The following is a 140609-nucleotide window of genomic DNA, read 5'->3' on the forward strand; positions in this document are numbered from 1 at the left end:
CATCAAGAACCTGAGAGGCAGTTCCCAGAGCTCCTTTGTCTTGTTAGGGGTTGGCTTCATTGGTGTGGCTCCCTCTGGGCTAGACTATACCTGTAAAAGTCAGCAAAGAAAGGTGAGGCTGGAAACCTGAAACGCTATATGAAAGGGGGCCAGTGGATCAACTCTTTCTCCTTCCTGACTTTTGATGGACAGCTTGGAGCACCCAGTGGTGACAGGTGTGCCCAGAAGGTGAGCGTTCTCCCTTGAGCTGAGGTCACAGTGCTGTTATTCTTAGCTTGGCGTCAGAAGAAGCACATCGTACAAGTAAGTGGTTAGGAGGTGGACTGGCTTAGAATCCATTATAACAAACGAAAGCTTGGTATTTAGTTAACGTTTGCAACATTGGTATGAACAGCAGAGCTAAACAGAGCTCTGTAGCCCCCACGTGTTCTTGACTCATTCCTGAGTCATACGACCTGCTTGTCCCCTGCTGACATCCCTGTGTCCTTGATAGAGTTCTTAGTAATCTGTCTTGGAAGAAAGCCTTCCAGCTCAAAAATCATCATGTTCAAGACCCATGAGTGGGACAGCATGCTCAGTCATGAGTCTTACCCAAGAGCTTTGGTTCAAGTGACTTGGGGCGAAACATGGGTCCTTTCAGATATCCACAGGCCATGAGGATGTATAATTAGGTTGGCCATTCATCTAGGCAGTATTAAAAACAAATTATTAAAAAAATTTCAAACCAACCAAACAGCTCTATTCATTTCAAGCAGGCTGGAATTCAGATCCACAGCAAGCAGCACTTGGTCCAGCTACCTACCTGCCTCTTACTCTTTCTCAAATCTTTATAATATGGGAACTCAGATTCCTTTGGCTAGATTCTTCCCTCAGGTAGCATTTTTTTTTTCTTTAATGTGAACCTGCCAGGATCACTGATGATCTCACTTATCGCTTGGACTAAAAAGTGATTTGTGATGCTAAAGTAGGACAGCATAAGACTGTCGATTTTATTTATTTTCATATTCAAGAGAAGGATAAATAAACTACTGCCCTTGCTCAGGGCTTGGCCACCCGGAAAACCAGTATCTGAAGTCAGTTCCCAGTGGGAGGAACTGTTCTCTGCCACATCTCTCTAAATCAGTCTCTGGTGTTCTGGTTCTGACTCAGGATGCTACACTATGAACGCCAGGGTCTTCCACACTAGACAAAGACCATGCTGCTTTTCTCGGCTCAGGGAGTCACAACTGTGACCGAAAAGACACCACTTTGTAACACTGATCATGCTCAGAGGCAAAGAGTGAGGCTTGATATTACACAAGAATGGTATCATTTAAGCTATCCTCCAAGTTATCTTCATCTGGTGGTTAGACTGGGTTCTTTTTGGAATTTCCCCAATTTTACCCAAGCAATTCATATATATTAATGGGCACATCAATATAAATGTATTTTATGTGATAACTATTGATAACTACATAAACATGTACAAATAAATAAAATGAATATGGCACAAGTAACAAGTACAAATATTTTATATAAATCCATATACTGAGAATATATTGGAATATATTCCAAATAGGAAAAGGAGTATGTCAAGGCTGTATATTGTCAGCCTGCTTATTTAACTTATATGCAGAGTACATCATGAGAAACGCTGGGCTGGAAGAAGCACAAGCTGGAATCAAGATTGCCGGGAGAAATATCAATAACCTCAGTTACTGCAGATGACACCACCCTTATGGCAGAAAGTGAAGAAGAACTAAAGAGCCTCTTGATGAAAGTGAAAGAGGAGAGTGAAAAAGTTGGCTTAAAGCTCAACATTCAGAAAACGAAGATCATGGCATTCAATCCCATCACTTCATGGCAAATAGATGGGAAAATAGTGGAAACACTGGCTGACTTTATTTTTGGGGCTCCAAAATCAGTGCAGATGGTGACAGCAGTCATGAAATTAAAAGACGCTTCCTTCTTGGAAGGAAAGTTGTGACCAACCTAGACAGCATATTAAAAAGCAGAGACATTACTTTGCCAACAAAGGTTCGTCTAGTCAAGGCTCTGATTTTTCCAGTAGTCCTGTATGGATGTGAAAGTTGGACTACAAAGAAAGCTGAGAGCCAAAGAATTGATGTTTTTGAACTGTGGTGTTGGAGAAGACTCTTGAGAGCCCCTTGGATAGCAAGGAGATCCAACCAGTCCATCCTAAAGGAGATTAGTCCTGACTGTTCATTGGAAGGACTGATGTTGAAGCTTAAACTCCAATACTTTGGCCACCTGATGCAAAGAACTGACACATTTGAAAGGACCCTGATGCTGGCAGAGTGAAGGTGGGAGGAGAAGGGGACAACAGAGGATGAGATGGTTGGATGGCATCACCAACTCAATGGACATGGGTTTGGGTAAAATCCAAGAGTTGGTGATGGACAGAGTGGCCTGGGGTGCTGCAGTCCATGGGTCACAAAGAGTCGGACATGACTGAGAAACTGAATTGAACTGAATATATTGTGAATGTGCCCTTCCAAAGCAAGTATTAATAAATGTTGTTGAATGAATGAATGAGTCCTTCCCTAAAACAGTCTAAATGTCTTGAGTGGTCACCATGATTCAGTCATCTCTGCGTGTAATCAACACTTATGGAAAATTGATTTTTCTTTTTTTTAAAGTAACTAATTAATTTTACTGTACAGGATCTTTGTTGCAGTGTGCAGGCAGGCTTCTCTCTAGCTGTGGTACACAGACTCCAGAGGGTGTGGGCTCTCAGGCTTAGTTGCCCTGCGACATGTGGGATCTTAGTTCCCTAACCAGGGATGGAATCTACCACCCTTGCCCTGGAAGGCAGATACTTAACCATGGGACCACCAGGAAAGTCCTTGATTTGTATTTGTCCTCATAAAATGGTAAATGGTTTTCTAAAATTCTGATTATCCTAAAGTTACAATAGAACAATCCTGTAATCTTAGGGTTCATAATTTTTTCCACCCAAAACAACAATACTTTCTAAATTCCTGATTTCTCATTAAAAAAAATAAACTTATGACAAATACTCCACAATGACTATTCATATTATATTTAAACACCAAGTTAATACTTAAAGTAATGATGCTAAAAAGTAGTTCCAGACAGAAGAGAGGTTTAAATGTGATAAGCTAAACAAGTCAACCTTGAGAAGAAATCAGAGGAGACTATCTTGATGGTCTTGGCAAAGGCAAAGATTTCTTAATGCAGACACCAAAAGCACCATAAAGGAAAAAAACAGATAAAATAATGTCATGGATGTAATGTTGGGTATTGAAATTAATTTCCTCCACCTGGGTGAAAAAGGCTAGGAGAATCAGAAAGAGCTGTGGGGTGGGACATTTTCCTTTTCTTGGAAGGACAGGCTTCAGAGGAGAATGTTAATTGGCAGACAGGTAAACATTCTTGAGGGGCAGAAAGGTTCATTTGCAGCAGCATCATTCACTATCAAATAGAGGGTGGGGAGCTTGAAATGTGCTGGTTTCATATGCACAATATTTCATTTCATCTTAATGGTGACCCAAGAAAGTAGATGACCTTTCCTGGTGGCTCAGATGGTAAAGAAACTGCCTGCAGTGCTGGAGATGAGGATTTTATTCCTGGATTGGGAAGATGCCCTGGAGAAGGGAATGGCAACCTGCTGAAGTATTCTTGCCTAGAGAATTCCGTGGACGGAGGAGCCTGGCTACAGACCATGGAGTGGCAGAGTTGGACACTACTGAGTGACTAACACAAGGAAGTAGATAAGATGCTAAGCAAGGTCAAGTCACTAGCGTAAGATCAGACAGCTCTTAAATGGTAACTTGGAAACCTGAGCCCACGTTGGTCCAAGAGGGCAGGCACCATGCTGTATACTCGGTAGGCACTGGCTATGAGGCTGTGGCCTCATCCACAGCCTAGTGATGGATTTCCAGGCTTAGCATGAGTTTGCATCAACCCTGTGTTTCTCTGATGAGCACTCCTGTTCGGCCACGTGTTCTGTTTTGTTTCATTCTGAGTACGGCTGAATTGTTTGATTAAAAAAAAATCACAACATAAATTCTAAACAAAACAGATATCCAAACAAACAGTGCTACTCACTTTCCTTACTTATAAATCATGTTTTCATGGGAGGTCATTTCAGCCTGAAGATTATGTGCCACAATTATGTGATGGGGAACAGTGAGGCCAGCCCCTCCCTGTAAGTTCCAAAGTAATTCAAGGTGGTGGTTAAGCATGGAACGATTAGAGAAAGACATGTTGGGACCTGGCCCAGACTTAATGTCCTTGAATCTCATTTCTTCTATGATGTCTCAAACACTTCACATTGCTGGCAGTCAATAGCTGTCTGATTTATGAAGAACGAGATAATCACAGTCATGTGGGGGGACCTCAGTCTATGAACACTTGAGCGCCATGTGGCATGTTAATATCAGTTAAAAACTCCAACACCTATCTGCTGAGGTTAATGATATTAAAAGACTTCACACCAATGCCTGGATATCAGAGTGTATTTTGGACGTTTGCTTTCAGAAGTTCCTCTTGTGATTGAGACTCAAAAAGAAACTTCAAGAATTAATGTTCAAACTTCCAGGTTGAATGTGTGACCCATGTGCTGTAGGGTGTGAATAAAAATTTGTAGCATAGGTTTTGAGTAGAGGCCTTCATGTGTGTGAGCAAGAATGTGTGTGTGTGTCTGTGTGTGTGTGTGTGTAACCCTGGACAATTTCAGGATGGGGCAGAGCCCTGCAGGTGCCATAGTTTTTCTGCAAGCCTCAGGTCCCAGATTAGAGACGCATCACCAACACCTGTAGCATCTGATTAGTCTTTGAATTCCTCTAGACCCTAGCTAGGGGAGTACGTTGAGGCCGTATGTTGTTATCCTGCTTATTTAACTTATATGCAGTGTACATCATGAGAAGCAGTGGGCTGGAGGAAGCACAAGCTGGAATCAAGATTGCTGGGAGGAATATCAATAACCTCAGATATGCAGATGACACCACCATTATGGCAGAAAGCGAAGAACTAAAGAGCCTCTTGATGAAAGTGAAAGAGGAGAGTGAAAAAGTTGGCTTAAAATTCAACGTTCAGAAAACTATGATCATTGCATCCGGTCCCATCACTTCATGTCAAATAGATGGGGAAATACTGGAAACAGTGGCTGACTTTATTTCTTGGGGCTCCAAAATCACTGCAGATGGTGACTGCAGTCATGAAATTAAAAGACGCTTGCTCCTTGGAAGAAAAGTTATGACCAACCTAGACAGCATATTAAAAAGCAGAGATATCACTTTGCCAACAAAGGTCCATCTAGTCAAGGCTATGGTTTTTCCAGTGGTCATGTATGGATGTTAAAGTTGGACTATAAAGAAAGCTGAGAGCCAAAGAATTGATGCTTTTGAACTGTGGTGTTGGAGAAGACTCTTGCAAGTCCCTTGGACTGTAAGGAGATAAAACCAGTTCATCCTAAAGGAAATCAGCCCTGAATATTCATTGGAAGGACTGATGCTGAAGCCGAAATACAATACTTTGGCTACCTGATGTGAAAAACTGACTCATTTTAAAAGACCCTGATGCTGGGAAAGATTGAAGGCAGGAGGAGAAGGGGACAACAGAGGATGAGATGGTTGGATGGTGTCATCGACTCAATGGACATGAGTTTGGGTAAATTCTGGGAGTTGGTGATGCACAGGGCGGCCTGGGGTGCTGCAGTCCATGGGGGTGCTGCAGTCCATGGGGTTGCAAAGAGTCGGATATGACTGAGCATCTGAACTGAACTGAACTGAACTGAGACACTAGCTACTCAAAGTGTGGTCATTATACCAACAACAATCGCATCCCCCGGGGGGCTTTTAAGAAATGCAGCCTCCTGGGCTTCCCTCCAGACCTTCAGAATCCTCAGGAGGTCTGAATGCCTATGGTAGTTTGAGAACTGAGAATCTCTCTTTACCAGGCAGGTGGAGGACACTTTCTCCCACTCCGTTCAGAGAATATTTCTAAGAATCTTCAGATCCGTAATTTGGTGCTTTTGTAAATACACATGGTTAGGGACTGAGTATTTTAAAGCTTGTTTGGCATTCTATGTATAATTCGGGGGCCCTTGGTTACATCAATTCCTTACCTCTTCCTTCACTAAGCTCTTCTCTGGAGAGGAGGACAATTTGCAGACAAAATGGGAATTTGCTGCCAGGAGCTAGTGAGATCTAACTGGATGTGGGGCTGAGTCCATAGGCAGAATGAGGGATCTCTCTGAGAAAGGGTATTTTAGCAGAATGTTTGGAACTGCCTTCAGTTCTGTAATTGCCTACACATCAACTACTTTTCTTGTTTCATAAAAAATAACCAAACAATGCCCCTCCCAGCAAAACCCAGGAAAAAAATTTTTTAATCCTATACTGCTATTCTGACTTTTTACATCAATCATTCAAGGATATAAAGGCCATTAGTTCTGAACTTCCCTGGTGGTCCAGTGGTTGGGACTCTGTGCTCCCAATGCAGGGGGCCTGGGTCCATTCCTGGCCAGGGACCTAGGTCCTACATGTTACACCTAAGAGTTTGCATGCCTCGGCTAAAGATCCCACATGATTCAGCTAGGATCTGGTGCAGCCAGATAAATAAATAAAAACTAAAAAATAGAATAAGAGCCATTCATTCCAAGGATTCATTCTCCTTCTTGGATTTATCCACACATCCCTAGCTTAATTGTCTTACAAGTGTTAGTCACTCAGTTGTGTCTGACTCTTTGCAACCACAGGGACTGCAGCCTGCCAGGCTCCTCTGTCCATGGAATTCTCCAGGCACGAATGCTCGAGTGGGTAGTCATTCCTTTCTCCAGGGGATCTTCCCGACCAAGGGATTGAACCCGAGTGTCCTACAATGCAGGCAGATTCTTAACCATCTGGGCCAGCAGGGAAACCCTTGATTGCCTTAAGTTTTCATAAAATGTGCTGAGTCACATTAGTGTGAATTCATGCAACTGTCATTCTTAGACCCTCTTTCTTCACGTTCCCTGGCACTGGCCTCCACGTCTGGCCACACATAATGGCTTCATTCCCGTTTACTCCCAGCCTCGACTCCCAGGCGTTCACTCTGTGCATCCAGATGCCTTGTGCCCAGATGTTCTTCACTGGGCCCTCAGTCTCAGGTACTGGGAGGAGAAGCCTGAGAACCTTCCTGTTCACCACCGAGAAGTGACTGCCATGCAGCTTAGATCCGTGCCTTGCTTTGCTGTTTCTGTGACATTGTATGGATGTGTCATCTGTGCTATAGGGCCAGGTAAGAAACCACCTTGTAAGGATCCAGTCAGGATCACGCTGTGCCCGGGGAAGCACACTGCATGGTTGTGGAGGAACTCTGGTCCAGCCTCATCAGGTTGGGGGCAGGGGACAGGGGAAAGTCCTTTGGGGACTCCAGAGTTAGCCGGGGCCCTCCCTGTGTTCTGTGCAAATCAGTGCACACCTTTATGACGTGGGCAGCATGTTCTTAAGCTGTAGGGAAATCACCATTTTAGTTGCATGGAAGTGAGGGAGGTGCTATCCTGCTGCAAATCATTTGTACAATGAGGAATCCTCTGTGATGCAAATGCAGATGACTTAATAAAAGCTTGTATTGGTATCTTGGGGTTTCTAAAAACAATGCACATACCTCATATGTCTATAAATACGTTTATAGACGTATAGATATCTCAGAAAGTCACGATTGTTGCTGTTGTTTAGTCACTAAGTCATGTCTGACTCTTTTGTGACCCCATGGATTCTGTAGCCCTCCAGGCTCCTCTGTCCATGGGATTTCCCAGGCAAGAATATTTGAGTGCGTTGCCATTTCCTCCTCCAGGGCATATTCCCAACCCAGGGATCCAACTGACATCTTATCTGTCTCCTGCATTGGGAGGTGGATTCTTTAGCTCTGAGCCATCTGAGAAGGCCCTAGATAAAAAGCAGCTATAAATAAACTCCCCCATACCAGTGATGTAAGGTGGTTCCTAGTGGTCAGATCCCTCCTTTTCCTAGTGAGCCAGAGACTTGACTCCTCCCATCTCACAGCTTTCTACTGTTCTGGTTTTGGAGCCCTCTGTATCCAGCCAGCAGTTGGGAGAGTTGTAGAAATCCCACCTGCTTCTCAAAAGCTTTGGCCTGGATGGGACCCAGTTTACTTCTGGTCACCACCATGGGGAAGAACTAGACACATGGCCCCAGCAGGCTGCAGTGTGGCTGGGCTATGAATTCTGGGCCACAGGTCACAGTGTGAAGAGGGAGTCCCACATTTTGGTTGAGCAAGACCTTCTGCTGGTACGCTGGTATATTCAAGGTTTTAAAAACTATATATATTTATTTGTGTGTGTGTTTGGCTGCACAGGGTCTTAGCTGTGGCATGTGGGATCTTCCATTTCAGTTGCGGCATGCAGGATCTCAAGTAGTGGCATGCGAAGTCTTAGTTGAAGTATGCAGGATCTAGTTCCCTGACCAGGGATGGAACTTGAACCCCCTCAGTTGGGAGCTCAGAGTCTTAGCCATCAGGGATGTCCCGTATTCAAGAGTTTAACAAGCAAATTTCCTCTAAGATGTCTGATAGTTCTTATGCATGACTGGCATATCTTTCCTTATGGGGAGTGAATCGAAGCCCTGGAGAAATGTATTTGTATTTTGGCAGATTTGGGAGGAGAAACCAAGACTCCGGGGACTTCTCATGCTTTGCAAAGCCAGCTGTCTTCATCACTATGATATTGATTTTAATTTAAAAGAAAAAGGAAGTGAACAAGCAAGAAGTTAAGTGCACAGAAGCAAACTGATGGTCTGTTGCCCGAGACGAGGCTCAGGCTTGTGGGGGCACCATTGCTCACTCTCCATCTGGTGTATCTCGGCTCTGATGCTCTGGGTTGCAGACAAATCACTGAGCCTTTGAGGAACTGGCCCAGGGCTTGAGCCAGCTTGGTACCATTTCCCTGGATCTCACAACTTGACTGGAATCTGCAAACAGTTTTGTTTGGTTTCCCCCACCCTAAATCAGATGTACCAAGTTCCTGTGAAACTGAAAGTCATCTATTAGCCCAAACCCAGCCCCAGTCTCATTTGTTCCCAGTGGCTGACATCTCACTAAGGGCTGGGAAGGATGTAACTTTTGCCTGGAGACATGGGACCCTAGAGGGAAGGACTCAGCAGTAGAGTCCCACAGACTCAGGTCTTTATGTTTCTGCCACCTGATAGCATCCAACCTTGGGCAAGAATTCTCATTTCTTGAGGCTCAGGTGCCTCAGCTGCAGATAGGGCAACATCACCCACTTTTCAGAGTTGCCATGTTGGCTGGAGATATTGGGTGGAAGGCTGCTCCCAGGAAGTGGTGGGTGGGAGACGGTTTCCATGGAGCCCACTTTGTCCCCTTGTTCTCCTCCCACACTTCCTGATTAAAGAGTCTTCAGAGGCCCCCCTCCTCACTGCAACCCATACCCCACATCTGGCCCTCTAACCCAGCTGACTTGCCCTGCCCACCCCCTTTATTTTCATATCCATGGAGCATCTTCTGTCCAGGGTCTTGGGCTACAAATGCACATGCCCCACACCGGCTCCTCCTTCCCAGGCCTCTCCTCCTGCTCCCTCTGCTCCTATTTCTTGCTGCTCTCGTTTCTCAGGTGCCCGGGGGCCACCTCCGCTTGGCTTTCACTCTTCATCTCCTCTGCTGTCTTTTTCGGCTCCTCCGTCAGCTGCTGCTCCGCCTCCGGCATCCTCTGGGGCTCTAGTCTGCTTCCACATCAAGGCCAGGTGTGCTTTTTTTTTAATTTTTATTTTACACTGGAGTATAGTTGATTAAGGTTATGTTAGTTTCAGGTGTACAGCAAAGGGATTCAGTTACACATATACATTTATCTATTCTTTTTCAAATTATTTTCCCATTCAGATATTAGAGTATTGAGCAGAGGTCCCTGTGCTATGCTGCTATATTTAAAACAGATGAACAGGGACTTCCATGGTGGCCCAGTGGCTAAGATTCTATGATCCCAGTGCAGGGAAGGGAGCTAGAACCCACATGCCAAAACAAAAAGATCCTGCATGCTGCAACTATGACCTGGAACAGCTGAAGAAATAAAAATTAATAAGTATTAAAACATAAAATAGATAAATAACAGGTGCACTTCCTCATAGCTCTCCTCCCCCTGGACAGCTTGCAGAGGCTGCCTGCTTCTCACCTGGTAAGAGAGTTGCTAATTGGCCACCTGGCCCTAAACATCCTGGGTCTGAAATAAATCTTAATCTGATGGTCAAGGTCCTGTATCCTAATTCCATCTTGTTCCTCTATCTCCCGCTCAGCTCCTCCCAAATTGAAATCAGTCCAGTTCAATCTAACTGAACTAAAGGTCGGTCAGTTGAAGCCACTGACATTCATGAGAGGAATCTCTGTCTTCCCCACTCTGCTTTCTGGACCCATCTTCTTCACTCTTGGACTCCCTTGCCTAGAATAGTCTTCATTCCTCATTCTTTCATTTTTTATTTCTACCCCCGCCCCAACTTTTGCTTATAGACTCTCTCAGCTATTGGTGGTAACAGTGTGGGTGAGGATGCTGCCTTGAAGGGGGCAAGTATGCCTAGAGAAGCCAGGTATAATGGTGTGGGATTTCAAAATGAATTCTAGAATTATTACACATCCCAAATTCTATTACTTACAAATTCCTTACAAACTTTATTATTCTATTTTACTAATATAGCTTCACAACCAATAATTACACCCCTAAATACTTTTTAAAGATTTTTTGAGTTGTTATTGAATTTTTTACAATATTGTTTCTGTTTTATGTTATGGTTTTTGGACCGCAAGGCAAGTAGGATCTTAGCGCCTGAGCCTGCTTCCCCTGCATTGGAAGGCGAAGCCTTAACTGCTGGACTGCAGGGAAGTCCACCCCCACCCCCACTAAATAGGTTAAACTGCATTTAGTGAAGTGAAAGTCACTCAGTCATGTCTGACTGTTTGTGACTCCATGGACTGTAGCCTGCCAGGCTCCTCTGTCCATGGAATTCTCCAGGCAAGAATACTGGAGTGGGTAGCCATTCCCTTCTCCAGGGGATCTTCCCAACCCAGGAATCAACCCGGGGGTCTCCTGCATTGCAGGCAGATTCTTTACCAGCTGAGCTACCAGTGAAGCCCCGTTTGAAAGTGAAGTCACTCAGTCGTGTCCGACTCTTTGTGACCCCACGGACTGTAGCCTACCAGGCTCCTCTGTCCATGGAGTTCTCTAGGCAAGAATACTGGAGTGGGTTGCCATTTCCTTTTCCAGGGGATCTTCCTGACCCAGGGATCGAGCCCAGTTCTCCCATATTGCAGGCAGACGCTTTACCCTCTGAGCCACCAGGGAAGCCCCGTTTATTGTCCCCTTAAGAATTCCCACTGTCCATAATAAACAAAACTTTCCAAGCACTTAAAACAATTTCTGTAACTCTGATGAATTCAACTTATTATGTGTATTCAATTCATGTCCAATCTAAGACAAATCATTTTCCACCTTTTAACTTATATCTAGATTTTTAAAAAATCAAATAATTATATCTTCTATGTCCAATCTGTTGGAGTTGTTAAAATTTCTGAAATAGTACAAACTTTTTAAGGCTGAAGAACACACTGCTTAAAATTAGTGTGGTTCACTTAGGAGTTTTATTTATTAATACTTTTTCGTTTCTCTGCTTAATTCTGAGCTTTTGTGTTGAAACACACTTGCATCAATTTCCCAGACCGAACAGGTTAGAATTTCCATCTCAAGGACCCACCAGAGGGACTGGAGCTAAGATGCAGGATCTGAGTTTTCCCAGCAATGTTTTTATTCACAAAGATACCACTACTTACCTAGAGAGGCTCCTCTGACTTCTGCCCTTACGTCAGAGGTTCTGCCCTTACATCAAAGGTTCTGCCCTTACATCTGCCCTTACATCAAAGGTTACATCCCCCAGTTCTGCGTCCCTTTGACTCTGCCATTGGCTGAGTTTGCATTTCTGGTTTTCTTCATCCCCCCTCATCTGGCTTTAATGACTCTCCACTGGCCTCTCATCAGAGACTCACCTCCTCCTATCAACTGTCAGAGTCTCTAATTTCACACATGGTTTCTGTGGAAGGGAGTCAGTGTTCTGTCCCTACTTGTCTTGTTGGATAAGCCCCAAACTCTTAGTGATTATTAAAATGACATGGAGAGGATTCTCCACCTCTTGCAGGCTATCTCTGGGTTTACACTCCAAACACCAGCAAGGATGTGGGTCCTGGCAGGATGGGGGTCCGTGTTTCCTCTGGGCTAGTTTAAGACCTATTGCACTTGCCCGTCAGAAATCACATGCCTTTGAAACTACAGTGGATTTTCTGAGATCCACATGCCCTCCCCATTCCCCATGGTACCTACCATGTTACAGGCAGGTAATAAATCACTGTCATCTTGCTGAATGTGCATATCCTGTGAGGGAGGGTCAGATGGGGGAGTGACTCATTCAGGACCACACAGACCACCGATGCCAAGAGTGGGATTGGTGTGTCAGCTGTACCATATTGGTTATGCTTGCAGCTCTGGTTTAGCTGCTCACATAAAACAAATGGGTTTGCTCGTATCCCCATATTCTCAAGGTGGCTTTTAACGATAGAAACACTAATTCATAATCCCTGAATGAGAGAGACTCTGAGATCGTAAAATGTCATCATAATGTCGGTCCTTGGGGTTATAGCCTTGGTCTCTCGCTGCAGCCGTGGGAAAAGGTTCGGCTCGTGAAGTTGTAAAAACTACATGAAGTGCTGTCATTTGGCATGATGGGTGCCTTCGCCTGCAGAAAGGTGGAGGGGGAGGCCGGCGCGGTCAGATATTGTTAGGCTTTTTTAGTAGCAAAAAAAAGAGAAACTGCAGAAAATTGGGGGTCACATAAGAAAGAGAGAGTGTTTATGGGAAGATTCAAGAGAATCTTGTAACTCAGAGAGAGATTTGAAGGAGGAGGCATAGGAAGGGGTAGGGAGACCCTCGGTCCATGTCAGTCCTGGTCCCCTGGGGCAGGGGGACCAAGTAAAAGCAAAGCAGATGGGGATGCAGCCCTGTGGATGGTGGCCGTGGTGGGTATGTCATTTTCTAGATTTGCAGACACCCTTCATGGTACCCATTCTATCAGTGCAAACTAACTTGGCCTTAGAGAAAGAGATGCTGGAGTGGAGGTTTGGTTACCACAGAGAGGATTGCTAAGTGACAAAGATATTAGGAGAAGGAAATGGGAGAGACAGGAAAGGGTGTGCATGTGGGAATGAAGCTCCTTGGTCTTGAGTAAAGACACCTAGCTCCTGCCCTGGAGGATGGCTTTCTTGCAAACCCTTAGTCCACAGTGCAGGGTATACACTGAAACACTATATATATATTTATATGTAACTTTTTCTATTATGAGTTATTACAAGAAATTGAATATAGTCCCCTGTGCTATACAGTAAATCCCTGTTGCTTATCTGTATTTTTTTTTAATCTTTTTTTTAATGAAAAATTTTAAATTGTGGTAAAAATACATATAAAGGATATTCCACGTGGTGCAGTGGTAAAGAATCATTCTGCAATACAGGAGACATGGAAGACATGGGTTTGATCCCTGGGTCGGGAAGATCCTCTGGAGAAGGAAATGGCAACCCACTCCAGTATTCTTGCCTGGAGAATCCCATGGATAGAGGAGCCTGGCGGGCTACAGTCCATGGCATCGCAAAGAGTTGGACATGATTGAGCATACACACACATACACACACAAATACATATAACATAAAATTTATCATCTTAATCATTTTTAAGTGTATTAGCTCAGTGGTGTCGAATGCACTCTTAATAGTGTGCTACCAGAAGCATTTCTGTCTCTAGCTCTTTGCATCATTCCAAACTGAAACTCTGTACCTACTGAGCAATATCTCCTCATTCCCAATCATGGTTGTATGTTCTACTTCTAGGATTTTGTATGGTTGTATGCTCTACCTCTATGATTTTGATTACTCTATATGCTGTATATAAATGGAATCATACAGGATTTATCCTTTTGTGTCTTGCTTATTTCACTTAGCATAGCATAATGCTATGCTTCTTTCACTTAGCATAATGTCCTCAAGGTTCATCCACATTGTAGCATGGGTCAGAATTTTGTTTCTTTTTGAGGCCGAATGATATTCCATTGTGTATATATATATATAGACCATTTTTTGTTTATCCATTCATCTGTCATGGACATTGGTCGCTTCTGTTTCTTTTTAGCTATTGTGAATTGACTGCAAATATGCGAGTACAAAGATCTCTTTGAACCCTGCTTTCAATTCTTTTGGATATATCTAGAAGTGGAGTGTCTGGATTATGTGATAACTCTATTTAAAATTTTTTTCTCCATAGTCATTGTAGCAGTTTACATCCCTACTAATAGAGCACAAGGGTTCCAATTCCTCCATATCCTTGCCAACACTTACTATTTTCTGGCTTTTGTGTGTGGGTGTTTAATATAATAGAAAGAGATTTTAATACCCCACTTTCCATAATAAATGAACAACCAGAATGAATATTAACAAGGACAGAATTGGACCCCATAGACATGTACAGAACAGTCCACCAAAACAGCAGAACATACATTCCTCCCAAGCGCACACATCCTCTAAGACAGACCATATGGTAGGCAACAAAACAAGTCTTAACAAATTTTAGAAGATTGTATTTATAGACAGTATCACTTCTGATTACAATGGAATGAAACTACAAATCAATAGAAAGAAAATTTTTTAAATATGTGAAAATTAAAAAATACACTCCCAAATAACCAATGTGTGTGTGTGTGTGTTTTAGCCATTTTTTTTTTTTTTTCCAGCTGGTTCTCCCATGGGCTTTCCCCCACCTCCCTCTATCTATGGGGATGGCCATTTTCCCAGGCACACCATCTTGGCCTGGAGGAGCCGTGAGAACGGATGCATGGCTTTTGAAGGAAGCATTTGGCTTTTGCAGTGGAAGAACCCTGGTGTGTGGGGAGCGTGGGAAGATTTCCTTTTGCTGGCTGGGGAATGACACTGCCATGTAAACAGGCTAATAGACCTGAGGAGAGGGACTGTCCTTCTGGCTGGTGGGGCCTTTCTGCTTATGGCTCCAGGAGGATGAGGATGGGAATGTACCATGATAAGAGCTGCCAGAAACTAGGTCACTGTGGGATTGAACGTTCCTTTTGTCTTTTGAGCCTGTAAGGGGATTAGTAGAGTGATGATAGAAAAGCAAGCCTGGCTCTCCCAGTATATTTCTGTCTTCCACCAGAAGGTTAATGTAAGAGATTATCTCTTAGTGTTAACTATTTCCTTGAGTAATTTGGTCAACTGCATTTCTCTTCTGAGGCCAGTAGTAAAATCCAGTTATGTTTCCAGGATGTTGCTGCTTAAGATCAAATTCTTTCAAAGAAATTCAGGGGAATGTTCCTGTGCCAGGCATGAGAGCCTTGTGCTACAGACCAATAAGGACCTATTTGCAGAGGTGTGGGGGCAGGGAGGCATAGGCATGGAGAGAATGAGGAGGGCATTGGGGGTGGAGGGACACAAATTGCTGCCAAAATAAATACCAGTAAAAAGCCTCCAGGATCCTTGCTGTATAGAATGTCCTATGAGCTCTCTGCAAGACCCAGAGCCAACTGTTCACTTACATAATGCATTTTAGCAAATCATATTAAAAATTTCCTTGGAGAAGGAAATGGCAACCCACTCTAGTTCTCTGGTCTGGAAATCCCATGGGTAGAGGAGGCTGGAGGGCTGCAGTCCCTGGGGTTGCAAAAGAGTGGGACATGACTGAGGGACCAAACAGCAGCAACAGTGAAAAGCCTGGAGAGACTTTTCTCTGAATTGAAAACTGGATTCAGATTAAGAAATATTGTCCTTGCCATGCAAATAGCTCCTTAGGGAATGATGTCCCCATGGCAAAGAAATACTGTGGATCCTAATCATAGGCATTCAGTGTGTCTTTCTTGCAGAGTGGGGACTGGAGCCAGCCATGGAGCCAGCGCCTACCCCCCTGCCTCTGCTATGCAGCCTCCTTCCTGCTCATCTTCTCCTGTGCCCAGAGCCACCCAGAAACCAACACACCATCTCTATTTTGCAAAATCCTTTCCCCTGACCCCTGAAATATAAAAATAGAATTTTGCAAACAATCACATGTTGGCACAAAGATTTACAAAAACTTGCTTTATTTAGTTTTATTTATTTATCTATTTTGGAGTATAGATGATTTACAGGATCGTGTTAGTTTCAGGTGTACAACAAAGTGAGTCGGTTATACATCATATACATGTATCTACTCTTTCAAACTTTTATTTATTTAAATATTTATTATTTATATGGCTGCCTGGGTCTTAGTTGCAGTACACGGGGCCTTTGATCTTTATTGTGGCATGATTTTCATGTGACTACATGTAGCTGTGACATGTGGAATCTAGTTCCTTGAAAAGGGATAGAACCCAGGCCCCCTGCATTGGAAATGCAGTCTTGGTCACTGGGAAATCTTTATCCATTCTTTTTTAGGTTCTTTTTGCATATAGGTCATTACAGAGTAATAAACAGAATTCCCTGTGCTATATAGTAGGTCCTTATTAGCTATCAGTTTTGTATATAGTAGTGTGTGTCACGCGAGTGTATGTTCCTTGGTTCTTTGTCTCATCACAACAAAGATTTGGAGCAACGGACATTAAAGCCCTCGGCGCGTCACAGCTCTTGGGTCTTGGACAAACCATGTTATAGCTCTTAGGCAAATCAGTGTTACAGCTCTATTTTATTTAGAAGATAGCAGGAGAATGCATCCTCAAAGCGTGAGGGCATGCCAACCCAAAGACTCGAAGAGAAGAGAGTGGAGGAGCATGTGGGGGAGGGAGAGAGAGAGTGAGGGAGGGAGAGAGAGAGAAAGAGTGCACACACGCGGGAGAGAAAGAGAGAGAGAAAGTGCTTTGGCTCCTCCATTGATATGTTATTTCCTCCACGTGGGCCTGCCCTATGCAATTGGGCTTAGCTAGGAGTGCTGTTCTACCTGAAGTCTACTCTGGTCCTTGGACCTTCCTTTGTTCTATTTTTTCGGGCTTTTCCCTTCCTTGTCTTTTAGCCCCCGCCGTTTTGGACTCCTTTTCCCTATTCTACCTACCTCATACGTGCATATGTAATCCCAATACACAGACGTGCTTTAGACTAAAGCACACTCTGAGTTTTACGGTTTGCCACAAGCCACCATTTAAACATCTTGGATAATAAAATGAAAAACTGGACGAACTAACCTCAGAGCCTTGTCTGCACTGGATGGCAAGGAATGAGCCCTCAATGCCTCTCACATAGCTGCCAGCTCTGTTTCCGCATTGGCTTCCCTTGTTTTATTTCAGAGAAGTCAAATCAGACAGCAGGGATTCTGGCCGGGGTCTCTTCTGCTGGGGTCAGGGCATCGTGCCTGCTGTCTCCCCTTGTCCAGGTCCACAGGCTCTCTGCAGCCTCAAGTGTGCTTACCACATGCTTGTCACATGTCACAGGCAGGCATGTGGTTGTAGGCCAGGCCTCGCCACACCAGGACTGTGTATCAGGACAGTTTTTTTCTCTTCTGTCTTACCACACGATCAATGGGATAGTTTCCTTTCTCTTGTGGTGTCTGGATTCTATCCCCCTGGGGCTGCTGTGCCCAAGAGCCTTCCTGCTTGGTTCAAAACAAGCATGTGTTTCTGCAGGGAAGAACTTCTGGATTAATGGGATTGCTTTGCAGGCCATAAACTGGCCCTGCTGCTGCTGCTAAGTCGCTTCAGTCGTGTCCCTGGGAGTGGGCAAATGAACAAGTCTGGGCATGTCCTTCCTGCCCAAGACTGTCCTAGTTCTGGGTCCTGTTTAGCAGATCAGGCGTGCTAAGTCGCTTTAGTCATGTCCAACTCTTTGCAACCTGTGGACTGTAGCCCATCAGGCTCCTCTGTCCCTGGGATTCTCCAGGCAAGAATACTGAAGAGGGTTGCCATTCCCTTCTCCGGGGGATCTTCCTGACCCAGGGATGGAACCCTGGTCTCTTATGTCTCCCGTATTTGCAGGCGGGTTCTTTAACCAGGAGCAGCCCAAAACTTTGGAGGGAACTTGCTTGTGTGTGACGAAGACTGGGTGTGATGATCTCTTTGAGTACTGTTGAAGTTTCACCATGAAAAGAGGTCTCCACACTGCACACTAAGGGTTTTAATAATAGAGAAAAATGTTTATGTTGTCACATTGAATGAAATAAAGCAGGGTACAAAGTTATGTATACAGTGTGAATACAACTATGTAAACACATCAGGGAAGAGAGAGAGAATGTGAGCAAGCAGAAGGAAATAGAGCAAAATATTAGTAGTACTTTGGCTTTGGGAGGTGGGATTAATCGTTTCTACTCCTCTGTATTATCTCCAGGCAAAATTTATAATTTCTACAATCATTAAACAATAAATTTTATATTAAAATATACATGGTTTCAAGACATTACTTTCCCTCCAACTTAAAGAACGTCTGGTAAAAGAAAGTTCTGTTTCTCAAAGCAGCAGCTGCTATCTTGAATCTTGTATTGCTGAAAATACAAAAACCCAAAATGGAGTCATTCACTCCCCAACCAAGACTTAATTACAGCTTCAACTCCTCCCAGAAATGACCTTTAAAACAGTCAATCTGAAATTTCTCAATCAACATTAGTGAGGAAATCTGCATAATAAAGACCCTCGCCGTCCCCTTTCTGTCCCCAAAGTAGAAGTACTGGCCTCAAATAACTCTTTCTTTTGTTTTCTAATAACCTTCTTGCCCCAACCTCTTTTCTATAAAAACCTTCCATTTTGTGCAACTCCTCCAAGCATCCTTTTAAAAGGTTGCTAGAAGGGATGCTGGGAGAAAGAAATGGCACCCCACTCCAGTTGCCTGGAGAACCCCAGGAACAGGGAGGCCTGGTGGCCTACAGCCCCTGGGGTCGCACAGAGCTGGACTCGACTGAAGTGACTTAACACCAGCAGTAGCAGCAGAAGGGATGCTGCTCAATTTATGAATTGCCTACAAAAGCCAATCAGATCTTCACATTTACTTGGTTGGATTTTTTTTTTTTTTTTTGATAGTATTCTCTCACCATTAACAAGATAAATGCTGAACAGAAACTGGTAGGAGCTCTTGTCAGTTGGGTAATCAGTAGATAAAATCATCCATGAAATGAAAATAATATGAAAACAAGATCAAAATCCCATGAGCTGTGTTAGAAGTGAATTTCCTCTTAGAGACATGTTAAGAAATGTTCTGAGTAAAATTAACATATTTTTCAATCTTTTTCCAAGCACACATTGAACAGAAAGATGTGGTAACCAATGCTTTTTTCCTTCACTGCTTTGTAAATCTGTCTAGAAACTCCAGGGTCCAGGGAGGTCAGGGATGACCATCTTGCCTTCACTGTTCAAGTTCCTTTTTGCAATTTCTAATATGGAATTATGAGATCGTTTTGCTAAAAACTGATAGTGCCCTGGTAAACTTTTAAAAAACATACTTAATTTTTGTATTGTTTGTTGCAGACAATAGATCTTCTTTCGTCTCTTTCTTCCTTTTTTGAAATTGTGATAAGAATATTTATCATGAGATCTACTCTATTAAAATTGAACAAAAGCACTACCATATGATCCAGCACTCCTACTTTTAGACATTTATCCAAAATAATTGAAATCAGGATTTCAAAGAGATATTTGCACTCCTGCATTCATGCAACATTATCCACAATAGCCAAGGTGTGGAAACAACCGAAATGTCCATCCACCGATGAAAGGATAAAGAAAATGTGGTAGATTCATGCCATGGAATATCACTGAACTTTAAAAAAGAAGAAAATTCTGCCATTTGTGATAACAAGAATGAACCGGCAGAACCCTATGCTGAATGAAATACGCCAGTCACAGGACAAATGGTGCATGGTTCAACTTATATGAAGTGTTAGTTACTCAAGTCATGTCCAGCTCTTTGGGACCCAGTGGACTGTAGCCCATCAGGCTCCTCTGTCCATGGGATTCTCCAGGCAGGAAGACTGGAATGGTTGCCCTTACCTTCTCCAGGGGATCTTCCCCACCCAAGGATTGAACCTGGGTCCTCTGCATTGCTGGCAGTTTCCTTATCATCTGAGCCACCAGGAAAGGTAACTAACAGAGTCAGACTCATAGAAGAGAGTAGAATGGTGCTTGCAGGGGTTGGGGACAGGGTAAAATGGGGAGTTACTATTTATTCAGTGGGTATAAAATTTCAGTTGTACAAAATGAATACATTCTAGAGATCTGCTGTGCAGCAGTGCGTTTGGTCACGTCTGAAAGTTATGAGACTAAAGAGGCTTATAAAATCCCAAATGATGATGGAACTGAGGCTGCTCTGCAGACTCCTACATTTTGGTACTCATCGGTTGATCAGAATGAAGGCCGACATATCAGTTATGATCAGAGTTGATTGTATATTATAGAAACCTCCAATAATAGAGGCTCAAATACAAGTTTTATTCTCTCATGTAAAAGAAACCCAGAGGCAGGCAGTCTCTAGTTACGTGGCAGCTGCCCATCTTGAGTAACTCAGACCCCTTCCAGCTCATCATCCTGCCCTCCTCAGGTGGTGGCTTACCAGGTGCAAGTGGGGAAACTAACAAATGCAGGATTGTTTTAGGAAGAATTTTCCTGTGCCCAATTGAAAATCAAAGTCGCCATTACTGGGGGCAGAGGAGACAAGAATTGGGGTTAGACAGCCAGCAGTCGTTGCCACGGCCATAATTTAAGCTGCATTTGGTAGACTGTCCCTGGATCTTCAGGTGAGGCATGGCAGCCTCTTAGCAGTGTCCTCATGGCCTATAAACACAAAATAAAACAAGATAAATGAGCTGCTTCGCACAGCCCAGGTTCCCTAGTGGAACAGGGACAGAATAAGGACAACAATGCTGCCATGCTAAGACAGGATGATGGGAGGCAGCCAGGGGTTTCCAGCCCAGAAACTCTGAAGCCTTCCAGCAGACAGAGCGAGACTTCGCCCCTGGGTTTTGGGGTCCCATCATCTGTGGGACCATCTTTGCAGGACCTCTCCATCCACTGTTTCCTGGAGCCCCTGGCAGCATGTCATATGGGTGGGAACCTGCCCTCAGTGGGTGCTACAGAGTATTTTCAGCCCACTTCCTGTTGCTGACAAGTTGGAGATCCATAGTTGAATAGTAAAAGCTTTTTAAAAAATTGAGGTGAAATTTAAATAACGTAAAAGTAGCCACATAAAAATGCATACTTTAGTAGCATTTAGTACAACCACAGCATTGTCCCACCATCACTTCCAGTTCCAAAACACGGTCATCACCCCAAAAGGAAATGTGCTATCCACCCAGCACTTGTTCCTGTTCCTGCCTCCTCCAGTCCTTGGCGACCACTGATCTGCCTTCCGTCTCTGTGGACCTGCCTATTCTGGATATTTCATATAAATGGAATCATACAGAGTGTGATCTTTTGTGTCTGGCTTCTTTCACTTAGTTCATGTCTCCAAAGCTCATCCATATGACAGCAGAGATCAGTAATCCATTTCTTTTCATGGCTGAATAATATGCCATTTTAACAATTATTATTTTTTTTAAGTTCATGGCTTCTTTGGCAATCCAGGTTAAAAAAATACACAGTCAGCTTCTGATCTATTTGCTTCTAGCCTGTTCCACATGGTTACAATCTTTCCCAGAGTTCTTGCCAAGACGTTGGCCTCAGACCTGCTTTATTTCCTTCCTTTCTTGCCTCTAACTTCTCTCTCTTTTGATCAAATGGTGGCTTCCTTGAGTTTTTCTGAAAAACGGTGTGGCGAAGACCAGGCCTTTCTCTTCCTCTTTTTTCTAAGCTGTTTCCAGGCTTGGTCACTCAATGACCAACCCAAGCTCAGCTCTCACTGTTTGGCATCTTATAATTTGTTGACTTTTTTTTTTCTCTTTTTTTACCTTGCAAGGCCCTGAATCTCTAAACTCTCTCTTTTCCTTTCCTGATGATAACAATTCCATTGACTCTCAGACAGCATTGATTTTCACTAAGGGGAAAAAAAAAACCCTCTCTAATTAATTATGACATGTCACATAGTACAAATGCTGTTATAATGTTAAAGAAAAAGTGCATCTCAGAGTCACCGGCACACACATGAATGACCAACAGCTACTGAGGTCTCACTAAGTGTCAGGCACGGTGGGTTTTCCCTGGAGGGAACTTTAATTGTTACTGTTCCTTTCACACAATGGAGCAATGGAAGCAGGGGGAGGAGTCAAACCCAGCAGCCTGACTCCACAGCCCTTGATCATATCCTGTTGAGATACATCTTGCATTTGCCAAACCCGGGTACACTTGCTGTGCCTTCAATCACTCAGTGATTGACACCGATGGGCACCTGTAGGAGCAGGCAGATGGGTAGGAGGGGAGTTTCCTTCTAGGACCTTTCCATCTTGAGGGAGGGGAAACGGTTACAGTGAAGCAGGAGAATGAGACGGGAGAGCGATCTCCATGGGCAGCCTCCCTCGGGCGCATACTCTGACCCTTCCCTGGCTCGTGTTCCTCTCTGTGCTGCTGCGTGTGGCACTGTAGTCCCTCCAGCCCGTGGTCCACGGGGAATATGGATTCCCCTCTCTCCCGCTGTCTTAGGCCAGATCTCACAGAAGGGCGTTGATGGCTCAGACTGGCCATGCCATGGGCATATCAGATGACTGATACCCCTTCTTCCCTTCTTGTTTAACTCAAAATCACATTACACTTCAGATGGCAATGTGTCCAATGAACTTACTACATTTCTAAGACTAGCTTGCAACTAGGAGAGGTCATGTGATTTAGTTCTATATTCAGAACTACTATTTAGAACTTTCAGTAAGATTCCATGAGGATGGGGCTGGGGGAAGACTATACGTATATATATATTGGATGAGTTTCCCTGGTGGCTCAGATGTAAAGAATCTGCCTGCAATGCAGGAGACCCAGGTTCAATCCCTGGGTCAGGAAGATCTTCTGGAGAAGGGAATGGCAACCCATTCCAGTCTTCTTTCCTGGAGCATTCCATGGACAGAGGAGCCTGGAGGGCTAGAGTCCATGGGGTCGCAGAGTCAGACATGACTGAGAGACTAACACTTTCCCTTGCGTGTGTGCTAAGTCTCTTCAGTCATGTCTGACACTTTGAGACCCTGTGAACAGTAACCCTCCAGGCTCCTCTGTCTATAGGATTCTCCAGGCAAGCATAGTGGAGCAGGTTGCCATGCCCTCCTCCAGAGGATCTTCCCGACCCAAGGATCAAACTTGTGTCTCCTACATCTCCTGCATTGGCAGGTGGGTTTTTTTTTTTTTTTTTTTTTTTTATCACTGGCACTGCCTGGGAAGCTCTTTGTCTTCCCTTACTTTCTCCTAATGTCAAGACGGAGAATATAGATTTGCTGGCTGGAGTTCCAGCAGCCATCTTAGACCATGAGTTTGCTTTGATGTTGAAAGCCATGCTCCAGGACGGTATATCAGAAAGATAAGAGCCCAGGGTCTGGGTGATACTTTGGGGCTGCCACATCAGCTCCTGATACTTATGCCAGACTGCTTTTACATGAGTGGGAAATAAAATCCTAATTTAAACCCTTGTTTCTTTTTCCTGGAAGTATGCAGCTATATCGAATCTGGGTTGATACACTCAGTGGGAGGTGCACTAGGCTGATAGAACCATCGAACCCATAACGTGGGTGGGCAAGGCTGCACCAGGCAAGAGCTCTCTCAGACAGAATGGCAGCGCCGCCACGAAGGCCCGCCCGCCGCTCGCTGGGCGCTCATTAAGGGCTCGGGTCCTCTGTTGGGTGCAACACGTGCACCGTGATTTAATCCACCCCAAAATGCTGTGGCAAGACTCCCCTATGACCATGGCTATGCTCAATGTACAAATGAGACAACAAGAGACTCAGGAAGTTCACTCTACAGGGCCACTTAGTTGGTAGCCAGGTTGCAAACTGGATCTGTCTGACTTGAGGACAAACCCTTAAACCCTAGACAGACTCCAAGAAGCTGTGCAGATGTGACAGTGGGAGACTGGCCCAATCAGATCTGTGGTTTTGTCACATCACAAAAGTGAAAGAAACACTTCAGAGAAGGGAGTGGTGCCTGGCAGACCAGAGGCAGGAAGACACGCAGCGGAGCCTGCCATGACTCGGGCTGAATGGTGACAGGCCATGCCAGTGAGGTTGGGCTGAGTGGCCCTAGGGTGGGAGTGCTTTCACCGGTTACTCCTTCTCAAGCACTTGGTGGGGCTGGTCCCTCTTAGACATGTGATTTAACTCATAAGTTTCCACTAAGAGCCACTAGAGATGCATGAACTATCTCAAGTTCAGGTTCGACGACACTTAATGATGCCATGGACATGGATTTGAGCCAACTCTGGGAGACAGTGGAGGACAGAGGCCCCTGGCGTGCTGCATGGGGTTGCAAAGATCAGACACGACTTAGCAAGTGAACAACAAACAATTATCCATTACTCGCTATCAGGAAATACGCTGGCTTTTTTTCTTTTTTCAGTAGAATTAAGTTTTTAATTATGAGCTGTTCAAGGGGCAAACTCGAATTGTTTGAGGGTGTACACGTCCATGTGAATGAAATGAAAACTAAGAAGCTAATGCTGCTCTTGAAGAAAAAAAATCCCTCAGCTCTAAATCAAGATGGTACCTCAGAGGAACAGTCTATCTGATCTTTTGTCCGTGCGCATCAGACTAATGAACTACTTACACATTAAGAGCTTGGTTTTTTGTTTCACCAATGATCAAGCCTAAGAAACCTCCCAGTCACACCAGATCCTGCAAAATGAAGACGACTATCGTGTGCCGCTATTCACAAGGGAAAGGAACCGTTCATAAGCCAAGAACGGAGAATTTTCACGGCCTTGGCACTTCATGATAGTTTGCTTTGTGTTTTTCTTGTTAACATTTCAAAAGTATAGTCTGTCTTTAGCACAGCAGATGCAAACAGTAACCAATAACGTGTTTGCCAGGACCTGCAGATATCATGCCATGCTCACCGGCGTCCACCGAATCCCCTGCTATGACATCGTCTCCATTCGAGCAGTATTTGCTTTGGTTTTCCTCCAACCACACTGGCCAGGGCACTGAGCTCCATTCCTGTTTTAACACATTATCTCTCTCTGTCACCGAACTAGATCTTTAATTCCACGTCTAGGGCGTGTGTGCTAAGTCACTTCAGTCATGTCCAACTCTTTATGACCCCATGGGCTGTAGCCCGCCAGGCTCCTCTGTCCATGGGTTTCTCCAGGCAAGAATACTGGAGTGGGTTGCCTTTCCCTTCTCCAGGAGATCTTCCTGAACCAGGGATCAAATCCATGTCTCCTGTATGAGCAGGTGTATTCTTTATCACTGTCCACCTATCTCATTATGATTCCTTCTTTATATCTTTAGTTGTAGAAGATCTTTTCTGGCAGGTTCCAGCCTTTTTATTGGAGAAGGAGTTCTATAAATAGTTGTAATATTGGTGTCAGAGATGGTGAGCTCTGGGTCCTTCTACTGCAACATCAAGATTAATCTCTGAACAAGGACTTAGACGTGGGTTCAGATCCTAGCTCAGCCCCTCACTGGTCATGGAAAAGCAGGCAAGTCTCCGAATCTCTGCTTCCTCAACCTAGGCTTGCTGTGAGGTCTTTGCTTCGGGGGAGGGGGGGGGCGCGGTAGTGGTGGGTGGGGAGCTGGGGGTGGGGAGTGGGTTCTCTGCCAGTCCTGCTCCTGTGAATTCTGAAGTGATTCCATTTCTATTCCTTGAAGTAGTGCAGAGATGTAAATGGCAGGTACTAGTCTAGGCTCTGATGGTCCAGTGGTGAATGAGACAAAATCCTTGTTTTCAGAGTTTCCAGATCTGAAAGGGAATACAAGATCACAGAGCCACTGGGAGCTACACTTGGATTCAGAGTTAGCCTCTAGAAAGTCCAAATCAGACCATGTCACTCTTATATTTAAAACCCTCCAGAGCCTCCTCACTGACCTTGGCATAAAATCTGAGTTCCTTCTTTGCTCTCTTGCCGAGCCCATTGTTCCTTCCCTGCTGCTTATCAGCATCAGCCTTGCTGGTCTAGAGACAGCCACACTCCTTTTGCCTTAGGGGCTTTGGCTCTAGCTGGGCCCTGTTCCCGAATGCTACTGGTTGGGTCCTGGCCATTGTTCAGAACTCAGTTTAAATGGCACCCCAACAGAATGGCCTTTCTAGACGGTCCACTCATCTCAAGTAGCATTCTTCCACCCTTCGTTAAGCTTTTGCACAGTTCCTATCACTAGTTTAGATTTTTCTCGTGCACTTGTTTTTTGTCTCCTCTTACCAGAAGGAAAGCTTCATGAGACTAGAGACCTTGTGTCTTTCCTGCTGTGGCCCCAGGACCTGCATCAGTGCTCGGCCTCTGGCAGCCTTACCTGAATATTCACTGAATGTTTGAGTTTCCAGATCACTTGTATTTGGCTCCATATACCCCGGCATCTTCTTTATTACAGTCTGCTTTGTTACATAATAGTTTGTAACTATGCAGCTCATTCATAGGTACTGAGTTTTCAAAGATGATGCATATTTAGTATGTGATTCATTCATTAAAATTCTAGACTTTTGACTGTATCCTGTGACTCAGATACTGTACTGATGGGAAAACTTTCAAGTAGTCAGACGTTTTACCAAGTCAGTGGTATCTATGACTAACAGACGATACTTAGAGATAGTCTTTATTATTCCATGCACTTCGCATATGTTAACTTTCAATTCTCATATACCCTTGTGAATATGGAGCCTCCATTTTGCAAATGCGCTGGGTTTATTCTGTATAACAAATTACTGTGTACCAATTCTGTGTTACAAATTACTATAAACCCAGTGGCTTAAAACCACCCCTAAGATGTCTGCTCCTTGGAAGAAAAGCTATGAAAAACCTAGACAGCTTATTAAAAAACAGAGACATCACAGGCCACAAAAGTCTGTATACTGAAAGCTATGGTTTTTCCAGTAGTCATGTATAGATGTGACGGTTGGACCATAAAGAAGGCTGAGCACCGAAGAAATGATGCTTTCAAAGCAAGGAGAAGACTCTTGAGAGTTCCTTGGATTGCAAGGAGATCAAACCAGTCAATCCTAAAGGAAATCAGTCCTGAATATTCATTGGAAGGACTTATGCTGAAGCTGAAGCTCCAGTACTTTGGCCACTTGATGTGAACAGCCAACTCATTGGAAAAGACCCTGATGCTGAGAAAGATTGAAGGCAGGAGAAGAAGGGGATGGCAGAGGATGGGTGGTCGGATGGCATCATGGACTGAACGGACACGAGTTTGAGCAAATTCAAGGAGATAGTGAAAGGCAGGGAAGCCTGGTGTGCTGCAGTCCATGGGTCGCAAAGAGTCAGACACAACTGACTGACTGAACAGCAACAACAACAATTCTTGCCCTTGAGAAGAAGATGGGATAACTAAGAGCTCGAATGGCAGTTAATATTATGGAACTTACCATATATATGCAAGCTATAGAATAAGTGTTGAAATGATACTCCTTTGAATCATGCATGGCTCTCCCTCCATCTTACAGATGGGAGGATGGAGGCAGGTGGACCACCACTTGATTTTGATCATGCAATTAGTGACAGGATATAAACCTGAGTGAGGTTTCACCCAGGCTCTGGCAGTGCTTTTTGTTTAAACATTTTAGACAGCATGGACTGTCCCCTCCTGCTTCTCTGAGGAATAGACATTGAGATGGGATACGTTTTTTTTCTTTAGTTTTGTGCATTCTTCCCTACCATCCTTGAGGCAATGGCCCTACCCCTGAGCCCATTACCTTGGCCAAAAGAAGCCACACATTAAATGACATAGGCTTGGGGGCCCATCCTAGAACCAGTCACAGTGGCATTCTCTTGCTTTGCTTCACCCAATCAAAATTCTCCCCTGGGTATGGGGGTGGAGTCAATTCCAACCAAATGTCAAGGCTGCTGCCAATGGGGAGGGATGGAATGAATATGGGGGACATCCTTGGGGTCTGTTTCACAGGGTCAAAGACAGGGGGCTTTTTTGCAGATGGAAGAGACTTTGGCCTGTGTTCAGGCCCAAGGACAGGAAAAGTTTAAGGATGGAGGGAGAGGACCTATGTGTGATTAGGAGTAAAATCCTAAAGAAGAAATGAAGTGGAGAGGGGAGGAGGGGCTAGATTTGAAATGAGGGACTGGATCTTCTCCCAGGAAGGAGAGTGGTAATGAACTCTGTGAGGAAAGTGAAGGGCGGACCACCGGGAATATTCCCTGATGCCTTTGTGTACCATGTGGGGCGAGCACTGTCTTGGCATGTGTAGCTTCATGGGTCTCTTTGGGAAGTACTAGTGAGTAACTTCTCGGAGAAGGAAATGGCAACCCACTCCAGTGTTCTTGCCTGGAGAATCTCAGGGACGGGGGAGCCTGGTGGGCTGCCGTCTATGGGGTCGCACAGAGTCGGACAGGACTGAAGCGACTTAGCAGCAGCAGTGAGTAACTTCCCAGGAGGCACTAGCAGTAAAGAACCCGCCTGCCAATGCAGGAAACGTAAGAGTCGCAGGTTCGATCCCTGGGTCAGGAAGATCCCCTGGAGGAGGAAATGGCAACCCACTTCAGGATTCTTGCCTGGAGAATCCCATGGACAGGGGAGCCTGGTGGCTACAGTCCATAGCGTGTCACAGAGCTGGACATGACTGAAACGACTTAGCATGCCTGCACAGTGTTTAATTCTAATTGAATTTCCCCTTAATGAGAACTGCTGCCATCTTAAGGTGGGGGGCACGTCAAGGCTAGGATTTTTATTTACTTCTCAAATGAACAGAAAGTACCTCTACCTTATAAATATCTGCAGAATTAGGTTAGGGGATGTGCATGCCAAGATTTTTTAAAAAGTCCTTTGTGGAAATCCCTTTAGCCTGGTGGTTAGGAACATGAGTTCTGACATCAGATGGCCTGGGTTCACAGCTGGGCTGTGCTGCCCGGGGCAGGCTCCTGGCCCTCTCAGAGTCTCTGCTAGAAAATGAAGATGACGTGTGTTGCTACCTTCCTCAGAGGGCTACTTTGAGGATCAGAGGTCACAGTACCTGCGTGTTGAGGAGACTGACTGGCACATATTAAATACTCTTAAAGGTGAGCCATCAGGGCTTGTAAGAATCCTGTGACCAGGTAGTATGCACTGTCTTCGGACTGGGCACTGTCCTTAGGAGTGAATCTTGTTTATTTTCCGAATTCACAGAAACCTAAATTTTTCCAGTGCTATTTTCGTTGGGAAAGGATCATGTAGATGTTTCACACGTGTTTCCAGGGCTTTCCCTGGCTGTCCAGTGGTTAGGGCACTGTGCGTCTACTACAGGGGGCACGGGTTCCATGCCTGCTTGGACAACTAGGATCCTGCATGTGGCCTGGCCCAGCCAACAAGTAGAAAAAAAAAAAAAGATAAAACATGTTTCCACGTAGCCAGGTTTAAAATGACATCACTGTCTCCTTTCTGATGAACTGTGCAGAGGTAAGCTACTGAAAAGAAAATCCATGCTAGAGCTCTCCATATTAACAGTCATGGAGGCGGTGCTGGTCTGTCTCGCTGGGTGATTTATTTATGAATGTATTGACGGCAGTCCCTTCTCGCACTGATGGTCTTTCCCACTTCCTGGCCCGGATGAGAAGAGCTCTGGCAGTCAGGAATTGACAGAGCATGCCTGGGATTATCCGTTGCAACACCACATGGAGGACACAGTTCTACTGACCTCACCCTGTGCTGCCTTAAATGGCTGCTATGGGAGGAGATCTTGCCCTAGAAGTTTCTGGAAGACCTCCCTGAAACAGTGTTGCTAAGGAAGAAACCACTGGTAAAATGATGCACTTCTGGCAGGAGGGTGTGGCTGCCCCTCAGAGCCTACATTTCCCAACTATTTTAGATTCCTTTCATTCATTTCTGGTAGTTTTTTCCAATTAATAATTTCTCAGTTCCCCCAGGGATTAATGAGTTGACCTAATACAGTCTTCATAATGGACTTCCCTGGTGGCTCAGATGGTAAAGCGTCTGCCTACAATGTGGGAGATCTGGGTTCAATCCCTGGGTCGGGAAGAGCTCCTGGAGAAGGCAATGGCAACCCACTCCAGTACTCTTGCCTGGAAAAACCCATGGACGGAGGAGCCTGATAGGCTACAGTCCATGGGGTCGCAAAGAGTCAGACAGGACTGAGTGACTTCACTTTCACTTTCAGCTTTCATAATGGAAGGCTGGCTTTCCCTGCACAGACCCCTGCACCACAGCCTGCGTCCGGGGCTGCTGGCCTCATGGCCTGAGGTGGGTCCCTTTGGGACAGGCTGCTCATGGGCCCACCACCCCACCCTTGTTTCCACTCCCCTTGAAGAAAACACACTGTGATGCATTGCACAACAAAGCTGTTCTAAAATTCTGGAAAACCAACAGGCTTTGCACTCTCCTGGAAAAAAAAAAAACAAAAAACCAACCCCCCCAAAACTGCCAGAAATAAGAATATTTGGTCAATTCAATAATATACTGCAACTTTCACAGGGACTTCAAAGCACTTGGTGTTGTCTGATAGAAAAATTTTAACAGCCCTGATGGTTCTGTTAAAAGAACTAAGATCTAGAATAACAAACAAGTATTACTTCTGTGGTGGTTCAGTGGTAAAGAATCCACCTGCCAATGCAGAAGATGCAGGTTCAATCCCTTGGTTGGGAAGATACCCTGGAGGAGGAAATGGCAGCCCACTCCAGTATTCTTGCCTGGGAAGTCTCATGGACAGAGGAGCCTGGCAGGCTACTGGGGTTGCAAAGGGTCAGACTCAACTTAGCAACTAGACAATAACAATAACAATGATTGCTCTAAGATGAATCTGACTCTAAATGGAGACTGAGTCTCCTGACCCCTCCAGGGTGAGGAGCACAACGATGCAGCTTGCTCAAGTCTTCTGTCCCCTTCCAAAACGGTATTTCCTCATTTGCTCTCTATGCTTCAGGGGTATCACAGTGTGGGCTGCACAGCAGCAGGTACTAAGTCAGAAAGGGTGAAGGGCCCCCGTGTTCACCCGTGGCCTTGTGTGGGTCACGCTCCAGAAACCAGGACGGGCCAGATGCAACCACAGCCACCCTTCTTGGTGGCTCAGTCTGCTTAACATCACGTGGATTTTGCTCTTCCGTTGATTCTCATAATTTAAAAATGTGGGAAGCTGTGGAAGGCTGCCCCACCCCTGGGGATCATTCCAAAGAAAACTGGGAGGTAAGGCTCGCCTCAGTCCTTGCATGCAGACGTCCGTCAACGGTTTGTACAGTTTCCAGGCTTCTGCTTTCATTTCATTCCTTGGGACTTGAATATTCAAATCTGGCATATTCTTGAAGCCTGAGAGATGGATTTAGAAGAGATTTTGTTTAAGTCACTTGATCCTAAAAACAGGGCACACCCTTCTTAATAAATAACTTTGAAGAAATTGTGGTTATAGATCCTGTGATTAGTTTGGTAGAGGAAGATGTGCAGGAATAAACACAGTGAAATCATGAGGGCAAAGTAACGACCTCAAAGAATGAGATATTTCTCATTTTTCTCTACGTCCCTGAAATGCCCTGAAAAAGCAAGCATTCAGGGCAGGAGCTTTGCAATCAGTTACAAAACGTCAGTGTCTATTGAAGAAGGTTCAAATGCATGGAAGCCTCATGCATTTTTCTTTTTTTTGGCCATTCCTAGACCTCCTAAATAAGGCATTTTTCCCTAGAGTAGGCTCCCGGGCAGCATGTCAGGGCAGTGGCTGAGTCTGCTTGCCGGGGGTCAGGAAGGCTGTTCTTCCAGGAAGGGCTGCAGAGACCCTGGGAACAGGACTAGGCTGCTCACAAGTATGAAGAGAATGTCGGGAGAGGAAGTGGTGGTTGTGAGTCAGCATGAGTCATCTCGTTCCAATGAGAATGAAGACTGAGGTGTGCGCCTTTTTTTTCTCTCTCTCACTTTTTAAATTTTTTTTATTTTTTTGAGTCTCAATCGTGTGGACATCACTGGGAATGGAGGGAAATAACTGACTGAATGGTCGTTGCTTTTAAGTTTCAAACCGACATTCCAGGCGGGTTGTGTCTGAGCCAGCCTCGGGCTTTCAGACCTTCACAGCCTGGTCCTGAGAAGGTAGAGCTCTCAGCTTCTCCCTGGTGAGTATGTTTCTGTCACTTTCTTGCTCATTTCTGCAGTTTGTCTAAAGAATCTCAGCTCCAGGAGCTTGGCTGAGGGGTCTTGGAGTGGATGCCGTGTTTCGTTCAGATTTTGAAGACCTCTGACTTTAGAAGTTGGCTTCCCAGCGCCCTCACCCCCCTAGCTACTGTTTGTGAGCCTGATGGTTTGCAGAAATTTCTTAGCCTGTTAATTGTGAGCGTGTGTATTACGGAGAAGCCGGTGATGCTTGGCTGGTTTAAAAAAAGCTGTTTTAAGACTCCTCTCTAGAGCCAAAGGGAAATTCAGAGATGGAGGTGGGTGACCGTGCTAACCCAGGGGTGCTGAGGTTGGGCTGGCTTCCGCTTCTCAGGGGTGGAGGCAAGACGGCTTCTGAGCAATTTCTGGCCTCGTGGTCTGAGCTGCCCACTTTTGGTGCAAGGATTACAATAAAGAGATAGAATTTTGACTTTTCTCTCTAAAAGCATGTGAATGATTCCAGGAGCTTATTGAATGTCTTTTGCCTTTCCTTAGCACTGAAAGTCACAAACGGTAGTAAAATCAGAAAGAAAATATTCAGGGGGCTGGGGGCAGCGGGGGCGGGGGTGTGAGGATGGGGGAGCTGAGTCGTTGAGGCTTGACTTGACCTTGATATGTGTTTCTCAAGCTGTTACTATTCTGATAAAGCTTCGCTTTACTGTCAAGTAATATACAGGAAACTTTTTTTTCAAATGTCGTCTGCTTACTGTAAATGAAACGGTTAAAATGTCATAAATACCTTATGATAAACATTTTTCAAATTTGCTTAAAAATCTGCACATCAGTAAGCAGGGTATGACAGAGCTTTTTCAGTACAGTCATTTGAGTGCGTGGGCTTCCTGGGTTAATAATGAGTCAGCACCCGATTTCTCAAGTTGGAGTGGCTCAGAGAATATTCTGTTTGCCCCCAGCACAGCCTGGGGGCTGGCGGGCCCCCTCCTGGAGGGTGTGGCTGTTTGGTCTCCTCTCCTGTTTGGGTGGCCCATCTGGCTTCAGTCCCAGCTCTGTGCTGTGTGGCTGGGAGACCCCTTTGCTGAGGGGTCCCTGTGCAGGTTCATCTCTTCTGGTTGATGCTGAGGGGTTTGAGGGACTGCCATCATGGGATTGGTTGAGTATACAGTTGGTGCAATTAAAAATCCAGAGTTTATGAAGGGTGGTGGTGGCCCAGGGCTGAAGCTGTATCTTGTGTCCTGTGATGTCACACTGGCCGAGGGACCCAGGGAGAGAGGCAGTCACCACGTGAGTTTCAAAGCCCATGTCGTGCAGGTGACAAGTAGCATAGGAAGACTGCTACATGTCTTCGCTTAAAAGCCAAGAGCAAGATTCTGAGGAAGAAAACCTCCTTCCAACTTTCCTCTTCTTATCTACAACATGAGAAAAATATTAAAATTTTAAACAGTAATCACTGGGTTGCAGGCTAGCTGCTCAAGGCCCCAGCGCAGGCCCTTTTGACTCCATCCTGCGCTAAGGTCTGTTGGCCGCACAGGGCTGGTTTCTGATGTTCTGATGACTATAGGTGGCAGGTCCATATTCTTCGGATCGCAGGCCCTGTATAACCCTCAAGGCTATAACCCTCAAGCAAGGCTCTCAGGCTTCTAGACCATGTGTGACTCCACTCGTTTCAGTGGGTGGTCGGGAGGACTCAGAGAACCAAGTGTGTACAAGAGGGTCTGGACTCAGCAGCGCACGTGTGCTGAGTCCTTAAGTCATGTCCGACTCTTTGTGACCCCACGGACTAGCCCGCCAGGCTTCTCTATGCATGGGATTCTCCAGGCAAGAATACTGGGGTGGGTTGCCATTTCCTCCTCCAGGGGATCTTCCCAACCCAGGGATCAAACTCGAGTCTCCTGCCTCTCTCCCATTGGCAGGCAGATTCTCTACCATTGAGCCACCTGGGAAACCCTTGGACTCGGCAGGGACCCCCTCAATGTTAGCTCTACTGCCTTCCCCTCTTACCTGGACTCTGAAGGGATCTGGGCTTACAGCTCCTGAGTTTAGTGCCTCGACCTTTTCAAGCAAGATCCTGTGATTCCAGCAGAATGAGCCTTGTTCCAAGGCTGAGTCACAGCCATACAAGTGTCGACTCAGGGGCTCAGCCAGGCAGGCGACAGGGTTTCTAAGGTGGGAGATTTGCCCAGCATCTCTTTCTTGGTGAGTAATCTTTGTAAGTGCTCAGACAAATGCCATCTTTGTGGAGAGAAGAGCCCATAAAAGTAGAAATGCCTTAGGCAGTGCCTCTGTGTCCCGTGGCCACCAGTCCTCTCTGTGGTTCACATTTCAGAGACTGCACCAGGCATCAGACGTGTGTTTATCCCTGGGTCCTGTGTCTTTAAATCTCCTGGCTTTGGGGTGGCAGCTTTTGTCCTGGACATTGATTGTGCTGTGTCGTGTGGCAGTCAGGAGCCGTATGGGTGCTGGAGGCCCACGGCCTCACCCACGAGACAGAAGCCTATGCTGAGCTGCTGGCGTCGCTTCTGTAATCAGAAGAAAGAGTCATTTAGGAAGGTCTGAAATAAAGCCGCAGATAGTCTGAAAAGAGAGCATTTCTGAATGTGATTTGCTGCTTTATCATCTTTTTCTAGGGCTTCCCTGGAGGCTCAGTGGTAAAGAAACTGCCTGTCAATACAGGAGACCCGGGTTCAATCCCTGGGTCAGAAAAATACCCTGGAGAAGGGAATGGCAACCCACTCCAGTATTCTTGCCTGGGAGATCCCACGGGCAGAGGATCCTGGCGGGCTACAGTCCATGGAGTCACAGAGAGTCAGACATGGCTGAGCAACTGAACAATAGCTGCATCTTTTTCTAACTACCCAAAGGTGCTGAGTCTAAGTATGAATGCGGGTAGGGATGAAGAGAGAGAAATATTCTATAATAGAAACTTCAGATGTTTTCAAAGCACATCTTTGGCAAAAAGAAAACGCTTCGAGTTTGATGACATTTGGCAAGTCGCCCTGTGCCCTCTGGTCGTGGTGCCCTCAGCCTGAGGACTGGCCTAAGGTTTGCTGCCTAGGTTCCCCCCTCTCTGCTCCTAGTCAACATCCCAACCAGGGTTCTCATTATTCCTTGCAATGAGGTTTCCAAGGCACCTGAGAGGTGGCACCCCAAACCCTCGATGTTTGGCAATCTGAGCTAGTTTTTTAACTTACTTGTGTCCTATCTTCATCACCATGAAATGCAAATATCATAGCACCAGTCTCATGGGGCCTTGTAAAGATCAGTGATAATTAGCACACAAGTTACAAGGAGACTCAGTAGCCATCATGTACACATTCACTGATTCAGAAATGTATTCACACACGTTTCCATCTATCCCTGGGCCCTGAACCCTGTGAATCCATAAAGAACTGGCTCTTATGCCCCTGAAGTGAGATCCTGTCTGTGTCATCCATAATATGACACGTTCTGTATTTGCAGGACATTTCTTGATTGGTGAGTGGGAAAGTCTTTTTGGTTCTCTCCAGGAACACTGAGGTTCTAGATGTCATGACCATCATCACCATGATCATCATCCTTGTCCTTAACATTATCACAGAGAGAGCAGCTCTAATTTTATTCTGCCCAACCACGTGGTAATAATAGTAACTGTCTGTATATTACCTTTAACCCCCTTCTCCCAAATCCCACACGTACCCACCCTAGAAGACAGAAAGGAGGGCCGCTTTCCTCTACTCACTGGAGATCCAGGATTCTCAGGCAGGTGTATCAGGCAGAGCAGTTTCCTTCAAGGAGTGCACTGGTGATGGGAGAGCCCCTCGCCCCCACCAGGAGAGCAGAGTCAGGAAAATAAGGGGACTAGGAGGATTCTGAGCATCATCCAACCAGACTCGGGCCACAAGCCAGAAAACTCATGACCACTGAACCTAGACCTGCCCCCAGGGTGGAAGCAACTGGATTCTGTACCCATGCTTCCTGTCTTAAAGTCGGCTACAGTCAACTTCTGGTTGTTTGAAAATCATCATAGTATATGGAGCTGACTCATATTGAAAATATTAAGTAAGATACACTTAAAACTAAAACACAGGGGAACGTAATATGTCCTTGCCTTGTCGATTCTGGAGACATTCAAGATCAGACGGTGTCTCAAAAGTCGGATCTTTACATTCATTCTGCAGGGACCCAGAAGCCCCAAGTGTGTCCCTGTGCTGTCTCTGCCCTCCTGGGAACGGCCCCATCAAAGTAAGGCGCCAGCTGCTCTGTGCGTCTCCTGTCTGAGTTCAGGCTTTGCATCCTGGGCTCTGGCTCCAGTGTGTCAGTCAGTCTTAAGTGGTGTCACTTCGTGGACAGTGTTCCCCCTGCAGCCGCTTCTGCCATAATCCAGAGGGCCTCTACCCAGCGCCTTGGGGTGGGGCAGTGCTGTGCTTGGCTCAGCGCTGCAGGGCAGAGTTTGGGCTCCTACCAGACTCAAGAGGACAGTTCTGGGGAGACCACAGAGCTCAGGCAAGGTGGAGCCAACAACAGATCAGAAGGAAGTCGAGGCCACAGAAAGGAGGGGTGGGGTGGGGGGAGGCTTGACTGGTCTCAGAGGATTCCTCTGATTAAAAAAAAAAAACCAGACAACTGGTTTTATTGCCCCTTGTGTAATCAGAAAAGCTAATGGGGATGGCAAATCTCATCCACTGCAGTTTTCTTGCTTATCTTTTGCTTTCGGGATTGGTTATTCTGCAAGGGAAGGCTTCTACTGCAGGCACTTTTAGCCCTTCTAGCCACCCTGTCCTTCCAAAAAAGTATCATACTTAAAATTTTAGAATTTTTAATAATGGCTGAAATGTTCTCATTGGACAAATCCTTCATAGAGTGTGAGAGGGAGACCTTCTATCAGTTCAGCTAGATACAAAGTGAAACTATTTAATAGCAGGGCATCCAGCAAGTGTTTAGGTTTCCTTTCTCTTAGAAAAAGATAAAGCAGGTTGAAGGCCAAAAGACAGTTCATTCATCTTTCTTCTCTGCCATCCTCAGCAGCTTTTCCTTGAAATTGCCTCATGGTTTTATTGAGGCTGCTGGATCTCCTGCCATCACCTCTTCATTCCACACAGGAGGAAGAAGGGACAATGAGGGAAAACAGCTAAGAACCCTGGATGTCAAGCTCCTTTAAAGAGCCTTCCTAGAACCCCCAACTAACCCTTTCTGCCTAAATCTTTCACTAGCCTCATATCTGGAGAGGATCCTAGGAATTTTTTTTTTTTTTTTAAACTGGGCACATTGCTGACCCTGACATTGCTCTCACTGGAGGTATCAGGAGGGGAGTACAAACAGACTGGTTTCCAGAGCTTTGAACAACTGGAGGAGACATTCAAAGGGACAGAAATCCCTTTGATTTTTGTGTTATATCTAAATAGAACTTCTTTTCATTCATGCATTTAGCAAATATTTCTCTTTTATCCATTAAAGTAATGAAAATCTGAGTACTGTTTTGTTTATGGAGTGTTTACTGGGCAGCAGGCCCAGTTCTGGATGCATTGTACATATGACCTCACTTAGTCCTCACAGAAGTGTGCGCCGAGTCCATCAGGTATCGTCCCCATTGTCTAAATGAGGAACCTGGGATCCAGAGGGGTTTAGGAAGATGAGTAAGGCCACACTGAGCTTGGCTTTGAAACCAACCATCTGGTTCTTGGACCCAGAGATGTGAACAGGCAGACAAGCTCTCACCTATCATATCTTTCTGGTGAAACAGACATAAATAAATCCAGGAACATCAGGAGGTTGCGGGTGCCCCAGGAGACCGGCCCAGAGAGATGGGGAGCTCTCATCTCCAGCACTGCAGAATCAGGGCCGAGCTGAGCCTTCTGCACCCCGCCTCCCCCAGGGGACACACCAAGAATCTCAGCTATGTCTGGGCTCATGACTCACCCCTTTCCTTGCAGCCCGCTCTTCCCAACTTGGACTGGCTCCCGAGTCAGGACCACGCCCTTCCAATCCCGGAGCTGGAGCAAGGAAACTGCCCAGATCCGGCTTCAAAGGCTGGGCGGGGTTCCAGGGAAGAATAGAATGACTGAAGGAGAAGAGGCGGGGCTCCGAGGGCTTGCAAGTTATTCACACCACTCAATCTGGCCTTCTCGGCTCCACACAGCCGCCTGATACCTAGAGACACAGTCGGGGCGATAGGATGCCTGGGGGCAGGAGGAGTTTGGGGGAGGGGAAACATTTGCTGTTAGCACACCTTGGACCTGCCCTGGGCCAGGAAGACCCCCTGGACAGAGGAGCCTAGTGGGCTATAGTCCATGGAGTCGTAGAGAGTGGGACACGACTGAAGCAAGTAACACACACCTGGGAGCTCAGGCCCCTCCCGTGCTCTGCTCACTCGGCACCTTCTCGGGGCCTTCCTCTTTCAGCTCCTGACGCAAGGTGGCCGGTGGAAGGCACAGTTTGTAAGCCCATGGCCTTATTTTCTGTGTGTCCAATGCAGAGGAAGGCCTGGGAGGGTCTTGTCATGGAGACTGTAGGCCAGTCCTGATTGGGGGAATGGTTTCTGGACTGGAGTGATCCCCTGGATTGTGAGTGGGCTTCTGGATTGTGAGTGGCCCTCTAAATTGTAGGTGGTCCTTTGGAGTGTGGATGATCCCTGGACTGTGGGCCATCCCCGGGACTGTGGGAGATCCTCTGGACTGAGGGTGGCCCTCTAGACTGTGAGTGGTCCTCTTGACTATGCGTGACCCACAGCAGTGCCTCTGAGGGTGGCCAGTGGGTCTGGCCTGTTGTGTGTGGTTGGTGAGGCTCACTTCAGTTTTGGAAGTGACCGTGTGGGTTTTCAGATAAGGATTCTCACAGCAGAGTCATATGCTTGTGCTCATTTTTACTTCCCCATTCCTCATTCTCCCTGTAACTACACCACTTGTGCAGAGAATTTGTCCAGTGGGTATGGGTTTCAGTCTCTAATGCTAAGGTATCAAAGCTAGTGTGTGTGTGTGTGTGTGTGTGTGTGTGTGTGTGTTGCTCAGTTGTGTCTGACTCTGCCATGCCATGGACTGTAGCCTGCCAGGCTCCTCTGTCAGTGGAATTCTCCAGGCAAGAATACTGAAGTGGGTTGCCATTATCTTCTCCAGGGGATCTTCCTGACCCAAGGATCAAACCTGGTTCTCCTGCATTACAGTTCAGGTCAGTCCCTCAGTTGTGTCTGACTCTTTGCGACCCCATGGACTGCAGCACCCCAGGCTTCCCTGTCCATCACCAACTCCCAGAGCTTGCTCAAACTCATGTCCGTTGAGTCAGTGATGCCATCCAACCATCTCATCCTCTGTCTTCCCCTTTTCCTCCTGCCTTCAATCTTTCCCAGCGTCAGGGTCTTTTCCAATGAGTCAGCTCTTCAAATCAGGTGGCCAAAGCATTGGAGCTTCAGCATCAGTCTTTCCAATGAATATTCAGGAATGATTTCCTTTACCATTGACTGGTTTGATCTTGCAGTCCAAGGGACTCTCAAGAGTCTGCTCCAACACTAGTTCAAAAGCATCAATTCTTGAGCGCTCAGCTTTCTTTATAGCCCAACTCTCACATCCATACATGACTACTGGAAAAACCATACTGGAAAACTTTGTGTCGGCAAAGTAATGTCTCTGCTTTTTAATATGCAATCTAAGTTGGTCAAAGCTTTTCTTCCAAGGAGCAAGGGTCTTTTAATTTCATGGCTGCAGTCACCATCTGCAGTGATTTTGGAGCCCCCCAAAACAAAGTCTCTCACTGTTTCCATTATTTCTCCACCTCTTGCCATGAAGTGATGGACTGGATGCCATGATTTTCGTTTCCTGAATGTTGAGTTTTAAGCCAATTTTTTCACTCTCTTCTTTCACTTTCATCAAGAGGCTCTTTAGTTCTTTGCTTTCTGCCATAAGGGTGGTGTCATCTGCAGTTTCTGAGGTTATTGATGTTTCTCCCGGCAGTCTTGATTCCAGCTTGTACATCATCCAGCCTGGCATTTCACATGATGTATTCTGCATATAAGTTAAACAAGCAAGGTGACAGTATACAGCCTTGACGTACTCCTTTCCTGATTTGTAACCAGTCTGTTCTATGTCCAGTTCTAACTGTTTCTTCTTGACCTTCATACAGATTTCTCAGGAGGCAGATAAGGTGGTCTGGTATTCCCATTTCTTTAAGAATTTTCCAGTTTGTGGTGATCCACACAGTCAAATGCATAGTCAATCAAGCAGAAGTAGATGTTTTTCAGGAACTCTCTTGCTTTTTTGATGATCCCATGTGAAATCTGATCTCTAGCTCCTCAGCCTTTTCTAAATCCAGCTTGATCATCTGGAAGTTCTTGGTTCACGTATTGTTGGAGCCTTACTTGGAGAATTTTGTGCATTATTTTGCTAGCATGTGAGATGAGTGCAATTATGCAGTAGTTTGAACATTCTTTGGCATTGCCTTTCTTTGGGATTAGAATGAAAACTGACCTTTTCCAGTCCTGTGGCCACTGCTGAGTTTTCCAAATTTGCTGGCATATTGAGTGCAGCACTTTCACAGCATCATCTTTTAGGACTTGAAATCGCTCAACTGAAATTCCATCACCTCCACTAGCTTTGTTCATAGTGATGCTTCCTAAGGCCCACTTGACTTCACATTCCAGGATGTCTGGCTCTAGGTGAGTGATCACACGATTGTGATTATCTGGGTCCTGAAGATCTTTTTGTACAGTTCTTCTGTGTATTCTTGCCACTTCTTCTTAATATCTTCTGCTTCTGTTAGGTCCATACCATTTCTGGATCCTTTATTGTGCCGTTGCATTACAGGCATATTCTTCACCCTCTGAGCCACCAGAGAAGCCTATCTAAAGCTAGAACACTCCTTTATTCTCTAAATTACATCACAGTCTCTTGCAAGCTTATACTGCCCCTACTGTTCCCCCTCAATCTGGCTGCTGGGGAATTCAGATTCTTTCACTGGGGATCCTTGTTAGTCGTGGGTCATCAAACAATCTAGGGGTCATGTGGTGCCAGAAGATGGGGGCAGGGTTGGTATCCAGTGAGTGTGGGGGCTACCACAGCTGCTGCTTCAGCACTGAAGGTGTGGCAGGGGTGAGGCCCCAGAGCTCCACCGCATCCTGCTCCACCGAATAGGAGCCCACATGACCTGGTGGTCTGTCCCGTGCCCACAGGCCCCCTCGTTGGAGGTGTGCTACTTCTCCCACGGCCTGGCATGAGCCCCTAAGCCTCCACAGCTGCCCTTGGCCATGTCTGATGGGAGTGCCCTCTGCCTGATCTGTCCTGCCCAATGCCTGCTGCTGAACCACTTCTAACCTGGGCCTCTGTCTTGGCTTGGAGGGCCAGAAAGAACAATGTTAACAGTGGAGGCGAAACAGGACACACTTGGGCCACCCATGGGAGACACGTGGTGTCCGCTGTGGCTTCCCAAACCCTCCAGAGCACACCATCCTATATGTAACCCCAGCCACATGTGGCTAGTGTGACTGAGGAGCTGAGTTAAATTATTTTTTACCTCATTTCAATTAATTTAAAAGTGAATGTATGTAGCTGCATGTAGCTCGTAGTTACCCTATTGGGTGGCACAGATGGAGAGCTTGTTGTCCTAATCCGGGTTGAGGGTCAGGCCATCACCCCGAGAAAGGATGTGGCCCTGGGGTGAAGGTTCACAATGGGGCACCTTGTCTACTGGGGTCCCCAGAAGAGTGTGTGCCTCTCCCAGGTGGAGATGCCTTCTGCCAGGAGGGTGGGCCAGGCAGATGGAGATCCTGGACCTTGGTCCCCTGTAAGCCTCAATGTCCCCATCTCTGGGGGATAAACCCCCAAGTGACTCTCAGGGCCTGAAGGTCCCCAGGTGTGGGGTCTGTCCAGGAGGATGCCAGGGCTGGGCGCCTGGCACCTGGAACATTTCTGCCAGTGGTGTTGATGGCTTCTTCGAGGTTCAGGGGCCTCAGCTGAGGAGCACACAGCCTGACGGTCTGTGTTTGTGGTATCTGATCATGAACTTTCCTCTTAGCAGACAGTCATCCTTAGTTTTGTTTGCGTAGAGCCATTTCAAGGACTAAGCAGATTGGCTTAAGGAAACCTCAAGTGTTCCTGTCACTGGCCTCCTCCACATCCTCCAAATGCATCTTTTGACTCTTTTTTTTCCCTGCCACACAACTTGTGGGACCTTAGGTCCCTGACCAGGATTGAACTTGAGCCCACAGCATTGAAAGTACTGAGTCCTAATCACTGGATGGCCAAGGAAATCCCTCTTGTGACTTTTTAAGAGAGAAGCATTAAGCCGTGTCCAATCATCACTGATAAGAAACACACAAGCAGTGGGGCGATGAGCTGACCTTGGAAGACGGCAAACCTTGGCCCTTTGGCCTTGCAGCTCTCAGCGCAGTACATGCTCACTCGGGCACAGATGATGTCATTGCTCATGTGTGGGATTGTGGGCTGAGACAGGCTGCCATTCCTCCCCAAAAGCAACCCCAAATTCCAAGATTTTGCTCCTGGCAGTTCCCCCAAGCCCAGGGCCCTTTGCTTTTGCTTCTTGGACCATGTGTCGGCAGGGAGGCCACTGAGCACTGTGATGAAGCTGCTGCTGGAGCTGAAATTCTGCTTAATCTGTGACTCACTGCCTGGTAAGTCATTCGCACCTCCTGGCCTGTTTCCTAATCCTTGAAATGGGAACACGGGAGCAATGGCCACAGAGGATTGTTTTGAGGATGAAAGATTCTTCATGAAAAATCCTTAGAAAAGTGCCACAAATAATAAGTGTTCTGTAGAATTGCAGTTACTATTAGAACTGATACCTTTTTGCCATTCACTGTTTTTGTTATGTTTTTTAAATTGAGGCACAGATGATGAAAATGTCATTTACTCCTGACTTTTCTCTGGGGCCCAGATCTCTACCCCTACAGTGGGGGTGGAAACACACTGCTTGTGTGTTTCTTATCAATAATGATAAGATAAGCATCAAGCATCACAGCTTGATGCTTCTCTCTTAAAAAGTCAAAAGACCTCCACCGCATACACTCCAACTTTGGCATCTGAAGAAGTCTGCAGGCTTTTCCTCCAGGCCCAAGGGTCAGTGTGGCTTCCACCAGGAGACGGAGATTCAACTGTCCATCCTATGTTTTTTGTTTTAATTTTTATTTTATATTGGGCCATAGCTGATTAAGCCTGGCATGCTGCAGTTCACGGAGAAGGCAGTGGCACCCCACTCCAGTACTGTTGCCTGGAAAATCCCTTGGACGGAGGAGCCTGGTAGGCTGCAGTCCATGGGGTCGCTACGAGTCAGACACGACTGAACGACTTCACTTTCACTTTTCACTTTCATGCATTGGAGAAGGAAATGGCAACCCACTCCGGTGTTCTTGCCTGGAGAAGCCCAGGGACGGGGGAGCCTGGTGGGCTGCCGTCTATGGGGTCGCACAGAGTCGGACACGACTGAAGCGACTCAGCAGCAGCAGCAGCTGCCCCTGAGGCCGCTGTCATAGCAGGATAGTAATTATGGTCATAATTCAACACATGTCTTAGCATCCATTGATGAATTATTTTGTCCCCCAAACTGCTGAATTATAACACGAGCCCCGGTTTCTTCCACGCCAGAGCCCTTCCAATGGCGTGGACATTGGCACTTGTGTCCAGGCTCTTCCTGCTCCCGTGGTTCCTGAAACGTTAAGTAGCCTTGACCCCGCACCCCTTCACGGCACGGACTGCAGTTCTCGGACGTCCCTCTTCACAGAGGCCCCATACCCTGCCTGCTGGGCTGAAGGTTTAGGCCAACACGCTCATCCGTTGGACCCACAGTCAGCCACCACCCCACCTCTTTGTGGGGATCTGTTTAAAGCCACATCTCTCTCATTTTGCATTTTTGATGGAAACTTGCTTTTGACTTTTTTAAACAGAAGTAAAATTTTACATTTTCCTTTGTTTGATCTTCTAGATTTGATCTGCATATCCTCTAGTTAAAATGTAAAGCTTCTCCTCACCAGCTCTCTCTTACACACGGTAGTGTATTTGTCGATGCTGATTTCTCCATTCGTCACACTCTTTCCTTCCCCCGGTGTCCACAAGTTTGTTCTCTATATCTGTGTCTCCATTCCTTCCCTGCAAATAAGTTGATCAATACCATTTTTTTTTAGATTACAGGGAGCCCAGCCTGGTGCTCTATGACGACCTAGAGAGGTAGGGGAGGGAAGAGATATATGTATAATGGCTGATATATGTATTATGGCTGATGTGCCTTGTTATATGGCAGAAACCAACATTTTTTTTCCTCTAATTAAAAAAAAAACTTTTTTAATGCAAAGCTCCGCATCATTGGCCAGTTGGAGGGGTATCCATTTTATAAATTGACTGGAAGAAATTTTGACTTAGTGGAGACCTAGAGCAGAGACCTGTAGCACTCCACTGGTGATTGTCTTCGAGGCTACCAGCATCTAACACTCTGGGGCACTTCACAAAACACAAACAACTCACCTTGCAACACAAGTGTCAGTGATATGGATGAAAGGATGTGTGGTGTGATACCATCAGATGTGTGATGTGATCTTATAGACAGGTAGGGAGCGTAGCAATAATTTAGACACTCAGTCAGAATTCTGGTGGGAGGTGGGTAGCCACCCTCTTTCTCTCCTGTTCTATTCTTTCTTTCCCCCATCCTCAGGCATGAGACGCTTTTGGGAAGGCTAGCTAACTCTTGGGTAGCTGCTAATTAGATACTGGGGCTTCCTGGTGGCACTAGTGGTAAGGAATCCACCTGCCAAAGCAGGAGATGCAAGAGATGCAGGTTCGATCCCTGGGTCGGGAAAATCCCCTGGAGGAGGAAATGGCAACCCACTCCAGTACTCTTGCCTGGGAAAGCCCGTGGACAGAGGAGCCTGGCAGGCTACAGTCAACGGGGTCACAAAGAGTTGGACACGACTAAGCACAAAATTAAATACTACCAGTAAGTTACCTTAAACTCCTAGAACATTTGAACTCTTGCTTGTCAATGATCCCAGTTTTAGTTGTTTTACATAGATATCCTCAGAGTTTGTGGGCTGGATGCATTTGATCCGCTTCAGATTTGACTTTCAAGCTGGAGCCACTGAGCCCAGTCTGACAGACCGGAGACTGTCTGTATGCGGTCCCTTTGAAGTCCCAGAAGTGCCTGCTCAGGGTGAAGGTCTGTGGAGGGAGAGGTGAGACATAGAGTGAGTGCAGACTGCCACCCAGCAGCACAGAGGGTGACTGCAAACCCCGAGCTTCCCCCGGGGAAAGCGAGTCTCCAGGCTCTGCCTGCTGGCCCTGTGCTCACCGGCTGAGCCCACCACCAGCAAGCAGCTCGGTGGAACGGGGAAGTCACTAGAGAGGGGATTTTATTTTCCAAGGGCACATCCAGATGAAAGCCTTTCAGGGTCATTCAAGTACATTGTTTCCAAGAGAAGACAACTCTTTTGTAACCTCTTCCGGAGCATCTCCTGTGCGCAGGGAGTCTCGCTGTGCACTCTGTGGTTGGTGAGTGGTAGGGAGAATCCTCCAATCACGGGCACCCAGAGGCTGGCTCCTGGAAAGGGGTCCTTAGTGGGCACTGACTTTCAGCCTGTGCTTCTCAGCATCTCTTGAGATTTCCACACGTGTCCAACTCTTTGCGACCCCATGGACTGGAGCCCGCCAGGCAAGAATACTGGAGTGGGTTGCCATTCCCTTTTCCAGGGGATCTTCCCAACCCAGGTATTGAACCATGTGTCTCCTGCATTGGCAGGCAGATTCTTTACTACTGAGTCACCAAGGAAGCCCCTGAGATGACCATATAGAATGTCGCTTTTAATCTACAAGTGTGGGAAATAGGGACTACGGTTTCCAGCTTTAATATATTTGAAGAAGCTTCAAAAATAAAACTGTATTAAAAAGCGTTCAGTGGAAAGCACGTTCCCACCGTGGTCTCTGATCCGGTTCCCTCCGACGCCCCCTCCACCACCCTATTCTTAGTTTCTTATGTATCTGCCAAGACTTTCTTTATGCAAATATAAAGCACGTAGTTGAATGAGTCTTTTTCTTTTCTTTCCTATTTTCCGCAAAAACTATCACAGTCATTTTTGACTGTGAAACCACTTTGTGTGTGGAGAGGATCGGCTTGTGGGTGCCAAGTTCGTGGTCCCGAGGTTAGGGCGGTCAAATCTCAGGGTTCAAGGGCGACTGGCCCAGCGTCCCTTTCTCCTGGTGTCCTGGCAGTAGGGCCGTGGGCTTGTCCAGGCGTCCAGCTGACAGATGGACAGGCCTTCACAATCTAGAAAGTCATGTGTGCATGGGCCCCGGTCCCCAGTGAAGCCCCAAGAGGCAGAGGGGTGAGTTGCCATCGTCAGGAACAGGCGGTTCTAAGACGCATTCCCGGGGCTGCATCTGCATCCCCCAAGGTGATGGTTCGGAAAGTGGCTGAGGGCCAGGAAGGAGAGACTCGACTCTGACAGGTGGTGCTTCCTGAGGGTCACAGGCCCCCAAAGTCAATTTGACAGCAAATTGTATTTACGAAGCAGACAGATGAGGAAACGGAGACTGCAGGTTCGAAAGAATTATCTCAGAATTCTTCTGAGCAAGTGTCCCTGCCTATTGAAAGTCACTGAGTTTTCGGTGGTGAAAGGCGTTTCAAGCAGCCTTGGCTGGCTTTCAGTGAGCACCTTCTCTGGGCCAGTGTCGCACACGCCGTCGTCGCTCCCCAGCTACCTCTTAAGGATGGTCCCCATTCCTCGGAGAGGAAGCAGCAGCTGAGTCACACAGCTGACAAGTGGAGGAGCCAGAGTCCCAGGTCAGCTGATCCCAAGGCCACGCCGGCTTCTCAGTGGACAGCTGAGGTCTCTGATCTTTCCTAGATTTTACCTTCAGAGCACCCAGGAACATAGGGGGCAGAAGGCACCACAAAGCCCAGGCTGGGTGTCAGCTTTGACAAGAGACGATGGCCCAGCCCTCCTATCTAACCCTGTTCTTTTTAGATGCTGGGCTGGCCAGGGAGGCTGGGCTTCGAAGCCCTTCCTCCTGAGGACCTTGGAAATCAGCAGCAGGATTTTGAGCTGAATGGAATTCTGAGCTTTTTAATTTGACTCCATCTCAGTGCAGACTCTGATGGAAGAGGAAGCAAATAACAGGTGCTTCTTAAGAAGGGAACTTCTTTGGGAGGAATGAGTTCGAGGGAGGAGACAGGCAGAGTCGGTGACAATGAAAGTGAGTAGGAGTCCAGCTCTGTGAGTCACCATCGGGGGCCCCTGGGTGTGTTCGGGTTGGGTTGTCACCCCCATATTCACCTGTTGAAGTCCCACCCCCGCGTAACTCAGAAGGAGACCTTATTAGGAAATAGTATCAGATGTAGTTAGTGAAGATGAGGTCCCCCTGGAGTCGGGTGGGCCCCTAGTCCATGATGGCTGATGTCCTTACAGGAAGGGGACCACTGGGACAGGCGCTGAGAGAGGGTGTCACGTGAAGGTGACAAAGGACCACCAAGGAGCGAGGAGGGTGGCTCGAAACAGAGCCCTGGAGACTTCAGAGGCAGCCTGGCCCTGGAACACCTCGATCGCGGACTTGTAGCCCTCGGAACTGTGAGATGATACGTTTCTGTGGCTTGAGTCCCCTGGTTTCTTTTGAGGCATTTGGTGACGGCAGGTCTAGGAAATGAGTACAAAACGGTGGACGTCCTCAAAGATGCTGCAGGAGGTGCCTCTGAGCAGGTCTCCACCCGCGCCCAGCTCTGAGTGGGTTAACCCTCAAGAAGCATCTGCCAGCAGTCTATGAGTGAATGACTGATTCAGACAATCAGGTTTTATTTAAGCACATAAGATGTTTTCACTTTCCCTGAACTGCCGAAAGGCAACTGCTCAAAAATGGAGTATGGTCTTTACATTTGCTCAAAGAAAAATTTACGAAGGGAAGACAAGGAAAAGCGTGCTTCATCTTTTCAAGTGATAGGTTCCGATGCTCCATCCCGGAAGTAGGCTATGGGGTGTGTCCCTATACGGGGGGCTGTTTGGGTCAGTCACCCCCAAGGGCCCTCGCCTGAGCCACGGGCTCCATGTAAGCAGGGAACCTCACACGAGAACAATCGGAACTTTCACGGTTGTTGTTGTTTTCCAGCTTCTTTCCCTTCCGCCCATGCTCACACTCATCACGCCACATTCGCAGAGTGGCGCAGGGGTTCCCTAGGGGCCAGGAAGTCACATTTTCTGGGGGGACTTTTTCCACATTTCCTAGTTATTGAACACGGGTGCCTGTGAGCCTAACATAAACACGGGTTTGACAAGCAGTTCAGAAAAACAGGAACCATCAATTCATGAGAATTTAAAGAAAAAAATAGTTTAAAGAACCGAGAAGTTGCCACATTATAGTGAAAGAAAGTCAGGTTTGGGAAATGACAAAAGTGAGCAATTTTCACCTCGAAAAGCTGGTGGAATCAGTTACACAAGATGTAACCACACACAAACACGGGCATTTCTTATCATATAAGCGCATTTACAGTCAAGAAGCTTCTTTCAGAGTATTTCATGGAAAGTTATTTTAGTAGCAAGGGGAGCCTTCAGCAATGACTAGTTGTCAAGTGAAACCTTGAGTTCAAAGTCAGTAGACAGAGGAGCCCAGACTCAGAACAGAAGGCGACTGGCAGGGTGGGTGCCCACGTGCACAGCCCCGCCTCGGGCACCGTGTGCTCCCTTGTGACCAGGCAGTGGGTACACCAGCTGCCAGGGCCCCCTGCTTGCCACTGTTTGCTACAAGGGCCAGATTTTAAATTTTTAAATGCTTCTTTTATTATAAAATTGAGGGCATGATTTAAAACAAAGCAAAAACGGCATGTAAAAAAAAAAATAATGTCCGTTTGGCTTATTACCTTAAGGTAATATCTGAAGAAAATATAAAAGCACCAGGTGAAGGCGGCCTGAGGATGGAGGCGCTGTATGAGCATCCCAGGGCAGAAAAGGAGCTCTGCTGGGACCCACAGCAGCTGGACGCCTGTCAGGTCTCCAGGTGCAGGCTTTAGAAATAGACGTTGGGAAGACAGTGACGCCGCCTGTGTTCTTACTGCTGGAGCTTTCTGCTGTTCCCATCATCACATGTGCTTCCTTCTAGTCTTTCCCCCTCATATGTGTTTAGTAATTACATAAGTAATCTGTAAAATAATCTTTAAAATTTAGACTAGTACACTTCATGGAGCACCATTTTTAAAAAAATTATTTATTTTTAATTGAAGGATAATTGCTTGACAAGTGCTGTGTTGGTTTCTACCAAACAACAGTGAATCAGCCATGGGTTTAGCCGAGTCCCCTCCTACTTGAGATCCCTCCTCCCTCCCTCCCCATCCCACCCCTCTAGGTTGTCACAGAGCCCTGATTGGATTTCCCTGAGTCATGCAGCACATTCCCATTGGCCGTCTATTTCACATACGGTCGTGCGTGTTTGCATGTTACCTCTCCATGCAGAGCACTCTGGCCTGCATTTTCGCGTTCAGCTTACCTTGCAGTCATGCACAACTAGCCCCTCTTCAGAAGAGTCTGCATTTAGGCATGTCTTTAGAATTTGCCCTCTCTACTGAAGAGTTTCATGGCATAAATCTTAAAAGGTGTAGCTATACTCTTAAAAAAATGTGAAGGAGTAAACCCAGCCTCCAGAAATACTGATTTAAAAAAACAAATGTATAAACTACAGATTGTTCTGGGGAGGGTTGGTTTAAAGGGTGTGACATCAATTATTTTTTTAAAAATTGTCTACTCATAATTCTTTCCCTATTTCCCCTTCCCTTCCTTCTTCCTTCCCTCCTCTCTTTCTTTCTCTCCTTCATTTCTCCCCCTCCTTTCCTCCTTCTCTACCTCCCTTCCTATTTCCCTTCCTTCCTAGTTTTCTTTTTTGTTGTTGTTCTGTAAGAGCTCTTCAACTATTCTGAATTTTAAACCTTTGATATATATACCCTGCAGATATTTTTTTCCCAGCCTGTTGCCTGACATTTTATTTTGTTTCTTCTGTCTTATTCCTTTTATAGAAACATTTAATTTTGTATAGTCCAATCTGTTTTTATTTCCCTGACCCCTAGGTTTTAGCTTGCTTAGAAAATCTGCTCCCACCTCTAGATTACAAAAGTATTCTCCATAATTTTTTTCTGATGTTTTATCATTTTATTTTTGAGCTTTAAAATTCCAACTCCATGGGGATTTATTTTTGTTTATGATTTGAAGTTGGGGGGAATGTCTAATGTGTCTTTAAATGGCCAGCATTTTTTTCCCAGTATCATTTTTTAAGCAGTTCACTCTTTCGTGCTGAAAATATATTGTACATTTATACATTTTAGGTTGGGGGAGATGGAGGGCGTGGCATAAATGATTCTGGGTGGAAGGTGGGGTTGAGGGCTTTGACACAACACCTCTGCCTTTCAAACATCCTGTGACCTCAGGGCTGAGGGACGCTTGGAGCTTTTAGAGAAGGTGAAATAGAAAGAGGAAGGGGCCGGGGCAGATAAACGGGGATACACAGACAGTGGACACAGTCAGGGAGACAGAAGAGCCTCGGCAGAGGAGAGAAGATGTCAGGAGAGGGCTAAGGGGAAGCTTGGAATAAACAGGTCTTGTGGGCAGCCAGTTCATAGAACACAGATACTCAGTGGCTGCAGGCACGGCTGGGCCAGGTACTGAGGAGACTCGTGGGTGCTGGAAAATTTGGTTTGGATGAATGTCTTCATATGGAGAAAATCTGACCTAAACCCGGAAAAGTAGACATGCTATCCAGGGAGAAAAGAAGCCTGAGTTTTCTGGAGCCAAAAACAAACACATCAATGAAGATAACCTCAAGATCAGGTATGGACACAATCTTTAAGAAAGAGCCTGACCTCGCCATGTGGAGGTGGAATCAAGCCAGATGATTAGAAGGGCTGCTAAGGGCTCGAGGCGGGTGGAAATCTGTGATGGGCATCCAGAGGGCCAGTCTGAGAGTCTCCTTTCAGAGAAGGCTTCCTGAGAGGCTGTGACGTCTGTCTTCCCACCGTGAAGGCTCCGTGGCAGAGATGGCCCAACCTCGGAGGTACGGGCTCTATGCATCACAGGCCCCTGTGCCCGGAAGGTCGGCGCTTGGTTTAATGCCCTGCCGTCACCATCCTGAAGCCCTTCAGTGTTTAAACAAGGGGCTCTGCAGGTACCCTGGGCCCCCTGTGTTCTGCATCCATGCCTGAAGGTGGGGAACAGGTCCCCCCACCATCCCATGCTTCCTGCACACTGTGCTCCAGGGAGCCACTGCCCAAAGGAAGGTGGGGCCCTCGAGAGGCAAAAAGACTTGGACTCTCCACGGCTGCTTCATGTAACAGCAGATCCTGATTTATGAAACGTGGCTTGAGGGCAGCTGACGGAAATGAAGGGGAAGAGTGTGTGTGTAGGGGGGATTTTGCGGTGCAATTCTGCCCCCTTGAAAGTACCTCCAGTCCTGTGAGTCCCTGCAGTTGGGCTGTGTTCTCTGCTTTGCAAGGACCCACAGAAAAGGGAGCCTACCAGCAGGAGGCTCGGGTGCTCCACTGAATGGAGGGTGCAGCTGTCTGTGCGTCTTCTAAACCGGGTCCCTTCTAGAACTAAGAGGCTGGGGGAGTGGGCAGCTGCTGTCTAGCACAGGGAGCTCAGCGTGGTGCTCTGCAATGACCTAGAGGGTGGGACGCGTGGTGGGTGGGAGGGAGGCGCAGGAGGAAGGGGACAGATGTATACTTATGCCTGATTCATGCTGTTGTACAGCAGAAATCCACACAACATTGTAAAGCAATTATCCTTGAATTAAAAGTAAATAAAAACAACGTTTTAAAAAAGTAGCCAGGGGCCTGAGGGATTATGTCTCTGTCTCTGTCCTGATCAAAGCCATCCTCCAGGGGGTGGAGCTGTTGGACTACGTTCCAGTTGACCCGTCTCTGGGGAGCCCTGAGGACTGAGAACAGCGTTTTCTGGTGAGGATTCTCAGTGCCCAGCTGCGTCCTGCAGCCGTGTGGCCTCCCTGTGCAGGAGGCGCCACTGTGGCTTCAGCACCCGGGAGTGAGGTGGCACCAGAGGGGTGTTTCTGGGCATGAGGCTCAGGCACCCTCCAATTGGGGGAAACTTGTTGTCAAGCTATAAAGGAAGCATAAGGGCTTCCCTGGTGGCTCAGACAGTAAAGAATCTGCCTACAATGAGAGAGACCTGGGTTTGATCCCTAGGTGAGGAAGATCCCCTGGAGGAGGAAATGACACCCCACTCCAGTATTCTTGCCTGGAGAATCCTGTGGACAGAGGAGCCTGGTGGGCTACAGTCCATGGGGTCGCAAAGAGTTAGACACGACTAAGTGACTAACCTAGGCCTGACGACAGCCTAGGTTCCTGCCCAAGTTCACCTAAACCCAGGACTCTGAGATGAGTTCTCCTTCTGGATTTCACAGATCAGGTTCGGACCACTGAGTGCCCACTGAGCTCAGCCCACTGCGGGGTTCTTGGAAGCTGGTAGCTCAACCAATCTGATCACTGCTGAAATGAAACACCCAGGGCTTCTGACTGCAGTTGCCAGCTCTAGGAAGTAGAGGCTTCAAAAAAACAAAACTTCTTCTCTGCTGCTTTCATGTTCAGGCCAGTTGTAGGTCAAGTTGTTCATTATGTAGCCGTGTAATTGAGGGTGTAGACCATAATAAAGGCTACGCTCCCCAAAAAGCCTACACCCAAGGATAGAGTGGGAAAATTCGAGTTAATTCAAGATTTTGTATAAACTACAGAACTTCTCAGAGCCTTTGGCCATGCTTTGTGAATACCTGAAACAGCATAAAATAAGCAGTTGGTGGTAGATGATGGGGGAACCCTCTTCTCATTTATTTCTTGGAGAATTTTTATAGAACCAGAGTTCCAGTGAATGCAATTTGGGATACACAGTGCAATATCATAGAAGATTAGATGGAATATTTTAGTATGGGCTGAAAGGTGAAGTTTGGACTGAAACTTAAAAATGGGAAAAGATCCTTAAATGGGAGGGGTGGACTTGCCTGGTGGTTCAGACGGTAAAGAATCCACCTGCAATGCAGGATACTCAGGTTCAATCCCTGGTTTGGGAAGATCCCCTGGAGAAGGGAATGGCTACCCACTCCAGTATTCTTGCCTGGAGAATTCCATGGACACGGGAGCCTGGCAGGCTACAGTCCGTGGGGTCACAAAGATTTGGACGCGACTTCATTTAATGGGAGGAGTGGTGAGGTCAGGGGCAAGCACAGCCTGTAGAGCTGGCTGGTGGGGAGGAGCCTGGGTGTTTTGTTAGACTCTCGATTGCCTGATCACTGTGTAGGGCCTTTAACCTGCAGGATGTGTGTGCATGTGTGCAATACTTAACAGTTTTGTAAAACCTGGGACAGGATGCTGAAGCTTTAGAAAAATAACTTTATGGGAAGCACTAAAGACCTCCTGGTCTTCCCTGGTGGCTCAGACGGTAAAGCGTCTGCCTACAGTGTGGGAGACCCGGGTTCAATCTCTGGGTCGGGAAGATCTCCTGGAGAGGGAAATGGCAACCCACTGCAGTACTCTTGCCTGGAAAGTCCCATGGACGGAGGAGCCTGGTGGCCATGGGGGTCACAAAGAGTCGGACATGACTGAACGACTTCACTTTCACTTCTCAAAGACCTACGGGAGACTTGGAGCCCACTTGGAAGGCACTCGTCACAGAAGCCTGGTGTGTATGGCCAGGAAGGAGTGACCTGGCCCATGGCAGGGTGGCAGATGGATACATGAGAGCCATAATCAAGACAGAAGCAGCAACTGGGAGAACTGGCTGAGTTGTGAAACTCCAGGTCGCCCACTCCACCCTTCACATTTGAGAACTCAGAGCAGATGGTAACACCTGGGCCAGTCTGTACAGATGGGCGAGGAAGATAGCTGCCACCACGTGAGGGGTGGGCATGGGGTGGAAGTCATTTCTCTCACCCAAGATTACAGAGGGACTCCCCATTTCCCTCGGGTGCAGTGGCTGAGCAGCACCAATGGGAACACCTGTGTGTCAGGCGTGCGGCGTGGCGGTGTGCCCTGCCAGCCCCCGAGGCATGGCCACCTCCTTCGGCCAACTGTCTGCACAGAAACGGTGTGGTGACCAGAGGGAGTTGGAGGCATAGACAGGCCGTTTCAGTGATGGATGGCTAAGCCCTGCCAGGCGGTAACTGTGGTCCCAGACATGTATTTCTTTAGTCATATTCCAATTGCATCTGGCTCTTTTAAAGTATAGGAGTTGGACTTCCCTGGTGGTCCAGTGGTTAAGAATTCACCTGCCAATGCAGGGAACAGGGGTTCAATCCTTGGTCCAGGAAGACTCCTCATGCCGCCAGGCCACAACTACTGAGCCCACGCTCCAGAGCCGGGAAGGCATGACTACTGAAGCCGGTGCGCCCTAGAGGCCATGCTCCGTAACAAGAGAAGCCCCTGTGGTGAGAAGCCCATGCCACACAGCCAGAGAAAGCCCACGCGCAACAACAAAGAGCCAATGCAGATAAATAAATAATTATTTAAAAAAGAAAAAGAAGCAACAGCCAGCCCACAGCTGTGGCCACTGCCTTAAAGAAAAAAAAAAAAAGCAGAGGAATTTCTTGTTATTTGGAACCAGCAAAATCCACTCTCCTCTGAGCTCCCTGCCTGTCTCGGAATCTCACAAATTTGCACGTTGAAGTTCTTAATAAAGGACTAAGTAGATAATTCAAACAAGCCCTGTGGGTTGGAAGTCACAGGTTCTGGGGTTGAGTACTGAGACATTTAGGAGACAAAGGTTGAGCAACAGCATCTCCTAGAACCACAGCATGTCTGGATCAAATGCTGCACCTTCAGACAGTCTCCCGGAGAAATTCACCCAGCTTATGCTCTCGGTTTGTTCCCATCCAGGCACACATATATGTGTGAGTGCGCTCTCACGTGTGGTATGCAGACACTGGGACCATGATATTTTAATCCCTCCTTAATTAAGGCATATAACCAGGACAGACTGAGGGAAGGTTTTCATTACTTAGAAGGGCAGATCTGATAGTCATGGTACATTATAAAGAGCACCAAAATATACTAGGTGCAATGAGGAAGTGGGCTTCCCAGGTGGCTCAGTGGTAAAGAATCCACCTACGTATGCAGGAGACATGGATTTGATCCCTGGGTTGGGAAGAAACCCTGGAGAAGGAAATGGCAACCCAATCCAGTATTCTTGCCTGGAAAATTCCATGGACAGAGAAGCCTGATGAGCTACAGTCCATGGGGTCCCAAAAGAGTTGGACATGATTGAGCGCATGCACACACACACACACACACACAATGAGGAAGTACTGAGATCTGAATGAAGTAAAAACCCACAGATATTTTATTTAAGCACCATAGGTTCTGATGAGGACGCAACCATCCATTAGAAAAGAATTCTGGTGGAAATGACAGTGAGGGATATAAAGCTACCCTGAAGGGGGATTTGGACCACGGGAGTGAATGATGTATTCTGGGACCGTGGTGTCTGCCAAGGAGGTGGGGTCTGGACCAGACCGTGGGAGGCAGGTAGCCTGGGATGGACAGTGGTGAGAACAGAAGGCTGTCCAGGCGCAGGTGCCAGCTGGTGTGAGATCACAGAGGTGGGCGAGTCCAGACTGTGCCTGAGATGAGTGCTGGGTGTCATCTGGCTGGTGAAAGAGTGAACAGAGGTAGAGGAGGAACTCAGCAGGAACAGGAGTGTGTCCTGATTAGACCAGCTGCGACATGAATATGCAAATGAGCATGACCCCTCACCCCCAAAACCTCAGGACATCCGTTCCGCCAAGGTTAAGACTGCTCCGAACAGGGCTGAAACCCCTTTTGGCGCACTCCTCTCAGAGCCCTGGACAACCACAGTGGAAAGCGCTCTTGCCATCGAGCTGTGGCTCAGCCAGGCCCCCACCAAGCTCACTCTACCTGGCAGTTTCTCAACTCTCTCCCATGGAATTTGTCACTCTGTTAAGCATCCAGAAAAAGCATGGTGGGGCCCCAAAAGCTTTTCCAGAAGAGCTTGAAAACTGAACCTGAAGCAGCCCAAACCATGACTTGCAAATCGCAAGGTTTATTTGAATTATTCACTTAGTCCTTTAGGAACAGCCTCAATGTGCAAATTTGTGAGATTCTAGGACAAGCAGTTCAGTGAACAGTGGATTTTGCTGGTTCCAAATAGCACGAAAAAGCCCTAATTTTTAAGAACCAGGTCCCTTTAAGAATATTCTTTATTAGTCACATGGAGCATGAAGACGACTCCAAATTGTGTATTTGGTCTCTTTTTCCTGCCATCTTAGTTGTCACACTGCTCAGCCTGGATTCAACTGCTTCTCCCCACAGCTATCCCTCGCTGACTCCACCAGGGTAGGTTTCATCTGTGTGATTCCGTGTTGTCCCTGTGGCGGTTTTGGCTGCACATCATAGACCTTAAAATCCCGTGGACTGCGGAGCCTGGTGGGCTACAATCCATGGGGTCGCAAAGAGTCGGACACGACTGAGCGACTTCTGTGTGTGTCTGTGTGGGAGGACAATACTAAGTTTTATGAAGTCACAGTTCACAAATTGGCTGCGACTATGTGGGATGAGGGTCCTCTGAGCACTTGCAGGCTGGTGTGGCCTCTGTTGTTCCTGGTGGCCCAGGAGATACAAACCCTGGACACCTTGCCACTGTTTGTAAGGAAGTAGAAAAACCAAAGTGATTTCGAAATGTGTAATTGATTTGCTGGGGCTGCCATAACAAAATATCTTAGACTGAATGGCTTAAACAATAGAACTGTATCTGCTCTCAGCTCTGGAGGCCAGAGGTCCATGATCCAGCTGTTGGCAGGTTTGGCTTCTTCTGAGGCCTTTCTCCTTGGCCACCTTCTCGCCGTGTCCTCTCATGGCCCACCTCTGCTCGTGCATACCTGATGACTCTCTGCGTGTCTCCTCTCCCTCTTTTTTTAAATTGACTTTTGCCTGCCTTTTGCAGTGCCTCTCTTGCACTGGGTCTTTGCTGGGTCTTCTTTGCGAAGGTTTTCTCTAGCTGCCACGAGGAAGGGCTACTCTTCGTTTGCAGTGCACAGGCTTCTCTTTGTGGTGGCCTCTCTTGCACAGGCTGTAGGCTGGAGGGCTTCAGTAGGTGCAGCATGCCGGCTTTATAGTTGCGGCTCGTAGACTCTAGAGTGTGGGCTCAGTAATTGTGGCATACGGGCCTAGTTGCTCCGAGGCATGTGGAACCTTCCAGGAGCAGGGATTGAACCCATGTCTCCTGCATTGGCAGGCGGATTCTGATCTACTGTGCCAGCAACGAGATCCCCCTTCTTCTTATAAGGAGAGGCATCTTAGATTAGGGCTCACCCATGTGACCTCATTTTGCTAATTCAACTCCTTAAAGACCCTACCTCCAAATGCAGTCTTATTCTGCGGGATTGAGTCAGGGTTAGAACCTCAACATGTAGGTTTTAGGGAAACACAATTCAGCCCATTTTTGGTTGATGCATTTAAAAGACTCGAATCCATGCCAATGGATGAATTATGCAGCCACTGGCTGGATGAAATGTTTGGCCAGTTGACATAATTTCTCAACTATAAAGACAAAATACGTTCACCTTTGCATTCTTCATTCTGGCTTCCATGCTTTAAATAGCAAATTCAGAATTTTGCTAGCTAGAGTGTCAAATCTCTGATCAAACAGTATACTTTTATCTCTACATATTTTGACCCATGTTTTTGTTGCAGTTCAGTTACTAGGTTGTGCCTATTTTGCATCCCCGTGGACTGTAGCCCGCCAGGCTCCTCTGTCCATGGGATTTCCCAAGCAAGAACACTGGAGTGGGTTACCATTCCTTTCTCCAGGGGACCCAGGGATCAAACCCATGTCTCTTGCATCTTCTGTGCTGCAGGTGGATTCTTTACCGCTGAGCCACCAGGGAAGCTATATTTTGATCCATGGACAACTGCAAATAGGTGGGATGTGATTTTTATGCTCATGGGAGCACAGGGGCTCCTGACCTTCAGAACAGGACCCTTTATTCCTGTGATAAGGGGTCACACCACCTGCCAAATGGCTTGACCTACTTGGTCTCCCTGGCAGAGAGCAACTCTAGGGGTCAGACAGACCGATGACGGGATCAGCTCTACCCCCTCTCAGACTTGAACTTCCTGCCCCAGGCAGGTTTCTACCATCACAGAGATGCTTCCATCTGGTCCACCTTCCACTATTCTTCTCCATGCATGTTTCAAGTTCAAATTGTATAGACTCCTCCTCCGAAGGAGGAGGTTGGAGGTTGGAGGAGGATGGCTATCTTTGGTGCTTTTCTGCCCTAGATTTTTGGGTTTTATTTCTTTTACTTGGCAATTTTTGATATTAATTTCTCCCACATGTTCTAGTCACCTAGGAAGTCACTAAGGTGATGACCAGATGGAGTCAAGGAACGCCTGAGTGAGTAACTTAGGCCTCTCTCAGACTTTGGATCTGTTTAATGGTGGCAGTAGCGGTAAAGAACCCACCTGCCAGTGCAGGAGACACAAGAGATGCGGGTTCCATCCCTGGGTTGGGAAGATTCCCTGGAGGAGGAAATGCAATCCACTCCAGGGTTCTCGCCTGGGAAATCCCATGGACAGAGGAGCCTGGCAGGCTACAGTCCACAGGGTCACAAAGAGTCAAGCATGACTGAGCACAGCACAGCACGCTCTCAAATGCAATTCACAGGGGACTTCCCTGGTGGTCTAGAGGTTAAGACTCTGTGCTTCCACTGCAGGGGGCACAGGTTTGGTACTTTTGGGGGGAACTAAGATCTTGGGAGCTGCACAATGTGGCCAAAAAAATAGGAAAAAAAATATACAATTCACTTGACCTTCTTTTGGCAGCTTTGGTTCTTTTCTCACTGGATTCCCACAGACAAAGGCTTGAATTTTGAGCCCACCACATACTAGTTAGTATGTTAGTAAGTTAGGTTAACTCAGTTTGTAGTCCCAACTCCCAAAACATCCTCATCCATAAGATGGAGGTAAACGATAACACTTATTTCTGTTTTAAGTTTTTTTTACCTTTTTATTTTGTATTGGGGGCACCAACTGACAATGTTGTGATAGTTTCAGGTGAACAGGGAAAGGATTCAACCAAACATATATTAAAACATGTGTCCATTCTCCTCCATGCGCCCCTCCCATCCAGGTTGCCATACAATATTGAGCAGAGTTCTATGTGCTATACATGGAACTCTTGGTTATCATGTAGGTCCTTGTTGGTTATCTATTTTAAATATAGCACTGTAATACCTGTTTCTGAGGCTGCTGCCAGTGTTAAATGTAAATCTCTTAACACAGAGTTCGATACTGAGTAGGTGCTTGGAAAATGTCAGCTACGTCGTAATATTTACTCTCACTTTGCTGTGACATCTCACCAAGTTGTTATTCGTTCCCTAGACCCATCTCAAGCTTCAAGAGGACCCAGTGACCATCTCATATCCACCCTGTCTGTACCTCTCTACTCTGTAACACCTCCTCCCATGACCAGATGCCAAGGCCATCTTCTAATGGCTAGTAAAGTGGGGTCTTCATTAAGCCAGGCTGTTTATTGGAAAATCTGCCAACTTCTGATCCACATCCAGCCGCCTGTACAGAGCAGTGCAGCCTGTCTGTTCCCAGGGCTCTCTCATGGCCCTCCAAGATAATGCCAGACCCAACTGAAGATGGGTGGATATGCTTCCCTTCTCCTGCACCTCGTCCCCTGAAGCAGCCAGATCTCCTCCTGCCTCTCCCAGCCCATCTCTCCTCAGTTCCTCTTTGATTCACCCTCCATGTCCTCTTTCCCCTTCACCCCATCTCTGGGCCTCGCTCCTCTTCCTTAGTCAGCTGGTAGTGGCATCTTTGGTTTGCTCCAATTTTTATCTCTTCTTCACCCTTGAAACCTTTAAACCTATCAGTGCTCACTGTCCATACCTCCAGAAGTCATCTTCCTTGGAAGGGATGATGATGCAAATTTTACAGAACCTAACTGAAAATTTGATGTCTTCAATGATGAAGTTCTTTCAGGAAATCATTGATATTCGATTCTGAAACATCTTCCCTGTCTCAAAGAATGAAGTCCCATGTATGTGATGGGGTTCAATCTTCCTCTGTAGGATCAATAGCAACAATGTCCCAAAGGATCTGAGTGATTTCCCAGCTATATCTGAGCTATTTGGTGGTTTCAAACCTTGGCCCCAGATTACCCTGACCAAGTGAGCTCATGTGAGTCCCTAAAAGGTGTTTCCCACCTAGGGTACAGGTTATTGGCTGAATCCTGGATGGACTGTTACAGTTTGGACCTCAGACACACTTATTCTAGGAAGGCAGGTCCCAGCGAAGCTTGCTGGGAATCCAGGAGCTTGTTTATCCTCCCTGGGGTGACTCAGAGTAGAGCATCCGTTATTCAGTTGCTAAGTCATCTCTGACTCTCTGCATCCCATGGACTGCAGCATGCCAGGCTTCCCTGTCTTTCATCATCTGCTGGAGTTTGCTCAAACCCATGTCCATTGAGTCAGTGATGCCATCCAACCATCTCATCCTCCGGTGTCCCCTTCTCCTCCTGGCTTCAATCTTTCCCAGCATCAAGGTCTTTTCCAATAAGTTGGCCCTTCATATCAGGTGGCCAAAGTATTAGAGTTTCAGCTTCAGCATCCGTCTTTTCAATGAATATTCAGGGGGCATTGGACAGTCCCATAACTGAACACCAGGATGCTAATGTTCCTGTATTTTTTTTTTTTGGCCATGCTCAGAAGCATGTGGGATCTTATTTCCCTGACTGGGGATCAAACCAGGAGCCTTTCATTGAAGCTCAGAGTCTTAAGCAATGAACCACCAGGGAAGTCCCTACATGCCTTAGTTTATGTAAAGACCCATCTATGGTCCCTGCGGGATGCACGGCCCCTCATCTCTTCCCCGCATCAGCCTACAGCTGTAGAGTTGCAAACTCAAAGCTCCTCAGGGAAGAAGGCAGGGAAGGAAGATGACAAACGTCTACTGCAGAGTGCAAAGGGAACTCAGATTCTCAGATTCCATCCAGGGGTAAAGAACGGACATGGTTCCCTTCATGCCAGGACACTGGGGAGTGTCCTGAGCCAAGATCAACTTTCCCTCCCAGATACCAGCTATTTTCACTGACAGAGCTGGTGGTGAACATGGTCTTCTTAGGTGGAAACAATGAGATCCTTGATGTCACATACCAGAACTAATCAGATGTGCCCACACAGACTGGGGAGAGGAAGGCCATTCTTGAGAAAATGGTGTCCAGAAGTTGGACAGAATTCGTACATCTGGTTGTTTTGTCCCCCCTTAGAGGGATAGTGGGTGGTGATTAAATTTAAAAAAAAAAAAGCCTTGGGGCTCCCCTGGTGGTCCAGTGGCTAAGACTCCAAGCTCCCAGTACAGGAAGCCTGGGTTCCATCCCTGGTTAGGAAACTAGATCCCACATGCTGCAACAAAAGCTTCCACATATTGAAACCTAGATCCAGTGAGCGTGTGCTGCGTCGCTTCAGTTGTGTCTAATTCTTTGTGACTCTATGGACTGTAGCCCGCCAGGCTCCTCTGTTCACGAGACTCTCCAGGCAAGAATACCCAGTGCAGCCACATAAATTAACAAAAATAAAATATACAAAATATATATTTGAAAAATGCTTTGATTTCTAGCTTTTCCAGAATCTTGGGCAAGTTAATCTCTTCTAAGTCTTGTTTTTACCACCTCTGATAGAGACAACACTCATCACATGGTTCCCATCCAAGGCAGGGATCACACTCAACTCAAGGGACTGGTGGGGATTCATGCCCAGCCTGGGAGGATTCCACCTGTGCGATTACAGCTGTCCTCAACCTGGCCTTGTGCCCAGCACCTGCCACGGAAGCAGAAACAGCCTCTAAGTTTGCTCAGGATCCCTTGCAAGGCCCGGTGGGCTTGGTTGTGCCTTACATTTGATGGGTCTCACCGTGAGGGCTGAAAGGCATTGCTCTCAACGTGGATCAGCTTTAAACTGAGTCACAAGTCACTAGAGGATTTCTTTACTACTTGGGGCTTTCCGAGAAGTGTCTGTGCTTGGGTAGTTTTTGTCTTATAAAAGTTTCCCACCTGCAGTGGAGTTTATAATTACTTCAGAGCTTTTTATAAATGAACTAGATTTCCTTTGCACTCAGGATAATTTACAGAGTCATCAGTCACTTCAGTGCAGCTGGGAGCTTCACACCAACCCTGCAAACGCACCTTGAAAATGAAACTGCATGTAAGTGGGAGCCAGGAAGCACGCCTTTGAGGGAAGCAGAAATGACTGTCCAGCAAATGCTTGCTCCTGTGTATCTGCTGATAGAAACTCTTGACATTTTTAAGAAAAAAAAAAAAATCCTAAATCATTCACCAAGATTTATGTGAATCTCATAAATGAAACAATAAGGATTACAACTTAAAAAAGAATCATTCTGGTCTAAAGCTTGTATTAAAATACCCTGAAATGATTTATTTAGCTGTACAAGTGCTGGAAGGCATGCCTTTCTGCCCTCCCCTGCATATCCCGCCCCCGCCCCCCACCCCATTTTACCAACACTGTTTCTGCTTGGGAATTTTTTTGGTGAGCACGGATGACACCTTAAACTACCTGAGTTAAACTGCAAATAAAATCACACATTATGCAAACAAAAATGACTGCACTTCCCAATTTCGAGTGATTTGAATGTGAACTGGACATTCGCCTTCCTAAACCCCAAGAGACTCCAGGATTCTAGAGGGAGTCAGAACACACCCGCAATTGTCTCCTGCCTGGGATTCAGTGTCATTCCTGGCACGTGCCTTTCAACGGGTCCATTTCTGTTAGAAGTTTGCACTTAGCCTCGGGGCTTTTTTCCTGCCGCGCACCTAATTCATTACTTTATAGTCGAGATTGCCCTTCGGAAAGGAGAATCTTGTCTCCAAATTGCATCTGGGCATTTTAAAGTAAATAGGATGCAAATACTTAGCTGGCCTTGTGTGTACGTGAACTTCAGAGTGAATAATGAATATGTAAGACTGAACGGGGGTGGGGTGGGGTGGGCGGGGAAGTCATTTGCATAATGGTGTTTGCTGCGGGGTGAAACTGAAACCCCGGCTGTGTGGGTGGGGCCCTGTTTCCTTACGTCAGCGCCGTCGCCCACGGCCGCCCCCACCGACACATGATGCCCGGTGGCAGCCCCCAGGCAGAGGGATGGCGGGGCGTGGGACACGGGGGGGAGGGGGGACCACAAAGTGTGAAACCAGAATCAACACCTGGAGTTGGGCGGGCTTTGGGCTTCTTGGTCTCACTCCTGAAGAAACATACATCATCTTTTTCTCCTGATGCTTGTGTGACCCTCTTTCAAATGGGGTCTCATCTTGTGTGATAGGGCAAGTCTTTAAAAACAGGGATAAGTCATTTTTTAAAAGAATTTCTTCTGCTGCTTCTCTTCCTCCTTTTCCTTCTCCTTCTTTTTTTCCCTGCCTTGAGAGTCAGTGTCTGAGTTGACTTGAGTTTTCCAGAGTCCAATAACAGAGGTCAGGGTTGCCCTTGGCCTTCTATTTCCCAGAGGACAGTTCAACCCTTAGGGTGTTATAAACGTAGCTCCCTACGTTAAACCAGCATCTTTCACCCACTTGGTGTGTACCCCCGAAGTACCGAAAAGCAGTTTGGGCTCGTAGTAGTTTGAAAACTGTATGATCTTGTATTTTCTGTTGTGTTTGGCTAGCTAATGTCTCCAAGCAATGGGGTGAGTTTGGGAGGGGGTTGGGGGGAATAACACCAGGATGTTTTTTCATACAGCTCAGATTTGCGCTCAGTACTAGGTTTTCTGCTGTAAAAGATACACTCCTTATAGGAATTGTGAAAATAAGAGCCTTTTGTAGCGATGTTTCTTTCTGCTCTGTCTTCAGCCAGCAGTTGGCTTGTACCCTTGCTGGTCGACAGTGGAAAATGTTTTTCTGAAGGAGTGGTCCCACCCTGGAGGTCTCATGTCCCCCGGGATGTTCTCAGGGCCTCTGAAATCCACTTGCATGTCAGCCATTGTAAATAACTAAATAATGGCTCTGGCATTTATGTGTTCTATGACACAGAGGCTTTTTTTTTTTAATGTATTGATATATTATACAAATTCTTTTATATGCCTAGTTAAAATCATATCATTAAAAAAAATTGTTGATGTTCAGTCGCTAAGTTGTGTCTGACTCTTTGCAACCCCATGGACTGTATAGCCCGCCAGGCTCCTCTGTCCATGGGATTTCTCAGGCAAGAATATTAGAATGAGTTGCCCTTCCCTTCTCCAGGGAATCTTCCTAGACCAGGGATCAAACCCATGTCTCCTGCATTGGCAGGTGGATTCTTTACTGCTGAACCACTGTATGACTAGTACCATAATACGGGTGAGCGGGTAGTGACTGGGGCTCAGGAGACGAGCATCACAGTCCTGACACAAGGTTTGGTGCTGGGCAGAACCCCAAGGAGATGGCAGTACAGGACTGGGAATTGTGTTCTCCAGGAATTTTCATTTATAAACTTTGGTCACTTAAGATGAACATCATGGAACTACTTTTCATCCTTCCGTAGTAGTAGGTATAGCTTCTCAGCATGAACTTCTTATTTAAAAGTGTTTATTTTATGGAACATTGAAAAGAAGGTAATTTATATGTGTGTGATTTTATTAGGCCTTTGTAGGGTGTTTGCACTGAAAACCTGTGACTGAGGCTAAAAGACAGGAGGAGTGGGGGCTGTATTTAATTAACCTAGACATTTTAAGGGCACCCCACTCCAGAACTCTTGCCTGGAAAATCCCATGGACGGAGGAGCCTGGTGGGCTGCAGTCCATGGGGTCGCGAAGAGTCAGTCAGACACGACTGAGCCATTTCCCTTTCACTTTCATGCATTGGAGGAGGAAATGGCAACCCACTCCAGTGTTCTTGCCTGGAGAATCCCAGGGACGGGAGCCTGGTGGGCTGCCGTCTATGGGGTTGCACAGAGTCGGACGCGACTGAAGTGACTTAGCAGCAGTAGCAGCAGCAGACATTTTAACTGACCTGTGCTACTTTTCTTGTTTCATTTTGGAAGAAGGAGAAAAAAAACAATTTTAAAACCAGGATTGGGTTATTACATGTGTTTATTTTCACACATATTCCATAAATGATATTATGTCCTAGGTACCAAGCTACCCTAAGGAATAGTGCTTTGTCCTCGGGACGTTCATAGCATAGAAGGGCAGACAGTTGGGAAAGGTCATGTGGTATCAGTACTCTTTCCCAAGGGCCAAATGCATGCCAGACTCTGGACCAGGCTCATCCTATGAACGATCCCATTTCTTCTTCACGCAGTCCAAGAGTTCAAGGACCCTATTACGACCTCTGTTTCACAGATGAGGCTGTTGAGGCAGAGAGGCTAAGTAACCTGTACAGGGTCACACAGCAGGTGAGTCGCAGGGCCTGGATTTGAAGCCAACAGTTGGATCCCAAAGTGCTATTCTCAACTGCCATGGTACTAAACCAAACTATAAATGAAGCCCTCTGGGAGCACAGAGAAGACCTCTGAGGCTTCTGTCTGTGGGCATCCAGAACGTGTTCAAAGAAAAGTTGATGTTTAGCTCAGCCAGGAAGGGTTGGGGCACCCGTGTTGGACAAATACGTGAGGAGGCTTCTCCTGCTAATGACAGTAGACAATAAGTATCACAAGGCCATTTGTTCACACTTAGAGATGCATCACATTTTATAGGACCCTGGTTACTTTTCATCCTGGTAGATCTCAGTTCAGGGCTACATGGTTAATGTTGGTGAGGATGACATTCCTATCCCCCAGACCAAGATGTCACCTCTCATACACGTCATTCAGGGCATAAAGTGAGTAAAAAATGTAACACTAAAGAGAATGTTTCATCAAGATATGCTGCCTGGGGATTTCACTTATTGGTACTAGAAAGCCTCCCAGTAAGTCATGAGAAAAATAGATTTTGAAATGTTCTGATACAGGTGATGGCTTTCTTGGTGGCCCAGTGGTAAAAAAAATCTGCCTGCAAGGCAGGAGATGCAGGTTCCATCCCTGGCTTGGGAAGATCTGGAGGAGGAAATGGCAACCCACTCCAGTATTCTTGCATGGGAGATGTCATGGACAGAGGAGCCTGTTGGGCTACAGTATGGGATCCCATAGAGTCAGACACGACTGAACCACTAAATAACAAGGACAACAAATGAAAGTGACATGCACCCGAAAGATGCCAAGCTGGGCCACGGAGAAGCAAGATGCCTCTCCTGCCCTTTGGTGGCTTTTAGTTAGAAAACTAAACACTTGTTTGGTGCTACCATGCCCAGCCTTGCATCAGATCCTTTGAGGGCAGTGCATGGGCCAGTTAAGGCACGAGAGTGATGGTGCATCAGGAGGACCAAAGAGGCCATGAAAGGTGAGGTCCATGGACAGCCTGATGGGCTCCAGGGCTGACTTGGCCACTAGCACTTCAGTGCCCCCGCTTTCTTTCTTCAGCATCTCAGCCATTGCCAATGGGAGGCTAACTGGGATGCCTTCTCTGCTCCTTGCTTCGGTGGATCTTGGTTACACATTAAGCTCAAGTTCAATATCCTGATGCTTTTACTTGTACTCAGGGCTGCACAGTGGTGAATGAATGAAAGATTAGGGCAGAGCAAATGTCAAATCTCAGCAGGTGACCTTAGGATTAGAGTTGTTTCTATGAAGCAAACCAAAAGCTATGATATCAAGATTGTTTTTGAAAGGGAACTATGACCAAAGTTGGATCCATGTTTCTTATTATTTTGAAGTTTGAATGTGTGAACACCTTTTAAAATCCCTTATTATATGGAGCTATTCTGAAACCAATACTGCCAAGAAACCTGTGAGCATTTTTTATCATAAACTGAATGAAAATGAAAAATCTTTATATTTTAAACTCTTTATAATTATTCTATCCTATTTGGTCAGATTCTACAGCATACTGCTGCTGCTGCTGCTGCTAAGTCGCTTCAGTCGTATCCGACTCTGTGCGATCCATAGACGGCAGCCCACCAGCCTCCCCCGTCCCTGGGATTCTCCAGGCAAGAACACTGGAGTGGGTTGCCATTTCCTTCTCCAATGCGTGAAAGTGAAAAGTGAAAGTGAAGTCGTTCAGTGTCTGGCTCTTCGCGACCCCATGGACTGCAGCCTACCAGGCTCCTCTGTCCATGGGATTTTCCTGGCAAGAGTACTGGAGTGGGGTGCCATCGCCTTCTCCTCTAGAGCATACTATTGATCCCCAAAGAAAATAAAATTCCTGGTGTAGAGGGGAATTGGGATTTTACAAAATGACTGGATGAGAAATAATGTTGAAAATAGAAGGCAGTCTAATGATCATAGCATGTGACTTAGTCTTCTCTGTTTCAACAGTTTTGTCTGTCTTTCTGTTATTTTCTGTAGTTTTAGCTTAAATTATTTTTAACTTCCTTTATAATTGTGCAATTCTAAAGGAGTCTCAGAGGGATCCACCTGGGAAACCTGGAGTAAGGTCTCTAGGATTTCTCATCATGCTAAGGCTTGAAGGGACTGAGAGAACTGTTTTGTTTAATTTTATCTTTTGATATATGTTCCCATGTTTGTAGTTAAATGGGATGGACTGTTGAGTAACGTTGAATATTTAAGAGAAAAACGAGGAATCTACACTTATAGACCCTTTCCTTTAGGAATGGATAGTATATAATTGCAGATGAGCTTCAGATTTAATTAAGAATCTTTCCAGGTTAAGGATGACAGAAAATCCAACTCAAACTGGCTTAAACAAATTCTAGAACTTACCATTTCATGTCAGTAAGCAGTCTCAGAATAGGGTTTTCACAGATACCTCTCAGATGAAGTTAAGACTTTTCAACATTTTTCTCCTCTTGGCTCAGTTTCTACTGCCTTCTCAAACAGACTCAACGTTTATGCCCTCAAGTGGCTGCCATTTGTCCTTCTGTGTCCACATCCAGCAGCAAAGAGCTTTTGTCCCAGCATTCCTTGCAGAAGTGCTGAAATTCACTCTGATTGGATCAGCTGAGGTCATGTACCTATCCCTGAGCCAATCACAGTGGGTGAAGGACTGTGACGTACTCATTGATTTACCTGATCTATCTTCACTCCTCTCCTGGTGGGGAGGAGGGGGGATGGAGTTATGAAGATTGAGAATGGACAACTAGGGCAGCAAACCATTGATATCCACTAGATTTTACTCAGTGACACGGGTGACTCGCTCAATGTATGCTTACTAGTGTGCAAAGGAGCCATTTCTTGACTTCCAAGTAGCCACCTGTCATGTACTTGTCACACTTCCTATGCCTTTTGTTCAGCTAGTTGGAAGAGGGACCTCAGTAGCTTACAAGGTTGTTCTTGTTGTTGAGTTGCTAAGTCATGTCCTACTCTTTGTGACTCCATGGACTATAGCCCACCAGGTTCCTCTGTCCATGGGATTCTCCAGGCAAGAATACTGGAGTCAGTTGCCATTTCTTTCTCCAGGGTATCTTCCCAACCCAGGGATCGAACCCATGTCTCCTGCATTGGCAGGCGGGTTCTTTACCACTGAGCCACCGGGGAAGCCCAGCTTGCAAGGTAGCCCCTTACAAATTGAGCATTGTGTCCATTATTCTTAAGCCTGGTGTGCAGTTGGTGGCAGAACAATCCCTATTCACAGATTGGCGGTCATTTCTTCCACCTCCCTCGCAGCAACCCCAGCTCCCGGTGCCAAGTGTCTGACTCTTTCCTTATGGGCCCATGGCATTGTCTTTTGTGTTTGAGAAGGATTTTCTCATTTCATGCATCCACATTTTCTTTCTGTGAAGCAAACCCAGGAGCTTTGTCTCTCTGAGTTTCTCTATGTCATTTAGCTAGAACCAGTGATTTGCTTCAGAAATGTTCTCTGATTCTGATAAAATGTTTTGTCATCTCTTACGCCCAAGGAGTAAGTCTTTCCTTAGCAGAAAGTATCTTTTAAAGGTTCATCTATTTTGCCAGTCAAATGCCACAGGGATACTGTCTCTAATAAGAATCCCTTTCTCAGTTTTGACCACTGGCAGGGTGACCAAGGCCACTTAGCCATAAAAAAAAAAAAAAAAACCAACCTCACATGTCTTTTTTTCTTTTCAAGCCTTTTAGTCTGTAACGGGATCTAGCCGATTAACAAGCAATACTGTGATGGTTTCAGGTGGACAGAAAAGGGACTCGCCCATACATATACATATATCCCGGCCTCACATTTCTTTGTCTTCCAGGTTTAAGGCATATCTAGTGAATTCTCAATGAATACAACCAGCGAGCAAAGGATGGCTGCTGTATAAATCGGAAACTTCATTGTTTACTGTGGTTGTCCAGTTCACTTTTAGATGCTCACTTCATTTTCATTCGTTCAGAAAGACACATATTTGTTCTGCTTGAGCATTCACAGTCTGTTTCTGATTAGTTAACATGGTCTTGACCAGGGCTAAGTTCACATTTCAGCTTTAATTTATGTCTTCCCTATCTGCTGGGATATGTTGCTTGTTACCCCATACAACAGAAGATCTCTTATTTATTCCTTCTCATTTTCATGTGAACAAAGTAATTTGGTATGAGAACTACCTAAGCGAAGCTAAGTAGGCTAATATTATAGGAGAATAAGACATGGAGATACTATACAAAATTCCAGATTACTGGCGCGTAGAAGAAAACTTTAGTAATTTCTTGAGCTGATAATTCCAAATGCTTAGGAATCCTTCTTGAGAAGAGAAGACAAGATATTAGAACTGTTCAAAAAGGGTTCCATGGAAAAGGGCCAAGGTTTTTGATGAATGCATGTCCACAAGGATAGACTGTACACTTAAAAAAAATTATTTAGTTACTCACTCACCTTTGGCGGTGCTGGGTGCTCTTCGCTCCTAGCAGGCCTCGTCTAGCTGCGGTGCCGCGCTCCTTGCGCTGGCTTCTGTGGTTGCGTAGCACCGGCTCTAGGCTCAGCAGCCGCAGCGCGCAGGCTCAGTGGTTGTGGTGCGCAGACTTAGTCTCCCTGCGGTACCTGGAATCTTCCCAGACCAGGGATGGAGCCCATGTCCCTTGCATACGCAGGCAGATTCCTATCCACTGTACCGCCAGGGAAGTCCACTCAGGATGTTTCGAAGAGAAAATGTGGCCAACCAGATCTATGTTTTTAGCTCTGTGGCCATTTGTTCTCTATTCCCTCAATCTTACTGGCCCTGAATCTTGTTCAAAATGTGGGCAGGGTAGGAGCCCAAAGAACGACATGGTAGCCAAATTAAGGAAGAAAGACTTCACAGAAGTCACTGATAGTTCAGTAATGACCTTATGGCTTAGCTGAAGTGACCTTCTCAAGGCCCCCTGTTCCTTTGAGGAGAGACAGGCGTCTCAGCCTTTGGTCCATCTCTGAGCCTGGGAACCAGGACACCCTTCACCTCGATCCCACACCCTCAGGCTTCTCTTACACAAACCACCTTTGCAATAAATGTGGGTGGCATTTGTATTTTCACTGTGTTCGTGGGTATGTCTGCCAAAATACAAAAATCTTGCTGATAACACGTGAATTCTTCCGGTGTAGAAATGAATGCCATCATCCAGAGGTACGGAAAACAAGCCCACTTAAAACTGTTTAATCACATGTTACTTTTATAACTTTTATAAGATGGTACATTTCCTCTTAACCTCTGCCACCAAAGGCATTTGAAGACCTGAAGTGGGTCCCATGAAAAAAATCCACATGAAACAGCCTTGGAAAAGATATTGTGTGTGTGTGTGTGTGTGTGTGTGTGTGCATTGTAAGATGTTAGACTGAGTGCTTTTGTTTTCTTTTCCCCCATTTATACAGACTTTTGTTCTGCTCTTAGATAAAATACTAATAAACAGGAAGTTCAAAAAAATGTGGTGCAATTGTTCTGAATGTTGTTTTTCTTGTAAGGCTTTAGGGACCATACCGCACAGTCCTATTCAAAGCAGGCCCTGTAGGTGGTACTGTTAAAAAAGAAATGAACCAGCTGGGCTGCTGGAACCGGCTCTGCGTCTGCCTGCCTCCCAGTGAGGCCTCAGCCTTCAAGATCTGTGGGGCCCACTCAGACTTTTCAGCAGTTTCCTCTTTATTTGCTCTGAACCTGGTTGTAGAATTTTAAGGATGTGAAAGTAAGGCCATTCCTATGGAAAAAAAAAATTTTATTCTTTGCCTCATCCTGAGTACATGAGGGTTTTTCATTTGAATATTCGTTTGTGTGTGTCTCTGAGAGAGAAAGAGTGTGGTGTGTGTGTGTGTGTGTGTGCGTGTGTCTGTGTTTTAAAGAACCAAGAGCAAACAATTTAATAGGAATGTGCAAACTTTGTTTGTCTTTAAGACGGCTCCTTGGTCTGTTGCCATTGAAACAAGTTGTTAAGAAAACCTGAATCTTGTTCTCCTTTTCTCAAAGGGGGACTTGAATAATCATGGCAATAGTTAGTTTCAGGATCTGTGATAAGATGAAGGGCAACAGTGAATTCTCCTGAATGTAACCCTCACCTCCCTAAGTCCCCTGCCCTTAGCAATTCCTGGCACCGTGTGAACTGGGGTCTGGGAGCTCCCTCCCCTGGGCCAAGCAGAAGCCAGACAGGGGAGGTGTTGAGATGTTCTGGTTTGGGGGGGACAGTTACAGCCACAGTGTAATGTCACTTTGCTTCTTCTAACCCTGCACTTGTTTCTCTGCCTCTCGGGGCTTCCCCATACTGTGTGAGGGTTTGCAGAACCTGGAGTTTTAGACCCTCTAACCTTTAGATTTGCCCCCACCATGGTGTCACCGTAGCTGGGGGTGCCAGCAGGGCACAGAGATGCAGAGCTGCAAGAGGGATGCCAAGGGAATGGGGATGTTAGCAGGGGCCAGGCCAGGCTGTCCTGAGCGTGGTCAGGGCCCCAGCCCCTGCCTGGGGGAGCCCTCCTGCAGAGGATTCCCACCATCGCTCGGGCTTTTATCCTCCGCTGCCCGGGTCTTGTTCTAAACTCCCCGGTGCCTGCTCTCATCGTCAGGCTTGGACCATGGCTGGTGCTGCACCACTCAGACAGCTGCGTGTCCTAGACCTGCCCCTCTATCTTGTCTGTTTCTGCACTCAGTGTTAAGTGAAACTCAGTGCTAAAAACCAGAAGGAAAAGATAGGTATGCCGTCACAGGAACGTGAGCCCGGCCAAGGTAAGAGGGGGAAGTGCCAAGTGCCCAGACCCCACCCCAGGGATCCCAGCAGCTGGAGCTCCGAGGCCGTTTGAATAAGTGCTTGCTGCTGTGAATGACAGAAAATGGGAGAGAGGAGTGGTAGTGAGTCAGAGGCAGTGAGGCGGGTGAATGTAGAGCCTGTTATACAGGGTGAAGTAAGGCAGAAAGAGAAAAACAAATATTGTATATCAATGCATAAATATGGAATCTAGGGAGGTGGACTAGAGACGCAGATGTAGAGAATGGACTTGTAGATACAGCAGGGGAAGGAGGGGGTGGGACAAATGGAGAAAGTGGCATTGACATATATACACCATCATATGTTAAATAAATAGCCGATAAGATGTTGCTGTATAGCACAGGGAGCCCAGCCTGGCACTCTGTGATGACCTAGAGGGGTGGGATGAGGGGGAAGGGAAGAGAGGCTCAAGAGGGAGGTGATATACGTATAACTGTGGTTGATTTGTGTTGTTGTATGGCAGAAACCAGTACAACATTGTAAAACAATTTTCCTCCAATTAAAAAATAAATTTAATTTAAAAAATGAGAGAGAGGAAATAAATCCCTTCTCTCACCCTGAACCTGGTAGGATCTCACCAGTTAATAATCCCATGAGGTCTTTTCTGGGCTTAGCCCTCTTGGGAGAACTAGGGTGTGTGTGTGTGTGTGTGTGTGTGTGACATTCCCTTTGGTTCTGGAGAAAGATTCTAGAGGGACAAATGTCTCCTTGTGGAGTTTGGTGTTTGAAGGACGTTTTAGGGCAAAGAAGCCTGATTTTGACAGGATTAACCAGTTTCTTGGAGGGCAGTGATCACTGTTCCTGGATATGGTGGTTAGTGGATTTTCATAAGACATTGCACATTTTATATTGAGTACATAGGTATTCAGCTCTCTTACGGTTATTTTTTTTAAACTTTTTATTTTCTATTGGGGTATAGCCAATTAACAACGCTGTGATAGATTCAGGTGAACAGAGAAGGGACTCAGTCACATATCCATGTCTGTATTCTCCTCCAAACTCCCCTCCCGTCCAGACTGCCAAATAACATTGAGCAGAGTTCCCTGTACTGTACAGTAGGTTTCATGGCTATTTTTAACATTTTATTTTCTGTTCAGAGTCAAGAACTGTATCCACCTAAGTTAGCCCCTGTCAGCAGATAGTGTCCCAGCAAGGAAGTGTCTAAATGCTTCCCGGACCAGACCCCCTACAGTGTCTGTGAACAGAAACAATTAGAATTTAGTGCAAAAGCAGTCAGGTGAAGATACTCTGCTGGACCTATCAGGGTGCTTTTGTTTCTTTGGGCTCCTGATTTATTGAATCTTTTCTTAGATGGCTTGGAGGTTAGAGAGCAGATAAGTAATCCGTCTCTGCAGCGCTGAGCATTTTCACTGATCTCAGTCTTACTCACCAGAAAATAATCTATTCACCCACAGATGCCAAGGGTTCTAGAGCAGAACCCCTCTGCCTCCCCCTGTAGCCAGTTTAGACCTCTTCTCCCCCGCTGTGGCTTTCACAGTCAAATGTGAGTTGACTGGCAGTCGTTTGTGAGCCAGAGGTATTTTTGAAGCACTCGTTCCCTCTCTGTCACGATATTTGGTAGTGGAGGGAGATGTATGGCGTAAAATATCCACCCCAGAGTCCTGCGAGGGTCAGCGCCCCCTCCAAATTCCGGCATCCAGACATGAAAGTTTGGGCGTGATCACCCCTCAAATGCAACCGATGGAACAACCAGTTTGTAAGGGCCCTGTTATGAAATTGCAGGACTTTCCCTGACGATGCTGTTTGAGTCATTTGCAAACACCGGCACCCTGAGTCTGATCAGCCTATTTATATTTTTGACATTTTATATTTTAGGAGGGATTGAAAATGAATTTGATCAGTTTCACTTTGACGTTTCCTGAAGGTCATTTTACCAGCTTTAGACCAAAGTCGATAAAGCTTTCGTTTTAAATATCGGTATTTTCTTTTTGTGAAGTGTGTGGTCTGGTGACCTGATGATTTCAAAACCCTACGGTGTGATAAAGCTTGGTCTTAGGGTCTGGTGGGACCAGGTGGCTCACTTGGCCCATCGATTGGCCGGACTTTGCACCGAACAGTGTACCACGAGCAATTAGATTTTGTCCAAAAGAAGGAAACAGTAGAGGACTTTGATGGTGTAATTCTAGATTTTGGTGTTTGATTGTTGGTCTGAAAGATCCATTCTCTTCTATAAATATATGTAAATATATATACTCTGTAATCTCTCCCTCCAGATAATTCAGACAGCCTTCAGTTAATTGTGCCAAATCAGACATTTGCTTTCCCAGAAAAATTTCCTGTTTTCCTAGGAAACCTATTCATATGTCTGCTTGGTTACTGTATAAATAATGTTTCATCTATATTTAAATATTGTGTGTTTTATGTAATGTATATATACAAATGAGCTGAATCCTTTTAAAAGAGAAAAATAATAGTTGATTCACCTCCATTTCTTGTCAGTATCAAAAAGGACATTGTTAAAATAATCCCAATAGGAGAGGGTTCAGAAATTGACACAAGTTGATATTTGCTGAGTTCTGCATCAAAATGGAAACTTTAGCTTTCCTTTTTTTTTTCCCCTCTATTAAGCCTTTTACATACCATCAGGCCTTTTTAGATCTAAGGTAAAATATGATTTAGAATTACATTTCAAATTAGAACTGTCATATGGTCACTCACATATTTTACTGTTGCTATAAAATAGTAAACAGTGGTCTTTAATCAATAATTCACATATGAATTATTCATATATGAAGATAAGAATTCAGTGATTCTTACCTTCATATTCACCCATATTGCATGGCATCAATATTTCACAGTTGCTTATTTATTAAATTAGTATTTTATATAAACTTGCCTATGAAATTCGTATTTCATATTTGCTTGCCTATGCAATTAAGTTTTCTGTGATACTACAGCTCATCTTTTTAGTACACAAGTCAAGAAAATTAGCAAGATGAGTGTGGTTCCCTCTACAAAATGAAGGCTACATGCTGGCCCTACCTACACTTTTTGATGATAACAAATGAATTTGAAAAATAAAAGTTGCCTTTTCTAACCATAAGAAAACCTTTTTCTTTTTCTCTTCTCCCTCCTTTTTTTTTTTTTTGTTGGCTCTTTTTTTTTTTTAACCACTAAATCGTCCACCTCAGCTATCCCTTCTTCAGGGGAATTACTCACTGTATTTTCTGCTGGGATCCATGATGAATTTCCTGTTGTTTCACAAAAGTGTACTCAGTGGTGAGAGCGAGCTTGCATGCAGAGGACTCGTGATGGATACGAGATAGCAAGCAGCCTGACAATTTTTACCTCTGAGATGACTTCTAAAAGGGCAGTTTTTAAAGTGTGTCTTTCACCAAACCAAAACAGCAATATTTACCACTGAATCCTCTCCCTGTATACAGGCTTTCTATGCAATTAGATGTCTGGACTTCACTTCCATTTTTCAAATCTGTGAAAAATTTCTCACACCAGTGACCCTAAAGAAGGCCATTTTGTTTTAATATATCTTACGTGTTGCAGGACAGAAAAAGAACAGTTTACCAGATAAACCATAATCCTATTTAATCCTTACCATGCTGAGAATATTTGTGAATATAAAAATATGGTATGATTGTACTTATATAAAATACCTAGGGCTGTCAAATCCAAAGAGAAAGAAAGAATAGGAGGGCTTACCAGGGGCTGGGGACAAAGAGGAATGGAGAATTGTTGTTTAAAAAGATTTCTGTTTGGATGATGCCAATTTTGGGAGATGAATAGTGGTGATAGTCATACAACACAATGAATGTGCTTCATGCTACCAAATTGTAAGCTTAAAACTAGTTAAAATAGTGAATTTTATGTTATGTATATTTAGCCACAGTGGAAAAAAAAAACACACATGCGTGGAAATAAGGCATCTGAATCACTGTGTATAATAAAGTTAGATGCTAGATGTAATTTGCAAGGAATTATAGAAATTATGGAGGTGGGGAGAGTATCTTAAGAGCCACCACCGAGTCCAGACCTCCAGTTGCACAGATCTGAGAGCTGAGGCCGGGAGGGAGCGTGTCTCACCCCTAGGGATCGGGGAAGCCTAGTCCAGAGCTCTGAGATGAGACGTGGCCGCTTCTCCCCAGAACAACCTTTCCTTCTTGTTCAGAGTAGCATGCCATTGGTTAGATTAGCTTTGTGCTAAAGCCATGTTGCTAGGACTTTTTCATCCTGCAGTCTTATATCCAGACAGTCCGTGAGTCAGATGGATACCTCACTAAGGGAAGGCCCCTAGACCTGGGGCCGATTTCTCAGCCCTGTGACGGGCTTTCATTTCACGGGAAAATTGTGTTTGAAACTGAAGTGGTTCCTGGTGGCAGTTTGCAGCCCCCTGGCTCTCCCAGGGCACAGACAGTGTCCCTTGATGTGAGTTTTGCATTTGATGGGATCTATCCATGCTTTTGAACCTTCATTCATATTTAGTTTACATCTCTAAGTCAAGTGTACCATCTTACCAAGGGAAGTATGTATGTGAGAATTAGTCACGTGATGTTTGTAAGTGGTTTAAGTCAGCCTGGGAGGAAAACCCTCATAAAATGAATTTCGATAAACACTCTGTGGCCATGGAATAGAATCTCTCAAGAGATTCTATTGCAGAATTCTACCATATCATTATATCATAGAATCTCCTTTTCTGTGATATTCTTTTATTTTTTTACTATCATATATATCCCCTATCATCAAACAAGTTCTTGAGCCACGTTTGATTTTTTAAAAAGTCCACTTCGTTGGAACTAACACATTATATTTAATTTCACACGCGCTGTAGTCCCACTTGTAGACAATTTACCTACTTCCTGAGAGTAAATGCCGCACCCGTGCAAGGTTTAATTGTAACACATTTGTGCCCAGTGTCAGCATTAATAATTCTGGGTAGAGGCCGCAATGAAATGAAGAAATTGCCTGAGCTAGGGACCACAAATGCCTAATGTGTGAGACAGGCATCTCAGTGAAACAAGTGCATGACATACTTTTTCTTTCCAAATGAGGCAGCACTACAACTAAAAAGCCAGCTTGCCTTTCGCTTTCTAAAATATATCTTGCTGGAGACAGCGATTGCCTCATCTCATCCTTCACCCGCGGAGATGCCATTCGGAAAAGTCTTGCACGAAGGACAGCACCTCCGATGGATTTATAAGTGGCCCTCCCACACCGTCCCAGTGTGGAGCCAGAAACATCACCTTCAACATCGAGATTGTTCCAAGCTGTTTCTGTGGTTAGTCTTGTAATTCAGCTCATTGGGATGCTTGTTGTTGTTTCATCCCTCAGTAATGTCTGACTCTTTGTGACCCCATGGACTGTAGCTTGCCAGGTTCCTCTGTCCATGGGATTTTCCAGGTGAGAATATTGGAGCAGGTTGTCATTTCCTCCTCCGGGGGATGTTCCTGGACTAAGGATCAAACCTGTGTCTCCTGCATTAACAGGCAGTTTCTTTACTGGTGAGCCACCTTGGAAGCCCCACTGGGAATCTTAGGCGAAAGTATATTTCTCTTAATCTGAGAAGTAGGGTGGAAAAAAAAAAAGAAAAACCTCATGGAGAAGGAGGAAGGCAAAGGAGCTGAGTGGCTGGAGGAAAGTCACAAAGGACAGCCTGGTGGTCCAAGGCTCTTGAGAATTAGATGTGCTGATCTTGTCTGAATGGAGCTTGGGCAGGAAAAGGAATAGAACTCGTCTACATGAAAGTGACTGATGCCTAGGAGAAAAAAAAAGCATTTAGTGTGGTAGGAAGGGTGACCAGGGTAATGGGGTGAAACCAAGAAAGGACGTCCTGGAATTTCATATTAGAAATTAACTTTCTAACAGGGATGCATCTGTCAGAGTGTGAAATGGACTTATCAGAAAAAGAACTAGAGATGGGTTCTGGTGACATTGCCCAGAAGGTTAGAAGAAAAGCTGATGAACAGGATGAACTAGCAAATAAGGGATGTGTTGGTGGAGCGTTGGGCCAGGTGTGGACCGAGAAACAATATGGCTTTTTTGCAGACACCCCTCCAAGCCAAAAGATATTAGGGAAGTCAGGTTTACACCTGCACCTCTGTCTGTGAATCAGGAGCTGTTTCTAGAGCTGAGCTTTTTGTCACCTCAACACCCGTCATCCCAAGCTTGACCACCGATGTTCCTCCGAAAGCCTCTTTATGACTGTTACATCATGTTATGGAGGTCACAACCAGGAGTGACATGGATGGTTATAATGGTGCACTTTTTCTGTTATTACATCTTTGGACTTTGCAAATAAGTTGCAGAATTGTCATTAATATCTATACATTTTCCGTGATAACAGTAGGTCATTAAAAGTGCCTGGAAATGCCCCTGCTGGCTCCCGGTGTCTTCTGGCTGGATTTGTTTTTTTTCCCCAGCAGGCAAGGAGATTTATTCCCACAGCAGGGGTTTCTGGTGTCATGTTGACAGTCTTGAGATCATTCTCCCTGGCTTCATGTACCGACTGGCTTTTAAAACAGTCCTGTCGCAATGCTAGGTAGGCAAAGTCATGTTTTTATCACAAGGGAAGATCACCTTTTCCCAGCTTGGAAGGATCCTGTGAATCACTCTTAGTTTCGGCTGTGCTGGGTCTTCGTGTGGGCTTTCTCTGGTTGTGGCTTTCGGGTCCTAGACCATGGGCTCAGTCATTGTGAATACGGGCTCAGCTGCCCCACAGCAGATGGGATCTTCCTGGACCAGGGATCGAACCTGCATCCCCTGCACTGGCAGGCAGATTCTTAACCACTGAACCACCAGAGAAGCACCTACAATTGCTTTTTAAGAACTGCATCAAATAAGTATCTGAATCAGAGAGGAGGCCCGGGCTTCCTTCAGATTCTCTAGGCAGGAGCCTCAGTGTCTGGGTGGATTTTTCCTCCATCCCTTCGTACCCCCTTCCCAGATATCTCCCCTTCCCCTTCCTCTTTGTCCTCTTGCTTTTTTTCCTGAGTCCTCAGCTTCTCTTTCCTCTGAACTTTTTTCTTTTTTGTAGACAATGTACATAACTTGCTTAAAAAATATAAGAAAAATATTTTTGTGTTTTTGCTTAAAAAAAAAAAAAGACACAAATTCAACAGTGAAACCACCCTGGATATATTCATCTACAGGAAGAGAAGGCCAAGGGAAGCAGCAAATAACAGAAACACAATTATTTTATTATTTTTTCCAATGATGGAGTGACTCAGAGAGGATGTCCCTCCCACCAAGTGGGCCATGTGTGGTCTGTGTTAGGTGGTCCCAGGGAAAGAGATGGGTCAGAGCTCAGATGAAGGGGAGGAACAGAAAAGCCATGGTGCCCTGGGTGGCCCATGACTGTCTGCTTCCCAAAGCAAGACCGTGGGCCAAGCAGGGGAAGACTGGTTAAGGAGAAATGTTCCTCAGGCTCCCCTGGAAGAAATTTTATAAGCTGCCTGCTGGAGGGACAGGCTTGTCTCAAAACCCCACCTTCCCTACTCCCAACTCCCACAGTTTGCTCTGAAAAGAGGCCTGAAATCCTGCTCTGAGGGTTTTATGAACACATAAGCTTTCTCCAGGTGTGTTCAGGGCTGGTCTGGGAGGCTGAGCCCAGGGTCCTGATGCCCACAGGCCACCTCCCCAGTCTTTCCGGAGAAGGGTCAAGAGTGGGGGCATGGAAGACAGGAAATGCAGTGCAGGTGTTAGGACTCGCAACAGGCCTGGAGGGACTCCCTGGGGGACACTCAGGGACAGAGGAAAGCTAAAGGAGGGAGACCCAGGCTTCCCAAAGTGCATGCTGGGAGAGAGGAGCCTTCTCCAGGTGGGAGTGATGAACCTGTGGTTCAAATTTCTTCCTCTTAGTGTGAGCCCAAACATCCAATACTGAAGACATTGCCCTCTTGGCTTTGAAAAGCTCCATGGGCAGGAGATGGCAACTCACTTCTTGAACAAAGATGAGGTGTCCATGATGCTCCAGACAGGGCGCTCAGGGCTGGGAAGGCAGTCAGGCCAGACACACATGGATCTGTGGACCAACAAGCTCTGTGGAAGGCGCTGCATGGGCTGTGGATGGGGGCTGCTGATTTAAACAGTGATGAAGGCAGCGGCGTAAGAAGGCAGCGATGCGGGTTGGGGCAACAGAGGTCAGCCATCCTTCCCGACTCTTCACTTGCTGTCATCTGCAGCCAGTTAACCACCTCCCACTCTCCACCCCATGGCTTCCTTCTCCTTCGGTGAGGGTAACAAGAGTAGCAGCCTCAGAAGTTTGAGGCAAGTCTGATAACGGACACGAAGCGCCTAGAACTGGACCTCAGTGAATGGCAGCTGTCGGTCTTTGTCACCTCGTGGTACCCATCCGTGCCTCCCCTGGAACTGTGGTGAGGCCCAAGCTCCTGCTACCTGAAAAGCTGCATCCATCTGTCACTTGTGGGCCCATCTATCAGATCCTCACCCAGCGCCAACTTGAACCAAACACCACACTGCGAGAGGATAAGACACAATCAAGCCAGACCGAGCCTGTCTCAACACTGGTCACCCAGCTTCTCAGAGGCCTACGTGTTTCAGGTGACATGTCCCAGGGAGAGGTGACAGGAGGTGACTTTCAAACCGCAAAATGACATTTGGACTTCCATTCAAATGAGGGGAGGTGGCATCTAAAGAGAGAAAGGCTTACTCCATCTCCACCAGTTTGCAGGGCCACGGCCACCAGCAGGCCACCCGCACAGAAGGCACGCAAGAGAGCTGGGGAAGCCGTGTCCAGGGAACCGAGGTGAGTCTGGGTTTGAGGATAGAGACTGGGCTTTGCCTCCCGTTGGCAAGAGGCAAATGCAGATCACTGGTACCACTCCAAACACTAGGCTTCTCGCTGAATCCGAGTGAAAAATGACAATGGTTTCCAAGCGACTCCTGGAAATAAACTGTGGGTAAATAGCATCTACTTAAAGCCTGGAAACCCAGCTTCCTTTGGTTTGTGTTTTTAAATGCTTAGACGATGTGGTTTGCTTCTCTCCAAGAACAAAAAGAAAAAAAAATAGTAAATAAAGGCTGACAGCGGAGTGAGATCTACAGCTGAGCTCTGCGAATCGTCCGCTGTCACCTGGGGGCAGGGCGGTGGGGGACGAGGACAGTTGGTACAGACACGAGATCTGCCACAAAGGCACCAACCCCAGCGTGAAGGAGAGGACAACGCATCTCAGCAGGGGGGAGTATTGCCAGCCTGCGGAGGGAAAATGCAAGTGAGGGTGTTTTGAAGGATCGCTTCTGCCCTGTCACCAAATGGAGACGTTTGTGCTCTTTCACTGCCAAGTGTGGACGGCGGCTGCTCTTGTTCCTTTGAAGCGATTAGGGCTCCTTCCCTAGAAACAGGCGACCGACTGCAGAAAGGAAGCCTCGCGGGAATGTCACATAATCAGCACAGTGGGAACGCGGCAAGGACAACGGCAGCACAGGAGGGGGCACACGCGGCCGGCCCGTCACCTCCTGGCCTTTTGGTCTGTGACAAAGGCCACAGGCCGCTGGGAAGGGTCCCACCAATGTGGGAATCCCTCTGATGTGCTGAAATGTTTGGAAGATTTCACATCGGATTTTGCAAGCTCGTCTGCCCATTCTAGAATCGTCCCATCAAAAGTGCTTTAGTGCTGTTTCATAACTTCTTTTTTCTTGATCTGTCCTTCTCAAAACCAGTCCGTAAAGGAAATTGGCTGATTAGCTGTCCCTGGGACACTCCTGCGCTGGCTTTGAACTTCTCTCCCGAGGTCAAAGGAACAGGCAGGACGAGATCTCTCAGAATCTAGAAGCAGAGAGGCCCCTGGGTTTGGGGGACAGGGAAGCCCCTCTCTCCCACCCCTCCCCAGATTCCAGCTTTCCTGGTGCTTAGGCACTGGTTTTGGTAACTTCCCAAAGGAAAGCCACCACACGGGCAAGAAGAGAACTCTTAATAAATGAAGCCCAGTTGTTTTTGAGTTTAGAAAATGAATCAAATGGCTGCTTCTCACTTAGTCACAGAGCAGAAGACAGAACACATTCTTGTCCTCTGCTTGTTCCTCAGGCCCCTGTTATGCTTCCTTTTCTAGCTGCTGTGTCAGACCCTGGTGGGGATTTCCTCTGGGCTGGCTCTCCTGGGGTTGAATGACAACCTATATGGACAAACTTTATGCTACATCTTAAAAAAAAAAAAAAAAAAAAAAACGATTAACAACGAAAGACTTGGGTTTGGGGAGAAGCCCTTTGTAAAACAAACTATGAAAAGTAATTGATGAGTAGTGGCAGTCTTTGAAAACATTTTTTCTGTATCCCTTTACAAATTCTGTTTCTAACTGCATGTAAATTCCTGAATTAATATCCTGACACTGGTACCCTTTGACTTCTACAATGTAAATTTAGGTAGAAAGGTCCTGAGGAACAGACTTCTTACTTAGAATATGCATTTTGGTACTGTCACATCAACGACCATTTCCCTTTCATTTTGAAAGATGTGTGTGGTCCCAGGCATGAGGTTGTGTGGTTCAAGGGTGCTGTTGGCTGTAAATTTCACTTGGGTCTGCTACGGCTTCTCTCAAGCTGAATTTGTCTTTGAGCTTAATTTTCATTTTCAACAAATTAGACAAGATGAAAAGTGATCTTTGGGAAAGAGTGAATGAGTGACTAACACATTCTTTAAACCCATTTCTTGCGCTGGTGCAATGGTGGTGATTCACTAAACCATCTCAATAAAATGTAAAGCATGAATACATGGTCACTAATTAGACTGACAAAACTATCAAACCATGCTCCTGATATGAGGATGTTTAAAGGCTGTTTTTCTGGGATATTTTACTGCTCCTTCGAGGGGACTTTTGCTGAGACAGTTTTCATCGTGGTAAAACTTCTGGTCTCACTCTGGGTTTTCCTTGAAGTGGACAATGTTAAGTGTTAAGCGAAGAACAGTTCTTCTTATCAGAATGTTGTTTCCAAGACACGCTGTGTGAAGTAGTGGGTTGGGGTTTGGACCCCTCTCTATTTCAGGAAGCATCATGCTTGTCAATAACTGCTCCTCTGTGCTCAGTCACCATGGTTTGCTCGTTCTCTCACAATCCCTGTAACCCAGTGTGAAAGTGGGCTTCAATTCCACTTTGTCACCCTTGGCCCACCACTCTTTTTAGTCAGTCTTAAGTAAGGAAGTGAGAGGACACGGAAAGGATCTGTGTTCAGTAAATAAGAGTTAAATCTTTGCAGATTTCTAGGCTGGAAATCAACAAAACAAGATCTGCTCACAGAAGTGGTTACCTCTAAACTAAGTATAGGCTGGAGATAAATCTGACAACCTCTGACATCTTTAAATGTCAAATCCACCGCACGGCATAGATGACATTGTACCTAATGATCGAACTCCCTTTAAAATATACTTCATGTAAATACATTTTTTGTGAAACCACAAGCTATTTCTCTCAGTTTTGTTTTCAGCTGGCTTTGATAAAGAGATTGGTTGGCATCTTACAGCTAATTAAACAGCTTTCAAGCCAACATCAATGAAGGATTTTTAGACTCAAAAATATACTATGCTATTCATGATCCAGAGTTATTCACGATGCTTTTAATGATGCTAACAGACCCTGTCAGAGGGAGAATCATTTAGCTGAAACCTGAGTTTCCAACACACATCATCCTATTTCTGATGCTATAGACACAGGGACTGATTTCTATCAATTCACCAACACAGTAGGTTGAATTCATACTAACAAGAAAAAAAAATTGCAATACCTGTGTTCCTTTAGATTTATTAATATTTAACATATTGCACATTTCCATTACTTGTTACATATTTCATTTGGGGACTAGAGAGCTATTTTGTTTTTTCCTTGTGAAAAATAGAAAATGCAGTGTGAGAGACCTTTGTTTTCAGGGCAAAGATTCTGAGCTTTTTTTCACCCTTGTCTGTCTGGCATTTTTATTTTCTTTTTTCCAGAGGCAGTTATTTCTGGATTCTGGAAAATTATTTCTTGCTTTCAAGAAAAAAATGGTTTGGTTTCTAATTTTAATTTTACAGTAGAACCTGTCCTAACTTTTAAAGCCAGATTGCTCTAACAAAATTGTTGTCATTTCATACACAGCAGATTGACTCCCAGTAAAAATGTGTATCTAAAAAATGGGGGAGAAAACCCTTACTTATACCTAGGAATGCCTCCAAATATAACAATGGTATTTCAAAACCTTGGTGTTAACACATGCATTTTGTAAAAAAAAAAAAAAAAAAAAAAAGAAGAAGTTAGCTAGTTGTAGGTGAAGTAATTGTGCTGAGAACATGAAATTTTCATATGGTAGAGTCTATCTTTTGATTTTTACACTTGCCAAAAAAGTGGGAGTTTTTTTTTTTTTAAAGTGCTTTGAATCTTTCTTCCATGAAAGCTTTTGTCCTGTGCCACCCTGCTCATGAGAAATTCCCAGGTTACAGATATAACTGAGGGTGAACTTGAATTTGTTCCGTGAGCACGGCCTTTTTTACTTGTGGTAAAAGAGTTTAAATGACAACGGTTCTGAAGAAAGTGCTTAAAGACCAATGTCATGTTTCACTCTTTCCAGATGACTAAAATCGCCCTCATTTCCCAAGTCTTATGTCGGGGGAAGGGGAGATATGTGGTTTAAGAGTGGCAAGTATTGGCTAAGGTCAGGGTTTTTCTGAATGTGAATATTCGATTATGCTGGTTAAGGGTGAGGGCAGATATTCTAGGGTAAGAGACTCATACAGAAAATGTCTGAAAGTAACAAATTCAGGTGATTACCATAGCCTTCTTATTCCCTGTCATCTTTCATCGTAGGGTTCATTCAAGGTTTTTTGGTTTGTTCTAAAATTCTGTTGCCTTACGCAAGTCAGGCTGCTTGCTCTCAAGTATCAGAACAGTCCCATAATATTGAAAGAGCTGGATCATAAAATCATAAAGTGTGTAAATTCTGAATCACATGTTTTAGGTCTGATGTCAAACAGCCTAACCAGAAAATGTTATTACACTGATACTGTGTTCGCTTCAAGTTTCCCCAAAGCTATGCTGATCACTCCCTGAGAATGCCTGAAACTGACCACAAATGAGTTCATCCTTAAGGACTGAAAATTCCTCCTGTTAAGTTTTCTGTCCATCAGTCTGTGTTCTGTGGTCTTCCTGAGTTGTGCTATTTGTTTCTAGTTCTTTTCACTGTTTATCTTGCTGCCCTATGTTTTAGGAAGAAATGACTTCTTACTGTCTGTGGGTGTTTACTTTCTTTATTATCTTAAGAATTTTCATGTAGGAATAGATTAGGAGAATATATATTTGTGCAAAGAACTTGGTGAGGGGAGCATGAACTAATTTTTAAATTGTTTGAAATCAGGGGACTGCTGGACTGGATCTTTTGGGGGTTTTCAAATTGTTCCTCAATTTAATTAGCCAAAGCCCTGAGTAGTATTTCTTTCTGATATAGATGTTGAAAACACATTAGCTTTACTAAATGTAAATAGCAAGGACTCTTAATATTGCTTGCAAAATCTAGAAATATCTGCAGGCTGTTGTGAACAATTCTGTCTCTTTATGGAGAGTTGTTTGGGCTTTTTAGAAACTCATTAAATTGATTGTGAGTGCCTGAGTGTTATCAGGAAAAGGAGCTTTAGAAAATGGTTTCAGAATGTGTCATTTTCTCCTTGGTTTAATCTGAGATAGTGTGTGGGCATGCTGATATTTTAAAAGGCTAAAAATGTACATAATGCTGTGCCTTCAAATATGAGATAGGATTGCAAACAGAGAAGAGTTTTCTTAAGTCTTCTGTCAGAAATTCTGCTTTTCTTCCAACTAATACTTCTTGGATTTTTAACAAGGAGTCTTTCATCCGTGTTTCATCTTCAATTTGTCGTTGAAATTAAGCAAAAACAAATTTTGAGAAGCCAGGTCAGCTTTCTCTCATTTTGATCTGAATACTGAATGTTTCATCAAGTAAAACCCTGTGTTTTCATTTTAACTAGTTCATTATTTTTTTTTTTTAATGAAATGATTTGTGGTAGAAGACTGCTCTTTGGTTTCAATATTAATATATAAGATGAACTACGTGGGTGTCATTTATTTTCAGTAGTAAATAAGTGCTTAACCGATTCTTTGCCCTTAGCAGAATTTAATTGACTCCTTTAGAATTTGGCTGTGCAGGTTCAAACAGTATTTGATGTGTGTGGATGTAAAATAAAAATTACCTCTTGTGTTATTAAAAGCTCTTCTCGTGGTGTCCTGTGGTCAGAATCGGGGAATGTTGTGTAGTTGGTTTCAAAATCCCATCATTAGGTTAATCATTAATTATTCTTTTTTCCAGGAAATTCTGCTTAGGTTATTTCAGAATTTGAATTTGCTAGAATTCTTGTTTTGAATCTTTTATTGTGTGTGTGTCACTTTAACCTTAAAAAGGGGTTAATGTAGCAGATTAGGTACCTTTTCTGTTTGTATTGTGGCTTCTTCAATTTCTCATAAACTATTTGGTAGCTAAAATGTTGAAAGCAGTTTGGGAACAAAATGTCTGCTTCAACCATGACAAAATTGGCCACAATTTGCCGATTGGGCTGATAACAAAAGCCAGCAACACAAAATAGGTAGAAAAACAGTTTGTTCGGTGATGTGAGACCACTGCAGGTCTTTTTGCATGTTATTTTTTTCATTCTGCTGTTTATGTTGTGCCGGCATAACGTGGAGAGAGATTTTTGCTCACCCATGATTTTGATTAACCATTTCATCCAGAGGATTTCTTTGAAAAACTTCAGAGAACAAGCTGCTTGCCTAGCATCTGAGACCCATTTGAGTTAAAATCCAGCTTTGCATCTCCACCCCAGGTTTCATCCCAGCTCAACTGCTTGGAAAGTATCTCAAGGCTCAGAATTGGATGTTTTCAAGAAACTCCTCAATTTCCCTTTTTTCAAGACTTCAACATGGAAATATATGGCTGGGACTGCAGTTTTGCAAGTGTAAAACAAAAACATGAAAGTTTGCAGCTTAAAAAAAGTAGTTCTCTACCTGAGCCTACAGTGGACCAAAGTTTTAACGACTCAAAGTACCCGTTGCCTCTCGTGTGGCTGTTACAGTTTGTAAACAAATATTAATGTTTGACATGAGACAATGCATTTTTTCAAGTGATAGGATGAGATAACAGGACCGTCTCTCTCCTCCCTGTTGTTTTGAATTCTCATGCCTTGACTGTGTGTCTGATGCTCTTTCTTTTTTTTTTCTTTTTCTTTTTTTGTCTGAAAAATCAGATACTCCAGGGCAATAATTAGGATGAGGTTTATGTTTCTACTTATCTAATCTTTGTTTTCACAAATAAATACAAATAACTCAAACTGAAACTTGATGGCTTTGGTGATAATAAAATAGCAGCCACGGGGAAATTTTCTTCATTTTAATGTTCTTTCACAACCCACATTCAGTTTCGGTAGGAAAATTATTAACCTTTTCAAGAGCATGCTAAAACATAGGTTCACAATAGACGCCTGAGTATGATTTGCAGGTTTTGGTTCTATTTTGAGATTTTTGGGTGTGCAGAGTTTTTTTTCTTTTTCTTTCTTTCTTTCTTTCTTTTTTAAATGGCTTTCTTTGACAGCGATAGTCATGACTTGGAGTCATTTCGTTGGTGTCTTTCCAGTGTGGGCACATTGAGAGCGTTTGTATTTTTTTTTCTATGATGAGGAGGGAAGATTCCTGTTTCCTATCCTCTTACTATTTCGTGCTATGAAAGAGGAAATGTTCTTGAGTCTCATTGTTTTTCCTCATTTGAATTCTTGGGTGGACATTGTGAGTTTCTGGCCCCCATAAAAAAAAAATGCATTTGAGCCACATTCAGGGAGGGCAGATGGCCCTGGTTTAGGGGTCCTACTTGACTCCTGTCTGCCTTGGGTGGCCTCATGTCCATGCCCTTCAAACCAAAACAAGGCTGGCCAGTTTGGGTTTGTGGTCCTGAAGGGGTGCCCAGCCACCGGCTTGGATGGAAGGCCTGGGATGGTGGGGTCTGCCTAGCTGACTGCTGTTAGCTTTGGAAGGCGCGTGGGGTGCGGTGAGCATGATCTGGTCTTGAAACACACAAAGGGCAGAACGTGGGACAGCAGGCACGGATGTGGGGGATGCTCTCGGAGGCCAGTTTCCATTTTAGGCGTCTCTTCTCCACGTCTGGCTGGGACAGCCGTGCCCGCCTGGAGGGCCCCGGACGGGGCGCTGTCCTCCGCCTGCGTGTGGCGAGGCTGTGCCTCGGGACTCACGGTCCCTTTCTCTCCTGCAGCCCCCCTCTTTGTAAGTCCCCACCCTTGCCCAGTGCCCTACCCTACCTGTTCCCAGCACCCCTGCAAAGTGGGAATGGGAACGGCAGGGCCTTCCCTTGGTTTGTATCCAAGGCTGCCACTTTCGGCGTTGTAGCCTGGGGCTGTGTTTTTCTTCTTCTTCTTCTCATACTTCCTGTATGAGGTTAGTTTTTTTAAAATGATAAACAAACTATTTTTTTAAAACTTTTTTTTTTTGACCTGGTCATGTGTTGCCATCTACCTATCCGGCTGTGAGCCTTCAGCTGTCAGCCCCCTACCTGTTCACCACCGGGCGTGAGCGGGGCTCCAAAGCAGAGGGGGTCTGTGCTCCCCTCTCCTCTCAGAGTGGCAGTCAGGTAAAGGCATGCTCTAGTCTCCTATTTGAGAGCAACACCAATAGACATCATGGCTCAAGGATTCTCCCCAGGCAGAGAGCGTGGGGGAGAGGAAGGCTATGTGTGGGAGGAGAGGGCTTGGCCAGGAAAGAGATGTGATGTGGTGGGGGATTCCCGGGTACAGGTGTAGAATCCCACGGTGTCAGTCCCACGCTCTGCAGATGCACAGCGTCTGGGAAAGAGAATTATGGAATGAGCTGTGCCGGCCCTTCTTCCCAGGTCACCCCAGACCGTGCTGCCAGTCTCAGCTGGCTTCGGGGCTGCCGGTTCTCTCCTCCCACTGCAGCGTCTCAGGGCAGAGCCATCCAGTGAGAAGCCTGGGGACAGCTGACCAAACAGAGAGCATCAGTAGCCAGCTGACCTGCCATGGTCATGGTCGTGGTCACGAGCCCACAGCCCAGTGTCACTTGCCATTGGTGACACGCGGGTGTGTGTCACAATCACTTGGGCACTTGTGAAAAGAGACATCCCTGGGTCCTATTGCCAGAGTTTCTGATTTAGAAGGTCTAGGGCACACCCTGAAAATCTGCATTTATGAAAATTCTCAGATGATACTGTTGGTCCAGAGGTCCATATTGAGGACCATTAATTAGGGCCATGGGCCAAGGGTGATTGGAAAACCTAAAGGCCTAAAGACTGTCTCTATTTTCCCCTTTAATGCTGAGATTCCCTTCATACGTTTTAGTCCAACTTTAGAGGTAAGACCAGCCTTACAGAAAGACCTTTGCATCCCTTCGTAACAATATAGCAAGGTTACCTGTAACTTTGACCTTTTACAATGTCAACCAGACTATAGATCTGCTAAAATGTTTTTGAGGTTTAATTCTTTGAAAAGAGGACTTTTTTATGGATAGAGAAGGTGACCAAGGGGAGGGGGATTGACTAAACCAGGAAATAATTGAGTGAGGCCCTGTCCTTGGGCTGCCCACCCTTGTCTCCATTTGTGGAAACCTTTAGTATTAACAGAGGGAGGTATTTTGTGGGTCCCTTTTGGTACCAAAAGATGGACAAATTTCCGAGATCCTCGGGGCTCAGGGTGAATCACCCATGAACTCCTGTTCATCCTAGAAGGTGGAGGAGCGTCACGATCAGGATGCTGGACTGGAGGCTGAGTGCTATCAGGTACCAGCTGGTGGCTGAACTTCCCCTGCCTCCCAGGTGAGAAAGATGCTCTTGCAGCAGCAGTCTGAGAGGGCAGATGCTCACAGACAGCACACATCCAGACTAGTATCTGGGATGAGCTCAACAAACAATGAACTACAGGATGCTGCTTGTTTTGGGGGCAGCCCTGGGACAGGCTCGCACTCTGCTGATGGCTTTGTTAAAGGCTGAGACTTCCTGAACCATGGGTAGGTCTGTAATGATGCATGGAACACTTCGCAAAAACTGCTTCTTGGGGAGGTCCCCTCAGAAAAGGTTCTATGTCTGCTCGGGGTTATGTGGCTTTTGTTCTAAAAACGGGGCCCTCCCCAGAAACAAGGGGAGGGGGCCTCTCAAGGGTGGCTCCTCTTTCCCCTGCCCTGACATCTCTCGTAGCACAAAAGCTGAATCATTGACACAGGGGATCCATATTACTTATCCTTAAAATTAGTCTGCGAGAAACAATGATGTCTGCTGAGCGTGTCCTCTAGCTTTTCATTTTCTGAGAGCATGCACCTTGGCATTGCCAAGCTTGCCACACCCTCCTGGCAACAGTTTCAAAAGCTCAAAAAAGTTGGCTTCCAACCCCATCCGAATCCGATATGAATCAACACGAACAGGATGTGAGCGCCTGGCCCATCGTTTTCCCAGGAGCTGATGGAGCCCTCGATGGCTCGAGTGTGTGTTTTGCACGTGGGTGGCTGGGGCTCTGGCCTAGGGTTTTGGCACTGGGGTTTCGGCACTGTCAGGGATGTTACAGCAAGTTGAAGTGTGTGCTCTTTGCTTCCCCATTTCCCTGCCCAGGTATTTGTTGTTGTTTAGTTGCTAAGTCCTGTCCCACTCTCTCTGCTGGCTCAACGGTAATGAATCGGCCTCCAATGAATGAGACTCAGGAGATGCAGGTTTGATCCTTAGGTTGAGAAGATCCCCTGAGGGAGAAAATGGCAACCCACTCCAGTATTCCTGCTCTATTCCTACCACCTGGGAAGTAGAAGCTTGGATGGAATTGAGGGGAAATGCCCTGACCTGTGACCCATCCAGTTGGGGTGGATGTCTGAGCTCTGTCTCTCTCCACTTCTCAGTTTCCCAGGCTGAGGACTCTTCTCTGCCATAAGGAGCCAAAAGGGTGTAATCTGGGACCTGGCTTGGGGAGCATCCAGGGAATTGCCTGGGCTGCATCTCAGGTCCCTGATGAGGACTCGTATTCACAGTGTGATGTACAGATTTGAGGAAAAGTGGAGCTGTGTACCCACAGTGGGGCGAGCACATGTCCCCGGAATGGAGTTTCTCTAGAATATCCCAATGCAAAAGAAGTGCTGTGGTCTCTGCCGCATCCCAGTGTATGCTGGCATATGAGAAGCCATCTGTGTGGTCAGCTCTGAATTAAGGGCAAATTTTAGAGTCCCTGGATGTAAAATCTTAAGTTTCTTCAGTGATAACTGGACAGCCCGGTCAATGTGGCATCACTCAGGATTTGATTTATGCATGCAAAAACTCCCACACCAGCTAGATCAGGTTTTACAGTGAAAAGCTAGAATTCAGAATCTAGGGATGAAGGTAGAAGAGACCCAGGTCTCATTCCTAGCAAAGTCTTTTCCAGAGTGACCCTGAAAAGACTGCCAACTTCCTCACTCTGTATATCTGTAAAATGTAGGTTGACCAGATGACACCTTCCTCCGCGTTTCCCCCCCCCTCCCCCACCCTTTGTTATTTTGGTCCAAGTCCACATGGTCAAGTGATGCATACCAAATCCTGCCTGGGCTCTTGCACTTTGGTTTTTCCTTCCCACTCAGAACTGGAGAGGAGCATAGGTTCCTTAGCTGCCTCTCTATTTCAAACTAGAGGAACCAGGTCGCCCCTTCCACCCATGTCAGCTACTGATGCGTGTCTTAGTTCCTGTTTCTCTTTGCCCACCCAGGAAGGCACTGCATATAAAATCTTGGGCCCAGATTCAGATATTAAGTCACATTAGAAAATGCTAGCTCATTGAACACACAGTAGGAAACTGGTATTCCCAACAGGCTCAGGTGGGCAGCGTTCTCCCCAGGATGTTAACAAGCACACAGCCAGGTTCATCATCACTCAGAAAGGTCACTAGCGAAGGAGGCTTATGAGAGAGAGAAAAAAAAGGCTGCAGGAGTTTGTGTGATTCAGTGAATTTGTATGTGGGGGACCTTAGAGGGAAAATATTGAGGAAAAGCAATACAGAGTTCCAAGAAATAGACTGTCACAATTGCCCTGTGAGTCAGGACAGCAAGGACTCAGTCTAAGTAAAGCTCTGCTCTCTGTTGCCCAGTGGAACCCTGTCGGCAGAGGTTCCAGTGGAAGAGGGGTTCCACTCCAGATATGTTTGGGAAGCACACAAGAAATTAATTTAAATGGCTTTCTTTATTTCCTAACTTCTCAGGGTCTTCTGCATGTTACTGTGCATTGTGAATGAGTCTTTTCCAGAAGGATGGAGCTTTTCCAAAATTATGCCACTCCCCCTGCTCCCAACCTTTTTTGCAGAAAGTTTTGTGCCATTAACAAAAGTCAGGAAAGGGAGAGGGGCCCGGGCAGCTGGCTTTCCGAGTGGACTCAGGGTCGCATCCAGGAAAGATGGCACGTGGAAGGGATGACAGGGTGTGCAAGGAAGTTCTGAGCAGTCCTGGGCACAGAGCATCCCCTCTCTGACCATCAGTGGTGGCTGGTCAGAGAATGCGATGGGGAGGAGTGGGCAGGTGTGGGTATGACTTTGCTCCCAAGACAGTGCTGTCTCCAGTTCTCTCTTCCTCCTCCAAGGTCTGAGCAGCAGATTGAAGTGCAAAGCCCATTTTTGGGGAGAGGTTGGACCGTTTGTATTCATGAATCAAGCCATCCCTCTATCTGTCTCTGAACCTGTTCTTTCACTTGTTTGGGAGAATTAAGGGTGAGTCTCCACAATGTGCTGCTTGGGAGCCAAACCATACCAGCCTCAAGTGGACAAAGCAGTTTGCAATAGAATCATAGTCTCTGGAGTTGTCTTCAGCCCTGTGCTGTCCTTCAGGGTCTTTGCTTGGACAAGACCCCCCACCTTTACCATCTCTCCTTCCTCCTACCTCACTGAGGCTGCTCGGTACAAGCTTGTGTGCTCACAATGCTGTGAGGTCCCTGGGAGACCAGCTCTCTTGAATGGGAAGAGAGGGGACCAGAAGTTCAGACACCATCCTCCGCATCCACCTGCATCCAACTACAATTCCATGGTGACTTCTTTTAAGTCTCTTTGGACCCCTGAGGAGAGGCTCTCAGAGTATCACCTGGGCCAACACCAGGGTTGTCCAGGGAGTCCTATCTGACTTCAGCTAGACCAACAAGGGCACATAGAGGTAGTGCCATGGTGTGCCCCAGACTTAGACCTGGACCCGGAGGAGGCAGAATTGACTTCAACTTTTCAGTAAACAGGCAGTGGGCTTCTGGGAACATTTGCCTTTACAGCCTCTTTCTGAATTATTTTTGAACAGATGCCCCGCCCACCCCCATCCCCACCGCAGTTTTTGTTGATTATCACCATTTGAATAGACGCTGATAAATTTGATTCCCCATCTCGCTGTGGCATTTACAATCTGTCTTTCCCTTTTCGGTTTCCATGTACTGGAGTGACTGTGTCTCAATGCGGTTGGCAGTGACCTGTGTTTTTCGTGCATGTTTTTGTTTCAGAATAACTGGGAGATGAAACAGGAAACTTTATGACACACTTGCTTGAAAATGACACAGGACTCAGCCCCTCTGCATCACCTCTACCTGCTGCCCACAGCCGAGTGCGGGGGAAGGGCTGGCCCTGGGACCTGATTCCAACCGCCGTGGACTCGACGTTCAGTGTGATGTGTCTGCCATACTGTGGTCATGGGCTAGTCTGGTCGGTTTCCTATGTAGCTGGCCACTCTCGGTGTATCTTTGCCCCTTTTCCTTCATTAAAAGCATAACTAAAGAAAAATGGATTGTTTACTTATTGTTGCTGTTCATCTGCTAAGTTGTGTCTGACTCTTTGAGACCCCATGGGCTGTAGCACTCCAGGCTCCTCTGTCCTCCACGATCTCAATAGCTCTGTTTAAATCTCAATGTAAAGGAGACCAAATAATGTTTGAGATTCATTTCTCTAGGACCACAGAGAAACCATGTCATAACCACACAGCTCATTATGACAGCTTCTAGGAGAAGTGTGTGGAACTTGAATCACTTATTACTCAGTCTGGTCTGCCCTGCCTTTTCTTCTCTCCCTGGAAGCCCTCTCTTGAATCAGTACTGGCAAGTTGACACTTGAGAAAAATCCTGGGAGATATTTGGAAGTCTCTTCCCATACCCTCTCTGATCATGGCCTACAGACGGTGGCCCTGAATCATCACCAACCTTGAGCTTGCTACTGCAGACTTCTGTCTTCTCAGCTGCCCCTCTCCTTCCCTCTGCACATCAGCCACTCATTCACTGTTTCATGCCACAAGGGTTTTGGGGCTTCTCTGTGCCAGGTTCTGAAGACAAGGGTGAGGATGGGGTCAGTCGGCCTGGCCTTCCCAACACCTCTAGTCTACTTCTGCGTGAGCCTCTCTAGGCTTCACTCACCAAGTGTAGTGGGTGCCGGACAGTTCATTACAGACCATAGATGCCCAGATTTTTTTAACTCACCCTTCACATTGGAGCGCCTGGAATTGGCAGCTAAATATTCCTTAAAATGAGTAAACATCAGCACGTCCGTTCTGCTGGATCACACTCTCTTCCCCAGCTCTAGGTAGGACATTTCCATGCTCTTGGGGACCTGGCCAAAGAGGCCATTAGGAGTTGCCTTCCAGAAATTCCCGTCTGTCTTCCGTGTTTAAGCTTAACAGACACATAAGAATAATTTAAAATGACCGTGTCCTATTGTTACACACAGTTCAGAATTAATTTATCAGTAGACGATGATGATCATATCAAAACCCTCCTACTGCCCTGAACAGTATATACAAGATGTATATCTCGGTCTCAGCCCAAATGTCCCCAAGTCAGGGGGCCTCTCTGACCACCTGTCCTGAGAGACCCCATTCCCTCTACAATTACGCTGCTTGTTCACTTCTTACTTAGCTATCACTCTCACCTGCCCCTCCGGATTTCAGTTCTATAAAGGCAGCCTCTGATCTGTCTTACCCCTCAGGTTGTCCCCAGCACCTGACTCTCTGCTCAGGGATAAGGTACTGACTGGATCCATCACGACACTGCTTCTCAGAGTGACCCTGTGAGGTTGAGCACCTTGTATTCTAACCACTGTCTGCTGGGTGAGGAAACTGCCAATCCCTTTATTCTGATGAGCTAAGGAGATAAACAGTGTACCCTCCGAGAGGACCCAATCTTCCTGCCAATTCACTGCCCAGCAGGAAGGGTTGATCATGAACCATCTGCCCTCTGGATACTCAGACCCTCATCTGAAACCAATCTTTGCATTTCTTGTGTTGTTGTTTTTCAGTCTCTAATTCATGCCCAGCACTTTGTGATCCCATGGACTGCAGCATGCCAGGCTTCTCTGTCCTTCAACATCTCCTGGAACTTGCTCAAACTCATGTCCATTGAGTCAGTGATGCCATCCAACTGTCTCATTCCCTGTCATCCCCTTCTCCTCCTCCATTGCTTATGAATATCCTAAAGTTACATTGTGTTCACTCACGTTCCAGAAGGGGACAGTGACCTCCACACCCCAGTGAAGGGATGTGCGGGGTGTCTGGAGGACACAGCTCCCATCCTTGTTCTGCCAGCCTTTGCCTTGGACGAGTCCTCGAACTCGGGACACCAATTTCCTTAAAGAATACTAGGAAGAGTGGGTGAAAAGATTCCTGAGGCCCCACTCTACCCTGAGGTTCTTTTCTTCCACCTCCCTCATTACGTTTCCCTGGGTTCTAGAAGAGGGAGAGACTATGCAGAAAAATATCATGAAGCAGCAGAGACAAAGCCCCTGAGAGTGCCAGGAACCCAGGACCATTTATGGGTTTGTGGCTGTGCCCTGTGGGTAGATGTTTGGAGTAATGGTTCTGAACCCAGGCCAGACATTAGAATTACCTAGGAGTTGAAAAAAAAACCTCAAAAGCCCAGGCTCCACCAGGACTAATCACACTAGAATTTGGGGTGGGGGGACTGATATCAGTATTTTTAAAACTCCCCAGGTAAGTCCATAGTGTAGCCAAGGTTCAGAATGATTGGTCTAGGACCGTATGGACAAAAATGGCAGCCACTGACCATGAGAATCCATTGAAAACTTAAAATGTGACTGGTGTGACTGAGGAGCTAAAATTATAATTTATTTTTATCTTAATTAATTTAAATATAGATAGCCGCCTGTGACTTATGGCTGCTATATTGGACATAACAGATAATAGAACCTTCATATTGTCACAGGAAGTTCTACCAGGCAGCTCAGTCTGGGACCACTCTGAGGCCTATAACTACCAAGTAAAATTATACTGACCCTCTTGAAAGAAGTTTAAGGTCATTATCCCTGTCTGTTACCTTGACTAAGACCTGCTCTCCTGTCTTGCATTTAGCAACTAAATACAGTGTATTTTTCACCTAACTTTTGAACCAGGGCTTGTACAGCAGCAAGAGTGGTGAGACTGAAAAAAATTTTAAATCGTTGCAAAAGTTTAAGGCCCCAACTGAAGTCATTTGGCATCCACTCTGGCCATTTACCTGGTTACGTCTTTAAAGACCCGGCTCTGGAAAGGGAGATTTCTGAATGATTATTTAATCAGTGGAAAGCTGATCTTCCAGAAAGAACTTTTGGAAAAGCAGATGGCCAGAAGAGGGGTTTGGAGTCTGAGAGGCATTTAGGCTTTTGAAGCTGGGCTCAGCTAATGCTGAAGCTGAAGCTCTGATACTTTGGCCCCCTGATTTGAAGAGCTGACTCATTGGAAAAGACTCTGATGCTGGGAAAGATTGAAGGCAAGAGAAGGGGGCAACAGAGGATGAGATGGTTGGATGGCAATTCAATGGATATGAACTTGGGAGAACTCCGGGAAATGGTAAGAGACAGGGAGGTTTGGTGTGTTGCAGTCCGTGGGGTCACAAAGAGTCGGACTGAGTGACTGAACAAAACAGCGGGGCAGCTTGCAAGCTCTACCAATTTGGGGTTAGAGCTGGAGAAACAGAACTCAGCGCTGAATCACTTTCTGCTTATCACTTGCAGTCTGTCAGATTTTTTTCTTTCTTTTTTTGGAGGGAAAGCACCTTACAACAAATAATAACACTATTTTGAATTTCAGAGCTTTCCCTTTTTCAAAGCACTTTACCACCTCTGACTTATTTTGTCCTTACAACAAGGTCACCCCGTAAGTAGGGAAGGGATTTTTAGAACTTGTCTCACACACTGAAGAGCTTTAATATTATGGAAAGAATTTACAAGTAAAGATGAAGCCTTTGGGGTGTCATTTTGTCATTTCTGGCCACACTCAAGTACGTAGTAGCACGGCTAGAATCAAATGTGCCCTGATTTTGTGCTCCTCCAGTGGATTGTGATTTGAAAGGAAATGTGGGGCTTCACACAGGTTCTGTCTTGTTTCATCCCAGTTTTCCAGCTCATGTGAGTGAGCCATTTTTTCCTCAGAAGTTTCACAGTCTGTAAATTCAACAAATATGCTTTCAGTGTCTCCTTCCAAGCTATATTTTAATTAATCAGTTGTTTTAATTGAAGCGTACTTGGTGTTGGAGAAGGAGATGGCCACCTGCTGCGGTGTTCTTGCCTGGGAAATCCCACAGACAGAGGAGCCTGGTGGGCTACAGTCCATGGGGTCTCAAGAGTCAGACGTGACCGAGCAGCTAAACCACCACCACCACAGTTGATCTACAACAGTGTGTTAATTTCTGTTGTACAGCAAAGTGATTCACTTACACACACACACACACACTCACACACTCACACACATATTTCTTTTTGCTTTATGGTCTGTCAAGGAAGTTGAATATCATTCACTGTGCTTTACAGTAGGACCTTCTCTTACAGTTGAATGGTGACTGCACAGAGCCCTCTGAGCCTCCATGGGAGCATTTCTGTTCCTTTCAGTAGCTAGAACTGGTGCAAAACCAGCCAGAGACCAGCACTGTCCCCTTGGAGTTTTTAGCCTTCTCTAGTTATAGAACTGTGGAGAACCATTTCAAACCACATTTGCCACAGGGGAGAGAACTCTGAATAGTCCAACTAAGACCTCCGGGGTGGCCATCCTGGCCGTCTCCGGCAGCCGCGGTGGGACTAGAGGCAGCAGGACTGACATGATGCTGTGAGTGGACTCCTTCGGGGTGCTCCTCCTATCAAGCATGAATTCTCCTGGTCACACCATCCTTTGGACCATTTTTTGTATCTTACGTGCATAGGATCCGATGAGAGGTTTTCAGATGCTTTACTGAAAGCAAGACACACTTTCTGGGGCATTCCCCTAATTGACTGTTCTGGTGAAGCTCGTCAAAACAGGAAACGAGGTTAGCATGGAATGACTTTCTCTTAGAGAACTCGCAGTGCTTCTCTAGAGACCACCACTTTCTTCCCAAATGCCTCACGCCTTTTCTGGGTTTGCCTGGAAATTGGAGCAAGTCTGCTCTTCTGGAGTTTTTAGGACCAATTCTTTTTTATTTTTTATTTTTTTTTGTATTGAGGTATAGCCGATCAGCAGCACTGTGATGGTTTCAGGTGAACAGCAAAGGAACTCAGCCACACATATACGTGTACTCATTCTCCCTCCAATCCCCCTCCCACCCAGGCTGCCACATAACACTGAGCAGAGTTCCTGTGCTATACAGCAGGTCCTTGTTGGTTGTCTGCATTAAATATTGCCTTGTGTACATGTCCATCCCAAGCTCCTTAACCATCCCTTCACTCCATCTTTCCCTCTGGCAAGTTGTAGAACCCATTCTTTTAGGAAGTGGTGGTGGTGTTTGCTAGTCCCCAATTTCCAGACCCTTTCCTTTTCACTCCAGTGTCTGTAAGATGTTTGCAAGTTGCCCTGCAGTTAGATCTGCACAAACACAATCCTAGCACAAACATGACTGAGCTAATGGATGTGGTCACCCTTGGGATCCTGGGCTTCAGGTGACTCTCCTCCTGCTGGCTGGTCCAGGTGTTCCCTTTCCGACAGAAATGCCAGTAAGAGAGGATGAATCCAGTGGAGATGAAAACTTGGTGTCGGGAATCGATGTTCCTCCCCTGCTCCCCACGTGAGCATCTGGCTCAGAAAGGCACCGTGATTGAAACAGCAGGGCTCGGCTTCACTCACGTGAATCCCCACATCGGGTTCTGACTCCATTTATCAAAAGCCGTGAGCGTTTCATAGTTTTAGGCACTCTGCCACAGGTGTATGGAGGCTGAGGCTTTCTGATAAACAGCTGTACTTGAAATTTCTAGATTTAAATGTCTTTTTGTTAAGACTGAAGTACTTTCCAATCACGTTTGTTTGCTTTGATCCTGTGGAAGGGAATCTACATGGCGGGGAAGGGCTAGACTTGACTCACGTGTGTGGGGAGCACTGACGTCTCCAGATGTGACACTCGGAGTCCCTCGGGAAGGTCTGCCCGTGTGTGATGCTCTCACTACTGTAACCCCGGGACTCCTTCTCTTTTCCCAGGACTTAGCTGGATCTTGAAGCCGTCTGAGTCCCCGTGGCTGGGACGGGGCACACACTCCACAGCCCCTCCTTCAGTCAGGGTCCCTATCCCTCTCTCCCCAGGTCTCCAGGCACTGTGTTTTCAGTGACGACTGTCCAAATAGACAGATTAATAAAGGGGCACCTTGAGAATAATCCCACTTTTTGGTGATTCACAACATTATTTCCAGTTCTCATAACTGGCCACAGAGGTGAAATTACTATCCTTTTGTTTCAGTTAAGAAAACCGAGTCTCATTTTGCTCCAAAGCACAAAGCTAGGAGTGTGATGGTGCATCCTGACGGACATCCAGAGCAGTCTGGCCTCACTTGTCCCCTGCTGTTCTGTTCCTGAGTTTTATGAACATGTGCGGCAGCTGCCATTTCTCTCCTTGTGAAGGGCTGTGAACCCTAAGTACCAGCTGGAAGCTACGAGAGTGCCACTGAGGGTGTCCCTGGAGGCTCCACAATAAAGACCCCGCCTGCCAGTGAGGAAGAGTCGGGTTTGATCCCTGGGTCGGGAAGAACCTCTGAAGGAGAAAATGGCAACCCACACTAGTATTCTTGCCTGGAAAATCCATGGACAGAGGGGCCTGGCAGGCTACAGTCCAAAGGGTCGCAAAAGACTCGGACACGACTTAACAACCAAACAACAGCAACAGGGCGTCCTTGAAAATGGGGCGATCGGAAGTCAGATGACCCCTGTGAGATCCTGGTTCCCTTGTGGGTGCAGCAGCATCCCTGCAGGTGGGTGGCAGCACCCAGACATTTTCTAGGGTAACTCAGTGACCCCGGGGTAACTCAGTGATGTTGGTCCTGCCTCCTGGTAGATGCAGCTGAGGATGCTCAATCACTAAAGGCCAGGATGTGGACAGGTCTGTTCTCTGCAAAGTGCCTAATTCTCAAAGCATGGTGGGAGGGTTGGTCGAAAAGGCAGAGGCCCCACCCGGGCCCCTTGGCACCAGAGTCTGCTTTTCACCAAGATCCCAGGAGACCAGGGAGCACAGTTGTTTGCTCTGCTCTCTGGGCCCCTTGAGGTCAGAGCTCTGTGGTCACACCTTTCACCTCCAAAGCCCAACATATGCCTGCCTGACGTAGGTGCTACAGAACTTCTGGTAAAGAGAATTTGGTCTTTATTCTTCTGAGGAGCTTGTGGGGTGGGCGGAGTGGGGAAAGCAGTTAGACAGAAGCTCCCAGGGCCCCAGGCAGACCTCCAGCCCTCAGCTAGCGGCAACACTGTTAGAGAACCATTGAGATGGGCTAAGGAACCGTTCCACCGGTACAAGTGGTCCTCCCTGCCCTTTAAGAAGACAGGCAAAAATGAGGGAAATATATCATCCCAAACTATTAGTGTTCTGAACTTGAGGTTGCCAGAAGGGGAAGGATGGGGGGAAGGGGAGTTTGGGAGGGACATGTACACACTGCTGAATTTAGGATGGATGACCAGTAGGGACCTGCTGTATAGAATAGGGAACTCTGCTTAATGTTATGTGGCAGCCTGGATGGGAAGGGAGTTCGGGGGAGAACGGATACATGTATGGATACATACATATCCATACATATATGGCTGAGTCCCTTTGCTGTCCACCTGAAACCATCACAATATTGTTAATTGGCTATGCTCCAGTATAAAATAAAAAGTTTTGCCATACATTGACATGATTCATGTCAATGTATGGCAAAACCACTGCAATATTATAAAGTAATTAGCCTCCAATTAAAATAAAATAAAATAAAATAAAAAGTTCAAACAAATACCACTGTGTCTCCAGCTCTTACTGATTCTTATTCCATTAACTTTAATCTTTGAAGCCTCTAGAGGCAGCAGAGCACAAGCGTGGAATGACTGTTCCTGGTCCCTTTAGGGGAGGAAGACTTGGGTCTGCCCGGGACACCCCCATCCGCGCCTGTCAGACATCAGTTAGTGCCTGGTAATGCCTTTCCACTCTGCCTTTCACTCTCACGCATGTCCTGGTTTGGACAATAAAATAGTGGTTACTCTTTCTTTAGGTCACATTAGGGCTGCTTTTTAATTTTTCCAAGAAGTTGCTTTGCCGGTGTGCCCACTTGCTTCAGTTGTGTCTGACTCTTTGCGACCCCATGGACCATAACCCGCCAGGCTCCTTTGTCCATGGGATTCTTCAGGCAAGAATACTGGAGCGGGTTGCCATGCCCTCCTCCAGGGGATCTTCCTGAGCCAGGGATCAGACTCGCGTCTCTTATGTCTCCTGCACTGGCAAACGGCTTCTGGAAAAAGCCCAAGAAGTTGCTTTACAAACACTGAACTCCTTCACACACCCATCCTCTCTTCCAGGAGGAAGGCGGTTCGGCAGCTCACCCTCTATTCCTGGTGCCCCAGAATAAGGAGGGTCAACGACAAGGGAGAAAGCATGTGTGCATGCACTCGTGTGTGTGTGTGTGTGCTCACACACATGCGGTGTGGTCATGTGACCTGTGTGGGGATGGCACACGTGTGGCGTGGGCACAGGTGCCTATGGCTCGTGTGTGTGTTCAGTGTGTTTGTGTGTGGCCCGTGTGCTTTGTGTGTAGCTGATCGTGCGTATCCGTGGCACATGAGCACCTGTATGTGTGGATGTGCGGATGTCTGCACCCTGCATGTGCAAAGTGGGTGTGGGATGTGGGGCGGACTCTGTGATGTGTGCGTACATGTGTATGTTGTTGTGTGTGTGGACTGTGTGTGGGGGGAGGATACCTGTGGAGTGTGTGTCGTGTCCATGGTGTGTGTGAAATGGGTGTGCTTCCTGACCCCTCAGGGGTTGTTGGCAGCCCCCCTTCAGACTCGCAAGATGCCACGGAAGGGGAGACCTCTGCGCCTCCTCTCCCCTTGGGGCACTTCAAAGAAGCCACTCTGAGAGGCGACACAGATGGGAGGCACAGGGACGCCTTCTGGGCCTGGTGAGCACAAGCCCTGAGCCATCTTCACCCAGGGGCCTGGGGGCTGCCCCCGGCCCCATTGTTCATGTCCAGCTGGTGACTGGCACATAGTAGGGCCACAAGAAGGACGTGCCCACAGCAGACTCACTCTGGAAGCCCTTTCGCTCTGCCCTGCACAGGTACCTGGAGGAGTGTTCCTGGCTCCAAGGTTCATGCCCACTGTCTGTTTGGAGGAGAGCTGAGCTGCCCGCTCCAGCTCTGTGTTCCTGGCTGACACCCCAGGACTGCCTCCTTCTGGACAGACTTGCAGAGGCCACACAGCGCAGCCTGGTGGGGCCCTCCTCTCGTTAAGGCCAGATTTCCACCATGATCAGCACAGCAGCGAGGTGCTGACCACAGGTGAGGATGGCTGGCCTGACCCACGACTGGCATATTCCCCTGCCTGGCCCTTGCCCACCACACCCTCTGGAAGATTATTGTTCGTGTTAGCAGAGGGACACTTGACTTTCCTTGACCTGTTCCTTCCCGAGGCAAGAAGGACCCAGGAAAGTACTTCTGAAAAGCTGGTCAGTCCTGGGGCTCTTCCTCTAAAGTAGAGAAATGAAGATGCCATAAATTTCAGCACTTGATCTGTTGGGTCCCAAGTCTGGTCTGCATGGTCTTGGTCTGCAAGTTTGATCTCTTTGAGTCTCGATTTCCAAAATCATCAACTATGGAGAGAAATGCTTCCCAGGCTGGGCACACAAGGGTATTTGCCACAATGTATGAAAGCACTTCCGGACTCAGGCAGGGAACCTGCATCTCCTGTGTGTCCTGTAGTGCGAGCATTCTTTGCCAGCTGAGCCATCTGGGAAGCCCCCTTATGAAAGCGCTTGGCCCAACATGAGGCACAGAGTACAGAATCAATAAATGGTGACCATCATCTTAATTATTTTAATACATGAAAATGGAGAATTTTTTAAAAGTCACAATTATAAATAATAAAGGAAGTGGTAGAAATAGGCCGTCAGCAAAATTACTGGGATGGGGTCTTAATGACCCCAGCCATAAAATCATATCCAAAGGAAGAAAAGATCTAGAAAGTGAGAGAAGCAAAGACGGCAATACAGGAAAAGAAAAAAGAAAAACCAGTGGTAGATAGAGTGAGCTGGAGCAGTGTGGGGCCGGCCAGCCAGAGCATGGCTCTCCCTGCTGCAGGGGCATGACAAGCAGCCGATCCGAAACCTACAGCGCCAGACGCAGGAGGAGGACTCTGATTTGCTTTAATGTAAATATTTTGATGTCTTTCTTTTTCCTGAACTTTTAACCTTGCTGGTAAACAGGGTACATACAGTAAATGAATTGTTTTTCTGAGAACTGCCTTTTGAGGAAATAGGAAGGAAAAAAAAAGGAATTTTTTTATTAGCTGATTGTCAGTCTCGTGTATGATTGAAAGCCTCATTATTCTGCTTCTTAACTCGGCTTTGGGAGACGCTTGGCCAGCAAAAATTAATGAAAAAACACTTTCAAACTGTCTAAACAGAGCAGTTCAAAAAAGCGCAAACCTCACACAATGAAGGGAGACAAGTCATTCTGTGGAAGTTTTTCTGAGACGACAAAAACAGCCAGTCCAAACTCTGGCTTGTTGTTTATAATTAGAAACTCCCTGACCTTCATTTCCCTGTGGATCCAGGCCCTGGTGACCAACACGGTCCATTTCCAGCCCTGTAACTTCTAGGACGCTTTTGTTGTCCAGTCTCTCAGTCCTGTCTGACTCTTTGTGACCCATGGGCTGCAGCACACCAGGCCTCCCTGTCCTTCACCATCTCATAGAGTTTGCTGAAATTCATTCCCACTGAGTCAGTGATGCCATCCAACCACCTCCTCCTCTGCCACTCCCTTCTCCTCCTGCCTTCAGTCTTTCCCAGCATCAGGACCTTTTCCAATGAGTTGGCTCCTTGCATCAAGGTGGCCAAAGGGTTGGAGCACCTGAGAAGTTAGTGGAAGTCAAGAGGGTGTCTCAAGTCTTGGCAGCTTAGACTGAGCCTTAAGATACATGTGTAATCGCCTTTATTTCTGCAGGCAGGTGGCTGACAGCCGTCTTTGTTTACTAACACTGTCCCAGAGGGTGGATTGTGCAAGAGCATTTTGTGATAAAGGAGAACCAGGACAAGGAACTAACCAGAACAAGGAAGACCTGGGTTGTAGCATGAGCTTTTCACTTGAAACTGTCATTTAACCTCTACCCCATAATTTCCTTAACTGTTACGTGAAGATAGGACTTTCGGGCTTTCAAGCCCTGGGGAGATGTGTTCAAAACACCAGATCTGGAAGCTGCTTTGAAACAGAGGAAAAGAGAAGCCCTCTCTGTGTCAGGCTGTACTGTGTCTCTTCAGCTGAAGGCTGGTGGAGTCCATCTTTCAAACCGTGCTCCCATTGGAAGAGAAACTGAGGACACTGAGAATATTTCGAGTCCCCTAAGATATAGAGCAGGGTTAAGAGGACCTCTGGGGTTTCCCAGTGGCTCAGAGGTTAAAGTGTCTGCCTGGAATGCGGGAGACCAGGGTTTGATCCCTGGGTCGGGAAGATCCCCTGGAGAAGGAAATGGCAACCCACTCCAGTACTCTTGCCTGGAGGCTCCCATGGAGGGAGGAGCCTGGTGGGCTACAGTCCATGGGGTCGAAGAGTCGGACACAACTGAGCGACTTCACTTTACTAAGAGGACCTCTAAGAAAGTTTCTTTCTGCTCCCTTAGAAAAGAAGGAAGAAACAGAGGAGAAGATGAAATAAATTGCCAAAGCTTTAAAAATATTTGTTTATTTTTATTGACACATAGTTGATGTACAATATTATATAAATTTCAGGTGTACAACATAGTGATTCACAATTTTTAAAGATTGTATTCCATGTATAGCTATTGTAAAATACTGGCTATATTCCCTGTGTTGTACAACATATCCCTGCAGCTTATTTATTTTATGCATTGTGGTTTGTACGTAACCCCCTACCCCTATCCTGCCCCCTTTGCCTCTCTCTGCTCATTGCTAACCGCTAGTTTGTTCTCTATACCTGTGAATTGCTTTCTTATTTGTTATAGCTTGTTGTTGTTTAGTCACTAAGTCATGTCTGACTCTTTGGGACCCCATGGACTGTAGCACGCCAGGCTTCCCTGTCCTTTTCGTCATGTCCTGTCCATTTGCTGTTTGCTCAAATGCGTGTCCATTGAGTCAGTGATGCTCTCTAACCACCTCATCCTCTGCTGCCCTCCTTTTGCCTTCAGATTTTCCCAGCATCAGGGTCTTTTCCAAGAAGCTGGCTCTTCCCATCAGGTGGCCAAAGTATGGGAGCTTCAGCTCCAGCATCAGTCCTTCCAATGAGCATTCAGGGTTGATTTCCTTTAGGATGGACTGGTTTGATCCAGGGGACTCTCAAGTCTTCTCCAACACCACAGTTCAAAGGCATCAATTCTTCGGCACTCAGCCTTTTTTATGGTCCAACTCTCACGTTTGTACACAGCTACTGGAAAAACCATCAGTTCAGTTCAGTTTATTTCAGTCGCTCAGTCGTGTCTGACTCTTTCCGACCCCATGGACTGCAGCATGCCATGGCAAAGTGTTGTCTCTGCTTTTTAATATGCTGTCTAGGTTTGTCATAGCTTTTCTTTCAAGGAGCAAGTGTCTTTTAATTTCATGGCTAGAGTCACTGTCCACAGTGATTTCAGAACCCAAGGAAATAAAATCTGTCACTGCTTCCATTTTTCCCCCTTCTGTTTCCCGTGAAATGAAGGGACTGGATGTCATGATCTTAGTTTTTTGAATACTGAATTTTAAGCCAATTTTTTCACTCCTCTTTTACCCTCATCCAGAGGCTCTTTAGTCCCTCTTCACTTTCTGCCATTAGAGTGGCATCATCTGCATATTTGATGATATATCTGTATTTTTAGATTCCACATATAAGTGATATCACAGTGTCTTTCTCTGCCTGACTTTATTTCACTAAACATAATGCCCTCTAGGTCCATACATGTTATTGCAATTGGAAGAATTTCATCTTTTTTTAGAAAAAGAGAATGAGTAGTGTTTCACTGTATATAAGTACCGTTTTTCTTTATCTAGTCATCTGTTGATGGGCACATAGATTGTTTCCATATCTTGGCTATTGAAATAGTGCTGCTATGAATGTTGGGGTCCATGTGCCTTTCTGAATTAGTGTTTGGGTTTCTGTTGGTGTATACCTAGGAGTAGAATCGCTGAGTCATATGGGAGTTCTAGTTTTATTAGTTTTTTAAGAAACATGCATGCTGTTTTCCGCAGTGGCTGCACCAATCTACATTCCCACCAGTTTAAAAGATGGGGTTGAAACAAACCACAAAATGTGTTAAGAGAGGCAGCCTGTGAAAAATCAATACTTAAGGCTCTGGGTTCCCTTCATCCTCAACTTCTTTTCTTTCAGAATAAAGGATGAGCTAAAGCCCAGGTGTCCTATTTTTATCTGATGAATGAGCTCATACTCCTAATCAGAGCTTATCTGTCCTTACGAAGCAGCCCTTCCTGTTCCCCAGGCACCTCACTACTGTAAATGTCACGAGCACACTCAGATATGAGTCTGCTCTGCAGAAATCATCAAGAGGTTTTGGTCCCCTGGAATTCATCATAGGTTTAGTTCTGGAAGATCTGAGCTGGCATTACCAGCAGACTGTTTCACACACTGCAGTAGCTCTGTGAATCACCACTGTCTCAAATCAAACAAAGGCAGATACCTGTAAATACTACAGAATGGAACCGTCTCCTTCCCTTTCTGATCTTTCTAGCTGACACGGGTATCAATCAGTGCAATGTTTGTTGGGACTGGTAAGTCTGAAGATTCATATGTAAGACTTTATTTGTAAATAAAATATTTTTCAGAAATTCAGTTGCTGTGGTCAATACTGTCTTCCCCCTTCCTTGATTCATTTCAAACAATTTATTTATTTGCTTATTTTCTTTAAAAATTTTTTAAATTTATTAAGCTATAGTTGATTTCTAATACTGTGTTACTTTCAGATGGACAGCTTCAGATTCTTTTCCATCATAGGTTATTACACTATATTGAATATAATTCCATGTGCTATATAGTAAGTCTTTGTGGTTTATCTGTTTTATTCATTTTTGTTGTTTTAGTCACTAAGTCATGTCCGACTTTTTTGCAACCCCATGGACTGCAGTCTGCCAGGCTCCTCTGTCCATGGGATTTCCCAGTCAAGAACACTGTAGGAGGTTGCCATTTCCTTCTCCAGGGAATTCTCCCGACCCAGGGATCAAACCCCTGTCTCCTGCAATTGGGAGGCGGATTCTTTACCACTGAACCACTGGGGAAGCCTGGTCATTTATACACACCAGACTGTACTAATGTATCTATTCATCCCATACTCTTAATTTATCCCTTCCCCTCCCCTTTCCCCCTTAGTAACTGTAAGTTTGTTGTCTATGTTTGTGAATTGGTTTTGGTTTTGTAAATTAGTTGATTTTCATTGTTTTCATTTCACACTACTGAAATTGGAAAGACTGTGTGCTGATTTAAGATGCATCACCTCGAAACAGTACTTTAGTTGTGACGGTGTTGCTGTCCACGCTCTGGCTGGTTGGCTGATTCTAGTATTTATAAGGCTTTTCGTCCCTGGGCTCCTAGTAAAGCGCAGGCTGCTGGCTCTCCAGCCAGATGATGAAACAGGAGTTTTTAAGGCCAAGACTGCATGGGTAGTGTTACTAAATATAGTTCCTGTGTATGTGCACATGTGTGTTTCTATCTCAAAAGTGCTTGCAGAATTACATAAATACTTGTTGTGTGCACCAAGAAAAGTAGATTTAAAACTATCCCTTCCCCTGGTAATAAATCTTCCCCAACAATTCATCATTACAACTGCTGCTCACATCTGATTCTCCTCTCCTAAACCTCTGTGAGGAAAAAGGGGTTCCCGGATGTGGCAAATTGGGGGGGCTGTTACTTTGAGTCTAACTCTTTTTATATTGAGTTCAAACAGGAAAATTCTAGAGCTTACTGGCGGGAAAAAGTAGTTCTACTTTATATCTGTTGTGCCACACTGGTTTAGATGGCAAAACAAACATGAGTACTGGGAAGCCAGGCCTCTCTCAAAGAAAAGGTTGTGGAACGATAGGGTTCAAACGAGGCAAAAGTTTCAAATCCTTTAAGAGCCACATTCTGGGGTGTCATTTGGATCCCCCTCCAGTGCTTGTAAAAACAGAAAGACTTATAGCTGGAGGTAGGCCAGTGTTTGTAACTTCAGCATAAAACACAATCTCCTCTGATTCCTCCCTAAAGTCAAGGGGAAATACATCTTTCCATCAAATTGAGACATGAATCTAACAGTTATTGAAAACCATGAAATATACTTGTTATGAAAAGCACATCCCTCCACTCTTTCATAGCCATTTCTCCCCATTTTAAGATAGGGAAAATGAAGACTCAGAGTGGGTGAATGACTTTGTCCCCAGTGACCCAGTTAGCAAGCAGCAAAGCTGATACTCAGAGTGGGTTTTTCTAACCAAACTGTTTACAAACGTGAACTTCATTTATGAAACAACCTTATGTGGTTGGTATTATTGTCCCCAACTATTCACCCACCATCAGGCCCAAAGCAAAGTCATATAACTAAATACCAGCAGGACAAGGGGGCTTCCCAGGTGGTGCTAGTGGTAAAGAAGCCACCTGCCAATGCAGGAGACGTAAGAGACACGGGTTCCATCCCTGTTTGGGAAGATCCCCTGGAGGAGGGCATAGCATTGCACTCCAGTATTCTTGCCTGGAGAACCCCCATGGACAGAGGAGCCTGGTGGGCTACAGTCCATGAGTTTGCAAAGAGTCAGACGTGACTGAAGCGACTTAACAATCACACGTGCACACGCAGCAGGAGCAGAGCACAGGAGATGAATGCTTCTGAGCACTTTAGGCTTTGCTCACGTCCTTGCCTCTGGGTCCAAGTGTAGGATGGATGCTGCGAGAGCCACGTTGTAAGGAATCCCCTTCAGGAAAGAGGCTCCTCTCTGAGGACAAATGTGTTTCCCTTACTCTGTGGGATCAGCAGTCTTGTTCTGCCTGGACTGACAGAAACCTGTGGCTCTTCTTTCTATGTCTTATCACAGGAGGGAGGAGTGGGAACTTCGGAAATGGGAGGCCTCCCTTTTCTGGAGGCATCAGGAATCAGTTCCAAGAACCTGAAGACAAACCCTTGGCAGGGGCGTGGGGCCTCTGCTGGGGATTCTCTGAGTCCCTCGTGCAGTGGCACAGTGGCCAGATGCTCCCGATTCAACATCAGGCCGGCGATGTTGTTGTTTCAGTCGCTCAGTCAGGTCTGATTCTTTTGTGACCCCATGGACTCTAGCCCACCAGGCTCCTCTGTCCACGAGATTTCGCAGGCAAGAACACAGGAGTGGGTTTACATTTCCTTCTCCAGGGGATCTTCCCAACCCATGTCTCCTACATGTGTGAGTGGCACTTAATACAGCTTTGCCCAAACTCGGGCAAAGCAACGCGGTCCTTCAGCCCCACTGTAAACCCTAGCCCCGCTGACATCTCATCCAATTGCTTCTTAGTTCTTATTGTTGTTCAGTCACTCAGTTGTGTCGACTCTTTGCGAACCCAGGGTTTGTAGCACGAGGACAGGGTCAGGCTTCCCTGTCCTTCACCATCTCCCAGAGCTTGCTCAAACTCATGTCCATTGAGTCACTCTTGCCATCCAACCATCTCATCCTCTGTTGCCCCCTTCTCCTCCTGTTCTCAATCTTTCTCAGCATCAGGGTCTTTTCCAGTGAGTTGGCTCTTCACATCAGGTGGCCAAAGTATCGGAGCTTCAGCATCAGTCCTTGCAATGAATATTCAGGGTTGATTTCCTTTCAGATTGAATGGTTTGATCTTGGTGTCCAAGGGACTCTCAAGTGTCTTCTCCAGCACAATTCAAAAGCATCAGTTCTTTGGGGCTCAGCCTTTGTTACAGTCCAACTCTCAGATCCATACATGACTACTGGAAAAGCCATAGCTTTGGCTATATGGACCTTTGTTGGCAAAGTGATGTCTCTGCTTTTGAATATCCTGTCTAGGTTTGCCACAGCTTCCCTTCCAAGAAGCAAGTGTCTTTTATTTTCGTGGCTGCAGTCACTATCCACAGTGATTTTGGAGCCCAAGAAAATAAAATCTGTCACTATTTCTACTTTTTTTCCCCACCTATTTGAGAGCAAAACTATGAAGGTCAGATACAGGATCTGTTCTTCTTGCCCGTGAAGACTTTTAAAAAGGCTCTGCACACTCACCCCCAAATCAGGACCTTGATCACTGTGGACTGACATTGTATTGTGGAAAGACGGAGGGGAAAATCCTTCTTTGCCTGAAAGTTGTCATCCATCATTGAGTAAACATCCTAAATCCATGGCAGAGCGGGCTGCCTGTACTCCAATTAGCTCCTGCTTTTAGCTTCAAGACTCAATGCTCTAAATGCAAATAACGTCGTAACCCAGCACAGGTCTGGTTAAGGAGGCAACTTTGCCAGCCTCAGGGTCAGAAAGCGGCTCCCTCATGCAGTCCTATTCCCCGTGGCTTGGTAACCACTTCAGCAAATTTCCACATTAAATATACAAGGTGATTGAGTGCAATAAAACTGAAAGGATGTGGCAGGTAAACACCAGCATGTCTCCAGGCAGACCTCACTGGGTGACACAGAGCAGCTCTGCTCATTTGCCCTCCAGAATCGGAGACGTCCCGTCAAGAATGCCAGCATCAAAGTTGATCACCCTGTGCTTTTGCCCACTGCTCATCTTCAGGTACACTTCTAGGACGATCTACTTCCCAGGTGGTCTTTTGGTTTATACATAGAGAAGCTCAAGAGTCCTGTTTACCTGTGACATGACTGATGCTCACATTTGAGAACCAGGCTAAGGATCACCCTCAAGAGGTGACCCGAATTATTAGCACCTAACATCTGACCAGGGAAGAACGGGGCTTTTGTCTTGCCCACATAACACCAACACCCCATGTATAAGTCCCCTGAAGGATGCCTGGGTGGAAACCATAGTTGTTGAGCTCTTAATACACACTGGGCACACGTAACAAGAAATGCTGTTTTCTGTGAGGTGGCAGAGGGTCTACGCACACGCGATGTTTTTAAAATTTATTTTGGTCTTCATTGCTGCACGCAGGCTTTCTATAGTTGCAGCGCGTGGGCTTCTCATTGTGGTGGCTTCTCTTGTTGTGGAGCATGGGCTCTAGGCTCGAGGACTCAGCAGTTGCAGCTTTCGGGCTCTAAAGCTTGGGCTCAGTGGTTGTGGTGCATGAGCTTAGATGCTCTGTGGCATCTTTCTGGACCAGGGATCACAGGGGCCACAGTTTGAGATCCCATTCTTTTAAACTCAAGCCATCATTAAAACACCTTAGGGTTTCAGACACTGGGTCCATCTAAACTATCAGAAAAAAGGCTGGGTGTCAGGGCCCTGGCAGTCCAGCAGCACAAATTGTCAACTGTTTAAGAAGCACTGTGACCAACATCATTATTCTCCCCAGATGGCTGGACCAGCAGGTCTCAGCGTGCGTTCTGCTGGGAGACAGCAACAGGCATTTTGCCAGAAATGAGTTCTCTGAGCTAGGAAGTTTGGGAAACTTTGAGTTACAGAATTGAACTATTTCCACTATTGCAAGACTTCTCAGGGTCTTCAATGTGCTAAAAATCATGGAAGGGAAAGCAGTTCTAAAGTCTGACATTCTGTCCTGACCCTTGTGGACAGCCCTCCATGTGTACAGCATGTCTACACAGTATCCTCTGGGAAGGCTGTGTACCCACCTCAGTGGCTACCACTCACACAATATATCTACTCTATCGTGAGAGCAACAGTGGAGTCCAGCCAGGAGCTCTGGATGCTGTGTCTTCTTGTGACCCAGTGTGGATGAGCTCAGCTTGGAGGATGTGAGGACAGGGGTGAGAGTTGGTGCATCGCTTTCCTCCATTTCTACAGCCAGCTGCTTGAAGCTCTGGTGTTTATGATCTTCTAGAATGTTCCAGAGCCTTACAAGTCTCCTGTGCTCCTGCATTGAGAGACTAGATGGAAAATCTCCATAAGAACACAGGCTCAGAGCTTCATGAAGCCTGATACAGGAGCAGCTGGCTTTAGTCAGGAAACCCAGGGACTCTGATAGGAGTCTGCGTATGGGACATTCGTGCCCAGGAGGTCATCATTTCCTGAAATCTTAGTGAGATAGGAGTTGAGGTCAGGAGTTGCTGCTATTCTGGAGAAACCAACAAGGGAGGGTAGTTTGGGGCAAGACTCTTAGCTCTGAGATGATTTTGGTGTATGCATGCATGCTCAGTTGCTTTGGTTGTGTCCAGCTCTTTGTGACCCCGTGGATTGTAGCCTGCCAGGCTCCTCTGTCCACGAGATGTTCCAAGCATGAATACTAGAGTGGGTTGCCATTTCCTCCTCCAGGGGATCTTATTGACCCAAGGATCTCTGAAATAGATATGAGAATGGTGGCCAGTCCTGGCTTGCAGCATGGGAGGTGGGGGGTGGTACTGTTTGGAGGAAGAGTTTAGGGGCAATTCAGATCTTTGTAGGTCCTTCTGAGGAGCGAGGCATTGTGGCAAACTTTGCAATTTGACTAACAGAACATGCTTTTTTTTTTCATGTTTAAATAATTTATTTGATGTTTGCTCCCATTTCAATCCTTGATTCATGTTAACTGCCAGATGTGAAGTATAGTGGTCAGTTTAAGAGTCCTTAATGAATGACAATATTTTTAAAACATGCTTTATGAATACAGATATCTCCAAAGCAAAGAGAGAAAACCATGCTTCTTTAAGCATATGCGTTAGTCACCAGCATTGAGCCTACTCCTAAAAATGAAGCAGTAACTAAAGAGAGGACTCCAAGGCCTCACCCAGCCCACAGAGCCCTCCAGCACTCGGGGTGCAGTGGGCAGCTGGGAGGTCCTGTCCACAGGGCAGTGGTCAAGGGGCTCCTGAGCCTCATTTATAGTGCGTATGTGTTACAAGGGTACTGTGAATTATTTCTGTAAGTGAAAGTTGCTTTCTAAAAAAGACAAAGGGAACCAGGAGAAAAATGTGACTTTAGGCTCAGACTGATTTCCATCTCAAAAAGATGGGCAAGTTCCATGAAAATGTCCTTAGATTTGTTATCTGTTGTTATCACCCAGTTTTGTTTCTTTCTCTCTCTCTCTCTTTTTTTTTTTTCATTTGGGTGGCCACCTGACTTTCCTACTGATGATTACTAAGAAAACTCCTAAACCGAATCAAAACAAAGACAAAAGCTTAAACAAACAACCAAATCAGCAGCAGCACAATTCAGACCCTCTTGGCTGGCATGGGTTTTCCACAGGCTGGCTTTGTGTTTCAAATGCACCTGCTTCCTTTTTTCTCTCTTATTTCCCTGAGTACCACTGAGAAGCCCTCCCTCTTTCCCAGAGACCCTAAAGGACCTCTCCCTGGGGCGGGACCTACACTGGCCTTGGGGCCCATCCTCCGTCCCTCAGCACTCCCCGCCCCAGGATGAAGGGCTTTCACAGCTAAGGCTCCCCCTCCACCCAGGCAGGTGCCTGGTCCTGAAGATAGGTTTCAGAGAAAGCTTTTGTGGCTGTCTCCCTCAACCATGGAATCTTGGTGTTTCAGGGGAGACTTTTTTTGGTCACACCAGGCAGCTTGTGGGATCTTAGTTCTTCGACCAGGAATCAAACCCAGGACCCCTGCAGTAGAGGTTCAGGATTCTAACTACTTGACCCATAGGGCATTTCCCCAGAGATTTTATAGGCAAATTGACTCCCTTCTTATGAGAAATCTGTCCACAGGAGATACCACCCCATCAGTGAGGCCCTAGTATTTCCTGCCTAGAAAGTACAGTCCCCTGTTTCCTCCCAGGAAGTGAGAAAAGGGGGTTAAGCCTTCCATTTCCACAGTCTCACCTCCCAAGTGTCTCCATTTTATCAATGAGAGTTTCCGGACCTCTATCTGACCCAGGCAGGTAAGGTGAACACGGCCTTGGCTCACTGCACTGAGCCAGGCGAAAGAGCTAGCAGGTAAGAGCCAGACAGGCATAAGATCAAATCCCAGCCCTGACCCTGACTAGCTGTGTGATCCCAGTCCGCTCACCTAACCTCTCTGAGCCTCAGTTTCCTCATCTGTAAAATGGCAACCAGGCCAGACTGTGGGTTTGATGTAGGGAAGAAGTGAAGCAGTGCCTGTGCAGAGCCTGGCACTGGTGCCCAGTTGAGGGGTTCCCGAGCGGGGCCTGAGAGCTCACCAAGAAAGCCTGTGGCCAGTCCATCCTGGGGAGGCTGTACCAGACCAGAGGGAAGCTCAATAAGCCACTTGAAAGGGACCTTGACTCATTTTGTGGTAACTGAATGTGCAGTTCAGGAAGTGCTTTGCAAGAGTGAACTGTGCTCCAGCTGCCCCCTCGTCCCCCTGCCCTCTGCTCCGCATCCTCCGTGCTTTGACGCTGTTCCCAGCAGTGCTCCCGGCTTCAGTCGGTGCGCACGCGCAGAGCATGGCCCGCAGGACCCACGCCTGCGCACTACGAACTCACTGAAAGCTGTCGAGGGTGGTCCATGGCTAGACAGGCCGCACGACCACCTGGGTCTATCCGTGAGGCCGGGCGCTCACTTTCTGGGCCTCTTATAAGTAGTGCCCCCGCGTATCAGGCCAGCACCGGTACTTGACATTTAATAGTCACAAGCAGCTCCCCTGGAAAGTATTAAACTCACCGTTTAAGGATGGGGAAACTGAGGCACCCAGAGGGTATGAAATGCGCAGGCCCGTGGAGGATGATGAGTCTGGACCTGGGGTTTGAACCCGAGGAGCTGTACTCCAGACGCTGGCTCCCACCTAACCCCTGGCATCTAAAACCTGCCACACGGGAGGTTGCTAACAGGAGTGGAAGTTCGGCCATGGCGTGCAATGCACGTGATGTTGTGAGTGTGGTGGGAAAGAAGGATGTGGGGTGACCTCAACCCCTGCTTCTGCTTCCTGCTGGGCAGGGGAGGAGCTCTGAGTGTGGGGGAGCCTTAGGGCATGTAGCAGGGCCCCCATGTGTCCGGTACCAGATGCCCTGGGAGTTGGCGTGGTTATGGCCACTCCACTGCATGCTTTTGGACCCTCCAGGCCCTCAGGGCCTTTGAACACCCTGTGGACAATGACAGCAGGAGCCCACGGAGCAAGTACTGAGGTCATTGGAGGAGAACCATGGGGTGCCCTGTTGGGAGGCTGCTGCCACTGGAGACCAGAGACGATGGGGTGGGGACCTCTGAGAGCAACAGGCTGCCTGGCCATTAGCCCGGCTCCACTCCCGTCTGCCATCCCCAGGCGCTGGCCGTGTGGGGTTTCTGGGGAGAGGGAAGTGGGCAAGTGAAGTGATGTGGGAAAGTGGGTGGCGCAGAATTGCAGCACTTGCTCCCAGGTCCTGTGAAAAGCAGATCCTCCTCCGGCCCCTGCCTCCCAGGCCTTGGGGAACCAGATCTTTGTAAACTGAGCTGTACGCTTGCTGGGAAGTCAGGGCCAGTCCTAGTTCCTCATTCAAGGCGCACACCCTCATCCCCAAGGCAGTTAAAAGCCCCGAGTTGCCCAACTTGACAGGGGAAGGCTGGCCCGCCGTCCCGCTCACCCTTGGAACCTGAGCCCTGGCCTGCCAGGCCTGGTCTGTCTGGCCTCCAAGGCCAGACAGTGACCCATTCCCTGCATCCCAGAGCCCACGTGTCGAGGAGGAAGCTGCCATTCTGACAGCCCAGAAACATCTGTTCCCCATTCGTCATTGTCCAGCTCTGATGTCTTTGGGGACTATTTTGAAGGACAGTTTTTACTGTTGTAGCCAAAAAAGCAAAAGGAAACAAACAATTGCAGTCCTCCTTTATATCAGAAGTTTTGGTTTTTTTTCTGTGTTAGTAGAAAACCATTCCCGTAAACAGAAGCTTGGACCAAATTACCCTCCCCCACAGTGTGGCTAGAGCATCTCCCTCCCCCTGCTTCACACCCCATTGTGCTAAGAAATTTTGAGATATAAATCCGTTTGGGCTGAGGCTGGGATGAAATGAGCAGCAGAAAACGTTTTGTTCTCACCTGCGCTTGTGTGTGCATCTTTCAGAGGCTATCGATGAAAGCCAGCATGCCTGATGCGTGGTGATCAAAATGCCTTGCATAACAGCAGCTGCTCTGAGGACCCTCACCATCCTCTGCCTTCTGAGTCTGCAGCAACTCCTACTCTGATCTGGATGTTTCCAGTATGCACTTGTTCATACGATGGATGTGACAGTTCAGACTCATGGAGACCGTGGAGACACCCAGATCAGCCCCGAGAGCTTTTAGACCGTTTCCATTTGGTGCCCTGGCAGGTGCATCAGTGGATACAGAACAGTAATGCCCCGTATGCTGAAGGCTGAGGGTTGGTGAGCAGCCCTCTTGGAGCTGATGAAGGACCACTGCTTTTCCCAGGGCTCTGCTCAGCCCCAAGGCACTCTCCCTCTTAGGGACTTGTCCTGGGTTGGGACTCCAGGAGGATGCTACCCCGCAGAAGGCAAGATCTGGAGTCCTAGGATGTGACAAGTGAGCCCCTTGGTCCCTCTCTATCTTCCTGCTTGTCATGTAAGATGTTTTCGTTTCCTCTGGCTGGTGTAAACAGCCTGGGTGACTTAAAACAACACAAATGTATTCTCTGACAGTGTTGGAGGACAGGCACCCCAAATCCACCTCACTGGGCTCAAGGCAAACCCTCATTCTTTTTTGGAAGCTTTAGAGATACAGGGCTTCCCAGATGGCTCAGTTGGTAAAGAACCTGCCTGTCAGTGCAGGAGATACAAGCGACACAAGTTCAATCTCTGGGTCAGGAAGATCCCCTGGAGAAGGAAATGGCAACTTGCTCCAGTGTTCATGCCTGGAAAATCCCATGGACAGAGGAGCCTGGAGGGCTACAGTCCATAGGGTCACAAAGAGTCAGACACGACTGAATGCACACACACACACACACAGATTCAGCTTTCTTGACTGTTCTAGCCTCTAGAGGCTGCCTGTACCCCTGAGCGGTACTTGGAGAAGCCCGGTTACAGAGGCAACGAAGCCTTGACAAGAAAGCTGCAGTGTATCAGGGCTACCTGTGTCTGCTCCAGCCAGTTTCCTCTGGGGCCGTGCCCCTTCCTTCCACTGTGTGGCATCTCGGGGAGGAAGTGACTCTGAATGCCTCCTCTCTCTGTATAGCCTGGGGTTTGCTGGGGTGGGGGGTGGGGATATGCCACCAAGCTCTGTCGTTGGGATGCTGCTGTCTGAGACTTTGGGGCTTACCTACCCTCCTGGACACATTACTCCTGCCTCAGGCCTATTTTTGCCATTCCTGTTCTCTCCCCTGCCCATTCCCAAACCCAGTGACTCAGCTTTCCCCATGATTCATGGAACCTCCAATCTCTTAGCAAACAGGCCCTTTGTGATGGAGCTCACAGATGCAGATTCTGTGACTGGTGCCCAAAACCTGTGAGACAAGGATTGTCTTTGTTGCTAAGTCATGTCTGATTCTTTGCCTCCCCATGGACTGAAGCCTGCCAGGCTCCTCTGTCCATGGGATTTCCCAGGCAAGAATACAGGAATGGGTTGCTATTTCCTTCTCCAGGGAATCTTCCTGATCCAGGGATCAAACCCATGTCTCCCGCATTGGCAAGTGGATTCTTTACCACTGAGCCACCAGGGAGGCCCACAAGGATTGTCAACTGTGTTGAATAAATGGAGGACTTGAAGATTCATTTTAATGCCATCTTATAGATGTCTTGATGTATCTGGGAAACCTGGTCCTGGCATCAAGGCTTCTGGCTGCTGTTCAGCAAAGGGCGTGCTGGGAGTGCATTGGGGGAGGGGTGGTGATGAAGGATGGCATGGGTTTGACTCATTTTTGCCCCTAGTGCCCTATTGTCCAACAATATAAGATGATTATATAAGATGACATCATTATTGCCAGAGCCATGATGAGGTTCAGAATGTACTACCCAAAAATATATGGTAGCTGGGCGTATCGTGCAAACTGAAGGGACTTGAGAAAATAGCAGCTGCCCTTTTCTATCTCCACTTGCACTTCTTCCCTGAGACAGATCGTAAAATCCTCCTGTGAGAGGCACCCTCCCTTTACCTGGAAGATCATCCTTATCTCTGAAGATAAAGAGAAGAATCCTAACAAACAGGCCTTGCTCAGTTTCCCCCAGTTTATTACACTCACGTCTATTCCTTCACCTGTCATATTCTCCACACCTGGGCATCCTCATCAAACCCAGCACAAAATACTCAGGTCTAACTTTTGCTTTGGGTCTTCATTTCCTTATGTTGGCTTCCAGATCATGTAAAATGTGCATCCTAAATAAATGTGTATGCTTTTCTCCTGTTAAATCTTTGTCAGTTTCATTTTCAGACCCAGGCAGGGTCCCCCATGATGGTCAAAGACAGACTTTTGCTTCTCCTCCAGCCATGAATTTGCTCACTGGACTCCTACATACCCTGCTGTGTGAAGGACACAGAAGATACAGAAGTGGGCACAAGGGTTAGTCACAACAGGCCAGGACCTTAAAGAATGCTGGCCAGGTTTTTGTTTCGTTTAATCTCTAAAGCACTTTGACATGCAATGCATATTTGTTGAATGAATGAGTAAATGAAGCTTGTTGCAGTCCAAACCAGCCTTCTTGCCAGTGGACTGACGTGCCACTTAAAGCTATAGGTACAGCTTCAGCAGTGAGCCCCCAACCTCAGCTGGAGATCAGCGAACATTGCTCATGTCCTTTTTGTTCTGTCTCTCTGTTTTACCACTTTAGGGCTCCCATGGACCGGAAACAAAGCAGAAACGCGAATCCCCGGCTCGGGCTTTTACTAGAAGGTAAGAGGGCCCAGAAGCGGGCAGTGAATGCTGGTGCTGTACAGTTTTAAAGCATTTTGAATGACATTGATCTAAAGTCAACAACAGCAACAAGTAAATGTTCTTTGTCATCAGAATGGTTAGCTGTGAAATTTACACATAACTTACAGTTGTTAGTAACTCTTAATTATGGGTCTTCTGGGAAACTAGCCTTGTGCTCTCGGGCTGGAGGTACCCAGAAGGGCCCAGACAGAGTGAAAGCCGAAGCAGGGACAGTCGCAGGGCAGCCAGGACGGCTGGTCACTCAGGTTCCAACCTATCTCTAGAATTCTCTAGTGATGAAAGAGCCTCGGTCCCCTGGGGCCACCGGGATGTCTCTGCCGCCCGCAGGTTGTGCTCAGGGTGGGTGGTGAGAATAGGGACAGGGATGACCTTATCATCCCTTCCTGGAGCAGAAGCCAGAGCTTTTCCAGGCTCTGTGGACGGTGAATGCTTCAAAACCTTTAGGATCCCACGGGACTGATAAGAGTTTCATTTATTACTGACAATTAATTTTAATATTCAAGAAAATGCAGACAAGTTTCTCAGAGTTGATACTGAGTCAGTGTAGAAAATATCCTTTCTTGGGGAAGGACTGGGAACATGGGATTAGCAGATATAAACTGTTACACATAGGATGGATAAACAACAAGGTCCTACAGTCTATTCAACAGCCTGTGATAAACCGTAATGGAAAAGAACATGAAAAAGTATCTAGGCATTTAACTGTGTCACTTGACTGTACAGGAGAGATTGATATACATTGTAAATCAACTATACTTCAATTAAATACATGTATATATATATAGTTTATATATTAAATATGCATTTATAAATAATTCCATATTAAATATATATTTATAAATATAGAATTTACATATTAAAATATATTTATATAATAAATAAAATTATATATTAAATATATGTAATACATATAATTTATTGTATAAAATTTATACTATATGTATAATGACATTGACATTCTATGTATAGTGAAGCAACTTATCATGGACACACATACATAAATTTATATATTAAATATATATAAACTTAAATATGAGGTTTCCCTGATAGCTCAGTTGGTAAAGAATCTACCTGCAATGCAGGAGACCCGATTCAATTCTTGGGTTGGGAAGATCTTCTGGAGAAGGGAAAGTCTACCCACTCCAATATTCTGGCCTGGAGAATTCCAGGGACTGTATAGTCCATGGAGTCAGAGTCGAACACGACTGAGCGACTTTCACTTTCAAAGTTAAATATAAAATTTATATATATATATATACACACACACACACACACACACGTGTGTGTGTGCTGTGCTTAGTTCACTCAGTTGGGTTGCCTTGCCTTCCTCCAGGGGATCTTTCCAACCCAGGGATTGAACCCAGGTCTTCTGAATTGCAGGCAGATTCTTTACTGTCTGAGCCAGTAGGAAACCCATATATATAAGAAAATATCCTTTCTCTAGAGGTAAAACTGCACAGGGCTTCTATTTGAATTTCAAAAGGAGAGCAGCTTGCTTTGAGCCAGTACAGCTCAATGAAGCCTAGTGCGGTACGTCTTATTACCAGGACTACACCATAGTGTAAAGGGACCCTGGAATCTAGATTTGGAGTCCTTGAGGTCTCCAGCCACTGTTTCCTCTTCTTTCTTTTCTAAGGCTGCTTCTCCATGGGCCACTCCTCACACTTTAATCTTCTAGAAATGCACAAATAACTCAATTGCATGTCAGAAGGGCAAAAAAGAAATTAACTTTCGTTTTTTTAAATATCTAAGTTCATCTTGAACTCCAAGCCCTTTTCCTACTGGTAGCAACTTAATATTTCATTTGACTACCTGAAGAGTCCTCAGTTAGTAAAAGCAAACTGTAAAACTTAGACAGTGAGATCTAAGGTTTTGACACTGCCCAGGGTTTCTTTTCCACTTTTCCTTTTCCAAGACACAATCCGGGTGCCAGAGTGGACCTGTGTGCCCTGTCACACTCAGAAATCTTTGTCTGCCCCAAGACTGTAAAGATCTTCCACGGGTTTCATAGCTTCAGGATTTTGCTTTTAAGGTATAAATGGTAAAGCCTAAATATGTGTTGCTTAATTTTTATTTGAAGATTTTTCTAGATACTTGTTGATAAGGTCTAATTCCAATTGGTCAGAGATTCATGCTGTATGATATCATGGCAAAAGCAGTTACTGGCTGTCTCTAAAATAAATTGCAGAAGGACAAAAAGGTAGTCTTTTATTTTGCTCACATATTTACCATTTTTGGTATCTTTTCCCCATGTTGAAGACCCAGGTTTCCTCCTGGTGTCATTTCTCATCAATCTGAATAACTTCCTTTCACATTTCCTGATGAAGAAGTTGCTCAGCTTCAGCAAGCTAAAAATGTCTGTTTCCTGAATTTTTTGAAGAATGTATCTTACTGGATGTAGTACTTTAGTGCTAATCATTTCATTATCTTATCATCCCATGATCTCTTGCTTCTTTGCTTCTGAAAAAAAACTCAGATGTGATTCCTGTCATTGGTCTTTTGTATCTGTGTCATTTTCTTCTCTGGCTGGTTAAGACTTTTTATTTCTCAGCAGTGTGACATACCTTTCTGTGGTGAGCGTGTATGTTTATCTTCCCTGGAGTTTATTAAGATTCCTGAGTTTAGAAGTTAGGGCTTTCCATCAGGTTTAGGACATTTTCAGCCATATTTTTCAAATGCTTTTCCTGCTCATCTTCCCTCTCTTCCTCTGTGAGATTCCAATTACACTTATATTAGAATGCTTGATATTGTACCAAATGTCACTGAAACTCTTTCATTTAAAAAAAATTGTTTCATTTTGTGTTTTTAAGACTGGCTTATTTGAGTAAAGATATCATCAATTAAACCATGAGAGAATGCTTTTTGACCACACACTTCTATTTCATAGCCATGCCGTGCAGCATGTGGGATCTTAGTTCCCCAACCGGGGATTGAACCCATGACCCCTGTCTTAGGAGTTCAGTGTCTTAAACATGGGACTGCCAGGGGAGTTCTCAATTTCTTTCTCAAAGAGCGTTTTTTGCTTTAGATTTATCATAGATCACATTGCTCGGTTCCTATGCCTTTATTTATACACTGAATGGCATAATCTTTTTGAAGGCAGCTTAAAAAAAGATTGGCTTATTTGTATTGGCCTGTCTTCTAGTTTACTTACCTGTTTTTCTGTTAGGGGTATCCACTGAATTTTTCAGTTCTGAGTCTTGTCAGTTCTGGGACTTCCATCTGATTCTTTTTAAAGCATTGTTTCCATGGCTCTGCTGAGATTCTCTACCTGTTTTATGGCAATGTAGTTGTTGTTTGGTCACTAAGTTATGTCTGACTCTTTGTGACCCCACTGACGGTAGCCTGCCAGGCTCCCCGATCTATGGGATTTCCCAGGCAAAAATACTGAAGTGGGTTGTCATTTCCTTCTTCAGGGGATCTTCCCAACCCAGGAATCGAACCTGAGTCTCCTGCATTGACAGATTTTTTTTTTTCTTTTTTTTAACCACTGAGCCACCTGGGAAGCCCATCATGGCAGTGGTTTCCTTTAATTCCTCAAATGTATTTAGAATAGCTACTATAAATTTCTTATCTGCTGATTCCAAGATCTAGGTTTCCTTAGAGTTCTGTTTCTATTGCTTGATTTTTTTTCTTGAGTAAGTGTCACATTTTTCTGTTTCTTTGCATATCCAGAAATTTTTTATTGTATTTTTTTGTGAACAGTGGGTTTAAAGATTCTGTATCTTTTGTAGCAGGCAGGAAATTATGGCATATCAACTTGAAGTTATGGAAGCTTGATTTTGACTTTTTTTTTTAATTGAAGGATAACTGCTTTACAGAATTGTGTTGGTTGATTTTTACTCTTTAAAATGGGTCTGTTTTGGATAGTTTGCTTAATATGAGGGAAATATCTTCTGTCTTGGGACATAATCTTTGATCGTCTCCCCTCCTTGTTCTCTGGATATCAATAAAATGTTCAAGGTGTTTATGAAATCTCTCCTGGAAGAGTTGGCAAGATTCAAACTCCACATTCTTGTCTCTCTCAGCATTTGAAATCTCTGTTCAGTTTTTAAAATTTTTAGCTTCTTTCAGGATCTCGCTCTTTGATTTTCGGCCACCCTGACAGCCCTGAACTCTGTCCTCTGACACTTCAAACAGTTAAGATTGCAGCTTTCTGTCTGGCAGGCTGAGGACTGCCCTCATCAGAAAACTGTCTAAACATAGGTCTCATCCTGTGTGGTTCCTTTTTTCAAAGGTCAAAGTCCCCTTTGGTTTCTGCCTGCTTCTGGTTGCTCTCCAACGCATTCACAGCTTTCCTTTCTAAAATCTTTTGTTTCGAGTTGTTACTTGTTATCTTCAGGAGGTTTGGTCAGGTAGGAAGGAGCTACTCCATCCACCATTAACAGAACTAGAACTTCTTCTATACCCATTTAAGGATTTTAACATGTATTGCAAAATTGGCCTTCACAAATATTGTACCAAATTATATTCTTACTGGTAGTGGATGAGAGTTCTTAATATCCATCCCCCACCCTTGGCATCCAGAATATCTGAAGCTAAATATCATGGAATGTTAGAATCTTAGAGACCACCAGATACAGTAATTCCAAGTTCAAGGTCCCTGGATTTCAAAAGGATTCCGGAAGATAGTATACAGTTGAAGGACAATTTTTGTAAGTTACAAACCCTGTTTCCAAATATGAAATATATAGTTAACCCATTTTGAGTGACATTACTTTTGGTTAACTTTTCCCTGATGGCTCAGACAGCAAAGAGTCTGCCTGCAATGCAGGAGACCCAGGCTTGATCCCTGGGTCGGGAAGATCCCCTTGGAGAAGGGAATGGCTACCCAGTATTCTTGCCTGGGAAATCCCATGGACAGAGGAGGCTGGCAGGCTATAGTCCATGGGATCTCAGAGTAGGACACGACTGAGCAACTAACACTTTTGGTTAAAATGACATCCTATTTTTCATGGAAACATTGATTTCTTTTGATAGCTTTCTGCAGAAGTAATCAACCAGGACTTCTGCTTGATAGTTTAGTTATGTTTTTGGCCAACTCAAACAGGCAAAATGCATTATTACTGATAAGTGAAGTGTGGCTTTTATGAAATAGGAACCTTGAGGAGAAAGTGAATCAAAGGGATTGCTGGTGACCCTGGACCCTTTGAGCAGTGATGGGCATTACCTGCCGATGAATTTAGACTTCATCTTTGAGTGTCTCTTTATCTGGATAACTTAGTCGGCTATGGCTTAAGTATCTTTATTTACTTAGGCCCAAAGAGATCCAGGGCTTCCATGGTGGCTCAGCAGTAAAGAATCTGCTTGCAATGCAAGAGATGCAGGTTTGATCCTTGGGTCAGGAAGATCCCCTAGAGAAGGGAATGGCAACCCATTCTAGTACGCTTGCCTGGGAAATCCCATGGATGGAGGAGCCTGGTGGGCTGCATTTCATGGGGTCACAAAGAGTTGGACACAACTTAGGGACTAAACAACAACAACAACAACACAAAGAGACCAAAGAACTTGCCTGGAGTTCCACAGAATTACTCCCACTGTGGGTGCAGAGATCAAAACCCAACATCAGACTTTGTTCTTATCACTGACATGCATCTTAACTGTGAAGGAGTAATTGTTCTGTCTACTGTGGTTCAGAGAGAAAAACAGAAAACATGAACTGGGAGAAGAAGAGCTTGTCCTGGGAGCATTTTAATGGTAGGATGGGCAGCCGTGTTCTTTGAAGTGCCCATGATTCCCTTGTCACTAACTTTCAGAAGCAAGAAAATGTCTCTGGAGTCCAGGTGAACAGATTTTCGCAGACCTATTGTATCTTACTAGGTTTTTTTTTCTTTTCTTTTTTTTTTTTGCTGCAATGTTCATTTCTTATATTTTGACACTGGATTTGGTATTGTGTGTGTGGATTCACTTCAGTCTTGTTTCCTAGATTTCTAAAGGCAGACACTTCCCATCTTTCGTAATCACCGGAAATGACTGGAGTCGTGTAAACACATAGCTTGTTTTTCCTTTTGTCATTCCTCCAACATCCAGGCAACTGGTACATATTCCTTAGTATGTATTTTCTGCAGCTAAACTTAGGTCTATTTCAGCACTTGCTTTTTTCCAGGAAAATCAGTGTCCCTATTGGAGGCAGCAATCATGAAGCCACAGAGACTTTGTCAAAGTCTTATGGATGTAAAAGGACTTAGATCAACTTAAAAAAAAAAAAGTTTAGTTTGCTCTTTTTAAAATTTTTGTTTGTTTGTTTAACTTGTTTTTGGCCGTGCTGGGTGGGTCTTGTCTCTAGTGATGGGAGCGAGGGCTGCCCTCTGTTGCCTGTGCCGGTTTCCCGCTGCAGTGGCTTCTCTAGTTGTGGCGCGCAGGCTCGAGGGCCTGCAGCTTCCGTAGCTGTGGCTCCCAGGCTCTAAGCACAGGCTCAGTAGTTGTGGCGCGTGGCCTTAGCTGCTCTGTGGCATCTTCCTGGACCAGAGATCGAAAAACCGGTGTCCCTTGCATTGCAAGGCGGATTTGTAACCACTGGACCACAAGGGAAGCTGGAGTTCAGTCCTCTTTGATGAAAGGTCCAGGACACCAGCAGAAGGAGGCCTGGGAGCCTGTCTCCTCTCCACCTTGAACCTGGTGAACTCAGTCAAATCTTTCCTTTTCAGTCTGGGACCTGGCTCGTCTATCCAGAGAACAGCGCTGGAGGCAGACCAGGCCGGCGGCCTCTCCAGTTGTGGGATGCCAGGCCTGAGGGTGGGGCATTCACAGGTAAGATGGGAAAGGGGTCTGTTCCGCATCCAGACCCTGCAGTCCTCTGAGCCAGGTAGACGATTCCCACTGGGGCTTCAGATCCACTCGGACCATCTCTTAAGGAATTATATGTGGGGTGAAAACAGGGCCAGGGGACCTCTTAGACTTCAGGCCAGTCCATTTGGATCTGTGAATTGTGTGTTTTCCCCCCTACTTTCATCTGAGCTCTTCAAATAAAAGGATTTGAGAAGCTGAATGCTTTGGACTGTCGACAGAAATAATCGATAAACAATCTATAATCAGAATCAAAAACAGTTTTATTTGAGCCAAACTGAGGACTGTATAGCCCAGAAGACAACCTCTCAGAGGATCTGCTTGGGAGAGCATGGTTTTCAGCAGTTTAATATGTTGTCAGAACAAAGAACATTAAACGAGTCATGGATACAGTCTGTCAAGGTTTAAAAAAAATAGATCAACATGTATAAAGTGAGTCAATATGGCCTTGGCACCTGGGAGGAGAGTCATATCATCAAAGGAGGACCAGCATGGGCATCGCAGGAAGAGGGATTTGATCTTTATTTTTAACATAGACATCCTTTACTTCTGGCCAATGAACCTTTTCCTTTTATAATTATAGTATATATACAATGTATGTTTGATACGCCACAAACAGGCTATGATAGTCAGCATGAAATTCAGGTTAACTCATGTATAAGGCAGAATGACTTCCCGATACTTCAATATGTGAAAATTTCTTTTATCAGGACACATATAAAAATATGTGTGGACCCTGAAGCCAGAATACTTGGCTTAACCCCAGCTGCAACACATACTGGCTGTGTGATCTTGGGTAATTGCTTAAGTTGTCTGGTCCTCAGTTTCCTCATCTGTAAAATATGACAATAACAGTACCTATCTCATCATTATTAGCAGGAGGCGATGGCACCCGCTCCAGTGCTCTTGCCTGGAAAATCCCATGGACGGAGGAACCTGGAAAGGCTGTAGTCCATGGGGTTGCTGAGGGTCGGACACAACTGAGCGACTTCACTTTCACTTTTGACTTTCATGCATTGGAGAAGGAAATGTATTAGCTATTGTGTATGACAAATTCCCCACCCCTCCCCACCCCTGGCATACAGGATCTTAGTTCCCTGACTGGGGAGCAAACCCATGCCCTCTGCAGTGGAAGTGCGAAGTCTTCACCACTGGACCATCAGGGGAGTGCCAGCTGTTATGTAAGAAATTCTTAAACAGGACCTGCCATGTTGAAGGAAATGGCAACCCACTCCACTACTGTTTCTGGGAAAATCCCATGGATAGAGGAATCTGCTGGGCTACAGCCTGCGGGGTCACAAAGAGTCAGACATGACCAAGCAACTGAGCACATATGCACATTTACAATTGCTATAGAAAGTACTATATAAATGTGAGCCATCATCGTTTTTACAATTATTATTTTGCTTCCTTTCTCTGTGTTTATTATACATTTCTAATTGCTAAAAGGGGTCCCATTTTTCCATTTATTAAGATGAAAGGAAAGCCTAGCTACCCCCTGCCCCCTTGGCCCTGGCCTGTACATGTTCTTCATCCAGGCTTTTCTTGCTGGAGCCAAAGACACACAATTCTTGTCCGCATGCCCAGGTAGGGGTGTTGAGACACAGAGCAGATGGACCTCCTAGACTGTGGTTTGGGTCCCTGTATTATCTTTCAACTTCTTTTCTTGGTCTTTCAACTGTCTTTTCAACTCTATAATTTTTTTCATCCTCATTAATGAGGGTAGTCTTTTGTCATAATTATTTTTTGGAAATTAATATATACACATTGTAAAAATCCTCAAGCACCAAAAGCCCCCTAGCTCTGATCCGAAGGTTGATTTTCTTCTCCCGTTACCCGTTTCCTACATATCCTTCCAGGCTGGTTCTAGGACAGCATTCATTTGTTATGTCTTCCCTGCTTACTGATCAACACCATTGGTGCAGGTCTGTAAATGCGTGTGGTGGTACAGACTAGAGTGAGATTGACACCATTGGTGCAGGTCTGTAAATGCGTGTGGTGGTACAGACTAGAGTGAGATTGACCTCTGGGCTCACCTGCCTAGCTCCCCACAGCCAAGGCCATCTGTTTGCACCTGCAGGTCATCAAGGTTATGGACCTCGGGGCGGGGCCTGTCTTAGTCCAGAGGAGTTCAAGAGCCAGTTTAGTAAGTTGAATGTCATCTAGGTCATTGGTTAGTCTTGCAGCCAAGTTCTAAAATCCACCCTCTGCCTTTGGTCTGGTTCCTGAACCCCTCCAGCCTCTTCCGTTGAGCTCTTTGACATGAGTTTGCTCAGGAGCTCACTCTGTCCCCTCCAGTCCTGCCCAGAAGCCCACACAAGAGACCAAGGCTGACCCACTGCAGCCGCAGCCCAGTCCTCATGTCTGGTCCCCCTGGTCTGTCTGGGTCACTGGGCTCTCTCTGCCAGGACCCTTGCTGGAACCTACTGACACTGTCCCTGTCCTGCACTGCCTCTGATTCTGTGGTCTCCACACTCTATGGGAAGACTCCCTCTCCCTGGCTTATTCTAATCCCAAGCACCTTAGGATTCAAGACCTACCCATGTGACTGAGAGATTCACTGCACTTATGAGCCTCAGTTTCTTTATCTGTAAAATGGGCCTGATAATCCCTGCATAATCCACAGAGTTGGTTAAGAGCCTAGTGTTAAACCCTGCCCTGTAGATAGAAGTCCCTTTGGCTTCCTTCCACCCACCTCAGTGGAGATATCGAATTTCCAGGTCCCATCAGCTTCCTCTCCAAAGAGCCCTGGCTGCTCCCTGGCTGCACCAAGCTCCAAGCTTCCACTTTAACTTAAGGCTTGAAACCAATGAATCTCAATTGACTTAGCTTTCATTCTTCCCAGATTGGTCATCAGAACAGTTCCAGGAGATCATCTCTAAGGTTCTTGAAGGGTGATTAGCAATGACATCATAATAAAAATGGTGGTCAGTATTCATTGAGCAGTAACTGTATGCCAGGTATCCTGCCAGGAGCCATACATGAATGACCTCATGAATCCTTTGTGACCAGGCATGGAGGCAACCTCACTGCCGTTGACTCATGACTGAGATGCCCGGACAGAGGCTCAGAGTCTGGAAGTGATCTGATAAGGTGGGAGAGGGGCATTTAACCTGTGGGAAGACTCGAAGATCAGCCAATTTATTCAGAGCTTACTAGAGAAAGGGAGTCAGCCACCATCACTTGCAGGTAGCAGAGACTCAAAGGCAGGGGGATGGGAAAGCTTTATAGTGAGGGAGAGGTGAGAAGGGATCAGAGGCTGTCGGCACAGTGGATCTGGAGGCTGTTGGCATACTGGATCCGGAGGCAGGCTACATAGGACCAGACATCCTGTGTAATTGATTAGGGCTTGTATCTGGCTTTCTCGTGTTGGTCCTAAGTTGGATGTGGGGACAAAAATTAGAGACGCTGTCAGTGATTCATCAAATCCTGGCCATTTTGATGGTTACAGCAATGACTGTTCATCTTCCTGGATTGTTAAGCGAACAGCAATCTGGGTTTCTGTGAGTCTGACTTACAGCAGGCTGGTTTCCTGGGCTGTTGGCTGTGAATAAGGGCTTGGTTTCCTGGGCAGGTTGCTATAGGTTATGGGGCAGAATTCTGCTTTTATTTAATTAAAAAAACTTTTTGGCTATGCCCACAGCATGCAGGATCTTAGTTCCCCAACCAGGGATCGAACCTGTGCCCCCTGCAGTGGAAGCACAGAGTCCTAACCACTGGACCACCAGGGAAATCCCAGAGTTCTGTTTTTATATTTGGCCTGGTCATTGTCCATTTGTATATTCAGTTTCTCAAACCTGAGGAAGTCTACCTCCATATTCTTGGAATCTGAAAAATTCCATGAGGGCTAATTCAAGAGCATCTCAGAAGAGTCCTAGATTCTGAACCTACCAAGGTTTAATCTGCTTTGGGCTACTGACCTCTGTGGCTCCCAGGTGGGCATGTGTCTACCGTTTCAGAGGTCTAATGCCTCAGTGGCTCCCAACAGCGGCAGCTGCAGTGTTTCTCGGGGGTCCGAGCCCCTCTCCAGCTAGAGGCCAGGCACACAGCCGCACCCTGAGCAGACCCCAAGCTCCTGCCCCCACGCTCCTGCCCCCACGCTAGGGTCTGCAGAGATCAGCACTCCAGACTGGCCGGCTCGACTCAGCTAAGGCTGCCAAGACAAGTTTCTGCTGGGCACATTTTCTGTGTGGTGTGTTTTTCTTTCTTTGGTAGCTCATAAAATTCCCCTGCCTGCCCTGGGCCTCTCGGTCTTTAATCTTCAACCTCTCTTGGAGCTGTCCCTATTTCTTTTTAATTGTGCCTCTCTTTTTTTTTTTTTTCCTAAATGGAAGTTTCCTATTGACTTTTTATGACAATATAGAGACGTGGATGGACTCCAACAAAAATGAAATCTTTATGGAATAGTCATCTGTCTCCTGGAGCCTCCTGACAAATGTTCCTCCTTGGATACCCAGACATCTGTACATATTGGTGGGGAGCAGGGGGCCGTGGGGAGTCGCTCTGGTCTTGGCTGAAGTATCATGACCACGGAGGGAGTGGTGTGCAGCTCAGCCAGCGGGAGAAGGGGAGGGGACGTGAGGGTGACATGAGATATGGAGCAGGAAAAATAAATCTTCCCCAGGTACAATCCCTTTGCCTTAGTGTCAGCTGAATTGGCAGCGCTCCCTAATCCCAAACAACCTGGCTACCTGACTGCACATGTGATCCACACAGGGGTGACGTGTTCAGTGCCCCCTTACTCAGCATCTCTTGCCTTGGGCCCCCCAGCCTGGCCTGAAAAGTCTTTGTCTTTGGGCCCTAACACCAGACATGACTGTCTGGGGTCGTGGGCTCGTTTCCCTTGGGCAAGCTTCCCAGAGTGTGGTCTGGGAATGGCTTGGGATCCACTGATGGTTCTCCAGGGATCAGGAGCCTATGCAGGCATGAGTTACTTGTGCCAGGAGGGGAGGAACAGTTTTCCACTTACAAATCGGTATTAGAAACCACCCACACCACATGCCTGGCCCACTTCTGGGCACTAGGTCCAAAGGGTCACGGTCCCTCGTCCCACAGAGCTGATGTTCTTGAAGGAGGAAACAGGAAAAAATTAGAAGCCCCCCTCCCCCTGCCAAAAATCAAGTAAATATGTAAATGATGTGACATTTTCAGATTGTGGGGAGTGCGTGGGACAAACAGAGAGGGGAGAGAAGGCTGCTGGAGGGGAAGGAGGGCATCTGTTTTAGACAACGGTCAGGGAAGCCTGCCTGCTGACACTGGAGATAAGCTCGGGTCAAGGAAAGAGCAGTTCAAGCAGAGAGTCAGCAAGTGCAAAGGCCCTGAGGCACTCGTGGATTTGAAAGCCAGAGAGAAAGTGAGGGTGGCTGGAATGATGTGAGCCCCCAGAGGAGCAGAGGGAAAGGAGGCTGTGTCAGGTCTGGGGCTTTGTGAACAAGCCTTCCTGATGAGCAGCTCTTGTTTCAAGTACAGCATGAGCCACTGTGTGGATTTAGGGAGTTGAAGCCCGACACAACCTGATTTTCATTTTATTAATTTATTTTTTTAAATGGGAGTATAATTGCTTTCTTGGGCAAACGCTGGGAGATGGCGAGGGACAGGGAAGCCTGGCATGCTGCAGTCCATGCGGTCGTGAAGAGTCGGACACAACTTGGTGATTGAACAGCAACATAATTACTTTATAATGTTGTGATAGTTTCTGCTGTACAATGAAGTGCATCCGCTATGAATGCACATATATCCTCTCCCTCTTGAGCCTTCCACCCCACCACCCCCTTCCCCTAGGTCATCACAGAGCCCCAAGCTGAACTCCTTGTGGTACATAGCAGCTTCCCGCAGCTAGCTACTGTACACACACATGTTACAGTGTCAGTCACTCAGTCATAGCCGGCTCTGCAACTCCGTGGACTGTAGCCCGCCAGGCTCCTCTGTCCATGGGGTTCTGTAGGCAAGAACACTGGAGAGGGCTGCCATTTCCTTCTCCATTTACACTTGGTCATGTATAAATGTCAACACTGCTCTCCCAGTTCATCCCACCTTCCCCTTCCCTCTCTGTGTCCACACGTCTTTTCTCTATGTCTGCATCTGTATTCCTGCACTGCAAATGAGTTCATCAGTGCCATTTTTCTAGCCATAAAAAGAAACAAAAGGGGGTCATTTGTAGAGACGTGGATCGGACATGACTTAGCGACAGAGCACGCATGGATGAACCTAGAGCCTGTCATAAAGAGTGAAGTAAATTAGAAAGAGAAAAACAAATATCATATATTAACCCATATATATATATACACATATATACATACATACATATATATATATATGGAACCTAGAAAAATGATTTTCAGTTTAGAGGTGCTATTCTGACTGCTGGGTCTCTAGAATGGACTGTAGAATTGTATTAAAATCAAGCTGCCAAGGTTTTGGAGCTTTGAGAAGGTGGCACAAGGCTTCTACTCAAGGGGTTTGGGGAAGAGAGAGGTGTCAGGGTGGCTGTTTCTTTAGGTGGTTTGGGTCTGGAACTGCTTCCTTAAACTTCAGGGCCTCCTATGAACCTAGTCCCCAGCCTGAGTTTTGAGGACAACTGAGAAGTTATGTTGGGGATAACTGATAGTTACGTTTGCCTCCCTGCCAAGGACAGGCTTTCAGGAGAGGACAAAGTACTGTAGCCTCACACGGGAATTTTGTCAAGGAATGGGATCTCCTCCATGAGTGCCAGCTGTCTACCCAGTAGGAGGAATGGTCATATACGTCTTAGTAAGGGAGGGACATGTTTTAGCACCTATGTGGCAGGCTCTATCCCATATCTTATAACTGCCACCACTGCCCGGAAAAGTACTGTTAAATACAATATCTGGGACTTCCTTGGTGGTAGAGTGGATAAGAATCCACCTTCCAGTGCAGGCGACACGAGTTTGGTCCCTGGTCTGGGAAGATTCCACCTACCGCAGAGCGGCTAAGCTTGTACACCGCAACTGCTGAGCCCACGTGCCGTAGAGCTGTGCTCTGCAATGAGAAGTCACCATAGGGAGAAGCCTGCACACGGCCAACGGAGAGTAGCTCTGCCTCACCGCACCTGGAGAAAGCCCCTGCAAAGCAGTGCAGGCCCAGCACAACCACCACAAAAACGATGAAACCTGGAACCAGAGAGCTTAAGTAACTTGCCGAAGGTCACACAGCACTAAAAGGCAGAACTGAGGCTGCGAGTGGCCTTGGAGAGCATCCACGTGCTGAGGGCTCAGTGGGCCCCCTCCCATAAATACTGTCATGGTTCCTCAGGGAGAATGAGGACCATGCCTGGGAGAAGCTGCGGCACCCTTGGGAGACCCTTGTGTCTTCCTGCCATGGGCTAAGAACACAGAGTCTGCCTGAAGCCTGCAAGCTTTCAGGAAACATGCTTGACACTGGCCCAGAGAATTAGCTTCAAAGTCTAAGAAGAAAGCTGCAAAGTCACAGCTAGGAATTTAGATCAACAGAGAATAAGAAAAGTGAAAGATGTTCTTTTAGCTCCATTTCTTCCTTCTTCTACACTCGTCTCTGCCTTTTGCAGCTCCAAGTGTCTGACCTCCATCACTTTCCTTCTGCCTGAAAAACCCCCTTTTAGCATCCCCTGCAGGGTACATCTCCTGGCAATGAACGCCCTCTGTTTTTGTTTGCCTGAGAAAAATCTTTCTTTATCCTTCACTTTTTTTCCCAATTAAAGTTTCATTGTGAGGTAATTGGAAACTCATATGTGTTTTAGGAAATAAATCAGAGAAATCCTGTGTACCCTTAATGCCGTGTCCCCAAAAGTAACATCTTGCAGACCCATAGTAAGATATCACAACCAGAATACTGACATCGCTGCACTTTTATGTATATTCGTTGGCGTGTGTGTGCACACACAGGTGCACATGCATACAGTTAGTTCTGTTCAATTATATCCCATGAGTGTGTTTGTGTATCCATCACCACAGTCAAGGTATGTTTTATTTCCTTCACCAGAAGGATCTCTCAGTCTGCCCTTTTATAACCCACTCTCTCCTCTCCCTCAACCCTGGCAACCAGTGGTCTGTTCCCTTTTTATAATTTAACCATTTCAAGAATATTTTATAAATGGGGTCGTGGTCCATATGTCTTTTTCTCTCAGCGTAACTCTCTGGAAATTCATCCACGTTGTTGGGTGTATGGATACCCAACCTCCCTCTGGATTGCTGAGGGCTATTCCATGATAGATGTACCATGATTTGTAGTGTTTAACCACTCATCACCAAAGGACATCGAAGGCTGTTTCTCGTTTGGGGGCAGGGAGATCAGGGAGAAAATGGTCCAAGAGAGGATGGAGAAAAGAGTCCCCACCAAACCAACCAACCAACCAACCAACCAACCAAATGAGCTAGAGAGAGAATAAGCAAGCCTGTGCAGTGAGTGAGGATGGGGGGCGCAGTGGCTGGGGGGAGGTGGAAGTGGCTGCTCCACGAGGGCCCATCCGGGATGAAGAAAGAATTACAGAGTGGAAAGTCGTAAAATAAATTCTCATGCCTCTGCAGGTTCCTTATTTTCAGTAAAACCCATATTCTCATGCAAGAATTTGCATAGCAGACGTTTCTCCTCTTGGGAAGAGACAGCCCAAGTCAGTGCGGATCACCTGCAGCTCCCAGCCCTGCATGCACACACTCCCTCACTTGCTAATGTGCACACGCTTTTGCACACATGCACACAAGTCCAGGGCTTTCCTGGACTTCCTGGTTGCTCAGTGGTAAAGAATCCACCTGCCAATGCAGGAGACACAGGAGACTTGGGTTCGATCCCTGGGTTGGGAAGACCCTCTGGAGGTGGAAATGGCAACCCACTCCAGTGTTCTTACCTGGAAAGTCCCAGGACAGAGGAGCCTTGAGGGCTGCAGTCCATGGAGTTGCAGAGTCGGGACATGGCTGGGCAGCTGAGCAGCAGCGAGGCCAGCGCCAGTGCCGCCATGCTGTAAGCAGCTCCGCCTCCTCCTCTCTTGAGGCAGGTGTTCTTGCAGACATCAGAGCATGGTCTCTTCATATATTAATAGCTTCTGATCACCAGCCCCCTTGCCCGCTGATGCCTCTTAAGGTTTGGGGGATGAGGGAGTAAGAGTCATTTATTCTTGGCATCCTGATTAGAACTTGGAATTGAGTGCCTGCTAGAAATAATACATGGAGCATGGAGTTTTAGAATTACGTCTTTTGTGGAATGTCATAGGACTTTAGTCACCCCAAAACATTTTTGTCTGTGGGAAAATGTACCTTGAGTTCCATCTTGCCAGTGAATTTTTATGGGTCTGAGTGTTGTGTAAACTCTTCATATTATCCAGCAATATGTGTTTATTGTAAAAAAAAAAAAAAAAAAAACAAGGATAAAGAAGAAAATAAATATAACCCATGGTTTTTTTATTGCATTTTTTTCTTACAAAAACATTATAATATTGCACACACTATATCATATCTGGCCTTAGTTGGTAACTATATAATGCAGAATTGTAAAATTGGCCCCCCAAGATTCTATGCCTAAACCCCAGAACTATGAATACCATGAGCTACCATGCCCATGAAAAGGTTACCTTACTTGGCACAAAAGAACTTGGTAGGTTTAATTTAAGGTTATTAGTTAGTTGATTTTAATATAGGCAGGTGATCCTGGATTGTCTAGAAGATTCCAGGGGGAATCCCACGTGCCCTTAAAGGCAAAAGGAGAAGTCAGAGAGACTCAAAGCATAGGAGGGATTTGATGTCCATTGGTGTCTTGAAGATGAGGCCACAAGCTAAGGAAACAGGGAAGGCATCTGGGAGCTGAGAAAGACCCTAGTTGGCAGCCAGCAGGGAGATGGAGATCTCAGCTCCAGAGTCACAGAGAACTGAATTCTGCCAACTTTAAACCATCTGTAAGCAGATCCTTCCCTTCAACCTCAGGATAAGTGCATAGGCTAGCTGACACCCTGATTTCAGCTTGTGGGACCCCAAGCAGACACCCCAGTGAGCCTACCTGAACTCCACACCTACAGAACTGTGAGATAATAAATCAGTGTTGCTTTACACTGCCCAGGTTTGTGATAAATGGCTCAGTTCAGTTCAGTTGCTCAGTCATGCCCGACTCTTTGCAACCCCATGAATCACAGCACGCCAGGCCTCCCTGTTCATCACCAACTTCCGGAGTTCACTCAAACTCATGTCCGTCGAATCGGTGATGCCATCCAGCCATCTCATCCTCTGTCCTCCCCTTCTCCTCATGCCCCCAATCCTATCAGCGTCTTTTCCAACGAGTCAACTCTTCGCATGAGGTGGCCAAAGTATTGGAGTTTCATCTTCAGCATCAGTCCTTCCAATGAACACCCAGGACTGATCTCCTTTAGGATGGACTAGGTTGGATCTCCTTCTTGCTGTCCAAGGGACTCTCAAGAGTCTTATCCAACACCACAGTTCAAAAGCATCAATTCTTTGGCACTCAGCTTTCTTCACAGTCCAAATCTCACATACATACATGACCACTGGAAAAACCATAGCCTTGACTAGACGGACCTTTATTGGCAAAGTAATATCTCTGCTTTTCAATATACTATCTAGGTTGGTCATAACTTTCCTTCCAAGGAGTAAGCATCTTTTAATTTCATGGCTGCAGTCACCATCTGCAGTGATTTATGCAGCATTAAAAACCAATCCTGTCATAGACCACAAGTGTTTTTCCCATGCCAGTGAGCTTACTTGACATGTTTTGGTGGCTGGAGAGTATTCTATTGCATGGATGTCCCATACTTTGGTAAGTGTCCTTTAATGATGGACACTAAATCATCTTCGAGTTTAACACATTCATTTGCAGAGGGCACTCCCAAACCGAGACCTCACATATCTTACTCTTACTTACCAGGGCAGAAGTTTCTGAGAAATACCCTCAGCATCCGTGGGCCTCAGCCAGAGCAGACTAGACTCATGATTTCCGATGTGTGCTGGGTCTTGCTGACACTGTACCTTGACTTCAAACAACCTCTCTCCCCATGCCCTGCCTCATCTTAGTAGACACACTTTTCAAAAAGCAGAGCCTCCATACCTCTAATCACAGTGAAATGAAGTAACAGGGACCAGATTTATCCTCTTGCATGAAACAAACAAATATGGTAAAACTATATGAATCTACAAAAACTTACTAGAACTGAGTCCAAAAATGGGCAGGATCTAAGATCAATATAAAAAAATCACTTGCATTTTTATGTACCAGGAATGGACAGTCAGACATTGAAATGAAAAATACCACTGATAGTAATCTAAAAAATAGGAAACATTTAGGAATAAATCTGGCAACAGATTTGAAAGTATGCTGAAAACTGGGCTTCCCTGGTAGCTCAGCTGGCAAAGACTCTGCCTGCAATGCAGGAGACCCCAGTTTGATTCCTGGGTCGGGAAGTTCCCCTGGAGAAGGGATAGGCTACCCATTACAGTGTTTTGGGGCTTCCCTGGTGGCTCAGACGATAAAGAATCTGCCTGCAATGCAGGAGACCTGAGCTCAATCCCTGGATTGGGAAGATCCCTGGAGAAAAGAATGGCAACACATGCCAGTATTCTTGCCTGGAGAATTCCCATGGATGGAGGAGCCTGGAGGGCTACAGTCCATGGTTGCAAAGAGTTGGACTCGACGGAGCAACTGAGCACAGCACATGCTGAAAACTACAATGTATTGCTGAGAAGAATGAAATAAAACGTAAATACATAGAAAGATATACATGTTCTGGGTCAGAACACTCAATATTTTTAAGATGATTTTTCTCTAAGTTAATATATCAATTCAATGCAATCTCGGTCAAAAATCTTCAAAGACTTTGTGTGTGTGTGTGTGTGTGTGTGTGTTTAGAAATTGATAAACTGATCCTAAAATTTAAAAGAAAGCATAATAGACCTGGGATAGCTAAAGGATTTTTGAAAAAGAAGAACAAATTTGGAGGACTAACACTCTCTGATTTTAGATCTTATTGTAAAGTTATAAGAATGAAACAATGGGGTATTGACATGCAGATGGATCAACAGAACAGAATCTGTGTTTTAGACGCATACAATGCAACGCCTTCCAATGCAGGGGGTGCGGGTTCGACCCCTGGATGGGGAGCTCAGATCCCACACGCTTCCTGGCCAGAGAACCCAAACATAAAACAAACAACGTTGACTCTACAGAAACAGAAACAATGGAGACTTTAAAAAGTTGATTTTCAACTCGGATGCAAAGGCAGTTCAGTAGAAAAAAGATGCTCTTTAAACAAGTGAAGTGATGCTGGAACAATCGAATGTCCACATGCATGAAAGGTTGAACTTTGATGAATATCTCGCACCGTATACAAAAATGAACTCAAAATGAATCATAGGTCGACTTTTAAAACCTACAGCTGGGTGGGATGATTTGAGAGTATAGCACTGAAACATGTCCATTACCCTATGTAAACTAGACGACCAGAGCAAGTTCGATGCATGAAGCAGGGCACCCAAAGCCGAGGCTCTGGCACAACCCAGAGGGATAGGGTGGGGAGGGAGGTGGGAGGGGGTTCAGGATGGCGCGACACATGTATACCCATGGCCGATTCATGTTGATGTATAGCAAAAACCATCCAATATTGTAAAGTAATGATCCTCCACTTAAATTAAAAAAAAAAAAAAAAAACCTACAGCTGTATAAGTTCTACAAGAAAATACAGAAGAAAATTCTAGGCAGAAGAGAAAGTCAGAGAGCCTCTGAAACTGAAACTGAAATTCTGGGTTAGGCAAAAAGTTTTAGATATCTGACAACAAAAGCATGACATATGAAAAGTTGGATTCATTGGACCTCATAAAATTTAAGGACTTCTACTCTGTGAGAGACACTGTTAAGAAGACGAAGAGATAAGCCATACACTAGAACATATTTGCAAGTCACATATCTAACAACAGATTTGCATCCAGAATATTAAAGAATTCAAAATCAGTAATAAGAAAACAACCTAATTTTATAAATGCGAAAAAGAATTGAAAACACACTTCATCAAAGAAGATGTATGAAGGCCAAATAAGCACAATATCATTGGGAATTAGGAAATAAAGCGTAGACTACAATACAAGATAACACTCCACACCGATTAGAATGTCTGAAATTTAAAATACTGATTGAAATGTGGAGGGGCTGGCACCTTATCCACTGCCAGTGGGCACGAAATATAGCACATCCACTGTGGAAAACAGATGGGCAGTTTCCTAGAAAAATAAGCATACAGTTGCCCTGTGACCCAGCCACTCTACTCTTCGTATTTGCCCAAGAGAAATGAAAGCACATGTCTGCTCACATGAATGTCAACAGCGGCTTTACTTTTTAAAAATATTTAATTTTTGATGTGGACCATTTTTAAAGTCTTCATTGTTTCCATTTCTGTAGAAATGTTTGTTTTATGTTTGGGTTCTTTGGCCAGGAAGCGTGTGGGATCTGAGCTCCCCATCCAGGGGTCGAACCTGCACCCCCTGCATTGGAAGGCCAAGTCCTAAACTTGACTGGACTGCCGGGGAAGCCCTAGCAGCTTTGCTTTGAATAGCTCAAGACTAGAAACAATCCCCAAATGCAGTGATAAGTAAACAGATGAACAGTGATGTTTCCCTATAATGGAATACTGAGATACGAAAGTTGTTACCTGTGGGAGTATGGGAAATGAAGCCCCGAGTCAGGAAATCTGAAGCTGAAGAGTTAGACACATGGATGGCAGATCCTGGGAGCCAAGTTTCTCATCAGTGGAGTGGGAGGTTACAGACAGGCCAGGGGGAGAGGCTGAAATGATCTATGGAGCAGTGGATTAGCAATGTAGACCTCCACAGGGACTCATGTTTAGTTTGATATTGATACAGATGGATGCATACAACATATTTATAGATATAAAAGTGAAATTGTTAGTTGCTCAGTCATGTCTGACTCTTTGTGATCCTATGGACTATAGCCTGCTCCTCTGTCAGTGGGATTCTCCAGGCAAGAATACTGGAGTGAGTAGCCATTCCCTTCTCCAGGGGATCTTCCCCACCCAGGGATTGAACCCTCATCTCCTGCATTGCAGGCAGATTCTTTACCATCTGAGCCACTAGGGAAGCCCATTTATAGATATGGGTTAGTATAAATACCCATGTTTACGTTTTCTAAATTTTTTATTTTTATTTATTTTACTGTGCTGAGTCTTAGTTGCGGCACGTGGAATCTTTAGTTGTGGCATGTGGAGTCTAGTTCCCTGACCTGGGATTGAATTTAGGCCCCCTGCATTGGGATCATGGAGTCTTAGCCCCTGAACCACCAGGCAAGTCCCAATTCCCAGATTTACTTGCTCTGTCAGCTAATAAGTCCTGAAAGAAATGCCATCCCTGTAGCAAGTAAGCACGCCTAGTGCCCAGGTCTTAGGCTTTAGGACTATTCTCCAGTAAAAGGGAGTAGGACTTCTTGGAGAAATGGCTGTTTCTGGGATGGGCAGGATG

General features: G+C 46.0%; 3 long non-coding RNA genes and 1 other non-coding gene across 4 annotated transcripts; 2 read left to right on the top strand and 2 right to left on the bottom strand.

The window, feature by feature from the left end:
- The first annotated feature begins 31887 nt into the window (after positions 1 to 31887).
- LOC112577987 lies at positions 31888 to 93919 on the top strand. Its single transcript, XR_003102121.1, has 2 exons — positions 31888 to 32103; positions 93643 to 93919. It is a non-coding gene; the product is annotated as an uncharacterized LOC112577987 (long non-coding RNA).
- LOC123328383 lies at positions 32687 to 36132 on the bottom strand. The gene is made up of 3 exons (XR_006543167.2): positions 35814 to 36132; positions 34097 to 34614; positions 32687 to 33504 (listed from the first exon to the last, which is right to left on the bottom strand). It is a non-coding gene; the product is annotated as an uncharacterized LOC123328383 (long non-coding RNA).
- Positions 43402 to 49034, top strand: LOC123328384. Its single transcript, XR_006543168.2, has 2 exons — positions 43402 to 47174; positions 47463 to 49034. It is a non-coding gene; the product is annotated as an uncharacterized LOC123328384 (long non-coding RNA).
- Positions 93920 to 129814: 35895 nt separating the features above from the next.
- On the bottom strand, positions 129815 to 129887 carry TRNAG-UCC. Its single transcript has one exon. It is a non-coding gene; the product is annotated as a tRNA-Gly (tRNA).
- Positions 129888 to 140609: the final 10722 nt, after the last annotated feature.

This window comes from Bubalus bubalis, chromosome 12 (genome assembly GCF_019923935.1).
Source record: "Bubalus bubalis isolate 160015118507 breed Murrah chromosome 12, NDDB_SH_1, whole genome shotgun sequence".
Taxonomy (NCBI): domain Eukaryota; kingdom Metazoa; phylum Chordata; class Mammalia; order Artiodactyla; family Bovidae; genus Bubalus; species Bubalus bubalis.